This window comes from Tauraco erythrolophus, chromosome 7 (assembly GCF_009769465.1).
Source record: "Tauraco erythrolophus isolate bTauEry1 chromosome 7, bTauEry1.pri, whole genome shotgun sequence".
In the NCBI taxonomy this organism is placed as follows: domain Eukaryota; kingdom Metazoa; phylum Chordata; class Aves; order Musophagiformes; family Musophagidae; genus Tauraco; species Tauraco erythrolophus.
This window is the reverse complement of record NC_141471.1, coordinates 12,580,113-12,724,291: the sequence shown is the minus strand read 5'-3', so window position 1 is coordinate 12,724,291 and position 144,179 is coordinate 12,580,113.

Here is a 144,179-nt window from a genome sequence, read left to right as displayed (position 1 = left end):
GTCTCAATACTTATCTTTCTTTAAAATTATTAGTTCCTGAAAATAAATCAGAAAAATCCTGCGAGATCAGACTATCATGCTCTTATAACCCCTGTCAAACTCTAGGTAAATAGCTCCAAATAAAAGCAGTGGGGAAAAGAAAGTTAAATATTTGAGATAAGAGACAAGGAAATTATTAAAGAGAGGTATTTGGAATAAACCTTCCATTTTAATGCTTCACTCCATAACCTACGCTAAAGTAAAATCATGGGGTAGAGAGGCAGGTTAATCTACAGGAACATAACAATAACCAGTAGTTTGGGGAACATTATGTTGGGCCTGTTGGACGATTTGGGGATTTTCTGTATTGTGGAAGAGGCTAATGGGGTGGTTATATTTCTGTCTGAACAATATTTCATGGAAGAAAAAGAGAATTTTGGAATATGTATATTTTCTGAGTCAATTTCTATCATGCACTTCAATTCTCACTGTATTTCCCTAAAAGTCATGCCCTATCTTTGTGAATGACAAAGGCCATTAGTCGAACAACCATAACGATTCATTACCATAATTAAGGAGACTATTTAATAAGTCAAAGTCTACATTTCCTAATAGATCTAATTAACATAGTATTTTATATTCCTTGAAAATTCTCAGTATACCTCCAGCGTGAAGCAGCTGACCTGACCAAAAGATGCAGAAGGATTTCCTGATGTTAATTTTTGAAGAGTCACAAAAGTAACCTTATTAACCCATTCCATCCCTCACTGCCCATTCCTTACTACTGCTTTTATCTTCTCTGTTTTATACCCCCTTCTTTTGGCACAATGGGGAAGCAAGATATCAATACTCTACCTTGGTGAGTAAAGTATTTCTTCTTATCCACTGCACTTTGTACATTTCACGGATTTTTATCACACTCTTCTTCCTCCTAAACAGCAAGTGGCACAGACTTAACCTGATCATTATGTATTTTTCATATGTAAAATATCATAATGAGATATTTGTTTGTCATATTCCTTTGACCCACACACTCAGCTCTCACTTATTATAAAGATCCTCCATGAACCTCCTGCTCCTACAGTCAGTATTCAACTTCTGTCTTGATAGTTATGAATATTTATGCAAACAAATATACACATATTATGTTTATGTGTTTGTGTAGTTTATGGTATAGCTAAGTACAAATGAAGCTTAAAAACAGACATTGGAAAAAATCTTTAGGTCTGAAAAATCCAAATAGATTTGTTTTAAATATACGTGCTATTTTAAGCAATGTCCTGGTTTTGACATTGAAGTACTTTAAGTGAGGTATATTGAATTCTCTGAATATGTCTGCACTGACCTCCTCTTGACATTAGATCAGAGCTCTTACAAAACCCTCTCTACTACCAAAGAGCCTGGCCAGCACCTGCCTCACTCCTTTGTCCAAAACCTGATTATATCTTTATTTCACAGTCTTCTGAGCTGATGCTCATCCACAAATTGAAGGAGTTTATCATAAAAAACTCTTTGCATTTCTATAGTACTGCCCATCTGATGATCTCAAAATGCAGCAAAACAATAATTAAGCCTCAAAAGTTATGGGAGGATAACGAAGCTAAATATATTTCCTTAGTAATGAATGTTTCCTTTATTTCACACTCAGATGTGGATGAGTCCACTTCAGTTAATATTTTAGAAAATGTTTTCCTTCATTCCATTCTTGGATAAACTGTCTTTGATCTATATAAATGCATCTGTTAGTATGGAACTGCATAAGAGAAACATTAACAGCAGAGAGAAAGTCTACTTTCTTTCTTACAGAAAGAGGACTTCCCAACCACCTCCTTCACAACCCCAGTTTTACTGGCTCCATCTAAGTCCTTTTACCTTTTCTACATTGGTTAGAAACATGCTTGCCCTTCATCTTCAGCATCTTTTGAAAGACAAGCTTTTTATTCACATCACTGAAGAAGAAAATGAAAAAGTAATACTCCTTACACAAGCCAATCCAGCCCACATTTCACTCCGAAGGTTCATGTCAGGAGCTGCCCATTCAAAGCAAAGCCTCATGAACATATAATCTGTTAAAAGTCAAATTCTCTTTTCTTTGAAACTGAAATTGTAGCTATTTGGAAATATCACTTAAGTGGCCTAGAAATGCTTATTAAATGATTCACTGACTGTAAAAGGCTGATTAAGTAAGGGCTGATGTGAAGCTCCCAGCAGAAGACATAGTACAAATGTTCGGTCCAAAGGGGGAGAAACACGATCAAAATGCCTGAAATTGTTCAATTCCTTGACAAACGCTGGCCTTGTCCAGAAAACAATGTCTTCTTAAGAGCAGGATTTGAAATATTTGCACTCACATGGTAGGTATCAACCACTTCCAAGTTTCATGCTCATTTTTTGGGGAAGCTGCTTTTGGTTTGGTTTTGGGTTTTTGTGTTGTTTTTTTTTTTTTTCTGTAAACCTAATCTGAGTTTTCACAATTTGACCAAAAATTTGCCTGAAAGCCTGTCGCGGACCACCTGTACCTTCCCACAGTGGGTCGCAACCAAACGGCTGTTGCGACCACGATGTGTCTCACAATCAGAAGGCTCTTCTAATCTCCAACAGAGAGCTTCAACTCACTGCTCTCCAGGAGCTCCTATCACTCCAACCTCCAGGAGGGAACTGCCCCACTCCCTCTTGGGAGTGCCCCATCTTTAAGCCTCCCATAGGTCACATGGTCTCCGGCTGACCACCGTGACTCGCAGCACCTGTCTCGACAAGGCACAGGTGCTTCCCATGTAGCAGCCAGGAACTCCCCCGACAATTCCCCCTTTCTTTTTTGAAAAAAAGGCCTAATAGCCTTTAGGGGTTTCTAATGTTCCGATTCCATTTTTCGTCACCGTTTGTCAGATGCCTTGGAACGAAATCATGGGGGAATCATTCTCATTTTTTGTCATACTATGACGGCGGATATATCCATTGATCCAGCGACGATGGATACATCCACCCTGGCTGTCTGGCTGCTTTTTCTGTTGATCAACCTGTGGCTGCCGTAATGCTCCTGCAAAAGCTTTGTCCGGACCATCATGCATCTGCGTACACTTTCTCATTCTTTTATTTCTTGGCCAGCCGTTAGTGTAAACCTCTGATTCACATTGCTTAGCAAAATGGCCCATCTTTCCGCGCCTGTAACATCTCTGTTTTCCACATTTATGACAAGTAACTGGGCCATTAACTTTTCCGGCATTTATTATCCGCCTTTGACCCTTCCATCCTGGGCATTCCGATTTTGTATGTCCCAGGTTTCCACATCTATAACACTTCTGCTTCCTAACACGCAAGGAACCCAAGAGGGCTAGTGCCACGGGGAACGCACTAGGCCCTCCCCCCATTTCTGTTATAGATGATTCTTTATTGTTAACTGGTACCCCCAGAGCTTCAGCCAGGTCCCAGTCCCCGGCCTCTATTGCTTTTGTTCTAACCTCGTCCCAGAAGCGAACTGGGTCATGAGGTTGAACTGTTCCTGTAGTCGCTCCCAGGGGGTCTGGTTGCACTAAACAGGCGGATTCTGGCGACTTTCTCCTCGGTCTAGGTGCGGTTGGTAACTTCCCAGCAGACCTATCACTTGCTTCAGAGGTCTTTCTTATAGTCTCTCTTGCTGCAGGGTGGGTCATGGCCTGCTGCAGCATCTCCACTACAGCTGCTAACTGCTGGGATACTCCTTGTAATAGTGTCATAACTTGCTGTAGTATTATTGGCTGCTCCAAACGTACCTGGGCCGGATAACCAGGTACTGCAGGATATGAAGTTGCCAAGGGTGGGGCCAATTGCTCAAATGGTGGAGCCGTAGGCATAATAACGGGGGAAGGGGGAGCTGTTGGGGCAAAGGGTGGGGGACGTTTTAACACCTCCTGCAGGGTGGGGCAGAGAACCTGCACAGTCCCCGCAACTTTCTTGATATCCTTGAACAGTGAAGATAGACCTGATTCCCTGTCCATGCTGTCTGAGGCCAATCCTCCCTCAGACAGTTCGTCATCTTCTTCAAAACCTTTGCCCATTGATACATAATCTGTTGCTTGAATTATATTATCCAAGGCCCCCCATGTACGCAATAGGTCAGTTTTGGTTAAGTCCTCATTCTCAAAGACTACTTCACAAAGCAACTTATCCCCCATTTTTTTCCAAAGCTCTAGGTTAAAGGAGGCACTGAGACTCACTAGGTCTTCACGCTCCGCCGCCCAGTTGAGTAAATTATATAGATCCTTGCTTCTTATATTGGCCCCCACAGCCATTATCACAGATTCAAGAAATGCAAAAGTCTGGCCTTCCTTTACAAAGTTCTGTCTCATGTCCATTCCCAGCAGCTCACCTTGTTCCAGGTGTCTAGGTCAAAACTGGTCAATCCACAGCTCCTGCCGCTCTCAAGCTTCCCTGGGTTTTATCTCCACCACAGTTCACCCTGCAGTCCAGACAGTTCACATTTCACCAAATCACACCAGGGTCACCAGATGTCACAGACCGCCTGTACCTTCCCACAGTGGGTCGCAACCAAACGGCTGTTGCGACCACGATGTGTCTCACAATCAGAAGGCTCTTCTAATCTCCAACAGAGAGCTCCGACTCACTGCTCTCCAGGAGCTCCTATCACTCCAACCTCCAGGAGAGAACTGCCCCACTCCCTCTTGGGAGTGCCCCATCTTTAAGCCTCCCATAGGTCACGTGGTCTCCGGCTGACCACCGTGACTCGCAGCACCTGTCTCAACAAGGCACAGGTGCTTCCCATGTAGCAGCCAGGAACTCCCCCGACAAAAGCCTGCACTGGCAGTCTTACAAAAGGGTATTGAAAGGATATCAGCAAAATGTTTAGAAATATCAAAGAAACTTCAGGTCACCTCTACTATGTCAATTTATGCCAATTCACCAAGAAACAGTGCACACAACAGCATCTGTTTGCTCTGCTCAGTCAGTTAGGAGATAAGACATTGGCTGGAATACTGAAGGTGATCCTTGGGCTGATTGATACAGATCACATAGGCTTAGTTCAGGGACTCCAGCCAGCTTTAAGTGACAGGAATGCTCTCAACATTATCCACTCAACACAATCCTTTAAAGGACTGTAATTGTTTTGCTCTATAGACAATAGGACAATTTACATCTAAAGCTGTGTGAGTCTTCCTGTTGCCTGTGATGAATACATTCAGATTTTGAATATAAAAACCAAAAATGACTTCAGTTTTGGAAAGGATAAGTCTGAGATGTTGGATGGCAGTGGAATCAGATCCTAACTGAACAACAAAAGCAGCTAACCTTGGATGTCAATTGTTCTGTTTAAATAAGGATCACTGGTAGGGTAATGTGTAAAATTTAGAACACAGACAAATAAAAGCAGAGGTATTCCACTGGCATATTTCAGGGAACAGAACAGATTAAAAGAGTTGTTTATTACTTTTTTGTTTATATGCTTGAGGGACAGTTCCGACTGAAAAGGACTAGGGAAGAAGGAAACACAGAAAGTTGTTATGGAAGAAATTACACATTGCCAGTACTAGGAGACAAATGGAGACTGTGGTACATTTGAAGATATTCGGGCTTAAAAGCAATTTATTTACAAGCCTCATTTCTTTTGTGTTGATAAAATGAATGCTGAGTTGCCCCTTTAACTAGTTCACTTATTAGTTTGTCCTGCTTTACAGTTTTAATTTTTTTACTGCGATGGGCATAATTTGTCTACAAGAAAGACAAACAGAAGGACAGCACATATTTTTGAAGAAGATAATAAACATAATCAGAGAAAAGATGGAGATGTGGTATATAAGTATCAGTGCCACATCAGTGAAAATCTCACTGTGTAAAGAGAGGAATCTGCTTCAAACCCAAGGTCTCTTGTCAATGCCTGTACGTAATGATACAGTGTGCTTCTGTGATGTGCTTCACAGCTTTGTGAATCCCTCAGATGTGTAATGACAATTCACCTTTGATATCTTGGCTTGGATGACTCATTCAGTTCTTTCTCTTCATTTGCATGTACAGAACAAGGCACATTCTTTCTTCATATCTGTTGCCCCCTGGATTTGCTCTGTAAATGTGCATCATGCACACTGACAATCTTTATGTCTTTATCTAAAGCCTATGCTCAGCATATCAGAGCTCACTGTAGGGAAGATAGAAGACTTTGTATTTGCATATCTCTGCTGAGCCACAGATTTTCTTCTTCTTATGGGTCCTTATCTCTTTTCTTCTCCTTCACACAGGCCTGGTGTCTGGTATTCTTTCCAGTAAACCACCCACATTTACAAGTCACCACAGCTTTTCCAAATATGTCCTAGCCTGGCGGAACAGAAGTTTGCTAGGGGCCTGTTGTTCCCTCATGTTCCTGGGCACACAGTACAAGTAAGCTGTGATGATGTGTCTGAACTGGACCTGGACCATCCTCTGAGCATCTCTTTCATGCAGGAAGGTGTGTGTCCTGCAGGCCAGCAGAAGGAACAACTTCCCCCATAATTCAGTACACCAGCTGTGTGAGAAGAGCAGAGAGAAATCTCAGTGAAGAGCAAATTCCCACCAGTTATGTCAGAGGTGTGAGATGCATCAGTATTCACTCAGAATAACAGCAAAGACTCACAACTTTTGAGATCATTTTCAGGGTTTTTTTTTAAGGAGTGACTGATAAGAAAGAAGGATGAGACAGACAGACTTATAAATTAGAAACGCATTACTAGATTACACTCTGCATTGTGTTTGTGTTGCACAGGAGAGGGAGAGAAAAAAAGGTCCGTCTTTCTTTGAACTGGTAATAGTCTCACAGCAGGTTGAATTTTCAAGGAAACTTCCATGAAGAATGGCTTGAAACTGCTCTTTCCTTGTGATGGGAGTAGATGTTCTCTAGGAGGTAGAGTGGGCTATTTGTTCTGCTAAAACCTCTGGAGGTCATCATTGCTCCTTCTCATCTTCGCAGTCCCACGTTAAAGATCAGGGATAACTTCCAGTTATGGAAGTCATGGGGAAGTCATGGGGAATGCACAGAGTTCTGGAATTATCAAGTGAACCATTTTGGTATATAGGAGTAATTTTACAAATACCTAGAATATGCTTTATAAAAAAAAAAAACCTAAACTGCCAGGCTATTATTTTTCTTTTACTTTCTCTATATAAAGGCAAATGCTGAGACACAATATTGCCATTCCACGAGTCAGAACACACAAAAAGGCTTAAAAAGAAAAAAGATACAATCTGTTTAGAGATCTCTGCCCTTGCTGCTGAATCCTCCCTGACAAGTGAAAAAAAAAGTGATGATTGGAAGACTGATCACTATCATCTACTGATAGCAGTTACTTTAGCCCACTAAAGGAGATTCTACTAGAAGATTCAACTGAGATTACAATATGCTCATTTGTGGGAAAGGCTTCCTTCTGGTGCGCAGCCCTCCCATGCATTTCTCTGCAGTCCCATGCTTTCACAATAATGAATGTTGGCTTGGGAGAGCTGCCCCAGTGAATGTTACATTATTCTCTTTCTGGGGTAGGGATACACAATACCAATGATTATGCATATAAAAAAATTGTTGAGATTAGGACAATACAAAGTAATAAAGAAGGAAAGGGCGAAAGACAATCAATCCATGGAGCAATGGTAAAGGAAGGATGGAAATTTTGAGGTCCCATCTCATTATGTTCCTTCTTTTTCCCATTCCTGCAAGTGAAACTCCTCCGTAGCTCCTGAGTTTGAATGATTTGTACCTCAGAAAGCAAATATGAGATTTTTAGAAAACATCCCAAACTTTTACCATGCCATTAATATATTTTACAATTTTATGTTTACTTTTGTTAAGTAGTAAACCATCAAATCAATTTAATCCAATATTTAAAACTCCCTTATTCCTGCATTAATCAGTGATAACTGAAGCTTTCTTCATTAAACTGCGAGTTTCCATATGCATGGAGTTCAAATTTGCTGTATAGATAGTTTAATGTCAACACAATTTTAAGTTACAGTTTGAACATCTGTTGAAGGAATCAGCAAACAGAATTAAATGCAAAATCTAGGATTTTTTCCTACTCTAGTAAAAATGGATAAATATTTCAATTTGTACTACACATTAGGTCAGCAAACACCTGCCTTTATTTTATAAATTACATTGCTAGAGGTCAATGCTAACCAGGTAGGAATAAGATATAAAGAAGAACCTCTGATTTTCTGATGAAAGTTCACATCTTGATTATTGCTGAAATATCTTAGAATTGAAATTATTATCCTTTTCATTTCCACCTCACAGGGGACTTCACACACTCTTTAAGTGGTTCCCTTTTGTTCTAGGATCATTTCAGAAGTGCCCATGAGTTGACATCATCATATTGTCTAATTGCTGCAAATAATTTTTCCAGTCTGTTTGTGCCTTCCTGTCAAGAAGACAAGCTGGTTTATTTCTTTGCTCTTTGAGGATATCATAACATGAGGAGAAAAACACCAGGCATAATGAGAAAGAATGATGTTATAAATCCTCAGAGGAAAATATATTTTCTCAAAATTCTTGGCACAGAACTTTGCAGAATGACCTCGTTGGTAAGTGGCAAGAGACAAAAAGTTAAGTAGCATAGTATAAAGAAAATCCTGCCCTAAGGAACAGTAAATTGAAAAAATACTTTCACTGATCAGTTAGGCATTATCCCCTTCACATTTCTCATATCTTTCATGCAGATGTCTTTAAAGTATGGAATGTCTGATTTCATTTTCCAGTGTCTGGTATAGGATTACAAACCACTCTCTTTTTGGCTTGTTTTATGCTTGTATACTCCCCAACACAGAAAAGTCCTGATCTAGAACCAGCCTGCCCAAAATATATTTTAAAAACCAGCATAGTAATAATAACATGCCTCATAAAGTCTAAAAAAAATGTATTTTTCAGTAAGTAGTTTAAATACCTCCAGTCATCTATCCATATCCAAAATAATGATGAAGTTTTCATTGTACTTATTGCCACAAATTTATTGCCGAATTGTAACTCGATGTCTACAATGAGACTGTGCATAATATGATCTCCCATAAATATTCTGCAGGCTGCTTGAAATGCATTTCAAAAATGCATGCAGAATAAAAGTGTATTTGAGTTAATTAATCTGAGGGCAATAGAACAGTGGGGGAAATGCAGACGTTTCCAATATTTCTCTTTTAAATACCTTTTTAAAATGAAAAACATCAGGGCTTTTCTCTCCAATACGTGTAAAAGTCGGTTAGAAAAAGAGAATCAAATGTAAGTGGATGATAGAGTGAAGAAAATAAAGGTTACTTATGTGAAGCCCTCAGAAAAAGCTCAGAGAGAGAGCTTGTCCAGTATTGCTCGTGGAGGGCCCCATTCTGCTCCTAATAAATGCAGTGGCAAAACTGATGATCTGAAGAATACCAGGGAATAACCATAACCCTAAAAAAAAGCCTTTGTAGCTGGGATGGACAACAAGAAAAGCAGACTTCCAAAGATCTAAAAGACATTAAGACACACATTTTCCAACGACTTTCAGTGAGAATTTTGCACATAGTTGCCTTTGTAAACTTTGGAAATCAGTGCTGTAGATAGCATTTGACGACTGCAGACAGCATTTACCGTCCTTGATGTCTGTTTTACTTACACTTTTAATCATACCAGGAGGCATATGCTGAATGTATAAGACGAGTCTTCTGAATGTAACTGCTCAGTCCTGTCTGAATCTGGGAGTTATTCATCACTCAGTGATCACCAGGCATTGCTTTCAGCCACCCTACTGTTGATCCCGTAGTCTTTAAAGTACTAGCAGTTCTTGGGCATAACACTAAACACACATCAAATGTCTTTGATTTATAGTAGAGGACCATCTGTTTCTTATTTTCTGTTTTAACTGGCACCTTTATATCTAATGAGCATATCTCAGTCCATGTATAAGTTTAACTTTCTATCTCTTGTGTATACGTTCATGTATCTCTGTTAAGGGTATTTAATGTCAGTTATCTCCCAGTCCTTCCCTGCACACCCAGGCTGTATCTAACCTAGAAAACAGCCTCTGGGAACTTCCTTGTTACTGTTCATTTTTGTTTTACTTTTAGCCCAGTCTCGATGCTGTTCTAGCTATTACACTCAACCAACCAGTGTCCATGCATAGTTCAGGGATTAATGCATGCCATCACAGTAATCTCATCCTGTAGAATGTTGTTTTGACATGACACTAGCAAAATTAAGCTGTTTTTAATGGTTGAAGTAGCTAACAAGGTAAGCTGATATTTTTAGATGACTTAATAAGCTTACAAAAACAATATTTAACCATTCATATAGAAGAAATTGATTATCACATTCTTTCCCACAGTTTTGCTGTTCATCTTCTTAGATTAGATGGATCCTCCCTAGTTGGGTCAGGAATAATATCTCCTTCTGCTCAGTATCCAACACAGCAGTTGCTAATCAGGTCCGCTGGATGTTACTGCATATTTGAGTTAGCTAAGAGTAAAAAGGACTTATTGCATATGGGCTCAAATTGTACATCTGCTTTGATCTGAGGGGTAGAATGACTGTATATTAAAGACACCACTGAATGGATTTCTATCAAAGTTAACACCTGCTCTCTTACCTTAAGTGCAAGTCTGCACAGGTCAAAAATTAATTTTCTTTCATGGAATATATAATTCAAAATCTCATTGACAGAGGGAGGGCAATTACCAAATCCACAAAGTTGTTTAGGTTTCTAACTCATGGTTAGATAAACTTAAGTCTCATGAAACTGATTACCTTCAAATTGCTGGAAGTCTACAAGGAAGTCTATGGTAGAACAAAGCTTTGACTGAAGACCAAATGAGTTGACATTCAGTCAAAAATTGTCTTTGTTTCATATTGGATATCGAGGTTGTTCCTGAGGTCTACAAAACTGTACAGAGAAATAAGGGTCAAAGGAAATAATTCCTTTGTTCTGAAAGTAATACAAATTCTTTATCTTGATCAGAGAACAAGCATTTGAAAACAAAAATCCAGAAGATACTCTAGAAGAGATTTGACCAAAGATGATTTCACTATGGAACCAAAGGACATAATAAATACAAAAACATATTTCAATGACTTTTAGCATAATTTCCTTTTCCACACATATTTATTTTCAGAAAGAGGAAGGCAAGCAGAAGTTCCCCTTTATTTATGGAAAGTTTTGTTGTTAATTTTAAAGTTATTTAAAGTGACAAGCTAAAACCAATTACTTTAACAGACACAAGGGCTGTCTAGAAGCGTATTGGAGGAAATAGTCCGCTACTGCTTGCTTTTTGTCATAGTTCACATATTTCTTGTACAAAGGTGAAAAAGAACTGAGCTAGAATTTCTTGCCTGCAGAAAGAGTTTGTTCTTTCCTGGAGCAAGGGGTTAATTGTGGGGCAGGAATCAAATCTGGTCCGGACAAAATCTTCCAGATATAAAGCTACAGGAGTGAACCAAAGAAAAGCAGAAAGTCTCCTCCAGAGCCTGAGAGTCTACAGCTTGCCAGAAGACTAGATAGAGGACAAACACATAGATAGGTCTCAGATGTGTCAGGAAAAAAATTACTCAGCCATCAGAAGGCACCATGTAGAATTGTACGCGTCACAGAAACCACCGTTTTGAGTGAAACTAAATCTGGTAGAAGGAAATACCACCTTGGACACACTGGGCAGGAGAAGATTGTTTTATAAGTAATTTTTAAATTTTTATTCTGTCTTTTCCATTGTCTGACAGTTTTAAATATTCTAGTTTTGGCCTAATAAATCCAGCTTTTTAAGTGATAGTAGCCTGTCCTTATTTCTGCTGGTGAAGTCACTATAAGGAAAAGACTGAGGCAAATCTTTGCCATCTTTCATACCTATCCTATAATTATATAGGAGTCTTCTGAGAGATGCAGTGTGTTAGTCACTCACTATCTACACTAAGCCTTAAAAACTTTTCTTGATTTGAGAATGGTTCAGAACTACCTACTGTCAATGTTAAACTTCAGAATGTATCTCTGTTTTGCGAAACAGAAAATATCTGTAACTTTCCTTATGGTAAGGATAAAGAGGTACTAGAAAACATTACCAAAGGCATTCGTAAAACCTCTGCCATGTACGTTTTTAAAAACTTTCTAGACAAGTGCCTGTTAAGCATATTTTCGGTATAAATGACCCTGCTTTGGGCAAAGAATGGACTAGATGATACCCCAGGGTTCTGTTCCCTCCCATTTCTTCTTACCAGTCATTCTGAAAGATCGACACACATCCATGTACAAATCCTCCTTCAGAATATTTTTCTCAGTATGACTTATATAGAAAAAGCCAGTCTAAAACAGCTGAAATAAGAAAGTTGTACATAAGCTGTTTATCATTTAGCTTACTCAAACCTTCAAGATACAAATAGGATAAAAGACCCACAGATAATTAACCTTCAAGAAAGCTTAAAAAAGGCCAAGGACAATATTACTGAAAATACGCAGGATTCTTAATTCCTCCAGGTCAATATGTACCATTCTACAGCTCTCCCAAGCTTCATTAAGAGGATGAAATACATGATGCAATATTTAGAGGAGTTCTGATTCTGTGAAATATCCTATTGTCTCTCTAGCTTAGTCTTATCACCTCATACTCAACTATTAAAAATTAAAAATCCTGTGGGTGAACTCCCCCCTCCCATATGCATATTGTTTTCACAAAGCTTTTCCATAATCTCTGAACTCTTTTGGTATCAGCCCCATGACAAATAACCAGCTTCCACAGAGATTTCTTCTTAGCTAAGATCATAGAGCTTAAGTTTGTCATATCCTACATAACTAAGCCTTCCAGCTAAAGTATATTTATAAAGCTTGAGGCAGACTAGATCCTTTCTTGTATTGTCAACAGACTCATTAAACATGATCTTCTATTTCTTTTGCAGGGGAAGGCTGGGAAGTCACATGTGATATACTTTGTCCTTAAAAATAATCTTACTATCTTTTTAGCATTAACAGTGAATGAAGGAGAATTTTTATTTTATGTATAGCTTTAAAGAAGGACTGCAATAAAACTTCTTGATAAATAGCAATAATTAAAGGAAAAAAGCCCAGAAAGAGGCTACAAAACAAAGGGCAAAATGAAAGGACAGCTTCAAGAAAAATAGAAACGGGAATTTTTGTAAAGAAGTCCCTGGCTTGAAGGCAAGAGATTCTAGTTCTATTTCTGTCTCTATTGCTGACCAGCTATGTGTGTTAGAAACCTCAGCTGGCTCTTTCCTCTCCTCAGCACAGATCTCAGCATCACGTCGCCCACCTCCTGGGTGAATAATGGTCACTCTCTAAGTGGAATATGAAATTCCCTGCTATCAAAGGGCAAGCACTCACCAGGGCAGAACCCAGTAGCAAAATCCAAGGTTGGCTTGTCCTACAGCATCCCTATACTAATATTTCTGTGTCTCTGAGCTCCTGGCAATTCTCAGTTCATGCTGCCCTACATGGGCTGTAAACAGGGCTACTTGGAAATTTGTCATCTTTTTTGATTTCTGTGTCTTAGAAAAGCTGCAGCTAAGGACCTCTCTATAGAGGTATTTACACCTAAAGACTTGTGTGTGAACTAGGTGTGTGTGTTCACATCACAGTCACTAGAGATCTAGTCAATACAATCTGGTGAACGACTCAGCTCGTTGTAAAGTTGGCATCTGTGCTTGGTTAGTCATAATATCTGATCACAGATCTACAGACCAGAAAAAAAAAATACCCATCACTTCCACAGCCTCTGAATAAGTCTATCATCCAACCCACCATCTGATCTTCGAGCTGTTTTTCCAGTAGTCAATCAGCTCATGTATCTCCAGAGAATTCTCCATCATATCTAAAATAAACCCTGCACGGGATACACTGCACATTTTTTCAGCTCAAACTCCCCAACCAGTTTAAAGCTTAATAATCCGTTTACAATAAATGGTTGGCATTTACTTATTGTCTGTTTGGAATAATTTCTTGCCTTTATCAGGTTTGCGAAGAGACAGAAAATCCAACCAGCCTTCATGTGTCTTACAATGTACAACAGCAGGAAGATGGCATTTTACTTATCTCCAATGTTGTTTTCACTGAAGCACTGACTAAACCTATTTACATATGCCCACAAATGTCCATCAATCTCTTTTCAATAAAATCCCGTTAAACCTTGCAATTTTCTCCTTTGTTTGTAAGCATTTTTTCCTCTTTCAAATGTAATTTTAATATATCAGACATCATCTTGTTATAGTCTTTTTAAATAGCTAAGCCAGGATTGTCTTTCTTTTTTCATGTGGGGAACATAACTACTAGGTTTGCTTTAGCAAATCTGTTTGGGTTTTTTTTAAAGCAACTTTAGACAAATATATTATATAAATTATTTTTCCTGATTACTCCTTCAGAACCTTAATAATTGCTTCCTCTTTTAACACCTTCTACAATCTGACAAATAGACCTTCCAAAAATGGCGTATATCTCCCAAGTAAAAATGTGCTTTTCCTTTCTCTGAGATCACAAACAAGAATGTGCAAAAGACTAAAATAAATGATTTTTTTTTCCTAACAAATATGAAGCTCATCTTGCTCAAATGTTGAAATTGATTGAAACTGAGAACAGAAAAAAACAAAAGATGACTAATTTACTATATGAAAAAATTCAACTTACAGCCACAACCTTTACATAAATCAGCGTAATCTGATCTGCTGTCAGGTAATAGCACAGGTCAAATAATTTCAGCTAACACCTCAAGTATCAAGATGATTAATCTCACTTAAGATCAAACATAACTTTTAGGAGGACATACACTATTGCCTGTTGCACAATACTCGAACTGCAAGCTCTTTAAGGCACAGACCTCCCACTGCTCAGACAGCACTTTAGTTCAAGCAAATCTTGGCTAATGCCTAACTTTCCTAGATGTTTAGACATAGGCTACTACTGGTTTTTACCTAGATAAAAGTAAACTTGTGTTGGCTGTCGGGTTTTTTCAACTCTGAAATCTTGTTCAGAATTTCAAACAAAAAAGGGAAGCCTACAGAGGGTGTAAGCAGGGACAAGTAGCCTGGGAAGAATACAGAGAAATTGTCCGAGCAACCAAGAATCAGGTTAGGAAAGCTAAAGACCTGATAGAATTAAATCTGGCCAGGGACATCAAGGGCAACAAGAAAAGCTTCTATAGGTATGTCAGTGATAAAAAGAGATCTAGGGAAAATGTAGGCCCTCTCCAGAAAGAAACAAGAGATCAAGTTACCCAGGATATGGAGATGGCTGAGGTACTCACTGAATTTTTGCCTTGATCTTCAATGGCAAGTACTCTAACTGCACTGCCCAAGTCTCAGAAGGCAAAGGCAGGAACTGGGAGAATGAAGAACTGCACACTGTAGAAGATCAGGTTTGAGATCATCTAAGGAACCGGAAGGTGCACAGGTCCATGGGACCTGATGAGATGAGGTGCATCCACAGGTCCTGAGGGAACTGGCAGATGAAGTTGTTAAGCCACTGTCCATCATATTTGAGAAGTTGTGGCAGTCTGGTGAAGTTCCCACTGACTGGAAAAGGGCAAACACAAGCCCCATTTTTAAAAAGGGAAAAGAGGAAGACCCAGGGAACTCCAGGCCAGTCAGTCTCACCTCTGTGTCCGGCAAGATCATGGAGCAGATCCTCCTGGAAACTATGCTAAGGCACATGGAAAATAAGGAGGTGATTGGTGACAGCCAACATGGCTTCACTAAGGGCAAATCCTGCCTGACTAATTTGGTGGCCTTCTATGATGGGGTTACAGCCTTGGTGGATAAGGGAAGAGCAACTGACATCATCTACCTGGACTTGTCCAAAGCATTTGTCACTGTCCTGCGTGGCATCCTTGTCTCTAAGTTGGAGAGACATGGATTTGATGGATGGACCACTCAGTGGATAAGGAATTGGCTGGACTTTTGTCGCACTCAAAGATTTGCGGTCAACGGCCAGTTGTCCTAAACCATACTGTTTTTCAGCTAATTTGAAAGAGCCACTGTATCTTAATAAAACTGGGTGGTGCTGTGGCACATTTCTACCTTCTTCTTATGAAGAACTGGAGTCTCCAACATAAGAAGGACATGGAGCTACTGGAACGAGTCCAGAGGAGGGCCACAAAGATGATTCGAGGGCTGGAGCACGTCTGCTATGAAGACAGGCTGAGAGAGTTGGGGCTGTTCAGCCTGGAGAAGAGAAGGCTCCGGGGTGATCTTATAGCAGCTTTCCAGTACCTAAAGGGGGCCTACAGGAAAGCTGGAGAGGGACTTTTTACAAGGGTGTGTAGTGATAGGACAAGGGGCAATGGATTCAAACTGAAAGAGGGCAGATTTCAATTAGATATAAGGAAGAAATTCTTTACATTGAGGGTGGTGAGGCACTGGAACAGGTTGCCCAGAGAAGTTGTGGATGCCCCATCCCTGGAAGTGTTCAAGGCCAGGTTGGATGAGGCTTTGGGCAACCTGGTGTAGTGGAGGATTTTCCTGCCCATGGCAGTATGGCAACCAGTCATTATTACCCAGCTGGATTGAGTTGAGATAATGAACTAATTACTAATCAGCTCAAGGTACCGACCCTGCCTACAAGAGGCAGGCCATTTTCTCCTGGCTGTGGAAGATGCAACAGTGTCCTTGGTGCTGCAGCCCAGGCTGGTGAGCAACAAGGCAGAGGGGTTGGAACTATATCATCTTTAAGGACCCTTCCAACCCTAACCATTCTATGAACATCATCTGCTGGAACTTTCTCCAGAGTTTGAGATATTACTGCTGGATAACTTTTAGAATTACTTCAGTGTTGATCTAAGCTTCCTTTCATTTTCAGTAATTTCAGCCTGATTTGAGAAGAAACTGTGGCTACTTCTGGATAACGTGTGTTCATAGATCCCTCAAGATAGCTGACTAAAACAAACAGGCTCTGTTTTTTGGCATGCTGCTGCCAAATAGCAACATAGACTCTCTCTGAATGACAGAGAGAGAACATGTCCTGTTATCATAAAGAATTTTCACATTGTCAAGTCACTTTCTTTTCATATTGAAAAAATTAAGAAAAGTTATTTTAATCTGCATCTGAATGAAAGGTAAATGCTACATAAGGGCTCAGTAAGATACTGAATCTAACATAAAGAAAAAAAATAAAGGAAAGATGAAAAGAAGAAAAACCTCTCTGGTATGATGGAGAATGAGTTAAAAATAGGACCTATGTTTATACGTATGGCTGTGTGATAAACATTCATTACATTTTTGTGACAGCAGTTTGAAAGTCTGAATAAACCAGAAAGTTTTGCTTGACCCAAAATGCTATTTCAAGTTGAGGAAAGCTATTACTGACTGTGCTGAATCCAGCAAAAGGCTGTAGTTTCAAAAATAAGGTAAGAAATGCAATTCATTAAATATTTAATTTAAACATATTCAGAATTATAGGGGTTTTTTTCCTAATTGAAACACTGTTGTAGGACTTGTCTGAGTTTAATTTTAAAATTTATATTCCAGATATTTGACCCTCAGTTGCTTTCCAGGTTTTATTTGCTGAGACAGGTAAAATTGTTCTTTTGGATCAACTTGTTTTTCAGTTTGGTCAGTGAATTTGAACTTTAGAAATCTTCACAGCACTGGCTAAACAATGGTTAAATTTATAAATAAGGTGTATGAGTTTATGTGGCAAGAGTAATTGGGAACTGGAAACTATGCTGTATTTGTCAAAATGCTTTCTCGATGTAGTTCATAGGAAGCTAATTCACCTTCTGCGTGGAACAGGTATCTCACGTCAATTTTTTGGGAACCTGTCGAGTAAGGATTGTGTACAGCGATTTCAGTCACAGTTGTTTCTGTTATACAACAGAAACATAGGGCCATGGGAGCTGTAAAATCCATGTCCTGCAGAACTGAATTATCTACATTGCAGGAACTTTTTGTAACTCAGAGGAACACACTCTGCAGAAAGGAAGATGTATTTCTAAGTCCAGAGGCCTGTATTTGTAGGTTAGCTTTAGATAAGGCTCCACGATGTTTATAATTTTCACACTGAGCAAATACCTGTTTAAAGCTGATGGTAACATCAAAGCATAGGTTAGAATATTCCTCTACTTAAATAATATAATATTCTCAAATTAAATCTTAATATCATGCAATTAAAAGAAAAGTATAATGATCTGAAATGCTCACTTATTCAATGAGTCTTCAAAGTGATTACAGGTTTCTTAGCCAATACATTGACCATGCCCACTGCATGACACTAACATATTAGCCAAAGAACATTTATTACAGCTTTTTACAAACCCGTGCAACTTTGATTTAAAGTCATACATTCTAATATGTTTTGACAAGTAAATTGCTTGCCTTTTTTCCTTGATAGCCAGCCACATAAATAATGCATGCATAGTAATAGCTAGTGCAATAATATAAAAGTCAAGTAAGGAGACACATACAGCATGTTAATGATAAAGGTGCACCGCTCATTTCAAACAGGAAGAAAAATAAAACAGCTGTAAAATATGTGAAAGAGAAGAGCCCAATCCTTAAAAAACAGTTTTTAAATGACGATGGTAACTGCCTAAGAATAATGGAAGGGTATTTGTTAAAGTCCATAATAAACAAAGACAGTTTTTACATCCTGAAATTCCTTCTCTTCTTAAGCGAGGACTGACTCAGCACACAGAAGCTGAAGCACGAGTCATAGCAGATTTTGGATCTGGAATGGTCCTCTCTGATCACTTAGTCAGACCCTTTGCGCTACAACCTTAGTGTTTCACCAAGCATCTTCTCCATAGGAAGTTCCATGGCTTGACTAGGCATGGAGTCCAACAGAAAGGCCTCCAGTCTCCATCTGAAGACCTCAAGAGAATGAGACATCAATAATTTGCCAAAACAGGGGCTTATTGGACCAAATAACTTGGGTAGCCAAATCACTGTTAACGCTGAGATCTAGATGAGAATAAAACTGCTTCTAATATCTGAAACTTTTTCTCGTGATCTGTCATCCTTCTTTATAAGTAACCTTTCCCATTTTGAACCAGGGAAATGAAATACTACAAATCTTTCAGAAGAGCTTAGACATTTTCTGACACGCTCCTTTTTTCCATACCTTAGGGTCTAGTCACAGAGTCATTGCAATTTATTTAGACTTTAATAACTGCCACAACCAAGTTAGACAAGCTCTGCCAATTCAGCCCTTTTCTTCTGGCTACAAATCAGTTGCAAACATGCCCTTATTCTTTTGTAGCTGTTACTCACACAATGTTCACCAAGTAGAAGGGTAAAATTCTGAAGTAGTTCCTTTGGACTGATCATGTTCATGGTTAGAAACAGTGTTACAGTGTTACTTCCTGAGAGCTATGGCATTTGCTGACAAAAGGTAGAAAATAATTATGTACTGTCTTAGGCAGTTAGATGATTTTTTCATTGTTAAAACTTTCAAATTTTTCATGACATATTGAAACATAATTTGATGAGCTTTCGCATGCTTTTCACAGAAACCTAGTATGTTTCAGTCAGATCATTCCTGAAAAGTAGCCAAAACAGAGAATATCGAATAACAGAGAAAATACTCTATAAGTGTTCAAATGGACTGCTGTACCTCAGCCTTCTCTTCTTTCTGATAGACACGGGTCTCATTTTGGACAATGTTTCTCAGAAAAATGCAACTGGCTCCAACTGGAATTCCTTATTCTGAATATAGCTGCGTTACACTAGAACAAAAACAACAGGGAGATAAAGATGCCACATTTCTCAGTTATCAGAAACAAAAGTGATAAAGCAACTCAACAATGGTTCCTAGTTTTACAGTTTGCTTTGTCTCATTTGATTCATTTAAAATAATTCAGTTGTTATCAGATTGTAATCCAACCATGGGAATCCCATTCGCTTTGACCAGGTATGTTTTCTGCACACTTTTAAAAAATATTTGACATTTTTTCTTAATATCAAGAAACCCTTGGACTTAATAATACATATAAAAAATAGCATTCTGTCATTCACACTGTAAGCTGTATTTTTTATGATACAAATTTTAGTGTCAATTCTTTCCATAATTGGTTCTTTTTAATAAAGGAATATAAAGGAAAGTGGTTTAAAACACAGTTATTATTTAAATAACACCACAGATGCAGAGACATTATCTTTTGTTTTGTATTTTTAGTAGCTGCCAGCATTCGTTTCTGATCAGTTTATCAGCATGCAATTTAAATGCTCATATCTTCCCAGATAAACTGTATGATTAGCCACTTAAATACCCTCATTTTGTTCTTTTAAACAATTGTTAAAAAGAGCAACTCTTTGCTCTATCAGCAAATGATTTGAACATGAATTATGCAATACATATGCTGCAGTTATAAATAATCAGAAAGAACTGATAAGAATGTTTAAAATGTCTAATTTTATTGAAATTATGTTGAAACACACATACAGAATGTTAGTCATAATAATTCTATTTTAGCAGAAAGAATGCCCGTGCATTGCAAAGAGATAACCTCTCCTTCCTTCTGTCCATTCCTCCCTCCAATGGGCAAAGAGCAGGATGGAAACAAGCTCAAAAACTGCTCTTACCTGGTATAGCCATACATGGACCTAGCTTATGGTATCAAGGTGAAAGAACACAAGACTATGTGAGTGTTCTCAGAAGAATTAAATATCAGAGTTCTATAAATATGATAAATATGCTTTCCAAAAGTATTTGTGGCCTTCTGTAAACCTTTGATCATAACGGAGTGGGTGTGTGTGGGGGGGTGTGTGTATATGTGTGTTCATGTTTTCTTTCTCTGGATTCTCCTCAAAAGTTAATTTCAACATCATCAACTCTGCAGTTATTTTCAATTGATATTTATATTATTAGATTATCTTGTAGGCTATGTCTACAGTAGCACATTTCCCATACTAAATTTTTGAGTGTTGCTAACTTTAGAATTGATGGAATTAATCAGACATTGGAATTCATTGTTGTCATGTTGTGGTCACATCAGGGTGCCATTTATACTCTAATCACTACATCGTCTAAAGTGCAAAAAATATTTTTCCTGACACATTCAACAATAGATCTCATCATGCCGCTACCTCAGCTTAACAAGATTTCTGTTTTGGATAATAGTGAAAGCAAGCTCTTAACACACTCGCTTTTAAATATCAAGATTTTCTCTTCATGGCAGGAGGGTTGGAACTAGATGATCTTTGAGGTCTCTTCCAACCCAAACCATTCTATGATTCATCTAGCACTAATATTTTCGATGTATTTTTATAAGAGCTTATTTTTGCAATGCAAAATTTGGACATTGCCTATTTGCCAGAAGTATGCCTGAGCAAAGTGGGGAGTGATTTCAAAAGGGAGTTTGTTGTTGGGCTCTATTAAAAAAAATTGTAGTTGACAAGTTGAAAATTGTTGGTTTTGTTTTTTTTTTTCAGAGGCCTCTTGACTAGTGACAGCAGAACTGAATGCTGCTGGAAACTTTCTATCTTTTCTAATTGAGTTAAAACTAAAATGATGAATAGAAACTCAAAGGTTTTGTTAATACAGTGAAGACATTTCAAAATTTGTGATGTGGTCTTTGGGTGTGCAAAAGCAAAATGCTTTTAAACAATATTCCTAAAAATAAAAGACCTGGCAGTGAGATGAAAAGTAGATGCTGAATTCTCCTAGGATTGAGGACCACAGCTGGATCGGAGGCTACTGAGAATCACTCGGACATTAGCATGATTGGATTCTGAACCAAAGGAGAAATTTGAATGTTAAAGCAATCAAAATACTTTTTGGCCAAACCTGCTTTCTGTTGATGTTGAATAGCCAACAAAATGCCTGTTTTCTTGTCACCAGTTATCACATAGCTGAGATCAACTGAATTGTATTTAAATGATGCTTCTGATAACTATTATTTAACATTCTAAAAGTCTGAGAACATATGTGAAACCAATTGTCCAGAAAATGAAAATTGCAGCATGGCCAAAGGTTTTATTGCGATTACAAACCAGCTAGTGCAAAATGCTCTGCGTAAAGTGGCAAAGCCCTTAGGAGGTGTTTAAGAAGCGTCCCGTTACTTGGCAAATTGGGGGGAAAAGAACAAAAGAAAGAAAACAAACTGAACAAGCGTAAGAGGAACAAAATTTCCATATCAATCTGCTGAGGCAATGGAGGAGATGGAAAACCTCAGGAGATCAAGCTGAGCTTACTGTACCAAGGAAGAGAAAAACAGAGTACATTTTGGGTAACATCTGTAGAGGAAGAAAAAGAATGTTGAAAAGCATTTTTTCTTACAGGATGCACAGAATCCACTGAAAAGTAGACACTGTCACATCCATGGTGCCTGTGCTTTAGAAATGTACAGAAACTGCTAGTTATGTTAGACAGAGCCTGTTCAGAACTTAAAAGTGTTTTAGAAGCGTATCATTGTGCTGGTTTTGGCTGAGATGAAGTTAATTTTCTTCATAGTAGATTGTATGGGGCTATGTTTTGGATTGTGCTGAAAACTGTTGATAATATGGATAAGTTTTCGTTATTGCTGGGCAGTGCTTACACAGAGTCAAGGCCGTGTCTGCTTTGCACCCCATCCCACCAGTGAGTAGACTGGAGGGGCACAAGAAGCTGGGAGAGGCTGACTCCAGCTGACCAAAGGGATGTTGCATACCATATGAACTCATGTTCACCATGTAAAGCTGGGGAAAGAAGGAAGGGGGAGACATTTGGAGAGATGGCATTTGTCTTCCCAAGTCATCGTTAGGCTTGATAGAGCCCTGTTGTCCTGGAGATGGCTGAACGCCTGCCTGCCCATGGGAAGTAGTGAAGGAACTCCTTGTTTTGCTTTGCTTACATGCGTGGCTTTTGCTTTATCTATTAAAACGTCTTTTATCTCAATCCATGAGTTTTCTCACTTTTACTTTTCTGATTCTTGCTCCCATCCCACCAAGGGAGAATGAGCAAGTAGCTGTGTAGGGTTTAGTTGCCAGCTGGGGTTAAACCATGGCAGTCATTGCATCTGGGTTGATAAATCCTGCTAGATTACATTATGGCCAAAATACTTGCTCGGTATGGCACTATTTTGCAGCTTTTGGAGAATTTAGAATCATAGAATCATATAATGGTTCGGGTTGGAAGGGACCTTAAAGATCATCTAGTTCCAACCCCCCTGCCATGAGCAGGGAAACCCTCCACTACACCAGGTTGCCCAAAGCCTCATCCAACGTGGCCTTGAACACTTCCAGGGATGGGGCATCCACAACTTCTCTGGGAAACCTGTTCCAGTGCCTCACCACCCTCAATGTAAATAATTTCTTCCTTATATTTAATCTAAATCTCCCCTCCTTCAGTTTAAATCCATTGCCCCTTGTCCTATCACTACACGCCCTTGTAAAGAGTCCCTCTCCAGCTTTCCTGTAGGCCCCCTTTAGGTACTGGAAAGCTGCTATAAGATCACCCCGGAGCCTTCTCTTCTCCAGGCTGAACAGCCCCAACTCTCTCAGCCTGTCTTCATAGCAGAGGTGCTCCAGCCCTAGAATCATCTTTGTGGCCCTCCTCTGGACTCGTTCCAGTAGCTCCATGTGCTTCTTGTGTTGGGAACTCCAGAGCTGAACACAGTATTCTAGGTGGGGTCTCACGAGAGCTGAGTAGAGGGGCAGAATCACTTCCCTCGACCTGCTGGCCACATTTCTTTTGATACAGCCCAGGATACAGTTGGCTTTCTGGGCTGCCAGTGCACAATGCGAGCTCATGTTGAGCTTCTCATCCACCAGCACTCCCAAATCCTTTTCCTCAGGGCTGCTCTCGATCCATTCTCCGCCCAGCCTGTACTTGTGCTTGGGATTGCCCCGACCCACATGCAGGACCTTGCACTTGGCCTTGTTGAACTTCATGAGGTTCTCACAGGCCCACCTCTCCAGCCTTTCAAGGTCCCTCTGGATGGCATCCCTTCCCTCCAGCGTGTCCACAACACCACACAGCTTGGTGTCATCTGCAAACTTACTGAGGGTGCACTCGATCCCACTGTCCATGTCTCCAACAAAGATGTTAAATAGCACTGGTCCCAGTACTGACCCCTGAGGAATACCACTCATCACAGGCCCCCACGTGGACAGTGAACCGTTGACCACAACTCTTTAAGTACGACCATCCAGCCAATTCCTTATCCACCGAGTGGTCCATCCATCAAAACCATGTCTTTCCAGTTTAGAGACAAGGATGTAGTGTGGGACAGCATCAAACGCTTTGGGTAAGTCCAGGTAGACAATGTCTGTTGCTCTTCCCCTATCCATGAATGCTGTAACCTCATCATAGAAGGCCACCAAATTAGTCAGGCAGGATTTGCCCTTAGTGAAGCCATGTTGGCTGTCACCAATCACCTCCTTATTTTCTATGTGCCTTAGCATAGTTTCCAGGAGGATCTGCTCCATGATCTTGCCGGACACAGAGGTGAGACTGACTGGCCTGTAATTCCGTGGGTCTTCTTTTTTCCCCTTTTTAAAGATGGGGGCTATGTTTCCCCTTTTCCAGGCATTAATTTCTGACTATATACTACAATAAAAAAAACACACTATTAATTTCATTGCATTTCACACATCACAGTTTTCATTTCCATGAAGTCTTTCAGCATAAGGGATTGAGCAGTGGTTTAGGACTGTGGCTGAGACACAGCTCTGAAGAAGGCAACCTTATAAAATTCACAGCTGATTCCAGGTTGCAAAGCAAGCATAAATTAAAGTAACGTGAATGATATATTTCAGAGGGAAAACAAAATTTTTGTGAGGAGTTTGGCCACGTCTTGGAAGAAAGGTAGTCAGTGAATTTGCAGCAAATCCTTAAAAATACTACATCTGAGAAGCCCATTCCAATAGCAACAGCATGGCTTCATTTAGTGTTACCTGTCTTGGAGAAATTAAGGGCACAAGTCCTACATCTAAGGGTCGTGGCAATCCCAGGCACAAATACAGACTGGGTGGTGAATGGATCGAGAGCAGCCCTGAGGAGAAGGACTTGGGAGTACTGGTGGACGAGAAGCTCAATATGAGCCGGCAATGTGCTCTTGCGGCCCAGAAGGCCAACCGCGTCCTGGGCTGCATCAAGAGGAGCGTGGCCAGCAGGTCGAGAGAGGTGATTCTCCCCCTCTACTCTGCCCTCGTGAGACCTCACCTGGAGTACTGCGTCCAGTTCTGGAGCCCCCAACATAAGAAGGACATGGATCAGTTGGAGAGGGTCCAGAGGAGGGCCACGAAGATGATAAGAGGGCTGGAGAACCTTTCCTATGAGGACAGGCTGAAAGAGTTGGGGCTGTTCAGCCTGGAGAAGAGGAGGCTCCGGGGTGACCTTATAGCGGTCTTCCAGTACCTCAAGGGGGCCTACAGGAAAGATGGGGAGAGGCTGTTCAGGAGGGCCTGTTGTGATAGGACAAGGGGTAATGGTTTTAAAATACAGGGAGGTAGATTCAGATTGGATATTAGGAAAAAATTTTTTACCATGAGAGTTGTAGAACACTGGAACAGGTTGCCCAGAGAGGTGGTGGATGTTCCATCCCTGGAGACATTCAAGGCCAGGCTGGACGAGGCCCTGAGCAACCTGATCTAGTTGGAGATATCCCTGTTCCTTGCAGGGGGGTTGGACTAGATGACCTTTGAAGGTCCCTTCCAGCCCTAACCATTCTATGATTCTATGAAGTCAAGCTCACGAGAAACTGAATCACTGCTGCTGAGCAATCTAGATGTTTCTGAGGTAGAACTTAGACAACTGTGTTACTCACCTGGAGTGAACTTTGCAGTGCAACTGGCTGACAAAAGTCACTCTAGCGTGCAGTAAATCTCACTGAACAAAGCTGTCTGCCCAATGAGGAGAGCTGTTAGAGAGCTTTCTTTAAAGTTGACATAAAATCCTATGAAAGCTTCAACCTTGCTTCCTCCTTATTAGCTGGTAAAATATTAAAATTCACACATCTACATAACCTCCTTATATTAACCCATGTTATAGATACCAAAATACTCATGTTAAGAATTACTATGTGCGCTATTATGAAAGCCGCCCCTGTCTTACTCTCAAGGATTTGAATAGGAACTGTATTACCAGAATTCCTAGGTTTACTATGAAAATTTGGAAGCAGTTGTACTCTTTCAATGTTTTGCTAATTGTTAAGTTATACCATAGCTGAAACTAAAACATTCTTTTGGGGGTGATAATTTATAATTCTATGTTATTGATATAATTTCAGTCAGTAAACTAATAATGCTCAGTCAGTATGATCCATTGAATAGTTTCTAAATATCAGCTCTTGCACTGAAAGAACAGCAAACATAGTTAAAACATGAATTATTATTATTATTAAGATCAATTTAATCTGCAGTATGTAAAAAAACCCAACAAAGCTAACAAAAAAAAAAAACAACACCCAAAAAAACCCACAAAAGCAAAATCCAGAAAAACAAACAAGACAGAAAAAAAAAAAAAAAAAAAAAAAAACTGAAAATGTAGTTGATGAAGGGGAGGAAAAGGATCATTACTTCTAACTCTTTTGAATCCAAAAGGGATGTTTTTAAAGAAAAACATAACAAGCCAGGTGGCACTCTATGCACTTGTACACTTTGATGGAAGATCAGAGTCTCTGTGTTTAATTTCTTATTATTTGTCTCTCAGAAGTAATATAATCTTTGCTGGCATCTGTTTCATTTGACAACTTAATGTAGTCTCCATAGACTTACTTTGACAATGCTTTGCTGTGATTTGACAGTGTGGGTGTCATCCCCAATGACATATGCAGCCATTGCTGAGTCTGCATTTTGACATTTAAGTGGGCTCAGCTGTGAATAGATATCTAAGCTGTTTATTTGCAGTCACATTCTATTTTGACATTGTATCATTTTATTAGGTCCAAATTCTTCCCTAAGTAGGTTATTCCCAACTGGGGAGAAAAAGTTCTTTGCATTTGATGTAAAATTTGATCTCTATTGGAGAAAATATAACTAACTTAGCATTTCAAAATTACTGAGCTTTAGTATAAGAAAATAATTATTTGCTGGTAAGAACAAGTTTCCTTTTAACATGAAGAATGTGCAACACCTCAGAATGGACGTACAAGTTTTGATTCTGCTTTAGCATTTGTGTTTAGCAGGAAAAGTTAGCTGAAGTCAGTGGTATTAATTATTAGAATTTAAAATAAATTGTGATGTCATAATTAGGGTCCATAATGCCAAACAAAACATTCATTGTTATACAGGAAGTTAGTATACCCCATTATCTATTCATACATATTTATAGATGTAAATGTCATACATATCTTTAAAAGTATATATGTGCATCCATCTCTCTGTATGGGTATACTACAGTACACTGTGGTTCACAAAGGACTTTGTTAAGCATGATTGTGAGTTCTAAATCCTTCTTTTTTTCTGAGAAATTGAAGACACCATAAATACTCCATCTAGGAAAAGTCTATAAAAGCCTCATGCTACAAATATACATGTGCATATATTAATATTGAGAGTGAATCTTCCAAATACGATGTCCATCAGCTTCAGAGTCTAGAAGTCAGAATGCACCTATGTGTGTTAATTTCCACCTGGCAGTTCCCTTTTCTTGTCTGCAGGCCTGAAGTCCGAGTTTGTCTGTTTGATGCACAGAAATAATATAATGAAAATATAGTTTGTTAATATAAGGGAAGCTAGATACTTTAATTCTATCTTCTATAGAAGAACAAAACATTTTTAACAGAATAGATATAATGCATAATATATTTTTGTCTATAAACACAGGTGTGTTTTTATGTGTGGCATATATTTAGAGATAAAAGTTATATATATGCCTTTACATGTCCTTTATGCTTGTCTAAAACTCTTAAGTTTATATTATTTACTCCTCAGTGCTTTCCCAAATGCTGAAACATTTGGCAGGAGGCAGAGAAAGAGAGAAAGGTAATGTCAAAATGACAGAGTAATCATCTCAAGAAAAAAATCTACCCCAGTCCATTATTATCACCAATTTCTTTTGGAATTAAGCAGCAAAATTTGACAGTTCTAATCACTAAAAGAAGTGGTGGGAACTAAGGTACTAATTCTTCAACATTGTGCATATTGGTATTGGTTTCTCCTGCCAGCAATTACTTTTCAGCTCAGGAAAATAATCACCACTGTAATTATGTGATGTATGGTTTAGCGAAAGCTATTTGACCACCCTCCAAATTCTATCAGCTCGAAGTCCACGCAGAGCAGCAAGTAATCTTTCATGAATATGCTCTGTGTAAATCAAAACCATAGTTTGGAGAGTATCTCAAAGGGGAGTTGAAGCAATGTCTAATCAACACCAAATAATGAATACTTCATTAAGTTGTGGTACCTAGCTACATGGTGGGGGGAAAAATCAACAAATCAGCAAACAAAACTAACAACTCCATTTCAGTGTGGTTTTCAAATGTATCTTCTGGATGTTGAAGGGTCTTAACGTGAAATACCAAAAATATCATGTCACAAAGAGAAAAAAAAATGTCTGTTGATATACTGATACTGATACATGATAAGCTTTATTATTTGCAAGAGACAGTTGCTAGAAAACTCATCACTACACATTTTGGGAAGCAGAAGAATCTTTCATTTTTGTTGCAGCTTATATGGACTCTGGAGGGACAAGTACAGGTTGCTGGCAGGGGAAGACAGTGGGTCATTCCAGGAGATGCCTATCTGGCCATGGCTACACCCCCAGCAAGTCTTTAAACCACTGGCTTTATAAAAGTCTACCTTAGTTTCACAGACGTGGACCCTGTGCCAGCATTGCCTGCAACATGCAGAATAAGCAGCAATGAGCTCCAAAGCAGACAGTGCTGTTACCCGAGGCAAAGTCCTAGAGTACAGCAAGAGGTTTCTTATCCTTCCCATAGACTAGTGACTAAAAGGCAATGTCTCTCAGCCACACTGCACTGCATTACCTCTGGTTTGCTAGAGAAAATTTAAAAGACCAGCAAAAAGTGGTGGAACAAGAAAAGTACCAACCTACCTGAAACACTATACTGCCCTTACTAAGAGTTTTTAATACGGAGAATACCTAGAAGTTTGCACTTATCACAGTCAAAGGCTGTATAGGCAAAGGCAGGTGATTTGAGGAGCTTATTGGGAACATCTAATAGCAGCACAACAGATTTTCTAAAGGAGATAGGGGATGAACTTCTCTCTCAGACAGAAGAGATTCTTCATAAGCAAAGTAACTGTTCTTGAAAAGCAGTATCAAAAACTGAGATTATTGTTTTTTTTAAAGGAAACAACATTTAAATCTAATCTCTGGAGGCAAAACAAGGAAGATAATTCCAAAGTTTTAATAACCTTGCAATCACTGGCCTCTGTGGTTTTAACAGCCTATTCGACAGACTGTGACAGGAAGGTGAAATTCTACCTGGGATACATGGGCCTACGAAACACCATATTGAACATAATGAAAATGAAATCCCAAGCCACAGGAAACCAGTGAAAGTCACGGCATTAGGTCCAGGATTTCACAGCTGTTCTTATCAACTACTTTATCTGCCACCTTTACGTATATATGTACCGTGTACCCACATACATTGCATGACTGATGCTTATAGACATTTCAGGCCATCAGCTGGATGTTAAAAGAAAACAGGTTATCTACAGCAGGGTTTGTTTTAGTTTGACTATTTTATTTTATATTTAGGAAGATAAAATTGCAGCATCTCACAAATGGTGTAGAAAAACAGATATTCCCCAAATATCATAAATGTCATAAAACCCGGTAAATATATAGCAAGTTTTTTCCTAGATATCTCATCCTATTTGACTCTTTCATGTGTTAAACTAATCAACAAATATTTTACAAATTATAATATTTTAAAATACTAGTTTATATGTAATTTTCAAGAGAACTTCTGTTGCCATACAACAGTCATTTAAGAGAAAACAGGTAAAGGGGATAAACATAGCCATACTTCTACTTTTTCCAGGCTTTTTTTCCCAAAGGAATCCAAGAAATTACAAAGACATTCAAAGAAAATATTCATTCATGAAAATGTCTTAATTAGTCATCGATTGGTCAAACCCACACAAAATCCAAGCTCATGGAGGTTATAACCCCAAAGGCTATTACAGTTTCAGGGAATATTTTGCAATTTTCCGAGACTGTCTGTAATATGAATACTTAACCAGCTGGTGTATATGTGAAACATTTTCAGCATGATTCATTGCTATTTATTGAAAAAAAAAAAAAAGTAATACCAAGGACCCTGTACTGATGGGTCTTAATCTTGATTAAACAATAATTTTGTCCATTTGTTAGAATTTGTGTATGTGTTAGTTTTCCTTCTACTTTGCATTTTATAAACTTTTATTTTTTAATATTGCTTAATTTGGTTTAATGCCACCCCAAAAAAGGACTGAAAGTTCTAAAGGACATCATACATGTCACTCACCAGCCTGGGCTGCGGCACCAAGGATGCTGTTGCATCCTCCGCAGCCAGGAGGAAATGGCCTGCCTCTTGTAGGCAGGATAGGTACCTTGAGTTGAGTAGTTAATTAGTAGTTCATTATCTCAACTCAGTCCAGCTGGGTAAGAATGATTGGTGCCATAATTCCCCCTTTTTGTTTTACCATTTTTTGTTTTCACAAAGGCTTTATGGGTGAGCAGAGACCCGGCCCATTCATCCAACGCCAACACGCTTCCCTCCCACGAATACCATGTCGGGGCTTGCGGCTTTACCTTCTTCTCCGAAGGACTCTCGCTCGAGCTCCCGGCTCCGGCTCTTTTGGCTCAGGCTCCTTTGGCTCGGGCTCTCGGCTCGGCGAGGGAGTCGGGGCTTCCCAGGGTCTCATGGATGTATCACATCGGGGTCACCAGTTGTTGCTCACCAGCCTGGGCTGCGGCACCAAGGACGCTGTTGCATCCTCCGCAGCCAGGAGGAAATGGCCTGCCTCCTGTAGGCAGGATAGGTACCTTGAGTTGAGTAGTTAATTAGTAGTTCATTATCTCAACTCAATCCAGCTGGGTAAGAATGATTGGTGCCATACATACAGACCTTGGAAACCATAATTAATATGAATGGTAATTATAGAATCATAGAATCATAGAATTTCTAGGTTGGAAAAGACCTTAGAGATCATCCAGTCCGACCGTCCCTAATCCCCCATTAACCATGTCCCTAAGCAGTTCATCCACCCTTTTCTTAAACACATCCAGGGATGGGGACTCAAGCACCTCCCTGGGCAGCCTATTCCAGTGGCTGACAACCCTTTCAGAGAAGAAATACGTTCTAACATCCAACCTGAATCTCCCCTGACTAAGCTTATACCCATTTCCTCTTGTCCTATCACCCATCACTAATGTAAAGAGCCCTTCCCCCACTTCCCCACCATCCCTTCTCTAGTATTTGTGGGCTGTAATCAGGTCTCCCCTCAGCCTCCTCTTCTTTAGACTAAACAGCCCCAATTCCCTCAGCTGTTCCTCATAAGTTTTATTTTCCAGCCCCTTCACCAGTTTAGTCTCCCTTCTTCGGACCCACTCCAGGAGCTCAATATCTCTCTTAAAGCGAGGGGCCCAAAACTGGACACAATATTCCAGGTGCGGCCTCACCAGTGCCGAGTACAGGGGCAGGATCACTTCCCTGCTCCTGCTGGTTACACTATTCTTGATACACGCCAGTATCCCATTGGCCTTTTTGGCCACCTGGGCACACTGCTGGCTCATATCAAGCCGGTAGTCAACCAACACCCCCAGGTCCTTCTCCGCCAGGCAGCTCTCCAGCCACTCTTCCCTGAGCCTGTAGCGATGCTTGGGGTTTTTACACCCCAAGTGGAGGACTCTGCACTTGGCCTTATTAAAGCTCATGCCATTGGCCTCAGCCCAACGATCCAGTCTGTTCAAATCCCTCTGAAGGGCCTCCCTACCCTTGAGCAGATTGACACAGCCTCCCAGCTTGGTGTCGTCCGTAAACTTACTGAGGGTACCTTCAATCCCCTCATCCAGGTCATTGATGAAGATGTTAAACAGAACCGGACCCAGCACTGAGCCCTGGGGAACCCCACTGGTGACCGGCCTCCAGACGGATTTAGCCCCATTTACCACCACTCTTTGGGCCCGGCCATCCAGCCAGTTTTTAACCCAAAGGAGGGTGTGCCTATCCAGGCCAGCACTTAACCAGTTTCTCAACCAGAACACTATGAGAGACTGTATCAAAGGCTTTTCTGAGGTCAAGGAAAACTACATCCACAGCCCTTCCCTCATCAACCAGGCGCATCACTCCATCATAGAAGGTGATCAGGTTTGATTGGCAAGACCTGCCTTTCATAAACCCATGTTGACTGGGCGTGGTCACCCGGTTAACCTGTATGTGCTCATTAATAGCACTCAAGATAACCTGTTCCATGACTTTGCCCGTCAGCGAGGTCAGACTGACAGGCCTGTAGTTCCCCGGATCCTCCTTCCGCCCTTTTTTGTAAATGGGGGTAACATCCACCAGCCTCCGGTCCAGCGGAACTTCCCCAGTGAGCCAAGACTGCCCAAAGATAATGGACAGGGGTTTGACAATGACATCCTCCAGCTCTCTCAGGACCCTTGGGTGGATGCCATCAAGCCCCATAGACTTGTGGGCATCCAGCTGGTGAAGCAGATCCTTGACCCGTTCCTCATTTTTGCAAACTTATTTTGCAAAACTATGTTCCTTATTTTGCAAACTATGTCATTGTGTGTGCTTATTAAACTTTCTAGAATTAAGTTAAATGATGTAAATGGTCAAAACCATTCTAACTTCTCATGACTGCTCTATCCCAGTAACACCTCATGCTTTTAAATGCTTCTTTGAAAAGAAGTGGTCCAAGAATACATACCTTCAAATAACCCAAACCATGTAATCTGCATCTTCAGTGAACTTGAACAAAATCAGAGTCTGAAAGGATCTGTTGTGGAGGAGAAAGAAGGGGTTTCATGTAAATGAAGTTATTTAGAAAGAGACTCTAGAAGAAAGTCCTAATTATATCATTCGTGCATGTGTATTTTCTTCTTAAAATGAATCACCTGAGGTTTTTTCCTACCTATCCTATGACTTATATCTATAAATTTTGACACCAGCTATTTCTGCTCTGTTCTCTTCACCCCATGTCAGTTCTTGCCCTGCATTTTGGGCAGCAGCAAGTAGCTGCTGATGCACTTTCACGTGGAACAGGCTGCCCAATCCATTACCCCAGAAAGTATCCACCCTGCTCCCACCCTGGCCCTCCTGACCACATAAGCAGGCCCATCCCTGATGGCACAGAGTAATGCATTTGCTTTGTTGTCCTTCACCTTGGTGGTGGAGCACAAGATTGTCCCACAGACACTCCTCAACAGCACTGCTCACACAATGAGCATCCCTTATTATCTCCTTGGAATTTCTTGGGCACTTCTTTTGGAACAGGGTATCAATCTTGTACCTGTCTTTCTTGATCCCAATCATTTTCCAAAAAACCAGCCTGTCCTGCATTACTTTATCCCCATTGGTTTTGCTCCATCTGTACCCAGCCAGCACCTCTGAGAATGCCCTATTTAAGAAGGGGACAAAAGAACCTGAACCAGACTGGACCTGCAGTGAAGAGAGGGGGGAGGTAGGGGGCTGGCCCCCCCGGGCCTCCCAGGTGGACGGCTGCCCACACTGGTGTCGTTCTGTCCGCTTCTGCCACCCAGACCTCCCCCCCACTTCAAACCATGACATTCCACCCCTCGCCTCTGCGGATTCCCTATTGAGGCACAACTTCAGTTACATCAACAAGAACACAGATTTTGCAAACAATATTGAACAAGAACAGGCTTTTCATAAACAATCCGCCCCTGGTACCTTCACCAGTCACAACAAGCTGAGCTTTCCAAGGTCCTTCTGTTTTTCACCACTATGCAGTCCATGTTTTGCCCTTTACCTTTCCCAATCTCCATCCTTATCTCGAATTCCTCGAGCCCCACGTTGGGCACCAAAAAAGACTGTCGTGGGTTAGGCCGATACGGCAACTAAACCCCACGCAGCTCTCCCACCCCAGTAAAATGAAGAGGAGAAAAATGTAATAAAAGAGCTGAGGATCGAGACAGGAACAGAGGAGCACCCACCAACCACGGTCCCGGGCAAAAGAGGCTTTTTTTCTTAATGCAAAATTATTTATTAACAGCTACCTACAAAGAGAAAAGCAAACAAAAACGGTTACTTAAGAGGATAACAAGAAAACAAGGCCAGGTCTTAAAAAAAACACCACCACTTCCCCCCTTTGCCTCTTCTTCCCGGCTCTACCTCCTCCCCCCAGCGGCGCAGGGGGGCAGGGAATGGGGGAGTGCAGGTCAGTTCATTCCAAGTTGTTACTGCCGCTTCTCTTAAAGGAAAAGGAGTCCTTACACCATTGTCCCTTGCTCCAGTGGATCCCCTACTCATGGCGAAAGCGTGAATCCTACCTGCTGGGGGGCAAATCCTTACCCCATCGGATTTGCCCCAAGTGCGGGCTTTACCAGTCCTGGACCTTTAAGGAGCTGTAGCCACTCGCTCTGGCGTGGGTCATCATACAGACTTGAAATGCGCTCTGGCGTGGGTCGTCATATCGACCTTAAATGCGTCGTCATACAGACTTAGATGCGTAAATGCAAAATGCGTAAATGCGCCTCGACCTGTGCCCATGATTCACAATAGTCTCAGGCTCAGGCATCTCCTTTATCATCATCTCCTTTAGTTCATCAACTATTTTCCTGTGAGGAGAGTCCCTTCATTGGAGCAGGTGAAGAGAGTGAGAAATCCTCCCCATTTAAGAAAGGAGCGGCAGAAACAACATGTGAATGGACTGACCTGCAACCTTCATTCCCAGTCCCGCTGTGCCACTGTGGGAGGAGGTAGAGCCAGGAGGAAGTGAAGGGTGGGGGAAGGTGTTTTTAAGATCTGGTTTTGTTTCTCCTTATCCTCTCTAAATGAACTGTTAACGAATCAAATAGATTTGTCCCCAAGCCTGTTTCGCCCAGGGCCATGGTTGGTGGGTGATCCCTCCCTGTTCTTATTTCCCTCCCTGTTCTTATTTCAACCCTCAGGCCTTTTATTACCTTTTTCTCCTCTCCGCCCAACCAAAGGGAAGGAGTGAGCCAGAGGCTGTGTGGTAACTTAGCTGCCAGCTGGGCTAAATCAGGACAATATCCTATTAAGAAACACTATTAATATTGTCAGTGTTCTTGGGAAAGAGGAAGAGATGTTTCACTGGGAAAATGAGATAATATATTATTCACAGACTGTTACAGTGCAGCAATGGAATATTATAGAATCTTCTGATAGTTTTATGCCTTTTTCTAGGAATGCAAATTCCAGTGTTACTAATCAGAAAGTCATGTAAGCTAAATGGAACTTGATATATTTTTGGTTTGTGTTGCCTGATGTGGTTGCCTGAAAATAAGAAATGTTTACTGCAATACCCTTCAATCCTGTGTTATATTTTCCTAAGTTAAGAAATCACTTGGAAATTGGAGTAAAAAATATTAACATTGTTTTACATGTATTTTAAGTAGCAACACCTTATTCCCTCAATGCACTTTTTGATATTTCCTTTCATCAGCTCTTGAAACTCTTGGTAACTCACAATTGTTTCGGCAAGAAACTGATGAAGGTGTGAAATGTGTAAGAAAAAGGAAAGTTCTGACCTAGCATCTCCCAGAGATGAGAGGGGACATTCTTCCTCTAATTAAATGTATCCTCAGCCCATATGATGTAAATTTTTTTCTCACTGACCAACTCTACTCTTTTTGCATGTTAAGGAGGTTTTGACATCCCCAACTAATTAATTTTTCTGTTTTTCCCCCAAAGCTCATTTTTATTTCAACTTGCTATTGACCTCCACTTCTGATCATCATGACCCTGGTGTCTTTATTCAAAATTAGTACTGAAAAAAAAAGAGGAGATAGCAGGAAAAAGGGCTCATCAAGAAGACTAATTATTTAATAAAACTGTACAATATCAAAACTTATTATACAAGTGTAATGCATTAATTAAACTCTTCAGCAAAGGAAGAATGTATCTGTGTCAGGTCCAGCACTTCTGTTACAGGATCTAAAGGTACATAACACGGTCGATGTAATTTACAGACTGATTCCATTTGAATTTGTGTGTACATAGCATTTCTAGAGATCTTGGCTTAGAAACCACATATAATGTAAGCCAGCTCAAATCAATTTACATCAGTGTGCTGAGTTTACAGAAGGGGCTGCAGAAACAGCCCCCATAAGTAGCTGTGAAAAGCTTAATGTGCTGGGTTGTGTGAAGGAGTTTGGTAGCACAGGAAGGGCTACGGAAATGCCCCCTGTAAGTAGCTGTGAAAAGCTTCTCCGGCTCCAAAACCAGTCAGACCAGCCTCTGGCCAGGTGAGACCCTCCCCATCTCCTCAGGCCAGGCCCGAGCCAGTCAGTGCCTCTGCGGATGCCCCATGTAAGATGGGGACAAAGGAGCCCGAACTGAGGCTGCAGCTACACTGAGGAGAGAGGAGGTAGGGCTGCTCCTGGCATCCCGGGTGGGTGGCTGCCCACACTGGGCTGCCACTACTGGGGTTTGTCAGGCCTGGTATGGCAGAGAGAGGACTGAGACCTGAGGGAAACAGCCATGCAGACACCAGGTCAGCAAACATGGAGTGGGAGGAGGTGTGCCAGAGCTGAGATTCCCCTGCAGCCCGTGGTGAGATGGCAGTGGCCCCTCTGCCGCCCATAGAGATTAACGGTAGAGCAGAGACCCACCTGCAGCCCATGGAGAACCCCATGCTAGAGCAGAGATCCTGTGCCTGATGGAAGTCATAGAGAATGGTCTCCGTGAGCTGCTGGAGGCTGACGAGGCAGAGAGGCATCTGAAGCCTGTGGAGAACCCCATTCAAGAGCGAGTGGCAGCTCCCTAAGAAGCCATGACTCTGTGGGGAAGAAGCCCACACTGGAGCAATCTGGTGGGTAAGGATTGCATCCTGGGGAAGGACTCACGTTGGAGAAATCTGTGAACTGTCCTGTGAGGAAGGGATCCACTGGAGAAGTGGAAAAGAGCATTAAGGAAAGAAGAAAAGAGATTAAGAAAAGAGCAGCAGAAGCAATATGTTACGAACTGACCTGCAATCCCTCCATTCCATGGCCCCCTGTACCACTGGGGGAGGAGGTAGAGCTGGGAAGAAGGGAGGGGTGGGAGAAGGTGTTTTTTGAGATCTGGCTTTGTTTCTTTCTATCCTCTCTGAACGAGTGGTTAACAAATTAAATTGATTTGTTCCCAGACTGAGTCCATTTTGCCTGGGGCCATGGTCAGTGGGTGATCCCTTTCTATTCCTATCTCCACCCTCCAGCCTTTGTTACATTCTTCTCCTCTGCACCTCACTGAGGGAGAGGAGAGAGTGAGTGACCTCCTGGTGGCTGAGCTGCCACTGGGCTAAACCATGTGTCCTGGTTTCAGCTGGGACAGAGTCAGCTCTTCTTTTTAACAGCCAGAAGAGCTCCGTGTTTTGGTTTTAGTCTGAGACTTACTCTGAAAAGAACACTGACAGCGCGCTGATGTTCATAGTTGGCACTGAGGTCTCAAGAACTTTTCAGCTGCCATGTTCTTGCCAGTGTGCGGGAGCACAATAGAATGGGGGGAGTATGGCCGGGACGGGGAGTCCACGACTCTCCTTATGATTTGTACTTAGATTTAGGATTGAGGGCCAAACTGGCCAATTAGTACTCCATATCATGCAGCGTCATGCCCAGTTTAAAAGTGAGGGACAGCCGGAAAGAAGGGCTTTTGCTCTTCCGGGACTCATACTTTCGGACTCTCAGAGTGCTCTCTCTGTCTTGCTCTCTATTTTCGGGACTCTCATTCATCCGGGATTGTGATGTCGGGATTTATCTGTTTCGGGATCATTAGTTCGGGATGAGATGGGCCTCAGTCAAGGGATGGTGAGCAATTGCATGGTGCATCACCCGTTTGTGTGTATTTATCTTTGTACATAGTAGCAGTAGTTGTAAATTGTTCTTATCTCAACTCATGGGTCTGTTTTCCTTTTCTTCTTTAATTCTCTTCCTCATCCCCGGGGCGTGGGGGAGGGTGAATGAGCGGCTGTGAGGAGTTTAGCTGCCGGAGCGGCCTAAACCACTACACCATGACAATCAGTAAAACTGCATCTAGTTGCACCATGTCTGAATACACACCCACTTTCCCCAAAATGGTTTCTTCCACTAAAAACATAAATTATTTAAAGTGGGAAATAAATTATTTGACTTGCTATTCTCAATTATAACATAGGTTGTGGCTACCTTCCCATTTATACATAAATAGAGGTAAAGCATGTCCATTTCTCCACTGGGGCTAGAAGTAGATTTAAAAAAAAAAAAAAAAGGGAAAAAAAAATTATCCTGGCTATAGGGCTATCTGCAACCCACTAGCACCTTCACTCTGTACTTTCCCATTTTTGTATGTTTTTTCAGCTGCATGGTCTCCTGCTGGTGGGTCACACTATCTTGCCTACTGATATATTAATCAATCACATGTGGCTAGAATTGGCACCAGGGCTTTTTCCTTTTGAGAGTCAGTAACTGGAGATATTCAGCAACAAAAGAGCCTTCTCTGAACAAAAGCATTAATTTAAGCACTGAGAACAAAGTATAAGCTGGAAAAAAAGGCATTTCAAAACAACCAACAGTGTAAACATATGTTTATTTTATATAAACTCCTCGAGAAGATGTTCCAGTCTGCTCAGTAAGCCTGTTTTGTTCGGACACCCTCAGGAGATGATTGAGCATCAGTCTGGTTTCCTGCTACTGAACAACCATTACTGACATCTTGAAGCTGTGCTCTTTTTAAAACTGCTACAGCCCTGTAGATTTCTGAGTTTCCAGTTCTAGCTTGTACAAACATTTACTCTCAGCAACCCTCAAGCATTTTGAAAAAAGTAGCTTAAACTGAGTTTTGAGCCTCTCCATTTTGTTTTTATTTTTCATTTCTCTTCCTTACCTTTGCTACCCACTTAGGAAATAGACCCAGCTAATCATGGGCTGTGTGACTTAGTGACTTAGTCAAGATTAGTCCTAAACATAGTCTTACCTCTAAACCAGCCTCTCTTCTATTTATTTTGTAAATGTACTTTTTTAAAAAATGGAAAAAATATTTGCTGCTAATTAAACATAAAATTGTTTAGTAATTTATTACTGAGAGTTAGACCCTCAAAGTAACTCATATGCTCCCCTGCTACTCCACAGCTGCCTGAGACCAGCACCCAGAGAAGACTGAGATTCCACAAGTGAAAAGTAGTTGTCTAACACTTGACTGCTTCAATGTTTATGCTCACATTATGGTAAACGAAACCAAGCCAACATTTTCTGCAGGGTCTAAAGAATAATTTATGTGCTTTGTGCTTTTTCTTACCTTGAAGATGGTGGAGTTCACCCACCAGAACTTGATAGTCCTTGGGAAAACCTTTGTGAGTCTCATCTTCCCCCTGCACAGGTGTCACACTCCTTTTTGTGCTGAATATGTTTTGTGATGCACAGCAAGTTCAGTAAATATGTGCCAGAGTTCTGGTACATTCATGCACCTGCAGAGTAGCCCTGAGGTGTTTTCCCTGGCTATCCCCAAACTCAGAAAGACAGGTATGCTGGCAGTCAGGGCTTAGTGCCAAAAGAAGTGCATGGCATGATCATTTTCCTGTTTCAGACATGCAGCAACTAAACATTATCATCTTGTTAAGTTTAATTTGATTATGCTCAGGGCCTCGTCCAACCTGGCCTTGAACATCTCCAGGGATGGAGCATCCACCACCTCTCTGGGCAACCTGTTCCCTGGAGAACAGGGAACACCTCTCTGGGCAACCTTTTTTTTCCCTGGAGATGTTCAAGGCCAGGTTGGACGAGGCCCTGAGCAACCTGATTCAGTTGGAGATATCCCTGTTCCTTGCAGGGGGGTTGGACTAGATGACCTTTGAAGGTCCCTTCCAGCACTAACCATTCTATGATTCTATGATTCTATGAATCACCTATTCTGTTCTTGTCTGGTACAGTCTCTGTTGCACTGTATGTGCATGCACAAGCACATACACACACATATCCCCCACAGGTCTACCCCAAAATTTTATATTGAGATCCCCACGAGCTAAAAAATTATTATATTCCACATAAGGCAGATGTGCCAGCCACCTTAGCTTTCAGCAGCACAAAGTGCCTCTGTTAAAAAATTCTCATCCTTATTGTCCACCTGAGGAAACATTTGATAGACCTTGCTGACTCCATTGGCCATATTCAGAAGGGAGCATATCTAGCACAGAATTCACATGTAAGCACCAACAAAGAAAGTTAAAATCCCACTAGAGATGACCTTAGGTCCTTCTTGCACTGTCGTTGAGTGACCATCTGTGAAACTATTTGCATTCTTCATTATATGGAATGGAAATCACATGGAAATATTTTTCAGCTGCAGATTTTATCACCTATAGTTTTATTTCTTCCATGCTGAAGTTAAAGATATTCATTAGATCTCAGGATAACTATTTTAAAAATGAAAAGACTTTTCTCCATGACATAATTACATGACAAGTCTATCAGATAGTCAGTCCGTTATACATTAGTATTTATTGCATTTCATACATTTTTAGTTAGCTATTGTATAGAACAAACATAGAGGTACCAGCTTATCAGGTAGAACTTAATTAAAAGTATTACAGTTTTATCAACTAGCTTTTTCGACATGACTTTTTTCACAAAACTATATTGAATGATAGTAATTAAATCAACATTCTACTATTGCTTACTGAATCTTCTATAAATTCTCCCCTTTTTTTTACATGACATTTAGGTCAAACAAACCAGCCTCAATTCACTTAGCTCAACCCCTTTAACATTCTTTCATTTTTCTGAAATTTATCAGTACTTCAAGAATTATTAGCAATTATGATAGAAGACTAGAGTTCCCCTCAGCTAACTCTTTTAATGTTTTTTTTAGTGTAAATCACTATGCTTGTTGAAAAATATTTATGTCCTTAGCAAATGTTGATTTATACATCCTTTGATTACTAATAGAGGAGAAAGTAGTTCATCATCATCTTGTAATGTGTTCTATTTCCATGCAAACAGAAAACAGAAAAAACATAACAAACTTTTGTCTTTTTACATCTCTAATGGTCATATAATTCCATCTGAAAATGAACGTGTACTATTTCTGTATTTAACTCCTGAAGGCTTTCTAAATTCCTTCGTGTTGGCCTAAGATACACCTAGCAATGAAGATCTTTTGATTGTGAATTTGTTGTTTCATCTTTTTTTCAAATGGATTTCAACTTTATTTGGCTTTTCTCTACTAAAAGAACGACTACAACATTGTCTTCCTGAAGGCCACTCAGTAAACATCTCTTCATTTCCATTTCATTCAGTCTTTACCATTGACCTGTCAGGTGTCATTATGCCTTTCCGGGACTGCAGTCCATCATTTCGCCTCTCTCAGGCTCTGTGACAGTCTCACCACAACTCTCATGACTCATTATGGTCATTCAACTTCATGGATGCAATTAATTGTTTCAGCAAATTAAGAAACTACACCATGATATATATAGCGTGGACAAGAGTGACCATACTTGAAAATGACACATGATTTGTAATGTCTGTGAGTCACCACAGCTCTTCAAGCAAACTAAAATTAAGGCCAAGCAGGCAGCAAACTGTCAAGGTTTACATTGATGTAATGAATATTCTGATTTTATATGTCCAACCTGCTATAAAATATTTATTTCTAATACAATATTAAGAGAAATATAGAATTTTGTGAAAAGCATATTTTTCTTCCAAGTCAAAAACTGCAGAAGAAGATTCAGGACCTAAAACTTCATCTTGTCCAGGTTATTTCATTTTCCCCTTTTGACCATATGAAACTCTGTACATTGCAACATTGCTGTCTCAGGTAAGGCGATGCATTGGTTAATTAAGACTTTGCGGTCAGGTAACAACAATAGTTGAGCTCATGAAATTCCCATATAGATGCAATTGATATGAGTTCAGTGACTCTTTGCAGAATAATTTCCAAGCCTACCTACTACTCCTACCAGCTGCTGTTCTCAGAATGTATCAATATTTAAATGCAAGATCAGTGAGAGTTAGACTTGGTAGCCCAGCTTTTATACACATCTTATTTAGCTCCTTATGACTATCATGTGTTCCAACATAATGTGAGTGAATTGTTTTTCAGTGACCTTTGTCAGCTTGTTCTGGCTGAAACTATGCCTCCTGGGAGTGATCAACCATGTCACTGAATGCCCCCAAGTCAGTCTGATAAAAAGCTATTTGATAAGTGCTGAAACCACTTTCCTTCCAAGCCTCTAAGGCCAAGAATGGAGGAGGGGAAAAAAAAGACCCTAATGCAAAATTAGCAGCTATGTACAATTCCTATCAAGATGGGGAAGGAAAGACATTGATTGAGACACGTCTCTGGTTCATTAGCATTGTTTGTCTTTGAGAAAGTTCTTGTCGGTCTGATAGATGAAGAGACATTGCTGAATGAAGAGAAAATGAAGATAACTGTGGTAAAAACAAAAAATAACGAAGGGCATGCTATTAAAACTAATTACATTAAGATTGATACCACTTAACAGAAGAACGTTACCTCATCTCCCAAAAATGCATGATTGCTCGTACACCATGAGCTTCCTGCATTTTGCATGCATTAATAAACATTTCACAAGTGTTTGATTTTAGTATTCCATATTTCGGTAATCAAAACAGATTAGCAATTTCTGAATTGGAGAACTCGTTCTCTACATGAGTGATACTACACAGACTCTAAAACAAGCTCTCTACAAGAAGATTCATTTTCAGTGAATCTGCACTTATACTTTTGAACTTTTACAGAACCGAGCCTAGGTAAAAAGGAGAAATGAATATTCAATCTTTAAATGTGCTGATCTCCAAAGACTGTGGCTACATAACCAATACATAATGGATAAACAAGACTGATAGCAATGCCCATTAAAAACCTGTCTATAGTTACAGTCTGTTTACTTTGGCTTTCTGCTTATCCAAATTTCAATTTGCTAGGCTGTAATTCCACACGTGAAGTGAAATAAGGTTATATTCGTTAGCGTTTTTTTCTGTTCTTAGAAGTAGCCACTATCTTATGATCATTTCCAAGATTAAGACTGGGGGAAGTGTACTGTTTTGTCCTTGATAGGAAATCCTGTGACTTCTTCTGAAATAAGTCCACTGGACAGTCCAGTTCTCTGAAATAGCATCTCAACCAGTGGCAGGCATTTATGTCACGGATATATAACCTTTTGCCATTCTCAGATGAACATGCCTGAATTAGGTCAACTCATAAATTTTGAAGAAACATTACCCTGAAGAACAAGTCCTGCTCCTGCCTCTGCTATCTTATTTACACCAAACTCTTCACTTTTAAGCATGGAGGGTGTCACTCACCTCGCTTAAGATCATAGTCACATAATACACAAATGTTAACAGTGACACTGGCCATAGGAGGTCTTGAATGGCTTTTTTTTTTCATCCATGTCTTCTTGTGGCCACTCCATCAGTTGTAGAAATGGGATGTCTAAAATAATTCAAGGTTTTTTTTAAAAAAAAGGAAAAAGAGTGAGAGTGTAGTAAATAAGGCATAAGATTTCTACTGGAAATTTGGAATAAAAATAATGGACAGTGTATTCTGTGCATTGGAAAACAACACTTTATGAGCCTATAAGTAACTGTTATAACATTGCACATGTGCAAGATGTAGAAAAAGTAGCATTTAAAGTAACAACCTAATTTCATTCTTACATGATTGTTTTTTTAAATCACTGTTGAATCTTTGTTGTGAGCACAGGATATTATACCCATCATGATTCTTACGGAGGTTGCACAAAAGTCAGAGGTTACTAGCACTTCTTCTCTGTTGAATATTCATATCCACAGGTGAACTAAACAAAACCTATCCTGATAGCTATACAATGCATAATCATACAAATCAATGCATTATATGTACATGTACATGTACTTGTGTCCATATGTCACGATGATTACAGTGTGTTATTTGTTTGTGTTATGATAGCCCATAGGCTTTTCTCACTATTTGCTATCCAGACCCCTGACAGCAGCAGAAGTTCATGGCCTATTTGTGTATTATGGCTGATATTTATCCAAACACTTGCTAAATATACTATTCTTCCCCAGCAGCATGAAAGAATGCCTAACTGCAATTATCTCTGAGACATCATCAAGATACATTTTAGAAACAATAAATCATAAATTTATCAATTATTTGTTAGTGAGTGAAGAACTCAGGCAGACACTTCTACACAAGCAGTAAGTGAAATCTACTAGGCAGATACAGATTTCCAAGCCTACGCATAAAAAATACTATTATTCTCCTGGCAATCTAAAGCGTAACAAAGATAATCAATACTTAAAACATAAGCACTCCACACAATATCTAGAGCTCAAAGAATTCAAGAAGAAAATCTAAAAGTGTAATTCTCCAAGCACTTTGCTTACACTGAAAATTAGAAATGCATGCACTTCCTGCAGTCAGAAAACAGTCTAATTATGAGAGCTGAACACAAAATGTCCTATTGGCACAGATTGGCTTTGAAGTATTATCACATAAGTGAGGATTTTGAAAATACCCTTGACCAGTTTTGTGGAAAATACATCACACTTCTATTTGTGTCAGCCTTAACCATGTATCGTGTCACTCTCTTTCCTAAACTGATCACAGTTCCAGAGTGTTAAACTAATCATGCATATTTTATGCAAACGTTAACCTTTAGTGTTAATCCAACAGCAGTAAACCAAACCTATAATGAACCATAAAGTTGGTTTATAACATACTGTGGTTGCCTTTTATGAGTATTTTCATTTCTCTCACCAAAGTATTTTAAACCTTAGAAAGAAATAGTACCCAGATTTTTACAGTGGAACTTTATGTAAGCAGTACTTGGCCCCTTTTCTGAAACAACTGAGTTATTATTTTACTTGTAAGCAAAGTAGATGAACTTTCAGAATAATTGATTTCAAAAACTTTAGTACCTCATAAAAATGAATGTTGTTAAGCTCCTTCCTATGAGCTTTTTACATGGGCAAATTTCATGTTTAATTGAATGTTTAATCTGTCTTGTTGCAGTTCACTCTAAAAAGAAAAACAGTAGTTCCTGTACAGAATCTTTCATGTTACACATTCCATGGCACTTCCCAAGGTAAGCACATCTTGTATCAATTATGAGAGACATAAATTAGATGATAAAACAGAAACATGAAACTAAAGAAAAAGTGCTATGAAATGTTGAAATAGCACAATGGGACTGATCATACCATGAGAACTGTGGTTATCTAAGGAGCAAAATAATACTGAAATTTTATATCTGTATCCAGTACCTAAACATCTACATCATTTGACCTACAGACTTATATTGGAAAACAGCTAACAGATGAACAATATTCATGTGATGATTACATTAAAACCTCCACAATAAATGCAAAAAAATATGTCAATGAAAAGAGCACAGTAATATTTATATTTCAACTCATTCTACTTGGGCAGTAACATGGCTTTCAGCACTGCAATGTTGTGAATAGCTCACAATCATTTGTAAAAAATTCTGTAGCCCTGAGAAGAACTATTCTTAAATTGCAAATGGAAAAAGGAGAAAGACATGCAATCCTAATTTTTTTCAGGATCAGACAGAAAGCTTATGATCTAAAAATTGCATGTAAGTCCCAAACTAGGCAAGCTTTCATTTATTCTGTGAGTTTCCACACCGAAATTAATAGGAAGTATTTGTAGAGAGAACAGTGAGGGGGTAAGAGACTTTAAAACATAAAATTGTGACCTCTAAACAAAATAGCTTGAATGAAACCTTCCTAGTAACTTCATTGACTTCAGGGTTGATTTTGGTTCAGAACTGTTAAAATAAATAAATAAACATATGCCTCCAAAATTTCAGTTAATGGAAGCAAAATCCACAGACAAGGAACATTTTCCATTATTTTCTGAAGGAAAGGAACATAATTTAAAGAGCAGAAAATGTATCAGTTGTCTCAAGTAATACAAGAAGACCTCCACACTTCCATACATAGCCAGTCTGGGAAAATATATCTCACTGTAACAGCAGTCATATCAGCATTGCAGTAAACTGGTTTTCCTCTAAACAATGGCAAAGCTGGGACACGTGACACTTTTTTTATATTCTGAGCAACGTCTCTTTTTACCCTCAAGTAATGCTTTAACAAGTCCCTTCAAATGTTTTCTTCTCTTATCTCATTCATAATTGTCAGCTTCCCTCAAGACTCCCTCTGGCAATTGATGGCCACATGTAATTCTGAGGTTCAGAAGTCTGATACTTTATCTAAGAACATTAAAAAAGTACCTAGGTAAAAAGAATTAATGTTGTGGTGAAATGAAGGAGCATGTCAAACAGATTAAGCATTTCTTAGTGTCTTACTTCCATAACTGGCCAATGTATAAATAAATTTTCTGTTTCTATGATAAGAAATCTTCCTGGCATAATGAGAAATGACGTTTCCAAGGAGAGGGAAAAAAAAACAAAACAAAACAACATGACAAAACAGGGCAGTAACTAGATCAAGTATCTTCATGCAAGACTGTAGCAAAGAGCAGAGGAGGTATGTTTATTTCTGATGGGGATTTCTTTCCTTTCATTGCATGGTTTCTTACCCCATGAAGAAATCATAGAATCATAGAATGGCATAGGCTGGAAGGGACCTTAGAGACCATCTAATCCAACCTGCCTGTCATGGGCAGGGACGCCTCTCAACTAGACCAGACTACTCAAGGCTCCGTCCAACCTGGCCTTGAACACCTCCAGCGAGGGGGCATCCACAACCTCTCTGGGCAATCTATTCCAAAGTCTCACCACCCTCGTACTGAAGAATTTCTTCATAAGATCTAATCTAAATCTGTTCTCCTTCAACTTAAACCCATTTCCCCTTGTCCTATCAGTGGACAGTTTTGTAAAATTTCCCTCCCCAGCCTTCCTGTAAGTTCCCTTCAGGTATTGGAAGGCAGCTGTTAGGTCCCCCCGAAGTCTTCTCTTTTCAAGGCTGAACAATCCCAGCTCCTGCAACCTGTCCTCATAGCAGAGGTGCTCCTTCCCCTGGATCATCTTTGTGGCTCTCCTCTGAACATGCTCCAACAAATCTATGTCTCTCTTATGGTGGGGACGCCAGAACTGGACACAGTATTCGAGGTGGGGTCTCACAAGAGCAGAGTAAAGGGAGAGAATCACCTCTCTTAACCTACTGACCAGGCTTCTCTTGATATATCCCAGGATGCAGTTGGCCTTCTGGACCGCACGAGCGCACTACCAGCTCATGTTGAGCTTTTAATCTATAAACATCCCCAAATCCTTCTTTTCAGGGCTACTCTCAACCCAGTCTGTGTCCAGTTTGTATTTGCGCCTAGGATTGGCCTGATCCAGGTGAAGGACCTTGCATTTTGACTTATTGAAGCTCAGGCAGTTTGCACTGGCCCATTTCTCAAGCCTATCAAGGTCCCTCTGGGTGGCATCTCTTCCCTCAAGTGAGTCCACGGCACCACACAATTGGTGTCATCGGCAAACTTACTGAGGGTGCACTCAATGCCGTCATCCATGTCACTGACAAAGATGAACAGCACTGGACCCAGAACAGACCCCTGAGGGACACTGCTTGACACTGGTCTCCATGTAGACATTGCACCTCTTTGAGTGTGACCATCCAGCCAGTTCTTTATCCACCGAGTGGTCCATCTGTCAAATCTGTGTCTCTCCATTTTAGAGACAAGGATGTCATGTGGGACAGTGTCAAACACCTTGCACAAGTCCAGGAAAATGACATCTGTTGCTTTACCCACGTCAACCAGAGTTGTAGCTTTGTCGTAGAAGGCCACTAAATTAGTCAGGCACGACTTGCCCCTAGTGAAGCCATGTTGGCTGTCACCAACCACTTGGTTATTTTTTATGTGCCTTAGTACAGCTACCAGGAGAATCTGTTCCATGATTTTACCTGGCACAGAGGTAAGGCTGACTGGTCTGTAGTTTCCCAGGTTGTCCTTGGTCCCTTTTTTAAAGATGGGGGTTATGTTCGCCCTTTTCCAATCTGTCGGAACCTCACCAGACTTCCAGGGCCTCTCAAATATGATGGCTAGTGGCCTAGCAACTTCAGCTGCCAGTTCCTTCAGGACCCGTGGATGTATCTCATCAGGTCTCATGGTCTCGTGCACCTTTAGGTTCTCTAGGTGTTCCCAGATCTGATTTACTCCTACCCTAGGTGGTTCTTCACTCTCCCAGACCCAGCCAATATTCTCAGTGATTTGGGTGGTGTGGTTTGAGCGGTTGCCAGTCAAGACTGAGGCAAAAAAGTTGTTAAATATTTCAGCCTTCTCCATGTCCTCAGTAACCAGGTCACCCATATCCTTCTGGAGAGGCCCCACATTCTCTCTCGTTTTCCTTTTTTCTCTCACATACCTATAAAATCCTTTTCTGTTATTTCTAATATCGCTGGCCAGGTTTGACTCTGTCAGGGCCTTAGCTTTTCTAACTTGAGTACACGAGCAACTTCCTTGTACTCATCCCAGGTTACCAGTCCCTGCTTCCATGCTTTGTGTATTCCCCTTTTGTATTTGATTTTAGCCAGGAGTTCTTTGTTTATCCATATAGGTCTCCTGGTGTTTTTGCCTGATTTCTTCCTTTTGGGGATGCATTGCCTTTGAACTTGGAGGAGATGATCCTTGAAAGTCAACCAGCAATCTTGGGCTCCCAGTCCCTTCAGGGCTTTATCCCATGGCACACTACCAAGGAGGTTCCTGAAGCGGCAAAAGTCAGCTCTTCTGAAATCGAGGGTTTCAAGCTTGCAGAGCTTCCCCCTCTTAGCTGCCCTTAGGATCTCAGACTCCACCATCTCATGGTCACTGCAGCCAAGGCTACCCACAAGTTCAAAATTACCTACCAGCCCTTCCCTATTGACAAGAACGAGGTCTAACATGGCATCTCTCCTCATTGGTTCCTCTATCACTTGGATAAGGAAGTTATCGTTAATGCATTCCAGGAATCCCCTGGATTGCTTGTTCCCCTCTGTGTTGTTTTTCCATCTGATGTTGGGGTGGTTAAAATCCCCCATGAGGACATGGGCTTGTGAAAGAGCAGCAACTCTCATCTGCCTATGTAGGGTCTCATCCACTTGGTCCTCCTGATTGGGTGGTCTGTAGCACACTCCCACTGTAAAGTCTCCTACCCTTCCTTTCACCCTGGCCCACAGGCACTTGTTTTTTTTGTCATCACTTGCCAGGTGGAGCTCCATGCATTCTAGCTGTTCGTTGACATAGAGGGCAACACCGCCTCCTCGTCTCCCCTGCCTGTCCTTCCTGAACAGTTTATATCCCTCTAGTCCAACACACCAATCGCAGGAGTTGTTCCACCATGTCTCTGTGATGCCATCAGGTCATAGCGCTGCAGGCTCACAAGCATCTCCAGCTCCTCTTGTTTATTGCCCAATCTGCAGGCATTCATATAGAGGCATTTGAGTTGGGTCCCCGATAAGGTACCTGGAGCCCCCTGATGATGCTCAGATGTTTCCACAGTAACCAACCCCTCAAGAACCCCTGTGCTCTGTCTGCAACCTGGCATGACACCTTGATCCCTTGCTAATTCACAAGACTGTGCGATTTTGCTATTGCATTCCAGCCCCACAAGCACTGGCATATTGCATTCCGGCTCCCTTCCAGTGATCCTGATTTCACCCCCACCCCCTTTCATACCTAGTTTAAAGCTCTGTCTATGAGCCCTGCCAACTCCCTTCCCAAAACTCTTCTCCCTCTGTGGGACAGGCTATTACCATGCCTTTCTAACAGACCTGGCCTCTTGCAGATCCAGCCACTGTCAAAAAACCCAAACCCCTGCCGGATACATCAGGCTCGGAGCCAGGTATTAATCTGCTGGTACTTCCTGCCTAGTCCCTCATCTTTGCCCACAGCTGAAGGGATAGAGGAAATTATGAGTTGTTTCCATGCTTAGCACATTGGGAAGTGAAAATGGAAATACATCCTATGGTTGTGCCTGGGAAATGCGCATATTGCTGCAGAAGCAGAGGAAAAAATGTGACTTGATGAGTTGGACTAATTGTTGATTTCATATAGTTTAACCACTCAAACATACTAGTATACTCATTCCTTATCACCTCTTGTAAAGAAATTAGAAATGTTTAAACAGTCAAGTATCTATAAGACGACTGCAGAAAAAGCTGTAATGGCATGTACGGTAAATTATTGATACATGATATCAAATGGAAAATGGTATCTAATTCTCAGATAACGGAGATTCAAGAGAAAGGTATGTCTGATGTCCAACATCACGTATAGATTGCATGAACTCCCACCTACCTGGAGAATTTCAGATTGGCTGTTACTGAAGTTTAGCCAACTCCCTATATAGTGGTATTTTAGATCTTCAAAGTATTCTTGCACAAGGAGCTTTCAGGGCTTCTCAGGAGCTAGGGCCAAGGACCAGCTGAGGGAAAAGGTTTTTTTGTCTCTGCAGACTGTAGCTTGTGGTTTGGACTTCTAAGTGCTTTACTTAGTTGTGTTTGACACTTTGCTTTAGTTGTTCTTCAACTTCTAGCTGCAGCCCTGCCCCAGTTCCTTTGGTCTTTCCTTCAGTCTACTTCAATCCTTTACCCAAATCCTCCTCTACTCTTTGCTGTAGTGTTGTACATCAGCTGCTGTGCTATTTCTGTTTCCTCACCTCCTTGGAGATGTCCTTATCCTGTCGTAAGCTGCTTTCCTGAACTCAGTGATAAATTCTAAAATTACAGAAAGTTGAGTTTAGAGGTAAATTATGGATTTGAAATAAAGCTAGGTTCAGTATGAGATTGCCAGAATAAATGACCTCTTTGAATGACACAAGAATTTCTCATCTCTAAAAAGAGAGCTCAAAAGATAAGATCTCAAGGTAAAGTAAGCTTTATGGTGCAAATTTAATGATAAAATTATTTTAAAGTCATTATTAGATATTATATTATTTCCTGTGAAATGCATTTACTAATTCTAAACATCACTTAACTTGACAGTCATTAATGTTTCCTATTCATTAATTTGTAAAGACAGTAGCAGTTAATGTAATGGTCTAGAAAGCTGAAAGTGACAACCAAGAATCAGGTGAATTTATTTGATTAAGTTGGTGATCCTGCAGATAAACACACTTATGTGACTAGATAAATTAACAATAGACTCTATAGCTCGGCACAGTCTGTCTTTGGACTGCTGTGCACATGACGTTAGGGCCACTGAAGGCAAAACAAATAATCATAGCAATAGCATCCTCTCCACAAGAGGTGATGAAGGTCTCAGTCAGGGCTTTCTATAGAAGCAAAAAGACACAAAGTCAAGGTGCAATCAGGGATTCTTGAGAACAAAAGAATTATATAGGCTAAAAGATGTTCACCTTGTGTCCCTTCACATGAAGACAAGAATTTTGTTCATTCTGTGAAAAGAACACTTTCATTGGGGATATTTGATCCCTATATGCTTAGGGCACTGTAACAAATAGAGAATACTTAAAAATATGGAAGCTCATAAAAGGAAAGAGATTGAACTTTGTAAAACTTGGCAAAATTGTAATCAGAGGCAGGATGGACGAAGACTTTCCATTAAATGTAAATGTCTGGGTTCCCTCTACATTCATCGAAGATTAAATGTGAGTCGCTTTGTCTGAAAGTTTTAAATCAGTATTTTATAATTAATTGCATCCCAGGAAATTCCTATTTCTCTCAATTGACTACGGACATTTTAACATATAGACAATATCTAAAGACTGGTGAAAGGAGGACCACTCATAGCTTTCTTATATACATACATATACAAAAACTGAAGAATTATAAACAAAAGAGATAAATAATTAATGCCCTAAGGACATGAGGCCAAGGCAAATATAGTCTCATTAACATTAATATATACATTGTTCTGTAACACTTAATAACCTATGTCTTGCTCTCATTATGAATTTAGTATGTGGGTGAAATAGCAATAAAGCAAGGTAAAATTTGAGAATTTGTATATTCATTGCAAACACTGATCTCTGTGAGCACAGCATGTTATTTTTCAACCTTCAGCATTTGAACATTTGAAAGGCAATTACACACAGGAAACTGGAGATTTCAATACCAGATCAGACTATTAATCAGCTCTTGCTTTGAGACCTGAATCCTTTTCCTAGCTGGTTTTATTTCGCTCAGAAATCAACTATGAGAAGTCCAGACTGGTGTATCGTCACTTTTAAAATCATTTCTTGATATTGTCATCTGCTGACTGAATTACTCAATTTTTTACTTTATTTTTTCTGAGGTCTACTATCCTCTTAACCTTACCTAATTGACAAAGTAGTATCATTGAAAATTTCACAATCTCCACCTGGAAATAATTGATAGTTAAATTAAATAACAGCTTGCCTTCTGCGTAAGTGAATCTTCATTATTTTCCAACCTGTATGACTCCAAGACTGTAGCTCTGAGCTGGGAGCCCATTGTGATGAATGCTGTTTGAATAAAGAACAAATAGATGGTTCTTACTCTCAGAATTTGCAATCTTAATATAAGAGAAAGCAAGTGAATATTGGTAAGAGAGAAAGATGAAGATAGAAAATTAATCATATGATTGTTAAGTGGTTACAACATACACATTAAGGTTTTACAGGACGATGAAGACTCAGTTTTGCGGGTGGTAAAGGGAAATTCCTCCCCAGATGTAGAAGAGAACAGCATTGAACAACACAAGAAGATGGAGAAGATTGTTTCAAAGATTTATCACAGTTGTTGAAGGAGGCTGGCACTATAGTCCATCGAAATGACTGAGAAATGATAGGTGGAGTAGAAACAGGCCATGAAGGACTATTACTTGTGCTTAATGAGACAGAAAGTTGAGCCAGCAGTAGGTGGAAATGGAACAGGCTACATGAACAACACTCACAGCGAAACTCTGTATTGGTATTATGGGGCCAAATTTGTTAATTTGTTAATCCCAAAAGAAAAAGGCTTTACAGCACGATAGGAGAGGATAAAAGCCTGAGGGGATTCTTTTACCATAATCCTTTCCTCAGATTCTATTAAAAAGGAATTGGCAAGTTTGAGACAGAACATGAGAAATAAAACAAGACAGGAGGTGCTGCAAGTGATGTAAATGTGAGCAACGATCAGGATCAACAAGTATGCAAGAGATAGATGTCTGAAGGGAATCTTTAGGTAGGGACAGTAAGGTCTACACTTAACTATACAGAATGGGAGACAAAGTCGAGATATCCCCAGGGTTGGTGAGAGATAGAGGACAGTTTAAACATAAGAAAATCAGACTGTAAGAGAGAGGTGGGTCTGTGGATCTTATCTTGGAGATAGCAGTTGAATACTAGTACTTTCTATCTTTCTATCGTTCAATCAGTCTGTAGTTCAGAAGAAAATTTTGTTTCATCCCTTCACTACTCCTTCTCTTTAAAGCTTTCAGTCTGGATTTTATTTGACTATCTAAATAAATTAATCTTCTTCATATGTGAGGAGGTCCTTGTTATACAGGAGGAACAGTCTTAAAGTATGTTGAGAAACACTTGTTCAGCTCAGCTTATGGTACAGAGTGGCTTGCATATCCCCCAATAATTAACTAAGGCAGCCTTAATGTTTAACAGGAATTGCTATCCAACTGCTCATGAATGATATGCAGATCAGGAAATAGCTGCAGAAATTATTCAGGAAATAATTTCAAATAATACTAAATGAAAGAAAAGGATAAACTGTTTGCAGGCAATTTGCAAACAGAAAAGCGAGTGAAATTCAAAGAATAAATTATTCATCCAGTTCTGGCAGACTGGGTCTACATTAACCCCTTTCCCCCTCCTTTCCAGTTTTCATTATATAGAGTGATTTTCCAGGGTTTTAAAGATGGAAAGGTCTGATTATGTTTGTGTGATTCACATAAACAGGGGAAACTTGAACCACTAAGCAGTTCATGGTTCTTCATGGTAGCGTAAGGGACCACTCTCTGTTGCAGACAAGCCACTTCTCCAGTTCAGGTAAAAATGGTTTGAGCTGCAGGGTCCTTGCTGTGGTAGCATTGCCCTCCTCACCCACAGCTGAGGGGATGGATCTGCAGATGCGGGAACAGATCTCATCTCCTGGAAGCAGAATGCTTTTTAAAGAAAACGCAGAAAGAAAGCCTCAATTTCTACTCTTTCAAACTCATCTTAGACAGGTAATGAGGCTTCAAAATACATACTTTTTTTTTTTTTTTTCCAAAAGGTAAAATGTTTGGATCACTTATCTGATAACTGAAACTGCTGTTATATCATAAGTGTCTTGGTATTTACTGTCCTAAAACGTGCCTTGACACTGCTTCATTTTATTGAGCGTGGGAAAGGATGATGACACAGGGCATAACCCCAAGCTTTTGAGATGCTATAAACTAATTGTTAACCAGTCTCTTTTTCCAATATATATTTTGTGCCTCTGTCTTCCTAATCAAGATCTACCTTATAGCAACCTAAAAATGAATTAAATTTCTATTCTTTGAAAGAGGTTTTGGACTGATGTGCTCATTAAATATACAGCATTATTTGCCCAAGGGGTTTAAAATGGTTAAGCCTGAAGTGAAAACACCTTATTTTCGTTGATTATGTTCTCACTATTAAGTAAAATTCAGCGGCAAGTCACCCACTATCTGTTCAAATTGTGTTTAGATTCTGATTCCTCTTCCCATACAAGTGAAAAAAGATAAAATAGTTTGCAAGGGCACATTTGAAGTTAAACTGCCGGATAGTCTTATCCTGTTAAGTCTTTCCATATAATTATAAAGGCTTTTTTTTCTTTTAGTAACACATGTATAAATACTATTTCTTTAAATAACAATGGGTATAAAATGCATAATAAAAGGTGAGTCTTTTTTCTTTTTTCCCTCTTCCTCTTTTTAAAACACAATATTCAGAAACCAAATAAATATGAAAGCAAAGGACTACATTATTAGTGATATGAATAGATCTACCTAAACTTCTGCTCCCAAAATACTCTAGTCTTAATAAATTGTGTTCTATTGTCAACTGTGTAAGTGAAAGTCAAGCCATCAGAAATATTCTTGTTTTCCAGAATTTTCTGTACCAGAAAGCAATTTTATTAGAATTCATACAATTCACACTCAAGAATTTAAATTGTAAGGACATGCAGAAGTATGGCAAATATAGAATCACTGAAAAAAATGAAAATTCAGTTATAATACATTATTGTGTTGAAGAAAATAAAGGTAAGAGAGTTTGAGAGAACTGTTGCCCCTACAGTAGACCTGATACTAACCCAGGTAGCTGTGTTTTCTTGATCCAGAACAAAATAGTATGGTTGTATTTACTCAGGAACAGAAGTAACACCTCTGCATCCAAGCAAAATTATTATAAACTCTGTACCTTGGCTTCTTAACTGAGGTGCAGCATCACATAAGCACAGTTAGTATGTCTCTGAATCACATTTGGTGACACTTTGAATTCGGAAACACTGTACAAGAGGGCAGACGGAGGATCTTTGCGTCGTCATAAGTTCATCTGCAACTGAGGTAACATTTCCATGAATAGCTGATGGTCAATTGTGTCTGAATTTGAGGTTGCAGTATGAAACAGTAATATGTTTCATATTAAAGACACAAATCATACCCTAAATTTTACACAATCTACTATACAAGTTCTTTGTATTCTGGTACATGTGGAAGTTAATGGAGAAACACAGAGGAAAATGACTTGCCTTCACTTTCCCAAACAGGCAGAGGGGCCTTTGTCCTGGTTTCAGCTGAGACAGAGTTAGCTCTTCTTTTTAACAGCCAGAAGAGCTCCGTGTTTTGGTTTTAGTCTCAGACTTGCTCTGAGAAGAACACTGATAGCACACTGATGTTCATAGTTGGCACTGAGGTCTCAAGGACTTTTCAGCTGCCTTGTTCTTGCCAGTGTGCAGGAACCCGAAAATAGAGAGCGAGACAGAGAGCACTCTGAGAGTCTGAAAGTGCAAGTCCTGGAAGAGCAAAGGCCCTTCTTTCCGGTTGACCCTCACTTTTATACTGGGCATGATGCTGCATGATATGGAATACTAATTGGCCAGTTTGGCCCTCAATCCTAAGTCTAAGTACAAATCATAAGGAGAGTTGTGGACCCCCCGTCCTGGCTATGCTCCCCCCTATCCTGTTGTGCTCCAGCAACTAAACTCCACACAGCAGCTCTCTCACTCCTTCCCTCAGTGAAGTGGAGAGGAGAAAAATGTAATAAAAGGACTGAGGGTTGAGACAAGAACAGAGACAGAGCACTCACCAACCATGGTCCCGGGCGAAAGAGAATTGGCTTGGGAACAAAACAATTCAATTTATTAGAAGTTACTCGAAAGGATAAAGAGAAACATTAACAGTGACTTGAGAGGATAAAAAGAAACAAAGCCAGATCTTAAAAATAACACCTCCCCTCCTTTCCTTTTCTTCCTGGCTCTACCTCCTCCCCCAGCAGTGCAGGGGGACAGGGAATGAGGGAGTGCAGGTCAGTTCATCCCATGTTGTTACTGCCGCTCCTTTTCTTAAAGGAGGAGGAGTCCTTACACCCTTTTCCCTTGCTCCAGTGGATCCCCTACTCACAAGGAAAATCCACAGATTTCTCCAGCGTGAGTTCTACCCGCAGAATGCAATCCTTCCCCATCAGATTGCTCCAGTGCGGGCTTTACCACAGTCTCGGATTCTTAAGGAGCTGTTGCCACTAGCTCCAGCATGGGCCATACTAATGACTTCAGATGCATCTCTATCTTGTCGCAAGTCCCATTCTCCACAACCTCTCTCAGGCTCAGGCATCTCTTCTCCAACGTGGGCTTCTCCACAGGCTGCGAGTGGGTCTCTGCTCCACCGAGTCCATCCTGGCTTCAGGGGGCCGCCTGCCATCTCGCCACCAGTTGCAGGGGAAACTCAGCTCCGGCACACCTCCTCTCATTCCATCTTCACTGACTTGGTGTCAGTGTGGCCATTTCTCTCAGATCTCAGCCCTCTCTGGGTGACCTTGGCCCAGCGGGCACCCCGGGAGCAGGACACTCCCCGAGTTCCCCTGGCAGCTCTGCCGTTGCCATCCTCAGTGGGCAGCGCTGGCCGAATGCAGGCAGCCGCCCGGCTGGGAGCCAGGGAGTGGGGGCAGTGCCCTCGTCCCTTCTCCTCGCTCCTGGGCAAAGCACCTTTTCTGATTCCTTTGTCCCAACGTAAATAGGGCAATTCACAGAGGCACCGATTGGTTCAAGCCCCGAAGGGGGTGGGGGTCCGAGCTGGTGGCCAAAACTGGGTCTGACCCCGTTCCAAAACCAGGGAAGTCATAGGGAGCAAATCCCCTCTCCTGCCATCAGAAACCCCTTCACACCAACCTATCACAGCCTTGCAATCAGTGAGCTATGGAGAACTGTACTATAGCATTGTATCTTTGCAAAACAGACAATGCTCAGTCTGAAAAAAAATAGGATTCTTTCCAAAGTGACTTTGGAAACAGTTACTCTTCTTAAGTTAACTAGACAGTTCTCAGTGCAGAGAAATATCTTTAGTGGGCCTCTTCTACTCCTGGTGCAACTCTTTCGCAGCCCAAGAGGTATGTCAGCGGTCCCACTGCTTCACTGCGGGCTCTGATTGCACACTTGTTGCAGAATTGCTGCTTGGTCAGCCTAAAAGTCATTCCTTGCTACAGCTGCTTATTCCTGCCCCCTCCCAGCTCTGCCCTGTGTTAGAAAAACTGAATTAGCAGCAAAATTGCTAAGCAACCAAAAAAAGGTGCAATTTTCATCTATCATATTCCTACTATAACTCTTGCCACGTGGCCACACAAATACTTGTGCCACCCCAATGGATGTCTTAACAACTGTTTGAGATAAGCAGAGGAAAACACTGGGCTTTCTCAAGCTGGTACTCACGCAGAAAAAGGTTACATAGCCATAGCCTTGGAGGCCAAATAATCAGTCTCCATTGGATCTGTAAGTGAACTGTTCTTCTTTTCCTGGCAAGTGAGTCCTGATAGCACTTAAAGATTCGCCTCTATTAGTAGAACGCTAAATTGAGTATTTACACTCTTAAGGATAATGCACAACAGACACCGTAAGACCAGAATCAGACCCTTCTCCTTTTTGTGGTGAAGTGGCAGACACATTCTGAGGACACAATTAATTAGCAAGCTTTTACCATCTGAGAATCGAAAAGTTGAAATGGAAGTTTTATGGAATGTAAGGAGGAAATACTGCTGTTAAAGTCAGAATTTTCTCAACCTCAGACTTTTCTTATGAAAAAAAAAAAAAATCACAGAGAAATGTTTCTTTGCTCATGACTGTAAACCCTATTTCCATCAGCATCCAAACCAAAATATCGCCTTCTCTCACTTGCCTTTTCATCTCAGGTTCATACTAAAAATCGTTCTCTGGATATGGTTGGAGTCTCTTTGGTTTTCATGTATATTTTGTCCCTTACATCACACTCACACAGCTGCGATCAAAAGCCAGCACTTTGCCACTATATTCGCAGCCAGATCACAGTAAAACTGACAGTATACTGAGGGTTCCTGAGCAGGCTCGTGGTTTAAGACACTGTGTTGTACTGTTTCAGCTACTCCAAAAGAGAGATTCAGTTAATTGCTCTTTCATTTAGCCTGAATGGACTAAAATGTTATGCCCTCCACTTTTAAGGAGCTTTGTTGCAGCTCCCAGCCTAACAATATTAATTGCCTAATACAACTCTTTTTTAAATGAGTAAATCACATGCTCCAAGACTCTAATATGGAAGGATAGCATCCTGTCTTCCCAGTTCATTTTGCAGCTGCCAAAATCATACATGCATATTTTACAGTTGTGGTAGATTGTATGCACAGATCCAATTATTTAAATGACTAAATATCTAACTGTGAACATAAATCACTTATTTTAGGGTCTCTACCTACCAGTGAACCTCAGACAGAGAGATATGTGTGCAATTTCAAAAGCTACGAGTTTCATTTGTTCCTAAAGAAAGCTGGGTAAAACTGTTTCAATGGGTTTTTAGTAATTGATATTTTAGAATATATTAGAATATTTTTAGAATATTTTTAGAATATTTTAGAATATTTTAGAAATGGATTTCTCTGAGTGATATACTATAGAACTCTATAGATCTGATCCAAACTGTGTCAACATCGTTGGCAAAACTCCCGTTGATTCAAAAGACTCTGACAAAGTCATTCTGAGAGTAAAAACAATGGGTGAAGAGCAGGAGTATAGAGATAATTTGCTTCGTGAGAACTTCTCATCCTTTTCATTTACATAAAAAGTTAATATTCCCATAAATAATTTAGATACCAACACAACAGCCATAGGTTATACAGCTATATCTCTGTATGTGAGCTTGCTCCTCTATGGGGAGAATATTAACCTCATTTTCTAAGGAAACATCTGCCCTGACTCTTTACTGCAATGAATTGGTCTTGCTGTTTTAGCAGTGACCAGAAATGATAGAATCTGTCAGTCTTCATGAAAATCTCTGTGTTTTGGATCCCACTAACAGTAAACAATTTTCTGAGAAAAGTCACTGCAGGATTCACAGCAGGGATTGACAGCCACTTGTCTTTCAAGAGATTGCCCACTATTGAAGTTAACAGTGTCAATGCCCATGGAATATAAACATCTATCTTCCATTAAAGAAGCCTCAAACATCTGGGTTTATTTCATCAGAAGGGCCTCCTGACTGAAATTCTGTGTTTATTTATAAAAACTTGACTTCTTTTAAAACAATATGTTGGATTGGCTGATTATTCTTTTCATATGCTGCTTTCTTATAAATTATGAGATTATCCAAAGGAATAAAAACGCTTTTTATTGATTTCATCTTCAAATTATTTTTTAGTGTGAATTATAACATTATTATCTTCTAAATAACAAAGTACTAGCAATCCATTAATTACCTACTACAACCCAACACATCGTTAAAGTGATCCATTTTAATGACATGGAACAGTGCAATTATATTATTATTATTATTATTATTATTATTATTATTATTATTATTAAATCTGCATTAAAACCTTGGATAAACTTCAAATCACTCCATTCCTTTTACAGTGTTCACCCAGTTTTAAATTTTCCGTCCTTCTTCGCCCATTAAAACACCAAATGTTTATTTTGTTACAATTTTTGCAGATCAAGGTTACATACAGGATACACACTAGTGTATCAAGTCCTGTGTTTGATACATTCCCAAGCGATTTACAAGATGATGAGTAGTTCTGATCAAATGTATATGAGATTTTACAGCTTAATTTTGTGACACAGATTCAAGAATTTCAAGCACACTAAATGATACCTGATTATCTAGTTTTCATTCTGACAGAAAGCTTCTAGACATCAAAAGAATCTCAGGAAATTTATACAGTTTGCTGTCATCACATCGGATAATACTTAACTCCTATTTCTACCATCACAGCATAAATGAACACCAGATAAAGACCTTCCCTAGAAACAGCTAGGGAAGGTCAGAGCAGAATTATGTTAGACACCAGCTTGGAAATGACCAGACCTGCAAAACCATAAGAAGCCAAGAAAATACAAGGAAATGTTAGGAGGACAGATAATAACCAAATGATAAAGAAGAGCAAAATGTGATCATTTGTCATTTCTGTTGAAAGAAGTGACATGCTAAAGTGTTCATATGTCCAGAATGGCATTTAGAGAGAGAAAAAGAGACACAGGCTGAAGCAGGTTGGTGGGCAAAGCTCATTGGATCAGGGACCCTCTACAGACAGTGGGCTTGAGTCTGAGTCACCCGTGACTAGGTCAGAGTAACTCCCCTACTCCATTCCAAATCTGCCTGACTACAACACCCAGCAACCACAGTGGAAATGGGACAGTTACAACAGGGGACTCTGAACGAGAGAGGGCATGTGCCTGATCCTAGGTTTTCACATCCCAGAGGATTGAGTAGCCATTTGTAACTTGTGGGGTTGGTCCTTTCATTCATTCATCCATGGATTTCGTGAAAAAAAAAGTCAAGCCTCACCTCTGTTTTTCTTTGAAACGAATGGTTTTGTTCAACCAACCATAGTAAGTGATACTAACAGAAGCCTGAAACAGGAGGTGAATGTTCAGCAAAGACAAGAGCCTATCACATGTTTTTTTTATGTTTTTCCAAACCTTTCCTGGATCAAGTGAATTATCTCCTAACAGCACCCTCTATCTAATGAGGTAGTGCTTCACTAACATTGTAAAACTATAAATAAAATACAGCTCTAACAATCACTGACAAAGAGAATAAAATAGTGCGCTAGTAAAGGGTTCATTCAATAATCTATCATCAAATATCTAGACTGTCCCCCTCCATTTGAATGTACTGCCATACTGGCAAAGCAGTAGGCAGGAGTCATTAGATCTTAACAGAGTTTTCCAAAGCGAAATATTTATTTCGCTTAAAGCATTTGTTACTACATTTACCATAGGAGTCTGTGTTTTGAACTAAGCAGCTTTGCGACATCTCATCAATTCAACCCACATTTTATCTGAGAACCCACTGAATTAGAGAAGACAGTATTTTAGCCAGTATAAGGGAAATAAAAGATCCAGTCAAGGGACTTTACAGAGATTTAGAGTGATTAGAGGTACAACTTAAAATCAAATACATAGGGAAAACAGCTTGGTGGCCTACAGATTATTTCTAAGGAAGAAGATTCTTCATGTTTTACATTGTACTAAACGCAGTGCTACTGCACTAGAGAAAACAGAATTTATATATAAAGTATCATACAGGTTTATATTTTATATATTTTATATTTTATATATTTTATATAGTTTTACATATAGATTAAAGACTGCCGTTTTATTATTTATTTTCCTCAAGACAAAAAAAAATAAATTCCTGATAGCTCTCTTGGATCACAATTTTAGCCACAAACCTGTGCAGAACACTTTTGAAAAAACAATCTGAGACTCTTGCTTAAAATAATCAGACAAGTAATAAATAACAGATACGTATTTCAGCCTTTCCAGGATTTCCCCCTAGTCCAAAGGATGCATCAAGAATAATATAAAAAAGGTTAGATCAACATTGCTGTAACATCCTCAACATTAACTTCAGAAGGTGGAATTCACCCAAATCACTCTCCAGCTTGCAGTTTAACAGTATGGGCAAGTTTAAGAAACATAGTTGAATTAGCTTACCAATGACAATGCTATTTTTAATGTCTGAGACAATGAAGTTGGCTTGACTGGTTGTCTCAGAGCAGCTATTTCCCAAGGCTACTACTATTTAACTAGTTTCACAACAACATGTTACTACAGCCACATAGATGCTGCCTCCTCCAAATGACCCTTATGACAACGTGTACAAGACAATGAAGGAAGTTCAACAAGTAGGGAAGGGGCTATGGGACGCATTGTTCTCCCTGCTAGAAATCACATCCAGCGCAAGGTTGGGGATAGTGTAAAGCAGACTCCGTTTTAGTCCCAAGACAAAATACAAACTAAAGACAGTGGAAAGACCTCATATACCCTCACTGGATCTGGCCTATAGATTGCAAAACTTTTTTCTTATCTCCCAGACAGAATACTGCTTTTATGCCTGGTAGAGCTTCAGGCATTAATGCACAGCAATCATCATTCATTACCATCAATCAATCATTTAAATGGTATACAAGATTTTGGTTAATACTTTTGCACTTGAGCGATTTTATTCACACACAAGTGCCCTTGCAATCAAATCTGAGGCATCTTTTGTGACGGCAAGTATGATACTTCTTTTCTGACAGATGTTCCATATTTTGAACAGAAGTGGATTTCTCAGTCTGAGGGGAAATAAAAGACATCAAATGGTTGCAGGAAAATCAAATATCAAACCATCAAATGGTGCTGTCATATCTTCATGAGGCTCAGAAGAACAGCTGGAATGCAGAGGAAGGCTAATCCGCGTTCATCAAAGAGCAGTGAGAAACTGGAGAGAAGCAGATTGAGACTTCTACTCTCTCTTTCTTTACAACTCTGAATACGCCTGGGTTTTGTATTACTTTTCTTTTAGCAGTGCAGGAGATAGACCACATAATGTTTTGTACCAGTTGGAAGATTTTCTTTTCCCTCTTGGCAACACCTTGACAGCATCAAGAGCAGGAGCAAGAAAATTTTCCCATTTTTTGTACTTGCTACTCTTTGCCAGGGGAAAGGCACAATCACAGAGAAAGCCCCTTTCCACTCTGTAGCCATTACCTTAGATGTGTAGAGTTGGACAACTTGTTTGCCAGAATAAAATACATCTTCAGTGAGCATATAAACAGTTTGTACAGCCAAATATCAGCATTGCCACAAGAACTTTGAAAATATCATGATTCCTGCTTATTCAATCATGTCAAATTTAGCCTCTGAGTCTGAAGTCACTGCTTACTTTTCCAGCAAGGGGCATCACAAGATCCATTATAGTGGCCAGCTCTTGTGGACACCAGGTGAAGATGAGATCTCTATCTGAAAGCTGGAGACAAACAGAAGTAGCACAACAGCAGCTATCTATAAATATATAGAGAGGATTTGGAACATGCTGACTTAGAGTTTATTTTCAGGACTGTTATCCTGCACAAAGAGTTTAGGCTGTACATTTGTACACTTCTGGCTGTGCCGAAGGAGGAGAAGTGCTGATTTAGCCCTCTGCATAAGGAAAGTAGCTCTCAAACCGACCCCAGTGAGATCAAGTCTAGAGACTCAGGCACTGTGACCCTCCCGTCAAGTCAGTGGGGATGGCAGGGGTACGATATATAGCAACATCTTAATTACATCATATTCTACCTTACTGCAAAACTACTGTATATACACATTCATATATGACTTTCAGCTGTTCCTCAAAGCAGTCAGTGTTAAACCTTGTATTTTTCCTCAGACAGGAAGATGTGCAAAGAAGAAGAAACAGAATCATTGTTAGGACTTGAAGACAAAGTTAATTTCTAGGCGGGTGGTTTGGGCCCAGGATATTAGCAGTGTTGTAGGAAACATAGAAGGGGAAGGAGTAGATGCATTAAATAGATCTTGGTTGTTTGGTAAGGAGCTGGAGTTTCCCCCCCACTCTACAGCTAAAATGAGTTTCTGCAGCAGGGTCCTTCTCTTGCACCACCTGCACACACGTCTTACCTCTTGTCTGAGGATGGAAAAGGGACCAAAGCCACCATGTGCTGCATATTTTAGAATCTCATAACTCTCTGAGAACAGCTAATGATTTTGGTGATTCAGACGTATGACTTTTAAATACCTGAGATAAGAAAAATACAAACCCTATTGTTTCAGAACATTGCTAAACTGTCTGAAGGAAATAATTGCTCATTTTTTTTCCAACCTAGGTCAAGCGAAGTAACTCATTCTGCTGAGCTGCTCTAGGTAGAGATTACAAATAAACAAGTACAGGAATTGTTCCAAGACCAAGGCACCATGGATGTTTTCAACACTAATGTCTAAAGACTGACAAAGTCATTAGTCATTGAAACCGTAGGTTACTGGGCTACCAGCTTTACTATAGTAATATTTGTACATATATACATACACATACACTTGCACATTCACATATACGTCACCTACACACATACGTAGGTGTGTAAGTATAGCTACAGATACAAATACAGATACAGATATAGATACACCATATGATAAAGGCAGCTAACAAACACTTCAAAAATCAACTAATAAGAATTCTATGAAGCTGATACTATCCACTTTACAGGTAAGTACACTTAACTGCAAGGGATAAAAATCTGAGTGACGAGGGACTTCTTCAAAAAAATAAAAAAGAGAGAAAATATTGCCTCTAACTTTGAAAATGTTCTCTGCAGGATTTTTCAGACAAAGAGCAAAATGTATAATGTGTTCTTGATAATTAAAGAAATTAAGAGAAGAGTGAGAATTTTTCTAAGTAACGTGATTTGCTTTTACATCATCAAATGAAGCTAGATTTTGGGTATTGTCAACCTTGTGCAGAAAGGAGTGGGAGACATTCTAGCTTTTAAAAGAGCTCAAAAGATGTAACTGGAAAACATAATGACACATTTACTGAACCTAAAGCTTTATGTACAGAATCTTCTATTCTATTCTTCTTACTCTAATATTACAGAATAATGTATTCTATTTATTCAGCATACCTGCCTATCCGTTTATCTTTCTAACCTATTATATTAGATGGTTAATTTTATAGTAATCAAGTAATTCACATCCTGCAGTTTATGTTTTCTGGCCAAAAAGAAGCAGATACTGGAGCAAGAGGCATCTTCACAGAATCACAGAATGTTAGGGATTGGAAGGGACCTTAAAGGATCATTTAGTCCAATCCCCCTGCCTGAGCAGAACCACCTAGATTAGATCACACATCTTTTTAATGTTTTTTATGCTATCTAACCATCTATTGGTCTATCTATCTCCTATTTTTGCAAATACTGTTGAACAGCAAGTTTTACCTGCAGCCATGATTGCGTCTTCTCCATATAATTAAATAGAGATTTGATGCTACTTTGAGACTAAAATTAAACTTGCTTATTGTTATTTATTACTATTATTCATACCCTACTTGTGTTCATCTTCTAAGTTTGTCAAGCTGAAGGGCATCCTCATTTGAGAACAATAAGTGAAGATATGAATATCAGATAATACAAATTGATTGTTTTTTATCTCTAAAAATGACAATAAAATTTGCCATAATAAATGGCATAGGTAAACTTGATATTTTAAACTTCAGATGGGTACGTGATTTTAATCAACAGCAAGAAAACTTCTGAGTATTTTACAGTAATTAGAATTATTTTTACAGGGAAAAAGAAGATGAAAACTGGTTATTTTTCAAAATAATTCTTCAGCAACACAAGAAGGAGCATACAACAGGTTCCAAAGATTTCTACAGGAAAGCATTTATGCAAAAAAAACCAGTATTTTATAAATAATACTTGCTTAAATAATGGCTGAGTATATTTAAGGTTTCTTCTTTACACCTGGAAAATAGTAAGCAAAATACAGCAGAAAATGCACAGAGCATGACTCAGGAAAAAAGAATAATCTAAGGTGCAGAGGCATATGTAGCCATTGAGGAAGCAATTGGAATATATACATGCAGTGAGAGTAACACCTACTCCATGAGGAAAGCGCCAGGACAGCTAGGATTTTAGTGACCCCTGGGACCCATCCTGCCCGTGCTGACAGCGATGGATGGGAGAGGAAGGATTCAGTCAAGGGGGAGACTATTTACCACGAAAGCCAGAGTTATCCTGTGATCGGAGATCAATCTCTGAAGCCTGGTGTAAAGAAATAGTGTGAAGATAGCTAGACATGGCCACGCTCAAGAGAGCCAGCAGTGCTAGGAAGAAGAGCACTTTTCCTCTTGGAGAAAGAAGTTGCTGGGCTTTCTGCAGTTGTATTTCAGCAAAGAGAGATTTCCCATGGACTCAGGGCTACAAGAACAGCCTGTCTAGCTGCACTGCCTGACTCCTACATGGTGTGCTGGGGCAATGAGCACAGGGAAGAGCCTTGCACAGCCTGAGAGGGAATTACCCCAGAAAACACCCACCAGCAAGGATGAAGCTCACGATATCCTGGCAAAAGATGTCCTCTGTGACCTAATGTCTGAAGAAAAATGAAGAGTCAGTGAGCGAAGCATTGGACCTTACACTGGACTGGACTTGGCTGGCATTACCTTGCCACAGGTAACTATCAAAAATTAGGCAATAAACTCTATGTTTAGACTATCCTTTTACTTGTTCTTCTCTGTTCTCAGGGACAGCATTTGCTCCTTCTTCTATGTTAATCTGATGAAAATATGAATATTTAAAAAAAGTTTGGAAGATCATCAGTGGTATTTTGTTAAAAAAAAAATAAGAAACATCCTTGTAGTTAAGGTGTCATTTGGACAAAGACCCTACATATATACTTAGATTTAAATTTGGCTGCAAGTCCTATCAAAGTCCAAGGAACGTGAACTCATGCTTGTATACTTCAATACTATTTGGCTTAAATATGCACATGCTTGAAGTTTGAACACATACCTTGCTATGATTTTGAGTCAGTGCCTAACTATCTGGGGAAACTGGATTTGCTTGAGCATTTAAGTTTATAATAGCATCATCCTGAAGATCAACTCAAACTGATATCCAACACTTCAAACTCATTTGTGGGTTTTGTATCAGGTGGCTAAGATCTGTCAAACTAGAGGTGGAAAGCTCATGACCAGAATTCTGTTCTGCTTCCAGCTGTGTCCAGGGCACATTACCCTGCTACCATCTTCACAGTTCATGAAACTGCTTTTCCTACATAGGTAGAACTGGCACACAAAGACTTATCCCAAAATGAAAATATAGTTCCTGAGGAACTTACTTTACGATGTATTAATTAGGTATCCATTGCAAGAGGTTAGGGCACGGGACAGGGCTGTCGTAGTGCACTGCACCGTACACAGGAAAAATAGGATATTCCCTGCCCCAGCACATCCACCATCCCAGCAAAAGGTCAGGCACAGCAGGCCAGGACTGACCATCCTTTTTTACACTACCCTATATCTCACAGTGCAAAAAGCCATGAGTACAAACTGTTTGGGAGCAGACAGAGCTAAGAGCGTATCAAAGAGCATGACTCTTGAAGGGGCCTATCACTCTGTTACAGGAAGCTCCATGAAGGTGCATCTCTAGGTACCAGTGTCAGCCTCAGCAAGAGGGACATGTCGCCTAGAATACATGTCCTGCAGCCAGTCATATGGTATGACAGTTATATTTGGAGAGCTTAAGAGATAAACATTAACCATCCTTGCTATGCAGAATGTAAGGGACAGTACAGTTGCTGTTTTTGTCCAGAGAAAGGGCAATGTTTTTCAGTATCTTGCACCCAGCAGTGTCGAAAAATGAGTGCTGAGAGATGAACATAAAAATGAGACAGGTAGATGGTGATATTTCACCAGTATGTTCATCTATTTTCCATTGACCTGTGCTTCAGGGATTTCCCAAGAGAGTACTCTGTAGGGTAAGATCAACCTCATCGCTTGGCAGAGCTCTGTACCTGAGGTATCCACCCTAGTTTGTCTTTGCACTCTGGAGCTCTCCTGAACTTTTTCAGACATTTATTTTAGGATAAGATTAACTGAGCCCTAATTGTCCTATTTCTCTCCATCAGTTGTGAAGGGTATTCAGAGGATTGGCTCAGATGTCATTTGGTAAGATGCCACCATCCATTGTGCTTAATAACCTACGGGTATAAGGTTATGTCTCTCTCAATACAGAAAAAACTATAATTTCCACAATTTCCATGGCAAAGAATTTCATAGTTTAATGAAAGACTGTGTAACAAGGGACTTCCTTTTACTTGTTTATCAGTTTGCCTCAGGTAGAGGAGCACAAGAGGAAAATGAGATAATATTAAACAATAATGATTTCAGCATAACAATAATCAGCTCATCAAGGGTTGTAGTCATCCTAGGAAAAAAAAAAGTTTGAAGTTTCCTGGAACAAGATAGTGACATATAAACTGAAGAGCCACAGGAGAGATGAAACACAAAGATAAGTGCTAATTGAAAGCTAATTATCGATGCTAATTTTATTCTATACATTACTAATTATTATCATGCAATCACTTTTTTTTCAATCCCTTCAAACCTAAGCAGAAAGATTGCTTCAAGGAGTTCATCCTTAAATACAAATTAGTAATGTTTTAAATTTTAATCAGCGGATTTCTTATATCTTGTCCCTCCCTTACTCATTAATTGGCAGGAAAAAGTAGTTTCTAATACCTTTATGAACTCATAAACAAATCTCCAAAATAAACAGTGGGCATAAAGAAAAGAGAGTAGCAGAGAAATAGGAAAAATGTTTCCAGTATGCTTCCAGATCATCTTTATTAAGCGACCAGGACACATGACTGAATGGTTATATAAAAAAGAATGAAATATGGGAGGAGTTTAAGAATTGTAAATGACAGTGGGCAGTTTGTACCATAGTGAGGGAGCCATTTAAAAGCTAGCATGTGAGGAGTCGAAATTGAGGTTTAGAAGAATTAATCCCCTTGTGTTGTTTTTCCCTCTAGATGGAAGAGGGATATGTTATTGCACTGTTTTATTTCTTTTCACATATCCTATTCTGTATGATTTATCTAGCTTGAATGCAGTGGTCATATCGACCTACATTGCTTCACAGTTGTTTGAGACACGGACTGGTGCTGTATGAGCTCATATTGATATAGACTCGGGCCTGTGGCACAGCTGATTTTACCAATAAAAATTTTATTTACAGTTCAACAAAGATCTGTTATGTTCTACTTTGCACTGAAAATATGAATCAGTTTTTATTATAGCTACATAGATTTTATCCATTTGGGCCATAGTAGACTAATTTGTTTACTAGGTAAACAAAATGTGAAGTGATAATAATACCCTTGTTTTGCAACACACTGCAAAATCTGTCATATACATTAAATGTTACCTGCAAAAAAGCATACTTTCTGTTGCTGTTTAAAGCAGCTTTCACATCTCATGCTTCAACAAGTGTCTTCTTTAACCAGCTTGGCAGCTTTCTGTTCTAGCACAAGTGCTCACCCACTTCACTGTAGCGCTAGAATCAGCTGGGATAAGTCACAACTGTTTGAGGATGATGGGAATTGCCTGTATGGTTTGTTCTTCAGTTTATGCTTTAATGTCTTTGTATCTGACAGTCAGCTCCTGGGCCTGTTGCTAACATACCTGGAAGGAAATGCCTGCAAGCAAAGCTTTTAAGGGGGTGGTGCAGACTCTTTGGATTTGGGCTTGCTGAGCTCAGAGAATATCTTTCCTAAATGATCAAGTCTCACCTTAAATCTTACTTATGTTCCCAGCATTTCAATTTGGCATTCCCAAGACCTCATTACTTGGCAAAAACAAAGCTTCTCATTTTCAGGCTAATATTAAAACCAGCCAATTAATACCCATTTGTTCTTCTGCTACACTCTGTTACTTTAAATCTTCACATCTCCTCCTGGGAGGATTCTGATTGGTTTTGCTTTTTGTTCTGTTTTACTGTGAAATTAATGCCTTCTGATTAAGGAGAAGGCTGTCCCTGATAAATACACTGAACTCATTTCTGAGTTCAAAATATATCTGAAAATCATTGAGTATACCAGGCAGATGCTTCTGTAATGGTGATGCACTGATAAACAGTGATGGGTCCCATTACTGACTAAAAGTGCAGACTCAGGTTGCAATTAAGACACAGATTCAACTGTGCAGTGTTTCAATTCCTTGATTGGGTTGCTGGCTAGACATAGATATTCGGTGGCATCGGAGATGCCCTAGGGAGATGGAGATGAGAGGTACCATTTCAGATTTCTGCAGTGTAACATCTGATGAAACACATGGCACCAGGCAGCTCTAAGGTCCGAGTCAGTACAAACAGAGTCTAGAGAGCTATTCAGTAAGCAGATAAAAGCATAGGACAAGCTAATTGCTTTTTAAGCTCTATGCCTTGATCTCTATATACAAGCTTACAGCCAGATGCCTAATCTTTAGCTTAAAGCTTCTTATAATACTTCTAATTCAATGTGACTCTATGTAATTTAGACCAGTCTCTATGTGCTACTGAAAGTCAAGCAGGTGAAAAATTTTCTAAGCTTCATCCTATCTTCTTAATCACATATCTGCACTGAATTTTACTAATTGCAGATCAGTTTTTTGATTATAAGCTTAATCATACTGCCTTTTCAAGAGAGGGCACTTTCCCCATTTGAAGAGCTTAGGCCACAGTGATATGAGCAAGCACCCTCAGGGATGAAAGCAAGGTAGGAAGCTTCACCCTTCCTACAATATATTACCTCCAACCTTAGATGCCATGTATCTGCTTTCCTCTGTAGGTCTGAATTTCGGAAGAGCTGGCAGAGCATAGGTATATATGGGATGGGAGAAGATCAAATGGTTCTGTAACCAAATAGCTTTAAATCGTGCCTGGAGGCATGTGGAAAGCAGAGCAGAAGTTTGAAAGGTAGGAGGAACACATCTGGGAAATACAGGGTGGGAGTGGAAAGGGATTCTATAACAAGAGCTGAGATGAGAAGGGTATCAGTATACTATAGATACTATGTATGTGTCATTTCAAAGATAACATTTTTCCAATCTTTTTTCTTATCCATTTTCAGTAGTAATTTTAAATCAAAGTTAACTACCATCATCTGAGCTCCATAACTCAAAGTAAAACCCTAGCAAATAAATAGCACTTCTAATTTCTCACATGACTTCAAGGGCATGATTAAGTTTACAGAAGATTTAGTTAAATAACATTAAGAATAGGCATTTACTTTGTTTACTTCTTTAATGAATTTAAAGACTAAAAACTTAATGTTAGTCGATAGCTGATTGCAACCAACCAACATCACTCTCCTCCTTGAGGAGATGTACTCTCCATGCTCCAGGTACTCTTCTACTCCCTCCTGCTCTGAGAAATGCTCTCCAGCCAGCAGGACCATCTCTGTTCACACATGACCTCCTTAAACTCATAAATGCCATGTTCAGAACCCAGTTAAGTTTTTGGTTAGTGCTGTGTAGTAGTGCTTAGACATTTATCTCACGTTCAAATCAGCAGGCTGTTCCAGATATGATTACCAGCCTCCACATTCTTCTCTCAACAGCTATTCATACTACTTTTTCTAATGCATAGTCATGTAAGTCTGTAATAAAACCTGAGATGCTGCATATTTATTCCTATTTTTCATGGTTTATTATCCTGACATTTCAAATTGCTCTGCTTAAACTTCAATAAGTGTTGCATGATAGAGAAATCAAACTTTTACATAAGAAATTGCTTCAATTAAATGTCAAAATAGACATAAAAGTTAATTTTAAAGCCATTATGCTTCTTTCTAAATACCCTGTGCAAAGGCTGACTCAGGAAGGAAAGTCCTGCTCAGCGTCTCCTCCTTATATTTGAACTTTATTTTCTAGCACTGATCTTCACTGCAGTATTTCAGCATTTACTATATGGTGAATATGATTTGTAATACCTGCAAATTACTGTTGCTTTTTTCCTCCAGTGTCAAAGGCTATTTAAATGCATAACAGAGTGTGTAAAATCAAGTCTTGCAAAGTGTCATTTGTAAACATAAATTCTTTATCTGTTACTTTTTTTCTTTCTCTTTTATAACTTCATTCTTTTTTCCTCACATTCCCTGGGTTGTATCCACATTTAAACGGTCTCCCAGTATAGCCATCCTAAATATTTATTACCTGTGTAATCATTTTCACTTCTGTGTCTTTGCTTTATTGTGCGTATTTGAACTATTCATTTAATTATTACTGCTGTTACTATTGGTCTCCTATTTCTCTTTCATATCAAATTCCTTTGATCTGCTTTCTTTTCATATATCTTTTTGCTGACCTTGTCTCCTCTGGCTAATGGCACCTTCCTTCACAACACAGTACTTGTCTGGCTGATTTCTTTCCCCTGAAGCTCATTCCCAGAATTTTTCTCCTTTTCAAACTCCTTTGTTCCTATTCCCTGCTAATCCCTTGATCCCTTGCTTGCACTCACCACCACATATTCTTCAGTACCTTGCTGTTTTACCACATCCCCTTCTGCAGACCGATAATGCAATTTTAAGTGAAACTAAGAAAGTTTAATATCACTCTGATCCTTCTTGAATTTAAGCTTGTGGATAAAGCCAGAAGCAAGATGGGAAGGGGAAAAAAAGCAGCGAGGAATGGAAGTGGAACAGCTGAGGAGAGACAGAAATGCAAACTCAATAGCACTTCACAGTCTGTTTATTTCCCAGAGAGAGTCCACTCAGCTGGGTAGCAGAGCAGTGTGAGCCGCCAGATGTGCGATTGTAACACTGGCGTCAGCAAGAGCTGCTCATGCAGGGTTTGGCCAGGACATGGTGTGGGACGTCATTGCCTTTCTCTGCAGCCAAGATGCACCCCAGAAACTTAACAATGCAAGGAACTAGAAAACAGAGCAGGGTAAGTAAAAAAAGAGTAAAACTATCTTTTATGAGGACAAAAGCATCAAGGAAAATACTCACTAAAGTCAGTATCAAAGCAACAGAAAGGTGGTTGTCTAGCTTGCTTGGAAGTCATGTATTTATTGACAAGTAAAGGCAGGTCCATACTTCAAAGAGTTGATCCCTGATGGCAGAGAGACCTTAACTAGAAAGTCCAATACTGCATGACCTTACTTCTGCAGTGCCCTAACTGTGCTCACAGCACTGAAGGCAAAAAGCTAGGCAGCTCAGGGCCAGCATCCCACTCTTCTGCCCTTCTAGACTTGGTTTTACCATGGGTGGAATATCACCTTAGGTATCCCTTGATCATATTCTAAAATAAGCATGGCATTGATTTGCAGATTTGTACTTCTGAGTTTCTTGATCTTGTGATATGGATATTTTCAAGACTTCATAAGATGAAAAATAAGTTTGTTGTTGTATAAAACATCATTTAGTAGTGGTGGGAAAAATGGTTGCCCTGAAAATAAAATGCATAACAAGAAAGGAAGGATAAATCCATTTCATTTATGCTTGTGAGGAACACAGATGTGAATGCGGCTCAGAAAGGGGCTTAACCGCTGTGCAAGCACTACTAAGATTGAGTATTACATTTATTTAGCAAAATTCAGACAGGACTTTTATTCACCGGTTATTCCTTTCAGAAATTTGGCCTGCTGTGTTATATGTGACATAATTAACAAAACATTACAGCATGTTTCAACGAACCCAGCTATGTGCAATTTTCTCCGAAGTGTGATTAAAGAAATGATTGGAGGGCAAATGGAGCAGCTTTTACTGAGACAGCTAACAATGAGACACACTGGATTCTTATTATCTGCTATTAGCTTTGGCTTTCAGGTAGGAGAAAAACACATTTTAGGGATCAGTCAATGTCGGATTTTAATAATTCCTGAAATATGCCGGTTAGTGAGAAAATTGACCATTTGTTTTATGTTACTTAATATTTTCACAAAAATATGAAGCCTGTGGAAAGCTGCTCCAAAGGATTTGTTTAAAAGGTCAGCTCAGAAGAAATCCACTTATTCCACAAAGGAGCAGAGATATTAGCAATACATGGGCTCGAAAGCTGGGTTCTGTTTTTGACATTAGAGTGAGACACTTGTAAAACCTTTGGCAAGTCTTACACAGCTTTCAAAATCCCTGGCAGCCAGGCACCTGCTTGGTAGTTCTGGGCCTTTATGTCTTTCTGCCCAAGTTTCCAATATCCATTTTGAAGGAAGTTTATCATTGTGCTGAGAGCGCTGCTGCCCCAACTAACGTTGCCCACTGTGGAAAAGGTGCCTTGGGTCAGGGATCCAGTCCGATCTCTGCTGTGGCAGTTTGCCTTCTATTTTAAGGCAACCAGCAAATTACTACAATTTCCAGCTGACATGCAAGTTGGTCTTTTTCTTTCTCGAATAACAACTTGAGCCGATTGGGAGGAGCTCATTGAGAGCAAGGAGATGCTACCTCTTAAAGAGGCAAGCCTCTGTTGAGCAGCCCCCCCAAACTTTTGTCAAACTCGAATCTTGAGAAGGGAATTTCTGTCTCCCTGTTCTTTCACAAGAGCTTATGTCCCCCAGCTCCCAGCCCTGGGCTGACCCAGCCTCTCACCGTTCAAAATGCACCAGGCTGTGACACCGCACACCATAGATCATCTATTCCTGCTCTAGATACTATCATAACACAAATAATGATAAATGTGCCATGCAAGCTGTGGTGTGATCCCTCCCTGGAGTGCTAAAAGCCTTTTGCTTCTCTCCATTATTCTTGAAGGTGAGGATGCCCAAAGTACTGTTCTAGACAATTGATTCTCAATTGCACTCCTCTTTTGTGAGGACACTTACTTGTTCCTTTCTTCTTTCAGATTTCTACTTTCTATTTTTCCTTCCACTTACTTACTGCACAGTACTTTCTGCTTAACTGAAAGCTTTTGTAGCTGAGTGAAGCTCTGTATCCGTGATAGGCCTGGAGGATTAAGAACGTTTTCCTCAGGGAAGAACTGAATATTATTTCCTACCGCAAGAGAACTTGAAATTGTCTTCAGGAAATTGAAACAATTTAATATGTCACACTGCAAAATGCGTCATGTGAGGACAGTCAAGAGTCACAGAAAGAACCACTTGCCTCTATCTAACATTTCAGCTCTCCTCCTGGAAGACTAATTAATTCCTTCATTCCCCTGACCTGTTAAGGATCCTGGTTTCATTGAGAACACTACATGCAAGATTAGGCCCAGGAGTGTTTTTAGGTCACTATTGGCTTCTTCTGAGTTTCTGCTTAGCCACTGTTTAGCTTTCCACTGCAGATTTCAGTATAAGAAACAGTGCACAGATTACCCATAGAAATTCAGAGCATTTTAGCAAAGTGCTACAGTAAAAATTAGACAGCTCTAAGTGTGTCAACTTCCATGGAGTATGCCAGCTTTCATCTGCTGAGTCTAACAGCTATTGATGGTCCTTAAGAGCTTGCTTAGAAACAAGGGTCTGCAGCAAATCATGTGTGACTTCCAGACAGGGCTAGGGAAGGAAGATCACTGATGCATGGGTTTACAAGGAAGACTGGTGTTTCGATTTCAAGGCAGCTAATTTCACCACTCTGCACCTATGGGCCGAGTTCATGTCCACCTGTATTTCAGATTTTAATTTTATTTGCATTATCCTCACTGTCTGTCCACAGTTGGAGATCCCTAAGAAAAACATGGGAAAAATGAAGACGGGAAAAAAAACACTCCCATACCGGTCCCATTGCACAACTCCTGGGTCAGAAATAGCACCTTCTATGCAAATGATTCACTACTGCTTATCCTGCCATTTCAATGCCTACTGATCATTTTTAAAATTGCCTGCTTTTTGTTGAAATAGCCAGCAGTGGTAGAGCCACTGGGCTTTGATTTTCTCTTGCAGGGAAGGCTCAGGTCTCAGTTGCTACCTTTGATGCTTCCTGTACTACTAACAACTACCGTGGAGCTCCTCTCTGTGGGAGCTATGGCACAGAAAGACATTTCACTACTGCTCTGAGACACATTTAGTTGAGTTCCTTGGGTATATGTATCACTAAAAGAGTAGGCTGAAATAAAGCAAGGCACATCATTCTATACAGATTTCAGAAAACATTTTCTACTAACTTGAGTAAAAAAATGCATCTGAAAAAAATACTAGTTTAAGGAAGGAAAGTAGCAGGGGCCATTTAATGTATTAGCCTACTACCAAGAAAAGCCGGTAAGTACTGAAGAACTACTGAAATTTATGCATAAATTAAAACAAGTGAAGAAACCTATTATAGCACCTAATCCACATTAATGTTCTAAAGAATTGGCAATGAAAGTACTTCTGAAAAAGTACTTCTCCTTTTTATATAGGCAATCTCAATAGTTATCAGCTTTTTGTAATCTCCCATTGATGAGCAAAATCTGAAAAATTGATGAGCAATTGAAAAAATGGCCAGTGAGTCCAGGCAGGAACATATATATTTCTAAATGCATGACAAGACCAAATATTTTACTTCATGACACAACCTTTGCTATCACTGAAATTCTTTTTCAATATCAGAACGGCATTAGAGGTGCTGAGCAGTCACAAGAACCAGACATTTCTTTCACAAGCTTTTGGAGCTGGATTTAGGTGCCCAGTTGTAGACACATGTGACAACTTTCACCACCAGTTCTTCATACCAGTTATTTTAGACCTATCATCTCACGTGGACACTGTAGACCATGTGGTTCTGCTGACACATCACAAGAATGTTCTTGCAATAGATAGATACACTCTTATATCATTATTTTCCTTTCATTCCATATGGTCTCGGAGCCCTTGACATAATTTAAAAATACAGTGCCGCAACACAATTTAAGATAAACCACTACCAATAAGCCAAGCAATTTAAAATCTCATATCCCCTTCACCTTCGAACAAATCCCCCCAACTTACAATTCCTCTCAACCTTCCTGGAGGAAAAAAAAAAAAAAAGATCTGAACTCAGTAATGTGTCTTTAAAAATCGTTTGAAATTATACTGTCATTCAGTAGTAAAATAACTGGCTGAGATATTTGATCTATAACATCACTGTATCATAGAGACCACAATCTTTCAAAAGTAAATGATGAATTAAAGATACGATTTTGGATAAATGTACGGTGATGCCATTCTGGAGAGTTGTCTATTCCTTCTGCCTTGCGGTTCCCCTCTTCAATTTCCTCTGCAACAGACCTATATATAGCACTTCTTAAATCCCAGAATTGTCCCCATATGAAGTTCTCTGGGAGGCTACTTTGTCATTATTTTAAATCTTCAGCTTTAGGTGAATTGTGTCCTTATCAAAAGTCACTGGAGCAGTTAAGAGTCTGCGCGCACGACGGGCGTGAATCAAGCCCTTCATGGAAAGTTACGCACTGCAGTGCCTGTATCCTTCCGACAGCGGCTTTATATCACTGTTTCAAATGATCCAGCCACAGCAGTCAATCTGTTAGCATTTTACACTTACTTTTCCTAGGTGCAAACAGTTAAGAATTGGGCCTTCCATCACTCCCAGCTTTTATAAGGCTTCAACAAACTGGGCAACATTTTGCCCCTTGTTTCACCCCTGAAACTACATCCCTGCACAGGTTCACAGCAGCGTAACTGAGCACAGCGTCTGGCAGAAAGCCCAGAATTTGACCCGGCAGGTTTATGGCGTATGGAGATGATATTAACACACATCATGAGCCAAATCTGCACTCTGGCTGCTTAATAAAAATGCTACCACCTCCATCGTTACATTTAACCTCTTCTATTAACAATAAAGCAAGCCAAACTGTTAGCCCACAAAATTTACTATTTATAAGCCACGAGCAACTTGTGACTTTTTTTACTATTAATAACTTTCTAAGTAACAGGAACTGAACAGTAACAGGTGGATTAGCAGCATTTCACTACACATTTGGAGTATTTATTCAATTTACCATGAGGTTGCAGGTGCACTTGAAAAATATACTGAGTGAGATTTTCACTTAAAGTTAATACAAGGGGTTTGCTTAAGTATAGATATCATAGTAAAAACTAGTTTTCAGTATCACGACTAGCCCACATTTTTTGCAGAGAAATCTTTGTGAACTGATCTTTTTACCTCACCTAAGAGACTAAAATAAAGTGAATTTTTTTTAAAAAGTCAACCAGAGCATTCTATTCAGATTGAAAGAAAATGTTTCAGTTTGCTTGGGACTTCTTAGCTGTTTCTGTCATTAAGTCTGAGCATTTTAATAAGGAATGGCAAGGTGTTTTGAGACAAGGAATGATTTCAGGCAATATAAAAGATGAAAAATAGAATTCATTAAATGCATGGTCAGCATGCAGTGGCAGAACGGTCACAATTTATTTTCTTGCCTGTATTCAGCTAAGTCTAATTACCCAGAAGGCATGATAATATGTGAAGTGAAACAAACATATCGCATACATTGAATTGCTCCCTGGCTTTAGTTAAACTATCCTGCCAAGCCCCTTACCACTATTCCTTCAGCCAGGTTACTGTGTTTGACTAACAGTTGAACACAACAGCACTAGTGCTGGGCTGAATTAACATCAATTAGCATTTAAATTGCAAGTTTAAATGAGCACATTAATGGGTGCATGCGATTTATAACTCTCTCCCCTCCACTTCCAGCCTTATCTAGTGCTAGAGATTTGTCAGACAGCCCGTATCAATCTGCCTAATCTCAGAATGACTGCTTGCCTGCATACATTTAACTGGCACGCACTGATGAAAGGAAAGTTCTTACAGGTTGACTTTATATTTACAATGACTTTTGACATACATTTTATCAACTGCATCTGATTTTACAGCTACCTTCCAGGGACCAAATATTGTCTGATTTATGACCACTTCCCAGCGTCTTCAATTGTGCTGTACTTCGTGCTAGGCTGGAGCAAATTTGGCCCTGTGTTTCACTGTCTGTCTGTTCGAACTGCAGTAAGTTACTGCTGTGCCATGACATCCCTTCCTTCCTCTGAGGTGGAGCTCTGAATATCAAACCATGGCTCTTGAAGGGTGGTAAGAGTAAAATACAAGTGAAAATCACCTGTCACTAATTGCTAGTGCCATGAATGAGTTCATTCTAATCTGTATACCGCAACTTTTAGTGAGAACTTTTCTGTTCCCTGAAATAAACTTGTAAGTCACTGTATTATGAAAAATAGCTAGTGTCATTCATGGCATTATTATTATTATTATTATTTTAGTTTATTATTATTTATGAAAAAAAGGAATCTGTACAACCTCAAGTAATAACCTAAAATAATGCTGAGGTAAAATAAAAAACAATTCAAAAGATTTTTCTGTCTTGTCTGTCTTGGCTCCAAAGCCAAGACCACATCAGTCTCACCACAAAGACAATGAGCTTGAGAGCCCACCTGGAGACCCACTTTCAGTGCATACATGCCCTATATACTCACACACTGCTCAGCAAGCATGCAAAGATGTCCCTGTGCTCAAGATGCCCAGTGACAGACAGACTAGGTGTCTGTAGTCTTTCTGCAAGGCAACTCTGGGAGTAGAAGGCTACATAGACGTAAATAAGACTACTTCCGAATTATGCTATCAATAGCAGATGCAAGGGTCAACTGCATGAAGACATGGATCCAGCTCTGGACCACATCAATACTAAAAATGTAACACCTATACAAATATCATATCAGAATAAAATTTCAAAAGCAATTTTACATCTCCACATTGAAGTATAAAGCATTAGAAGCAGTAAAAGCCATTTCAGACAGATTTGATGGGAATAATCTAAACTACAATTAGCTGAGAAACACAACTTATTAAAAGAAAATTGCAGTAGGCAGAGACTTGTAGATGAAGTGCAGCAGCAGTTGCAATTGTGCGATAATTTCATTTCATTCTGATATCTGGCCTCAAAGACTTAATGCTATTCTTTAATATTCCATGTCCATGCACTGTCCTTAGGTTTATTACTTATACAACAGATGAAAGCTCTTAAGTTTTTTCTTGAATAACATACTATGGCAAACTGACTCATCAAGGTTAACCATTCTTCTTGCCTCCTACCTTCAAAAATTAACGTCCTCAAGAGGAATTGCACAACTAAGTCAGATAGTGTGGGCAAATTTAATTAACTAAATGTCAGAGTCCACAGTTGTTACAGATGACATAAAGAGAAAAAGAGATAGGGCATAACCTTGAGGTACTTGTTATTGCTGCCAAATGCTTTAAAGGATTGTTCACCTGGACATGAAGCTTTCAGTCCGTGGAACAATTAATATATGTGTGTATCACAGCATGTCCCTCAAAATAGAATTTCAATGTGATGTTTCTTACTCTCATTGAAGAAAGCCCAGGGTGTAAGGAAATAAAACACAAAGGGTTCTGTCAGAACAGCTCTGACACCCACACGCTCGTCAGACGGGAGGGATCTGGACCCAGTGCTGCTCTTTAATTGCAACCACGGCAGGGAAGCCCGAGCTTTCCTCAGCTCAGGCTTACACTGGCAAACAGCCAGTGACCTTGGGCAGGCCACATGTTTGCATCAAATGGTGAATCTGCAGCTATCCTCTGCCTTATGGTGCAAGCAAAGCTGCTAGAAGGTAGACACTCGATTGCCAGGACATAGCTGCTCCAGTCGAGAGAAGCTGGGTAGCAGGACTCCAGGCATTGACCTGAAACTCTTTTTTTATATCACAGCATACGCAACCTTTGGAAAACCAGCTGTGTGCTCTAAATACTGAACAAGTCTATCATTTCCTGTTCCATCTATGCTGGTTTTGGGGGACAGAATACAGTAATTGTCTATATTTTTGTAAATCCCGACAGAGTCATTAAAAATCTGCCACTGATTGACCTCTAGTATCCTGCTGTTCTTCCAGGCCAGTGAAAGCTTGGATGTGGATGTCAGGTTTAGCCCCTTGCTTTGGGAGAGAGAAAGGAGAGAACCAACTTCAGGCTTTCCTAATTTCAGCAAGAGGAGTCATTCCTGGTCCCTTGTGGGAGCCCTTGGTGCCCATCCACTGCCATCCCATGGAAACGGATAGCACAAGTCTAGCGCTTGCTTTCCTTCAGTGATGCACACCCAGGAGCTGCAAAGCCTACACAGGACTGCCAGAGAAATGAGTAAAGACCTGCTTTTCTCCATGACATCATTAAAAACAGTCCAGCTGGAAAGACCCAATGAAGTGGCACTGTGAAGAGCAGCTTAAAAGAAATGTCTATACATTTCCTGACAAATTCGTTACAGTGTACCCACAGTCATTTAAAACTAGCCTCTGAGTGGTTGAAGGAAGCAACAGGATGATTAAAGAGTTAATTGAGTTTTAGAAAGACAATGGGAAATGAATGAGGAGTCACAGAGACAAATAAACCTTAAACAGGACCTCTAAAAAGATCTGAAATAAACTAATCAGCTCAAAATAAACCAAAGAATAAAATGGAGGAAGAAAAGGGGGAATTGAATACAATGGCTTATAGGAATATTTCTGCCTTTGTAAAATTCTTTCTAATGCTTATAAATGACACAAATATATAAATCTCTAGTTTGAGCTATCATAAAAAATAGGAAGACACCCTTCAGACTAGTAGCTTTTTGAACCACAGCATAAAATGGTTTGGGTTTTTTTAAGATAGAATACTGGATATTTATAGCACAACACAACGATTGGTGGCAACAAGATAATAATTATTAAGGTTTAGCAGAAAAGACTCTATGTTTGATATTTCAGCAAGATGCAGTGAGGTGGATTTTTTAAATTATTATTTACTGAGAAGTCCATAGACCCATCTCTAAGGATTTATGGGGAATATAGTTGTTATTCCTAGGCAGAAACAATCTTCCGAATTTTCCAGACAGCCTCACAATGAGAGAAATTTTCCCATAATGTAAACACTGTGGGGAAATTACCCTTTCTAGACATCTTTTCTTAGGCTCTGTTCTGATAAGAATGAGCTAGAATAAAACCGTAAGAAGTGAATATGCACAAAGAGCATTTGTTGTTTGATTCATACTCCCCAAAGAGTATTAATGCCTTTGGAGATGTCAAATCATCATAAAGGATATACTGCACAGAAGCACTGTGTGAAAGAAAAGATGCATTAGAATTCAGAAATAATGGAATAGCATGGTTGACTGATACAAGTGACACTGATTTACACCAGCTAAGGGTCTCTCTTTGCTGATGTGTTTGATATGTATCTTGAAACACACACTGGTTATGCAACCTTTTAAAACAATTGCAATGTACGCGTACAGTGCTGCAAGTACTGAGTTTTCATATGCTTGACACATGGGTTATCTGCAAAACTTTTGTTCCAGAGCCATGTGGCTATATATTAATGAGGGGCAATCAAGGGGAGGTTTACTGCAGAGCTCGCTCTCTGTAATGGGCGCTGCCTCTGCTCCCTGGTAACATGTTTCTTCTCCCCAGCAGCCTCACTGCTTTCCTCATCTCTGCTCTTCCCTTTCCCCTCCCAACCCAGAAAGACAAAAATGAGGAAGAGAGGGAAAACCATCACCCCCTGTCTGCCTGACATGGGTGCAAAACACCATGCAGAGTTAAGGGAGGCGAGCACAAGCACCCGGCTGTACGAGTAGTACTGCACAAAAATACAGCCATTTGCTACTGCCACTTTCCTTTTGTCAAATATTCCTAAAGCTAATTATAAAGATTAGAAGATTGTGCCTATTCCTGCTCAGAATTTCTATTGTCTGCCGTCGAGTTACCAAACATCATATCATGGTACAGGAGCACTGGTGAGCAGGGAAATGCCTTTCGCCAGTTCCCCAAGTGGTTATGGGCAGGGGTACAATGCAGTCCAAGGGCACAGCAGAGGGGCTGAGCATGCAGAAGAAGCAGGGAAGGCTCACACGGGCCAGCAAGGGAGAGAACATGCCCAGGAGTTCCCCCAGCACCCCAGAGGGCCCTGGTCTGCAGTATTAAACGGGGTGGCCACATCTAGGCTGCCCACTGGAATCGGTTCCCAGCCCATGTCAGCTTCCAAACCTGACTCAGAATTAGTTTGGGAGAACTGTCCTTACCTTGGACAAAAAATCACAGCAGCACCACCCTATAATTTAACATAGTCCATCAGTCCCAGGTGCCCAGGAGCATCACATGGCACTTTTTTATCTGCCACATCTCCAAGGCCAGGATCCTGCTCCCTGTGGTACCCCTGTGAGGGATACCATGACCCTTGTGTACACACCATCGTTTTACCACAGATACTGTGTCCAAGCACCCATGTTTTGAGGGAACTGCTCCAGCTGGGATCACAGCACGGCGGGGCTACCCCAGTCTCAGCTCCCCGGGAGTGCAGGTGGGGAGAGGGCACACTGCCACATCAGACACTGCATCACCCTGGGGTAAGCAAAGAGAAGGCACCAGTTAAGCCTGGCTGTGCACCTCGCTTAGTAAACCTAGGCAGATCTAATACCTGAGGAATACTCCCAGTGAGGTGTGCACCTGCCCTCTCCACTAGTATAAAAGAAAAGAGCTATATTCTGGCTGGCTGCCACAGAGCCTTTCATCCTAACCATGCTGGGTTAGGGGGTAAGCCTGGTGAACAGCTTGGCAGATGGATTTTAAGACTACACGCTGAATGAAGTGAAAAGTCAATTAGGATAGAACCTCAAGTCCGAAAGGGCTGAGTACTGAGGACCTTCATTAGATCCACAAAGTAATATAAAACAGAACAGTCAATTAACCTGCAGTCACTGATAGGCCATGACAAGCACTTAAGAGCTCTCACAAACACTGTCCATCCTCTTCTCTAGGCAAAAATGAGAAGTAAACTATTAAAATGAGACATACAAGTTGCATTTAACATGAAAAATCAGCCTTCATTCAACTTGGACAAGGCAATCCCATTTCCTACAATTGTCCTCTGTACAAAGGTAGAATGATTCGCTACTGTGTCATCAATCCCAAAAGTATAATATTAATAAGAAAAACTAGAGTAACTTCCTATTACTGTGTGTTGGAATAGAGCAAATTCCTGAAGATAGCAACCAAAAAAAAAAAAGAAAAGAGATAAAAAAAAGAGAGAGAGAAAGAAAGAAAGAGAGAGAGAAAGAAAGGCTGAGAAAGGAAGATTTTTTGGGGAGCTCAAATACAATAAAGTCTAACTAGAATTATTTTAGTGAGACAGACTTTACTTCCATTAATATTTTTCTATGAATTTCAATACCAGAAAAAGAGTCATCTATTTCTTTTTTTGTGCATCTTTACTGTTGGAATTAACCCTTCAAGGAGCAAAGAGGCTGAAGAAGATTCCTGCATGCACTCAAAGCCAATTGTGCTACCTATTCCTTTAGATCAGCTTCAAATCAAATTGTAACAGGCAAGCAATTGCTCACTCCTAAGTGCTTATGTGGTTCTGATCTTGTTTAGATCTTGTGAGACTGCTAAAGCTGTCACTTCAGGCTCACTGGTAAGAGCTATGTCAAATTATTCTGTAACAATTTGAGTTCTTGTATATCTATTATTTACCACTTTGGTGATTTAAAACACAGAGAAAATTTCAGTGGTTTTGCTGCTGAGCTGAGCTGGATTGGCTGGAGAAGGAGGGAGATAGAACGGTGTGAGCAAACAGTGCTGCTATACTAGTTAAACGAGGCTGCTGGATATTTCTGTGTTTGGACAAGTGTACCACAAAAGATGTTACTCTTTGTAGTTACTCTTTTCTGAAAAGGCAGTGTGAGATGTCTAAATCTGTGCAAGACAGAGATGGAGCTACATCACATAGTCTTCTCAGCCTCTGCCCAGTACAAGACTTTCTTTCACTGTAGCCCAGTTCATTTTTAGATGTCTCAAAAGATGGAGTTTCTCACTTCACTTCTGCCATAGCCTCACCTTCTATACTGAATGGATGTTGTCTCAAATAGCTGGTCAGAGCCTTAACCTGACTTTTTATGGAAGATATCCACCTTTCCATTACAGCTGTGCATAGCCTCAGGGTAGTGTTAGAGCAATCAGTGACTATTACATATAAATACAACTTTGTTAGAAGTGGTGCATGTGCTCTTAAAGTACGTAATTGGTGGCCTGCAATGCCCTTATCTTGCACCTAGGTATATTCCTGGATATGCTGTAATAAGGCACTTCAGGAGGTATTCACACCATCTAACTTCAGCTGGCCTATATAGCCAATGGCAAAACGTAGGCACCTAACTCAAGTGCTTCAGATTGCTCTCTGGAGGAGCCTAGTTTTTTCCATTAACTATACAGACTGTTTAGGTGGCTCATTTCAGTGCTTCAATTAGATGCCTAAAATTTGAAGATGTGAATACCCTACTTCATGACTTTACTATCTTAGATCTCCACTGGCTGTGCTATATATCACACTACTTGACAAATTTGGGCTTACAAGATGGTGATTTCCAAGCTCTTTTCCTTTCTTTTCAGGCTTACTCACTTAAATTGTACTTTTATAGCAAGGATCTGGCACTTACTTCTTGTGAACTGAATTGCCCTTTCCTATTGCATCATTTCTGTTCTTCATATTTCTGTCGTATTTCTTAGCCTGTAGTAATTGTTTCTATTTCTACTCAGTCTGATGTTTGTGCAATTTGCATAATAACTTTTCTTCATTCCCAACCTGAAACCAACAGTGTTACGATCTGTGAGATTTGAGGAAAGTCAAAAAGACAAATATTTCTTTACCTGCTAGAATATTAATATTCTGCCTCAAGAAGAATATCATATATCATAAAACACATTTTTTCTCCAGATCATGTAATTGTCATAAGAAGGCAATATTCTATGCTTAAACACTAAACATTCTATTTATCTCCTCTGTTACTTTCCCTTCACTATTAAGTATTTTTATTATATTGGCTAACTAAAAACTTATGATTTGTTGCAGATCTTCCAGAGCTGCTGACAGAGCTAATTGCTAAATTGCCACTGATCTGTGCTCTGGATAACTTTATTATCCACCTCAACATCACCTCCAATCCTTTTGCACAGAAGCTTTATAAGGCTTTAACATTAATTGAATTTGACCAAACAAATTGACCATCCTGTTACATGTGAGAACAAGATTTAGTAATTTGACTGTATCTTTTACCTGGAAATTTCAAGCCAGTACATCAATTTTCAAAGGTCACTCACTTGCTCTATTTCATTTCACTTTCCTTTCCCCAATCTGTTTGCTTTCTAGTAAGTCACTCTTGTTGCTTTTCAGTCCATCCTGGGGTGACAGACCTCATTACTTCTCCAGGACTCAGGAGAAGAATACACTGCATGACCGGTGTCATGTAGCAAGCCAGAGTCACTAACGATATTCACCTTCATTTGCACGTGTAACAGGGGATCTTGACAAAACAAAGCATTCCTGAAGGCCATCTACATTCTTCACCACTTGTATCATGTGGTCAGAAATAATGCTTGTGATGCAGACACAGGTAGAAACCTGTCAGAGCAAAAGGTGGGAGTCCAAATAGCTAATTATTTAGCTCCAGCTAAAAGAATACACCGAGAATTAATACACCTGCATACCCTTAAACAATATTATTTTTTAAAGGGTGGGTTACATACTAGTTTCTCTCCTCAGTAAAGTCACTTTTGTCTGGCTTCTTCCCCCACCTTCTGCTTTTCCTAAGCTCTTCAAATGATATTAAGTTTGTTACGTCAGCATGTTAGTCAATCCTATTGCAGCTTTTATCAACTGGCAGACCCTAGCTCTGCGGTGTTTCTATGACATGGTTGCTCTCATAGATTGCTCCCACATGACTCCAGTAGATACAATGACTCAGAGGAGCAGGTGGGAGCACGCACTTTCAACCAGCTGATTTGATGGATGAAAAAAATATCTCAGAAGCCTGTTGCAGTGAGAGGTTACGATGCCGTCTTCCAAACGCATTCGCTTTCATTACACCTGTACTGAGAGACTGTGCCAATTGTTGTCATGCTAATTTCGGACACAGTTTGGAAAAGCAGAACTCCCAGGTTTCTCTTTGTTTGTCTCACGTATGCACATATAGGATTCTCGACCAGACCAGTACTTCTCAGTCCGCTACCCTGTTGTCTTCTCACAACAGCCACTACTAGATGTTTCAGAGGGCTTGTACAAAAATTATTTTAGTCACAAAGTAATGGATCTTTGTTATTGCAGCTTTCACTGTCTAAAGACAGGTTTATGCCTTGAAGTATGTGAGATTGCAATCAATGGAAAACTCTGTTAAAGTTTACTGTTCTTGCTATTGTAGTTCTTGGTCATTTTGTTAGCTATTGAAAAGTCATATTTAACAGTCCTGCTAAAATCTGAAGTGTCAGTAGTAACATACAACAATTAGATCAATAAAGTGATTTCTCCTTGTGTGAAAAAAACATGTTTCCATACAGCCACTTTGAGTTTGCCAGCTTCTAAGCTCATCGTCTGCTTTTCCATCCACGGGTTACTAACTTGGGTGAAAACAAACTCATAGTTTACCTCCTCTGAACTTCTTGTTATTATTATATATTTTCGATATAAAGTTTCTTAATTCCTTCCTCCTAAACGAAACAATGGCCAGCCTTCTTACTCTCTCTTTTTTTTTTTTTTTTTGTCACTGTGTCTACATTGTTTCCTGTATCTTGTTTTGACATTGTTTGCTGCCAATAATTTTTCAGCCTTTGGCACAAATCATACTCATACATGCAGGTCATAAATCTTCATAGATACATATATAATACATACTCAAATAGTATCCATACTCATGCAGGAATCATTTGTATTGTTTCTAAGAAAAGGATGTGGCAGAATAGGGAGGTGTAGGTAGGAGGAGAGGGCATGAAACCAAGTGAGCGTCTGTGGTGAACAAATATAAGATGAACAATAGGGATGTTTCCAACATTCCTACAGGCTGCAGAAAACCCAGGTGCCTCGTCACAGTTTACATCTATCTTGTCACCTGTCCGTTATTAGGAAATTGCAAAGGCCACAACTGGTGTGTATTGCCATTAAGTTCCACTTCAGTGAAATTTGATATTAAATATACTAGGAATCTTGACAAAAAATACAAGTTCTCTATTCTTCCTTCCCTCCCCCAATTTTCTTCCTTATTTCTTTCACATCCACGCTATTTTTTATGTAGGTGTTTGGTGTCTCAGAGTTCAACACGAACATTTGCTTCATGTGAAAATTATCTCTTGGCATTTCAGGTAGCTATTAGCATCAATAGTGTATTTGTACGTATTACTGTTTAATCAGCTTTACCATGCAAGAATAGATAATCATTTACATTACCTTCACTTCAAAACCTTTATCTTTTGTACTCATAAAATCAGTCAGAGTAATATAATGCATATTGAACATTTCAGCTGAAAAATTCATCCATAAACAAGCTCCCCTATAATGGCTGAAGATTAGTTAGTGTATCTTACACCTTGCTGCATTTATTTGCTAGAATTTAAACAAGCAGTATGAACAATTTCAAGATTTTTTGCTCCTTGATATTCTTATATTTACACATCTATTATCAGAGTTTTCTATCATATTTGGGCAATTCAAAGGTTTGGCATGATCCCTGGGCCAATATTCTCTGGACTTAAGTTTCTGAAATCAGTTTGGTTACATTGAAGGGACTTTCATCCCTAATACAGGAATTTCTATTGTCAAATGCACACCAGAAAATGTTTATTTCTAAATAGTTGTACAAAGCACTGTATTAAGCCTTTCAAAGACAGAATTATGCAAATATTGGTGACCACTTTAAAATATTTAATCTCCTCTAATTGTAACCTGAAAATGTGGTTGAGGTTTTTTTGTTGTTGTTTCCTTCTTCTCCCTCCCTCTTCAATGTCTATCATGGCAAATACCAGAAAAGGAGATAAAAAAGCAGGTTTCCCATTACAGGACTTACGGCTTTGGGACTGCAAGGTGCACCAAGAGATAAGAATTCAGAATTAAAAAAGAGCATGATAAGACTCTCTAAGACCATTTCATTCTCCGAAGCTACCTGTTCTGGGAGACCTTTTCTGGGTGTGCATTTTATTTATCATAGAGTTGTGGTCAGTGAAACAGCAGCAATTGGCTAGTGCAACTAGACTGGAACCAGCAAATAATACAGCTGCAAAGAGCTGTTCACTGTGACTCAAACTCTGGTGAACAAACTGTTATAAGTACTCCTAAAATACATGAACTGTGAGGGGAAAGAAAGCAGTATAGCTTTTTATATAACAATGCTTTTTCAGAATTAGGAATACATTGTGAAAGTTCAGCTGTACACAAAATTACACATATGCTAAGTGTAGACTAGTGTTAATACAATGCACCATTTTGTGAAATGTTTAAATATGGATCAGAATATGAATGTAAAAACCATGTACTATCTAGTCTGTTTCCCACACATATGCCAGAGCAAATAATGATGTGATTTGAGAGGCATAATGACAATATTGTGCCTATAATGCATTTGCCCAAAGGTACACTTGTGCATATGTTTTCTATTCATTTTGTTCTCTATTGCACATTTCCCTCAACTTAATTATTCCATTGATTGTAATTAAGCTCGCTCTAAGCCTGTGAGTGTGGAGTGCATTTTCAAAATAAATATGAGCAAGCCGACATGCTTCTCAAGCTTTTCTGAACTCTCACAGCTCTACAAAATGCCTAACAGGCACTTTATCTGAGAACACAAATGCATTTTATTTTAGAGGCTTTCTATGACTTTATCCATTTCAAAAAGAGAGAGGAAAAATCTGCTGATTTTCAAACTATAGATATCAGACCTATGGCAAATTTTTTAATCCATTATTCTTATTAGTTGTATTACATTAACACCTATTACAGTGTGGGCATCCTTACAGAAATAAATATTCCTTTATGGCTGAACAAACATACATTAAGGAACACTCCCTGCCCAAAAACAGGGATTATACACAGCTACCTTGGATAGACTGAACAGAAGAGCAGAAAACATGATAGTAACTAGATAGTAACAGAACTAACTGTGTAACTAGATATATATTTTTGCATAGAAGAGTAGTCTCAGTTTGCCACCTGTCTAACCATCTCAACATTGCAACCTATTTTCATAACTTGAGGAATTCTTTGGATTCTCAAGTTCATATAATATTGATCTGCCTCAACTGCACCGTGGCATCCGACGACTGCTTTTTCTCTATCTCCCTCTCCCCACTTCCCCAAAGCCATAAGCTCTCCCAAAAGAAAAAATGATGGTGTAATAGCTTTATAATACAAACAATATATGATATGTCATGTATATACATTTCTGAGGTGAAAGTCCTGTAAGATGCTTGCATGAAGTCTATTTTCATCTAGCGTAATTAATGACCAATGAGACTGCTTAATATCTCAGGATTACCGTGTCTATCAATGGTGCACTAATATTATGCAACTGTAATATGATCTAAACCAGGATAATTTGAAATCTATAGGTATCTAAAATTTCTGGTGACAGCTGATGCCAGATTTGAACAAAAACATAATGGAAAATATTTAATTAGATACAGCTAGAAATCTTATATTTTACAATATAAGTATACAAGATCATATAGATTTCAATCCAATATATTATCAGATAAAACATTATAGCATATATAATATTAGATTTGAGCAGGATAAGGTCACTTTCTTACATTAAGCCCTTTTCTATTTTCTTAATACACCCAAAATAGAATGGTTATCCAAAAAATATATTTTACAAATAACTGATATTTGATAATTCTTGATAGATACTTGTTGAAACTAATAATCAAATATTTACAATACTCTATATAATATTTTGGGTATAACATACCTGGTAGGATTGATCTATGTCTGACCTAGTCACTCTAAGCACCCAATGTATCAGCAAATATAGATTTCTTGATGGAAATTTAGTCATCATGGTCACTTAAGTTTAATAACTTCAGTGCTTCATTTCTAAAAACAGATAACTAAAACAGATCAGGTGAACTGCACCTTCAGGGTGCTCATATTTCTCCATTGGCTATAAAGGGAGGATAGATCAGCTGTCGATATCTGCACAGGAGAAATCTAAAATTAAGTAACAGAGTTCCCATCCTTTATGTCATATGACTTGATCATTTCTAGTCAATCAAGAACGCAACCACAACTTGACTTTGCATTAAAGCTGATGAAGTATTAAGTGCAGAAAGAGGGATTTGCAATAAAATAATAAGAAACATACCTCACCATTTTTTACTTGTTTGCAGAAGTACATGGAAGAATTAGAACATGCATTTCATTGGGCCTCTGGCCACACATATCAACTAGTAGCTGCCTATGGACATCTTTGCTGCTATCTAACTGTTTCTGTTCTTCTATTAAGTCTGAGCAGAGGAATATACGATGCAGTACCACAGTCCCATTCACTACTTGCATCATACACTGAATTTTCTGAAAGAGGAAAGTAATAGTTTGTTCCTGAAGTGGTGATAAATATTTTCACTGACTTTTTAGCTTTAGTATTCCCAGAAAAATGCTCAACAACTATCTTCCTGCTGTAGCCAGCAGGAGTGAAGTATCACTGTTATCTCAAACACCACCTTGCACAAGTGGGTTCTGTAGTGGGAAATGTAAAAGGAGCAGGAGGTCACGGACCTGCAGTGACCGTTGTGTCAAGATGGGACGGTAAATGAACTGCCAGCGCTAGGTATTTAGCATTTCTGTGGTGACACAGGGAATGTAACCAAATTTCTGGTTGCAGATTTAGCATACATGAATCACTGTTTTAGCACAAACATATTTAGTATTTTGCAGACCATATGGTAAGTAATGTAACAGCTTAGGTGAGCTGATATTGATGCCTTGAATTCACTATGCCATGGTGCCTTACAGATTTTTGTGTGTTGTGAGAACTGGAAAACTTACTCATGATAATCACATGTTGCTGCACTTGGATAAACTTGTGGATAAATACAGGGAATAAGGGGTGCTTCTTTGTCATGATAAATCTGAGGTGCTTAATTTCTGCACTGGCTCTGGCTGGGATGGAGTTATGTTTCTCCTCAGTAGCCTGTCCAGTGCTGTGTTTCAGATTCATGGCTGAAACAGTGCTGGTAACACACCAATGTTATGGCTATTGCTGAACAGTGCTTGCGCATTGCCAGCATGTTCTCTTCTTCCCACTCTGCCTCCCAGCAAATAAGCTGAAGGTGGGCAAGAAGTTATAAGGGTACAGAGCTGAGACAGCTGACCCGAACTGGGCAGAGGGGTATTCCATACCATATGATATCATACTCAGCAATAAAAATGAAGGTAGAAGAAGAAGAAATGGTGAACTTTGGCTTTTAGGGTGGCCATTGCTCAGAGACTGACTGGTCATCGATCTTCTTGAGGGAGGTGGTGAGTGACTTCTTTGCATCATTGGGGTTTTTTTGCTCTTTTCTTCACCTATTAAACTGTTAACTCATCAGCTTTCTCGCTTTTGTTCTTTCTGTTCTTTTCCCCGTCCCCTTGCACCTGCTATGAATACGCCATGCTTTCTAACTTTATTTTGACAATTACTTCAACAGTCTCAAGCAGTCAACTTTGGAACTACTGTATGATGCTGTGGTAGCCAGGAGCAATTAGAATCTCTTTAAGGACATTGACAGCAATAGGGCCAGATACTGCTCCAAACAGCATCGGTGGTGAATTTCTTATTTGCTTCAGTTCTCAGTAGGTTTCAGTCACAAGATAAAAGTGGACCGTGTCCTGAACTCTGAGAAACACTGGCTAGAGCCCAAAGTGGGTAGGAAGAAGGTAGGCTACCAAATCTGTGCCTTTGTGCAACTCTATTTGTAATTATTTTATGGTTTTGTCCAGAGAACGGATTAAAATGTTGAATAGGATTCAGCTGCAAATGGGATCTCTGCAGGTTTTTTACTAGAGACTGTCTTCTGACAGTATGTTACAGTTACTCTGTGGATTCGTCAGTTTACCACTTTTTAATTCCTTCAATATGGACTACACTGATTTTGTGCAGTGCTCATTTTCATCATGTTTAATTAAATCAAATATTTCACAACAGTAAATTTGTTATGCCAATGCAGTTACTTCATCAGCTGTACATATAATCTCATCAAAAGCAATACCAAATTTTTTGAAAAAGATCTAATTATGTTAAAACAATGTTCCCTGATGTTAAATGCGTTAACCTCCTTCTGTTCTTTATTGATCATATCAATATCAGCTCCTCTACAATTTTTTCCATTGGTAATTTCATGCTAAGCATTTTATCACTTCCCAGGAAATCCCATTTTCTACATATTTCAATTATTGATGAGTAATTATTTATGTCCTGGAACATTCTGTTTTCCAATATTTGTCACAAATCAACGTTGAGACTTCAAGAACTCCACTGACTTTTTCAAAGAAATTCAGAAACAAGTTGTCTGGTCCTGAAAACATAATCTTTAAATATTACAATTATGGCCTGATATTATTCTTAACCTCCAGCAGAAGAAAAAAAATTCAGTAGCGTCATTTCCCAGACATAACCATGAGATGAATAAGTCTGTTAAATATAAGACATATAAGCCTCTTTTATCAGGGCATTTTAAAGTTTTTCCAGTAGGTATCTTCTCTTGTTTGCTCCAGAAAACTGTAGACAAGTAGCTGGTGAATATTTTAGTTTCTTCCATTGTGACATATAATTTAACATCTTTTTCCTAGACTCACACTTGTATAAGAGATTATTGCTGTCCTGATGTATTTAAACATTCCTTCTCACTGTATTTGTGAAGAAGCCAGTGAGAAGGGTGCAAGGATAAGAAGTCCTCAAAATATTTAAAGATGAAGGCCTGAAGGCCAGCTGGTGGCATCTTGTTATTATGAGTTCTGTGCATTCCACGGCTCCTTCCTCTGCTTTTCATCAGATCACATCCTTAGCCATTTATATCATAAGGCTTTCATGTTGACTGTTTCCTATTTTCACCCATGGTTCCCTGTTTCAGCTGGACAGAGTTAGTTTCTTTAAGCAGCTAGAAGAGGTCTGTGTTTTGTTTTCAGTCTGGATTTGTTACAAGAAGAAAAGTTGATAGCACACTGATGTTTATAGTTGGTACTGAGGCCTCAAGGACTTTTCAGCTGCCATGTTCTTGCCAGTGTGCAGGAGCACTCTAGGCTGCGAGGGAGCATGGTTGGGACAAAGGGTCCACAACTCCCCTTATGATTTGTACTTAGACTTAGGACTCAGGGCCAAATTGGCCAATTAGTATTCCATATCATGCAACATCATATCCAGTATAAAATGAGAGTTGACCAGAAAGAAGAACCTTCGCTCTTCGAGGGGCTATCATCTTGGTCTCTTGGAGTGCTCCTCTCTGTCTCTCGGTCTCTTTTTTGGGCCTCTTACTTGTCTGGAATTACGGTGTCAGGATTCATCTGTTTTGAGATTGTTAGTCCAGGACGAGACAGGCCTTGGTCACTGGGTGGTGAGCAATTACGTTGTGCATCACTTCTTTGTATATTTTATTATCATTATACACATGGATATATTCATATATTAGTAGCAATAGTATTAAATTGTTCGTATATCAATCGTTGAGTCTCTTTCCCTTTTTTCCGCCTCTAATTCTCTCCCCATCCCCTTGGGGTGAGGGAGGGTGAGCAAGAGGCTGTGTGGAGTTTAGTTGCTGACCATCCTAAGCCACAACACATGGTCTGCATTCTAACCTACCGATTTGTTCCCATTGTCTGCACAAGTTCTCTGCTTTCCTTTTAAAAACAATTCAATTATTTTTTCACTTTTTTGTTAAGCTTGATTATTTTTAGCCAGAGGATCGCTTTAGTGATTGCTGAATTGTGCTCTGGGGCAAAGGTTCATCATCTACTGCTTCTGCATGCAATGCCCAATTAGCATTCACATGAGTATCTTTAATTTTTCCCTTTCCATTCAAAAGAACTAGAATATGAGTAATTACTGGCCAGAACTAATATTCTGTAAAACTGTAGCAAAAAATCTAGATCTTGATTGTCCATATGAACCATCAGATTTTAGAGCAAGGATCAAGTCTCCTCGCAGATCTAGTGTAGAATTACTCCTGTGCTTGTTTCAACAGTTGTCCTATCAGAAAGTTATGTGATTCATTGTTTAGAAATTCAAATTATTTCTAACAAATGAAAAATAAAACATGCATTAAAGGTGTCCTGGATCAAATTCTCCTCTCCTAAATCAAACTCTGCTATGATCAAGCAACTTTTCTCCACAGATGTCATATTAAAAAAAAAATAAAACTTATTCACTCTAACATACTAATTGGTTCTCTAAAGCTAATTTTAATCAATATACCCTCTGCGATATATCAGTCTGAATGTTAATTCTACATATTCTGCTTCCAGTCCTTTTAAATTTTCAGTTACCTTGATGCAGAGAATATCTTTACTACAAAACTTCTTCTGCCCACCTTTTCATTCTTTTCCAAGGTCTCACCAGAATGCTAATACTCAAGTCATGTGAAAGTTCTTTCCACATTTCAGTAATATCCACACCAATCAGATACTGTTTCATAAATGAATACTGCTTATTCATCTTGTTTATTACCAGGGTTCCTAGCTTGTACTAGTATAGAAACCACTGAAAAATATCTTCTTTCTCCACATCCTGACACCTAGATTCTTTACATCAACGTATTTTATAGACCCATGAGCAAAGGATTGTATATTATTTCACAGTTCTTTGAAAGTTCACTGCAAGCTGTCTGAAAATGGATTTTGATTTCATGGGAATTGTATTAGATTAAAACCTTCAATATTGTCAGATATTTAAAAAAAAAAAAAGAGTGAAAGTGACCAAATTAATTCATTTTCTGCAACAAAAAGGCATGATGGTCATAATATTAATAATTTAAATGACAATCATGCATTATATTTATAGCAATCGAATTGCCAACGTGAAATAACTATTACATTTTCAGCATTTATGAACAACGATGCAGATGTTGGATCCTTAATTATTAACTCTCAAAAAGACTAACCGCTCAGGATTTTAGCATATTTCTTTCAGCTGCAAATTAAAGGAGAAAACAATATAGAGACAATAGTTTTTACAATACAGAATTGAAATACTTTAATACTCTAGAAGGAAAAGTGATCAAATCAAAATTTAAAGTGAGTATGTTACTGTGACAAGTCTGCAAGATTTCAGGGTACATCTGCCAGTGACTCCACTGTAACATCTTTTTTCAACGGCATTAACTACATTAAAAGTGACGTTTAAAAAAGATTTTAAGGTTTTTCATGGTACATCTTCACAAGACTGAGAGTCTGGACAGGTCCAAGTGCAATTAATCCTTTGAATATAGGCCAGCGGATTATTAAATACCAGTTTTAATAGTACGTGTTTAAGTTGTTTTAGTCGCCCTCCTGAACTAGAGAAATAAATCCTTCAATCTGACAGTGTATTACTTTTAGAAGTATTTTGTTTTATCGTTTCAATCTTGCTGCCTGTCTCTCTTTATTAAGAGGAGCGGGCATGGAAAATACTGACCTAAAAGCCAAAAAAATGCTAAAAAATTTTAATAAAGACCTGAGGAAGAGATGAACATTTAGAGTAAGTTTTCCTTTGCTTGAACCCTTCCTGTTAAATGTCATCATAAAAGACAGCCTAAAGAGTCTGTCAATAATGTATATTTCATAGCAAAATAAAATGAAAAAGGAATTAAGAAGAGCACATCCCACCTACTTTTATGATAAGCTAAAATATAAAGGAGATTCACCTGGAATACTGAATATGTTTCGGAAGTCAATTATCTCTGATAGTGTCTAAAAGGCTATTAATAACTATGGTTTTCTGAAAACCAGAATGTTATGGTCTGTGCTTTGCACTGAATTTCCAGAGATATTGGCTTATATTCACCCAACTGCTGCATAACCAGAGAAGTTAATGTCTGTCCACATCCATCTACTTGCACATTTCCCTTTAAAAATAGGTAGACAAAAGAAACCCTCAGAGTCTATAAAGACTCAGAAGTTGTAAATAGACAGTAGACTTGTTGTGGGAACACAGACTCTGGCATTTCCTCCATGTGTGATCCTAATAAACAATTCACTGTGCTAACTTGGGATGAACTCCAACACCTCAAACTCAAATCTTACTTAGAGAGGAACAGTCAGAGGGAAGAAACAAAAAAAAGAAAAAAAAAAAAAAAAAAGAAATAAAAAGATGCTGGAAAAAAAAAAAAAGTTATTAGATTGCCATGAAGTCAACGTTTGATAATCAAACTGTGTCTCAGTCTTCCATTGACATGGAAGTCAATGCTCAGTTCTAATGATGTATGATATCAACTTCTACAAAATTAAGTGCAGGACATCTTCCATGGGGCTTTGCAAAGGTTCTTATAATGCGTGGAGGCAAAATGTTGCTTTGTCTTTTCAGAACTCTCTTCAGTGCACTTGTAATCCATTGATTTAAGGACTGTTGTATACAGCTCCTCACAGGTCACCCAAGACAGCCAAGAATTGTTCACTTCCAGGAAGATAAACCAGTTTCTGTGGAGCTGAGCACCCAGACAGGGCTGTGAACAAGTGCTTCTCAAGAAATTCCTCCACTTCTAGGCAGAACAGAGACAGGAACAAAATGTGAAAGATGTTGATATTGTAGTTAATGCCAATGTTTAGAAATAATTGAGAATTACGCTCTTGCATTCCTCTGCCCTGCTGAACTCCTAGCAACTCAACATTCATACTTCATGGAAACAAAGAGAAGAGCAATTTTCACAAATTGTATTTCAAGCATAAAGAAGTTTGACCTAAAAGAGATCCTTACACCCTTTCCTTTCACTCTTCACTCTTTAGTTGATGACATTAATAATGAAGGTAAAAAACATCCGCGTCTATGTCCATGTCCAAAGATTTATTTTTTTTCATCCTGTTTAAATTCAGGCCTCCAATAAGTACTCATACTGCTCTAAAGATGCATCCTCCTATCATTTTTACATTTTTATACAAGTATAATTCAGCTGACTACACAGAAGTTATTACATATTTATATATGTATAAGTGAGATAAAAAATCAGGGCCGTATTTTCCTACAATGGCATGCGATGCTCTATGTTTGCTAATTGGAGACTGAAAAAATCAGAGCAAACATTTTTCGAAAGTATACTGAATCATATGCTTCTTAGATGCTAATCATATATATATGAACAAATGTACATTCAGGAAACATACTGTACCAGCCAGAGAATAGCTGTGAAAAAACATAAACTTGTATTGAATTCTATCTCATATATAGAGAGAGGTTTTAATCATACTGGAATTTTTTTTTCATAACCTTGCAAAAGCAGCAGCATGCTTTTCTTATACCGGATGTGGGTGAAGTTGAACATGAAACAAACTGTTTTAAAGAAAAAAATATCAATATCCACTAGTTTAAAAATTCAGATTAATTACTGTAGTGAACTGCTTAATATCCAGGTTTAGAAGCAGAGCAGAGCAATTTACATCAAAGTTCTCTTTTCCAGTACTTATTCTCAAAGCAGTTGACAAAAATAAGATGAAAGTCTAGTTTTCTGGAGAAGTTTTGTAGTTTAACTGATTCATATGAAAGAAGTGGGGATTTCATTGCTAGCTCAGCCACTATCCTCCTTATATTGAGCAATTCAATATTTTTTTCAACTGAAAACCTTCCCTGTCATATCTATATAAATTTTACATTTTATATACTACGACTTGTCCTTTGCTGGCCCATCATTGACCTCAGCTCAGTTGCAGTAGTAACAGTAGTAACTGTAATAGCAATAGCAGTAGTAGTCTAGTTACTCAAATGTAATTCCAGTGTTGCAATCTACTTCAGGGCAGTCAACACCATTTGTCCAAACAAATGAATCTTCGGGTTTGAAGCATTTCTCATTATTCATACACACTGCCATTAATTTGTCATGCGGGAGAGGAAGAATGAAGGAATAAGCTGTGTATCTGGCTTTTATATGATTTGGCTTTTATTACAGCAACAGTGACTGATAGAATTATTCCCTTATCTACAAAAACATGAGCAGACTTACGCAATTTTAATATCTACAGCTAAGTCCAGGCAGATAGCTCAACAGAGGAGTTCAAACTTTCTCACGTAGCTTTAGTTACGCAGAGGTTTAGAACATCCCTTCACTGTCAACAGCAACCATTAAGGTAACATATAATGTTTAAATTACATTTAAAAATTTACAGATGAGAAGAACTAGCTTTCCTGACCAGTGTATGTCACACAAGGTAATAAATTACTGGAAATTCGAGCTAGTCTCTTGTTTCTAGGCACAAATCCTAGGCACAAATACAAACTGGGCACAGAGTGGGTTGAGAGAAGAGAAGGATTTGGGGGTGTTTATAGATGAGAAGCTCAACATGAGCTGGTAGTTCGCTCGTGCAGCCCAGAAGGCCAACCGCATCCTGGGATATATCAAGAGAAGCGTGGTCAGCAGGTCAAGAGAGGTGATTCTTCCCTTTACTCTGCTCTTGTGAGAACCCACTTTGAATACTGCGTCCAGTTCTGGTGTCCTCACCATAAGAGAGACACAGATCTGTTGGAGTGTGTTCAGAGGAGGGCCACAAAGATGATCCAGGGGCTGGAGCACCTCTGCTACAAGGACAGGTTGTGGGAGCTGGAATTGTTCAGCCTTGAAAAGAGAAGACTTCGGGGCAACCTAATAGCTGCCTTCCGATACCTGAAGGGAACCTACAGGAAGGCTGGGGAGGGACTTTTTACAAGAGTGTCCACTGATAGGACAAGGGGAAATGGGTTTAAGTTGAAGGAGAACAGATTTAAATTAGATCTTAGGAAGAAATTCTTCAGTACAAGGGTGGTAAGACTTTGGAATAAATTGCCCAGAGAAGTTGTGGATGCTCCCTCCCTGGAGGTGTTCAAGGCCAGGTTGGACAGAGCCTTGAGTAGCCTGATCTAGTTGAGAGGCATCCCTGCCCATGACAGGGAGGTTGGATTAGATGATCTCTGAGGTCCCTTCCAGCCTATGCCATTCTATGATTCTATGATTCTACTCTTGCTGCTTTGTATTATCCTGACACTGTAAACCAGCCAGGCAACCTGCTTATTCAAGCTCATGCTCTATCTTGATATCCTGCATGCTCCCCTGTAGGTTGCACCAAGTCTCATAACTCCTTGGCAAGGACTGTGCTCTTCACAGAGTGATGTCATCACAGTACTTTTGCAGTGATGTACAGAAATCTCCATAAAGCCCTCAATGAGCTTTCCTGAGTTCACCTGCTTTTGAGTTCTCATCTTTCTTTAGCATTAAATTTGTCTTTCTTATCTTCTTCCTTCTACCATCCCATTGCTTCCTATTCTGTAGCATAAAATCTATTTTCTAACTGCTTACATGATGTCTGAAATAGCTCCGTTTATCCTCACTTGTCTCCAGACAACACCATGAACATAGCAGCATTTGCGTAATTGTAGCTTACATATTGCAGAAACAAATATGCAATGACCTATGTTTTAAATAATTCTTAAGAAGATTAGTTGAATCAGAAAAGAAGTGCCAAAATTCACATTAGATATTCAAGAGAAGTGGAAAAAAAAGTCATTTTGTGTATCAGTTTTGGACATAATTCTCAAGAATTCTGTAAGAAGTAATAAAATATATTTATCTATTTGTCAGTCTGGATACTTCCAATGTTCTCAGATACTTTTTCCATCTGTGGTCTTAAGATTCTTACAGTACTTTAGAAACAATTTTACAATATGAGGTCTAACTATGCAATATAGGACACAATTTTTTAACATATATATTATCTGTACAGGGTAATGGACATTTCTTCTGCTTTTCAAATCATAACTAAATACTTCTGTTAGCATTAGCCTAATAACTAACAACCTATACTGTTCTCGTTCTGTACACTGTGGTTATCTCAAGCCTCTGTTGTGTTATTCATGTGCAAATACATACACAAATTTATAAAACACTCTATTACAATTTATTTAGCGAAGAACTCCATCGGCTAAAAGCGTTATAGTTTCCACTGCACATAGCAAAGGGTGAGAGCTGTCTTATGTCATTTTAGATATTCCATGGGTAGATATCCAGTAGCTGTCTAGGACAAACTTTGTTGTGTAGCTCAATCTCTAAGCAGTGGAGAGAGATAAATACATTCATCTTGGTTTATATTTTCTAAAAAATTTGTGCTAGTGCCTAATATAAGTACGACAGATAACTTTGGTGGAATATGCTGTTATATGTCCTACCAACCAAAGTTTCCTCCTCCCCACTAGCTATTTTTTATTAAATCAGACGGTGAATATTTAATACTAAATTAACATTTTATATCATAGATCACTTCTTGGTGATCTATATCTCCTCTTTCTTGATATTTCTAGATAACAAGTCCTCTGATCTCAGTATAGTTGTTAAACATCAGTGCTTTCAATAATTTCACACTTTTTTGGTAACCAAGTATGATTTCAAATCTCCCTCATTTTTATATCTCTTTATGTCTTATTTATCCTTCATCATATATAGCTGCTTATCAGTCAAATAGAACAAAAAATAGCCAAAGCATTAATAGAAATCTTAAGATAGTCTAGTATTTCACTTCACTACTTTTGTGGTAAAAATAATATCTGTTTTACAGGTTTGTTTTTTTTCAGGTCACCTATGAACATTAGCTAGCATCTTCTTCAAGTATTCTTTAGCTTTTTCATCAATGCCTTTTATCTAGTCCTTTATCAAGGAACAAGGAAAGAGTAGGCAGTGTGTTTAAAACTTGAGAAAAAGAAAATATCTCTTCAAAGTCATTGTATCTTAGTAGAGATATGTTGTACCACAAAATAGATCTATTTTCTAAATGAAGGGAAAGTCATTTTGTCAGAAAAAGTCACTGTTACAAGACAGAAGTTCATGTGTGATATTTTAAATTATTTGAAGTTAGGAAAAATAATACTTTTTGTCAGTCCTAGTGAAGATTTAACTATTGGTCAGTGTTGATTTTGTCAGTGAATAAAGTTTATTAAAAAAAAAAAGTAATAAAAAAAGAATTGCAAAAATTTCCTTTAAATATATTGCATGACAATTGCACCCACTAACGTAACTTCAGCTGTGAGGGAGAACATCTAGCCCCTCTGCATTCATAGACTGTCAAAATGCACAGTAATACCCTACATTTTCTCCATTCACTTACTGACGGACAACATCCGCATCGTTGGGAACTGGAGATGGTTTATTAAAATAAGTAAATCAATGCTCCCATTAGCTTGGCATTTAATATCAAGACACTTCTAGCTTAAAATAAGAAGGGAAAAGAGATTATACTACATTTTGGAAAAGGGAAAAAAAAACCCAAAACATACACCAAAACTCCCACAAAATCAACTGTCATTCTGCCTGTAGTGAAAGAAGGGATCAGAAGTGATCTGAAAAGCAAGAAGAAGTTTGAAAAGCACGTTGCCTGAACACTATCTGACTGATTTTTTAAAATAATTTCTGAAAACAGTTGAGATTCAGTGCTATTCACATATGTTATTAAATTTTATAATTTGGTCTTCATAATGTATTAAGACATCAGTAAATTGCACCTGTGGATGTTTCAGAGCATTGTGGCTATCATACTATGTTATGCAGAAAGGATAAAACAGAGATACTTCTCTGTTGGCCCTGACGCAGATAGGAAAGCTGTCTTCATAAATAAAGTATGCCGATATCTGAAATGATAACGAAATTCTGTCAAGTGGCAGGAACAGGAATTTTTGAAGTATAATCTGCACATCTGTTAGCATCCTTTAAAATAAATGCTGGCTTCTATTAGCAAAAGAAAGAAAGTGCTCAAATAAAAGGATAAAGAGAGTGTGTGTGAATTGGTGAAAATTAGCTTCTCAGTTTTCTGACTGCAGTTGATAATATTTATATTTCTTTTTGGGGTAGGATCCAGGAACACTAATAAGAATAATATCCTAATATGGACAAGTCACTCTACAAATACCAAAGCATAGCCCTGAGGTAAAGTCCTCATGCTTATAACTGTAAAAAGATCAAGAAGGAGAAAGGCGGGGTCAAAATTGACCACTTTGACACGCAATGAAGATTTCTCCTTGTCATAACTAATTATAATTGTATTCTTACTGTGATTTATTTAAAGCTGAATGGAATTTTAGTGATGAAAGATTTCATCATCATCATCATCATCATCATCATGTTTTAGCCCTACATGTCCACTGAACAGTCAGAATTACGAATAAGGGTGATTTAGATCTCTTAAAGAATCACTGTCAAATGTATTAGAAAAAGTGATTTTAATAAAAAGTGCAACTTAACAGAGTTTGATGGTGAGGTCACTCTATTAATTACTGCGTGGAAGAAACATATAAAGGAAGACTAAGCTACACTTGAGTTAAAATGATTCACAGAGAGACCGGAGACACAAAGGGTAAGGAAGACCCTCCCATTGAGCCATGAGGCTCAGACTGGACGCTCTTGCTTTTAAAACTTTCTCAGAGAGGAGTTTAGGTACAGCTGCATCCAGAATTAGCCCCAGACTTGGTCAAAGGTTTATGCCTACAGGATTATATATGCAAGGTTTATAATCCTTTCATTAACATCAATTCAGCATGCAATCAAAGTTATCAAGGCAAAATTAAGTTACCATACAAGGTAGATACAATATCAGGTGCTTACCAAAGATCTGCCATTGGTAGAAGGTCTCTCTTCTTCAAGGTGCAATCTTGAGAGGTTTCTCAGCTCAAGGGTTGATCAGCACCATGGAGCCATGCTGCCTAGCAGGGAGAGCTCAAAGAAGGCTCACTTAGAGTGTCATACTTGTGGGATAAAGTAATTGGCTTATAGTCAAATCACACGCAATGGAAAGGTGTGCATGAGACTCCTTGTACCCACACCTTTGTTCCTTGATAAATGAGTCTTGGAAAAGTCATACATTATTCATGCATTAATTGCATGATTGGTGTTCCAAGCCGTCATGGTTTGATATGGAGGGGATGGGGGTTCTGGTGGCAGGAGAGGGGTTTTGCTCCCTGCGACCTCCCCGGTTTTGGAACAGGGTTAGGCTTAGTTCTGGCCACCAGATCAGACTGCCATCCCCCTTGGGGTTGAGCCAATAAGGCGCCTCTGCGAAGTGCCCTATTTAAGTCAGGACAAAGGGACCGGAAAAGGTGCTTTGCCCAGGATTGAGCAGACAAGGGAGGAGGGCACTGCCCCCGCTCCCTGGCTCCCGGCTGGGCAGCTGCCTGCGTGGGGCCAGCGCTGCCCACGGAGAATGGTGGCGGCGGAGCCAGCTGGGGAACGCGGGGGCACCCCACTCCCGGGGTGCCCACTGGGCTGAGTTCACCTGAAGAGGACTGAGATCTGAGAGAAACAGCTGCATCGACACCAGGTCAGTGAGGATGGAGCGGGAGGAGGTGTGCCGGAGCTGAGTTTCCCCTGCGGCAGGTGGTGAGATGGCAGGCGGTCCCCCTGCAACCAGGACGGCCTCGGTGGAGTAGAGGCCCACCTGAAGATGCCTGAGCCTGAGGATGGTCATGTTGGGACGCACGACAAGGCAGAGCGGCATCTGGAGTCTGCGTGACGACCCACGCCGGAGCGAGCGGTTACAACTCCCTAAGTATCCGAGACTGTGGTAAAGCCCACACTGGAGCAATCTGATGGGATAAGGATTGCATCCTGCAGGTAGGACTCATGCTGGAGAAGTTTGTGGATTTTTCCTCGTGAGTAGGGGATCCACTGGAGCAGGGAAAAAGGGTGTAAGGACTCCTCCTCCTCCTTTAAGAAAGAAGCAGCAGTAACAGCACGGAATGAACTGACCTGCACTCCCCCAGTCCCTGCCCCCTGTGCTGCTGGGGGGAGGAGGTAGAGCCGGGAGGAAAAGGAAAGGGGTGGGGGGAAGGTGTCGGTTTTAAGATCTGGTTTTGTTTCTTTCTGTCCTCTCGAGTAACCGGTTTTGTTTCCCTTTGTTCTTCTAAGTAACCATTAATAAACTGTTTTGCTTTGAGAAAGCCCTGTCTGTTTTGCCCAGGACCATGGTTGGTGGGTGCTCCCTCTGTTCTTGTCTCAACCCTCAGTCCCTTTTTTTTTTTTCCCTTCCTCTCTACTTTACTGGAGAAGGAGAGACTGTGTGAGTTTTAGTTGCTGGATCAGCCTAAAACCACGACACAAGCTCATATGCACTGGTGCTCACGGTGTCACTCTCTTTCTTTGCGGGTTTTCAGAAAACAGATCAAAACTGGAAGAGTTCTTGTCCCACCTGTGGTTCAAGCCTTTACTTCCTTTGGACTCTGTACCAAACTACCACTAGTTTGGTTAAGGGGTCGAGTGCATCCATCACAGTCAGGAAGCTTAACTTTACCATCGAAAGTCTCCTATAATCTATATGGAAAAAATTCAAATCGTTAGTTTTAAAACTAGTCCTTCAAAGAACATTCAAAGAAACTGGAGATGTTTGAAGAAGGTAGACCATCCTTTTGGGTTGGGATGACACAAATACAACTTCTGGGAGGGTTGCTCCAGAACTGTGGAAGATCACTCAAGGATTGAGTGAAGGATTACCCAGTTTTGCACATTCTTTCCCTGCACGCAGTCAATGCTGACACACATACAGTCAACCACTGCTGGAGAAAGGATACTGACATTTTTTCTGACCTAAAATAGCTGTTTTCATCCTCTCATGGGATAGCTATTCTTTAATAGAAAAATGTGAGTTATATCTTTTCCAAAGAGCCCAGTGTTAAGAGACAGATAAATTTTCTAAACCTGTATAAGCACTTTTTAAGTAGATTCAAAAATAAATTTATAGAACATTTCACTTCTAGATAGAATGTGCACAAAAGTGCATCACCAGTATATTAATGGATCTTTCATCTGAAAATTCAAATGCTTTACTTTTCCTTAATTAATACTCACATCTAACTTAAATCTAATTCTTAGATGGTTTTTGTGGTTTATGTAAAAGCTTGAATATAAACAGAAAATTTCTCATGAAGATTTCTTTGTTTCAAAAATACATTTCCATTAACATAGATTTAATGTTGATCTACACACATCAACCACAAACAGCTGTATTAAACCCATTCAAAACAAACTGTGCAAGCAAATGGTTTAGTAAGATCTTGTGTTCCCCACTTTAGTAACAAAATCCAAGGAGAACGTTGCGATAAAATTCTGGACCTTGGGTATATGCTTTATTATCATGTATAGTCATTAGAAGTCCCAGTTTTGTCCTTTAAAGTCACAGAAAATGTGACATCGAGGAAGAATAACCTAAGGGAGCATGCATAGAAATGTGAATGAGAAGGATCCTCTCAAAGGTACTCTGAATGTGTGATGATAGAGACACAACCCAAAAACAGTCACAGAAGACAAAGGAGAACATAATCTTAGACTACGTTCATAGTCAACTTTGTTGAGCATAATTGATTTTTCAGAGGTGTGAGACTGGAGGAACAGAACTTTAAAAAGAGGTTTTAATTGCACACAATGAAGCAGAAGAGTAGTTCTTGAGAGAAATTCATGGCAGCTAGTCTAATACTTTCAGTGGCAGGCAGTAAGGAGTGTGAATGAGACACCATCAGTTGTGATACACTGTAAACCAATAAATATGGAACATGAAATTTATCTCACTTAATTTAGGTATCTTAAAATCAGTTACCAAGTCTAAGTCACCTGACCTTGAGGGAATGACTCTCTCTAGGTGGGTGTCTCCAAAGACTGCAGTGATTCATCTTCTGAAGAGGCCCAGCACTCTACACAGTTTGTAGAGCCTAGACTCAGCATTTTACTTATAATAATATTATATTTAAGTGAGGAGCTAGAGAGCGATGCAGTAAAAGAAGACACAATACTCAGATAAGAACCAAGTATTGTTGGTTACTTCAAGACCAGATACTGCTGGTCTCTCCCCCTGTGAAAAGTGACATTTCAAGGACCACTCCTAGCTTTTTCAGGACTAGCCAGTCTACCAACCAGGCAGCCCACTCCAGAGCCTGCTTATCCCATCAACCAAGAATCCTAAATATCTCAGTCCTTTTTAAACACTCACTTATCTCAAGATAGGATTTGCAATCTAAAGTTCCTTTACTGAAATCTTCAGTAAGGATCAAGCAAAAAAAGTCGTCAGTGGACTCTCAGTTGCAAGTCTGTTCAGCAGTTCAATTCCAGAGACCCCAGAAGATACAAGCTTTCAAACTTAACTCAGTTCTATCATTAGTTATCATCTGCCTTTTAGTCATTACCAGTCTACTGCGTGTTTAATTAATCATATGCTAAAAAAGCTTGAATCAAATCATTGCTATATACCAGTTCACCTATAAGGCATTTCTTAGCACGCACATTCACATCATAAAGTGACACCACCCCAGCTGCAGACTTTCATTAGCTTTGTGGTGTATAGCAGACATCCTGCTTATTCGGCTGATGTCTAGCTGTTTAGCAGTCGCATTTAAGCAATCCAGCACTTCATTTGCACAGCCACAGTAAGGCAGTTTTCTGCTTTTCAAATGCAGGTAGTGCTGTTTCAACAATTATTTAAAACTGAGATATCTGAGTACCTTACAGTATACAGTAAAAAACAAATAAAATGAACAGCTTTTTCAGTAAATGGTGAAGAGGAATAAATAAATCAAGTCAAAAGAGTTCGGAAAAGGAAATACAAGATTTTTAGTCTTTATAAGTCATAGGCATTGGTGCTGAAGTCAACACATAGGAAAAGAAACAGAAATGTTGGCTTCAAAATCAGAGAAGGGATAGACAGAAAGAAAATACTGCTGGAAGATACCAGCCATAGCAGAATTAAAGAGACATGTCAAAGATAAAACAAATTATAAATCATGAGAGAACAAGTAGGAAGAGAAGAGGCAGTCTGATACAAACTAGGGAGATTCAATCCTAGTATTCAATGTCAGTATGTGATTGTGTTTCTAAAAATTATTTTGAAGACCAATAAAAATACATACATCTATATTTCATTGTTTCCAAGGCATTAAATTAGAAAGATGTTTTATTCACTATAGATTCGGAGAAAGACTATATTTGTTTTTTGAGCTTCATGTCATAACAGAAGCACTTAGTACCTTTTCCTTTAAGCATATCTCGTATCAAAGAAGTTATTTCAGTTATGATACCTGTTCAGTTTGAGTACTTAAGCCAAAATAAGGCTTTTTCTAGCCGACAACTGAGCTAAGATTTTTGCAATATAGACAATTGAAAAAGTGTATGGAATATCCTTTTATAAATTAGAAGAAATAAATGCAATCTATTGTACAGCATTAAAAACCCCAAATTTTCAGTAAAAGTACAGAAGGATGGTAGTGAGTTGAACGTCAAGCAAGAAAAATTAGTGTCACCTGCTTGAAGAACTACTATGTCTATTCCCTAAAAAAAAAAAAAAATTTGTTCATGAGTTTCAGAATAGAAAAATCATTAACTTGTTACGGAAAGCCAGTAAAATGGGAAGAGAAGAGAAAAAGAATACCTTTTTATAGGAAAAGATACTTTTTCCCCAGTCATTTGGCATCAGAAATAGATTGTAGATTATCTGCTCTCATTAATGTTTATATAACGTTTTTCTTCTTTCAATGTACTGCAATAGTAGGTTCTGCCTAGAAAGAATTTGACATATTCATCTCAAAATATTAATGAAGAGACTTTTAATAAACTTATGTTTCTTTTTGTGAGGTCTTAATATGGCTAATTGCTGAAAGCTATCAGAGATCAAAGGTGAAAAAACGCCCATTAATTAAGAATGTAGCAAATAATTTCCTGAAGGACCAATTTTAAATTACTGGTTTAGTGGAATCTAAACAATCAAAAGGAATGCTATTATTCTAGCAAAAATTCACACAGAAAAATATAAACCATTTAAAATAACAAGATCTGAGTCATTGAATTTCAAAGATTTCATTTAGAACATCTTTTGGTTTTTCTTTCCTGTCTAAATTAGAAAAGAACAAACTATAATAAAAGAGAAAATCAAATCACTTCTATTTTATTAAAATACTCCTCTTCCATTGACCCAGGTTGAATTATCTGAGAATATTTTGTTTCATAAGAAACTTCAGATATAGTTACTTTTTATTATGAAAGAGGAAAAGAAATATCAAAGTGAAGAAATTAGCTGTGGGATGGGAACTCAGTTACATTCAGTTCTACCACTTACCTACTTTCTTCTCCACCTGGTCATGTCCTTGATTAGCCCCAAAATTACAAGTTGTCTGTAACTGCACCCTAGAAGACCATCTTTGATGATTAATGTTTTCTGGAAGTAGGTCCTCAAGGTTCCCTCTTATAGTCCACAGGCTACCATTTCTTATTCTGCCGGAAGAGAGAAGTATTTAGGTCCTACTTCAATTCTCTGGGAACACAGTGTCACTGATACTTAGAATTTTAGTAATTAGAATTTAATCAATAGTTTGTAATTAATATAGGTTGCAATTGATTTTAATAATATAAAGCTATAAGAAATATTTCAATGAAAAGTATGCTCGTACAGTAACCAGATGCTGCTATGAAAGTCTTTGTATAATCCTGTATCAAGACCAAAGGGATAAGTTAGAATCATGTAGAAATTAGATAACAAGTACAAGTTGACCTACCAATTGATTTATGATACTTACATAGAACTAGAAGAATGCATGTAGCTATCAAGGTTTGGGTTAATGAGAATGAAGAAGGCCAGCCTTAACGAGTTATGGGTACTTGCCAAGTAACCATGAGGTAATTACCAGAAACTGTGAACTTAAGCAAAATGTAATTCCGGCAGGGGGAGATCGCGACCACCAACTCATAGACCACCTACCCATATTATACCCCAGACTCATTTCCAGATGATTCTAACTTTTATTGCGCAGAATCGGAAATAGGGGAAGAATATGCTAATGATTTTCGGGAAATAATTTGTTTATGCTTGTGTAAGCTCTATATAAGAAGTTTAATTTTGGTGCAAGGTGTGCACGCTAGGAGGAGATATCCCCCGTGCACCCGGCGCCGCAATAAAGAAGTGTCTGCTTATCTACATCCCATTGGTGTTGATAAGTTTCTTATTCCGGATTTTCGGTAACAACAGTAACCACAAGTACTCTTTTCCGAGAAAAACACTTATGTCTAAAAGTTTTGGCTAGTCATTTCCTTCATGGAAATTTGATTCAATCCAGGTCCCAGCCCAAAAGTGCTTCCTCGGAAGTGGCTGGTTCAGTTGAACAAAATAGGAGGTGGGTAACGCTCTCTCTTACGTTAGAACTGCTGAGTGGCTGTATAAAGACTGAGAAGCAGAAAAGAAATAAATGATCCTGTTGTTAGTCATCCTTTTTCCCTAAAGGTATTCGTGACATGGATGCATTCAAAATATCTTGAGGCCTAATGGTAGTAGATGGGTGAGAATTAGTGACAGTTACTCTCTGGCATATTTACAACACATCTTTGTTTTAGCAAAACTGAGCATGTTCCTTTTTGTAGATAATGTTATTAGTAACTTGTATACCAGAGTTGCAGTAAATAGTGTAAGGTGACGCTCCCACTGTCTTCTATGTGTTGGATTTGTTCAGGTCCATGCTTTTAACTGACTTGTTGTGCACCTAGCTGTTGCTTGGTTGATTAATCGTGCTTGTTAAGTAAATAAGAAGCAAGGTTGAGACAACTCCAGAAAATCAGAACATAGCAATGTACAAAATATCATAGAAAAAAAACCCCACAGAAATGCAGTGAGGCTCCAGAATCTGTCAATTCCAAACCAAGAGGCTGACTGCAAATAGAAGCAAAAGTACCAGGATCCAGGGAGGTCCCAGTAGATACCAAGCTGAACATAAACAATGAGCCCTCACTGCAAAGAAGGCTGATGTCATCCTAGGCTGCATTAGGCAAAGTATTGCCAATAAATTAAGGCAGTTCCCCTCTACTCAGCACTGGTGAGGCCACATTTAGAATGCTGTGTCCAGTGCTGGGAGAGAGGCATGGACGTACTGGAGAGAGTCCAACAAAGGGCCACTAAAATGATCAAAGGATGACAGAAGGAAGGAAGGAAGGAAGGAAGGAAGGAAGGAAGGAAGGAAGGAAGGAAGGAAGGAAGGAAGGAAGGAAGGAAGGAAGGAAGGAAGGAAGGAAGGAAGGAAGGAAGGAAGGGAGGGAAGGAAGGAAGGAAGGAAGGAAGGAAGGAAGGAAGGAAGGAAGGAAGGAAGGAAGGAAGGAAGGAAGGAAGGAAGGAAGGAAGGAAGGAAGGAAGGAAGGAAGGAAGGAAGGAAGGAAGGAAGGAAGGAAGGAAGGAAGGAAGGAAGGACACTGACTGCCACCTAAATTCACGGAACCTCTCCTTCTTTGACTGCAAACTCCTTCTACATCAATCATTTTCACTCTGAGTATGTTCAGATAAGTCCTGGATTAGCTGAATTTACATCTTGTACATAACCCTCATTCTCAGAAGCCACACACTGCCCTGTTAAATTCCCAGCAGGAATCAAAGCCTCTGCACATGTCTAACAAACCCACATAGGTTTGGACTTCTCGCAAAATGCAGTCATGGGGACAGGCAATGGAGCCCAGTTTGGGTATAATTTCCCTTGTGTCTTTTACACTAAAAGTAAGAATCTCTGGTTTCCACTCTACACTGCATGCATTTTATAACAAAATACGTTGGTCAAACCAAAAAACATTTCTGGGATTTAGGGATCAAATTCCAGGTATCCCCAGCCAAGGACATTCAACTTACCTCTCACCTATTCTCCTGTTCCCTTAGTTGTGTGTTCCTTCAATAGAGGGCTGAAGATCTATATTATGAGTAAATCACCAAACCCAAGTCGATAAACTTTGACTAGTCTTTAAGCATTAGATTGATGTGCAAATTGTGAACACTGCCAGCATTTTTCCAGAACACGCCTATACTCAATATTTCCTACTGTCTTCTAACTTGGTTGATACATCTATCATAGGAGACAAAATAACTGTATATACAACAGTGTTCGTTAGTAACTTCTAAGAATTTTCCTGAGAAGTTATTAAACAATTTGTTAAAACTATCCTTACTTAATAAATATTTCTGATTCTAAAGTTTCTTTTAATTATGTGATGGTATAGGTATAGGAATTATACCTACCAATCCTTTGCAAGTGTGTTAGCTCTAATGAATTTTACTTTTTTATTTCAGTGTAGGTGCACTGCTAAAATGGGGGATAGAAACATTAAGGTTAGTTTCCTAACATTTTGCTTAAAGACAAAATTCATCACAGTGCCAACAAAAAGATTCAAACATTCTTAAAACACAGCTAGACTGAATTTCTACCACCATGAGTCAGCAACTGCATGGAAGAAGAACCTAGCTGTTCTTCATTCATGGTCCATGTTCTAACTGTGGAACCAGATTCCTTCAATTCTCCAAAACCAGTTGCACAGGCCAAAAGTCTTCAGATTTTCTATTAGCTATGTTGAAGTGAACACTTTCAAACTCCATATTATTGAATACAGAAATTTGTATTACAATTTATTGTACATGTGATTATAGACTCACTTTATTCAGTGATGAAGAATGAATCATTTCAAGGCCACTGGATGGAACCTCAAAACTCAATAAATTAGGAAAAGAATCAGTCAGAACGAAGGCATACCAAAATATGAAAAATATGAAGAATATGTCTGGTCATAAAATAACATTTTTCATTGCAAAACACCACAGATTACCATTGTTTACCTTGAAAGGCAATGTCAGGAAAAATAAGGAAAAAAAAATCGTCTTCTAATTTTGATTTTGATTTTTAAAAATCTGAGCATTTTTATTTCAATTTTTCAACTTTTAGTCTTAGAAGATAAAAAATAAATTACTTCGTAAGATTTTCTCCCCTTTTCTTTCTTTATACCATAGCTTCTCAACATTTTTCTATCTTTTGCCAAAATCTAAGAGGTAAAAATAGGAAAAAAAAATTGTTCCACACATCACAGATTCAGTCGAATCTACCGATAATAAGAAAAAAGGCATTTTTGTGAAAGTGATTTAAGTTAAGGTTTTTATTATAAACATAAAAATGTGTTGGAAAATTCTAAAAGGAAAAAAGTATTAAATGAAATTTGTAACTGTTTTCAAAAAGAGTATCCTTCCCAGCTTTTTCAGTAAGCTGTTAATTATTCTTTGCAGCCTGTAAGCCAAGTATTTTTTAAGCATTTAAGTGTGAAAGGGTACAGATAAATCAGCAGGTGCCTCTTTGCTTTTCTAATAATATAAATAACTTTAGAAATCCACCTATGTATCCCAAGGACCTTCTCAATTTTTTGAACATTCAGAACAAATCAGTTTTGACATATGTTTGAAGAATGGGCAAAGGTTAGGGCTTGTTCCTATTTCATCTGAGTTAGTTTGGCCATGATGATTTGGAAGGAACTCATTCGTTCCCATGGCAATGCAGCAAATTCTGTAAAACTCTGCTTCTGACATTGCAAATGAAGTAATTTCTTTGTGAAAATATACCACTTGAAGGAAAATATCAGGTAGCAGACAAAGCTAAGGTTCTTGAAGATAAATAATTAATTTCAAAGGGATTTGAAAGTAATTCATAAACTGAAAATAGGTCAATAGAAATTTGAGAGCACTCCAGTATGAAAAAATGCAGAGGGCTGAAGGTAGGAATTCTTAATAAGATAAGAATTAGAGAAGTTTCCTTTTGGGACAGATTCTGCAATGTGACCTCCTTCTGACTGTCATGAAGGGTTCTAAAAGCTGACCCTGAATAGCTACTGAAGAAAGAGCAAATAACTTCTTTGCACCTCAAACTCCATAAGGGAGGCAGAATATTCCCTGAAGACCACCTTAGTAGGGCTTTAGAGACAGGAAGACACATCCCTGCAAGAAATGGTATGTTTCAACCTGTTAGGAAGCATCAATCTTCTCAAAGAATGCAGAAATAAGTATTTTGTTAGGAGGGTCAGGATGGGCATTTCTCTCCCTGTAGCTCTTCCTGACTGGACATTACATCAGGAATACCTTAATTCAACCCATGAAAGCTGTTTTCAGAAGAGTGTGAGATGTTCCTTACAACACTCATTTCAGATGCAGTTGCCAGAAACCCTCAAGCTGTGAGAAAGGTAATTAATCTAGTTCTCTGTTGTCTCCTTATTCATCCCCTACAGAAAAAGAAAAAAAAAAAAAGAGAAATAAACAAATTCTAAATTGTCACATATCACATAAACCCCCAAAGTTCAAAACTTAATTGCGAAGACCAGCAAATCTACTAGTTACCACTAGCATATCACAGCTATCACTTCATGGGAATAAACTGAATTTTTACGGTGTGAAGTGTGGATTTACTAGCATAACATTTCTTATTGTAAAACAAACACAAATAATTGTATTAATTATAATAGAAGTTGTCAAATAATTTTTCTTCCAATAAAACAACAGCATCTTAGTGGAAAAGAAAAGCATACAGGGTTGTGTTTAGATGTGAAGTTTTTTGTCCACCCAAGTGAAAACTGAACTGAGTTTATTGCACTGCAATTGATTTAAGACAGAAGTCAGCCCATCACCTGCTTGCTCTGCTCACAGAATAAGTAGTTCACTACACACAGAGGATATGGCTTCATCATTTTCTTAAAATCTAACCAATGGCATAATCAAAACAGTTACCATTTCTCTTATTCTTTCTATCTGAACATACACGTTTCAGACACTATGGCCTGATTTCTGTTTACTACTTCAAGCACATGTGCAGTAATTGCATTCAGGTCAACCTCTCCAAAGTGAGTAGTCTATTTTTCATGATCTCTTTGTATTTAACAGTCATCCTTAAAATAAAACTTCTGCAAATTTCATTTTATATGCATTATCTCAAATTGTCCTCTGAAAATTTGGAAACAAACCTGTTTCAAATAGAAATTGAAGATTACTGTTCTCATTTTTCAGTTCTATTTTGGACCTTAATTGAATCATCCATCTATTTTCAACTTTCATTGATACTATTTATTTATTTTCTAGTCAGCCCTTAGGGTCATCATTAGACTATGAGGATTTTGGTATGCTGAACACAGAGACAAGCACATGATGGGAAAACAGCTCTCAAGTCAAATGAATCACAATCGAAATAATTCCTGCTCGGAGTCACACTCCGCTTTTAATTTTAGTAGTGAAAATGAGGAAAAAGTGGGCAAACTCATTCATTGTATTTTTGGATTGGGGTATGAGATGTAGGTGAGTTCTCTGCTATTCAAGTCAGAGACAAGATAATCTAGTAACCCTCTTGAACCTTCATTCTTATTCTTACTCATTCTTAATATGCATGTGTGTGACTGGGAAAAAATGATGTCTAACAACATGAGTAACTTCCTTCTCCATCTATATAGCCAGTGGATTGATATGATGGGGAGGTTATTTATTACAAAGTTATATATCGTTTAAAAAAATAACAGTGAAAATCCACTTGTTTGTACCATCCTCAGCGTCATCATGCTCTTGGAACTCTGTAATAAGAGTGGGATTTTTTACCTTTGCAAATGGGGGGATTTTATCACTGTAGGCAGAAAAAAAATATAACAAACAGCTCTGAAGACGCTGTGACTCAATTTCTGGATCATCTTGTTGTCACAAAGGCCTTTCCAGCCCCACATCTCTTCTGCAGTCAAAGGTTGTCACACCTTTTGGAAACCGGCAGAGGAACTTTGCTCCTGTGTCTCACCTGCCTCACCTCATCTTCTAGTGTATTTGATGGAACCATAGACAGTTTCAGACAAGCTCGGGTTGAGGAAAGCCTTGCTGTACCAGGGTGTGGAGGTGGCATAGCTCTGCAAATACATCAAGCATCCATCTGCTGAATGGCAGATTATCCCACTCCCAAATGAAAAGGCTCTACATGGTCCCTAGAACTAAAACCATGGCCAAAAGGTCATGCTTCTTAGCAGTCAACATTTATCTTTAGTAAGAAACAAATGGCAACAAATTCTATATTTCATATGTGCTATAATTATTTATTATTAAAAAATCTATTTTAACATTGCTTATAACCTACATAAAGCAGGAAGACTGGAGAGGTTGTTTGGGCAGATACTGAGCAAAGGTGCATAAGGCATGCAGGCGCTCCACTGTTCCTTAACTTCATTAGTGACACTGACAGTCCTCATGACCTGGTGATTATTTTGACTTTTAATCATGACCTTTGGTGTTAGCCTTCTCTCCAGAGGTAAGAGATGTAAGCCACAAAGATCACAAAATTTGCTCAGAGAAACAAAAAAGTAACATGCACATTAATTATTTAAGAAACATATGTTGTTCTGTCAATGGTTCGTAAGTAATGCTAGAAACAGTAATTCAATTAACAGCCACTCAGTTAGCAAAATTGCTTGGGATGGCTCCCATGAAATTTAAGAGAAGTGTAACTCTTGAACATATACCTCATCAACAGATTTCTCTGTTTAAGCTTGACAATAACCACACATTTAACCTTGTGCTGACTCATGCCAACACTAGAAACAGAGTGCTCAGATACACCACTGTCCTGAGTCCCTCACAGTACTTTGTAATGACACTGCTGCATGGCATTGCTATAGTGAGAGTGGGGAAACCAAGTTGGAATGTGGACAAAGTCTGTAGACCTGTACATGGAACAAGCACCTTTTATCACACTATTTCTACTTTGATCACTAAACATGCTGCTTCATAGAATCATAGAATCATAGAATGGTTAGGGTTGGAAGGGACCTTAAAGATCATCTAGTTCCAATCCCCCTGCCATGGGCAGGGAAACCCTCCACTACACCAGGTTGCCCAAAGCCTACTTCTTCTGTTGCAGTGTCCATTGCCTTTAACAGTTTTTCCTGTATAGATCGTGTGTGTATTTGTGTGCTATGGCAAATTGACCGAGTCAGCATTGTACCATCCGACAGTTAGGGGCCAGTTTTGCATGGAAATGAAAAAAGTCTTAACAAATAGCAATATGTCCGTGGGAGAACACAATTTAGCTTGTCAAAGGGAGCTTGGGAAGCTTTCTAAAATAGGATTTTAAACAGTTATACTAGTGTAACTCCTACCATGGGAAACTGCTTCCCATGAACTATGGGAACATGTTGACTATAAAGGGGTCTTATACTACTATAGAATAACCCCTTTTCTAGACAAAAATAGCTGTACTACAAAAAGTGCTTTCTTACTAGATCTAGTGATAATCGCTTGGGGGTGATTTGTACTGCTTTTTTATCATTGGATTAGCTGAAGTGGTAGGCTTTTAACATGCAGGTAATGTTTATATAATTTCTTTAAATAACTGGTATGAAGTAAGGGTCAACATATTTTACAATGATTTTGCAAAGTTGATATTTAGCTTCACTTCAATTTGGAGCAGCATCTCCTCACTTCTTCCTAAATTTATAATGAAAAAGAAAATCTGGTAGACTACAGTTCCAGGCTGTCCCAGACCTAGCTGTTCAGGGAAAGCGGCTGAACTCCAAGCATGGAAATTTAGAAGTGACTATGCCCATGATTTCTGACTCAATATGCCAGGGAAGTGGTAGTCCAAAGCTCTGACATTTTTTTTCAGGTGAACTGCTGAAGACCTGAGCCTAATAGCTTGAGAGTTGCATCTTTGTCATTCATCAGGAAGATTGCTAAAAATGGGTTATACACTTTTGCAAAACCCAAACTTTATGAACAGATATCCACAACACAAGTAAGGTTCAGCCAGTACAATGCTAATAACACCCAGAGCTTCAATAATATCAAAACATCACTGTGTAATATTTCATACATTGAAAATTAATGTTCTTCAGTGATGTTATGTCAGTGAATTCCTCAGTAAGTCTATCTCCAAGTCATTGATGCTCTTAAAACAAACAAACAAACAAACAAACAAAAAAAAAAAACACAAAAAGAGAGAGGGACAGAGAGTTCAGAGGATTTATTGATTTCAACTCAGATCTGGACCAAAAATTAAAATCTTCCAAAGTCAGGTTGCTAGTAGGAAGGTAATGATTCATACTGTTTCTGTTATAGCTAGGGAAAAATGAACCTATTTGGATATGAAACAGAAAATGAAAATCTGAGATTGTTAGATCTGTAGCCTGATTTTGAAATCAAAGCATTTTGGCTTAAAGGGAAAAAAAAAAGAAAAAAAAAAAAAAAAGTGAAATAGTAAAAAAAAAAAAAAGAAGGGGGAAAGAGACATTTTAGCTGAACATTCAAATCCACCTGCATTTATCCAGATGGAACCTCAAAACCTTTTGAGGCCCATTAATTGTTACCCTGGTTGCTTGAGTTTCCCTGTATCATCCAGTAGAGATTTTTAACCTTAAAAAGTAGAGGATAATGAGTGCTTACGTGACACAAAGGAACTACAGTACACACAAAAAATAATGATTCTATCTGGTGCCAAAAAAGTGTTTAGTACCATAAAGTGATTCTTCCAGTGTTGCAGTCGACTGCCTTCAATGTCTGTTGTCTCCAAGGCTGAGTGAATTACCTTTTAAATACATATAAAGATCTCCTGTGAAATCACTTTGTCAGTAGCTCAGCTGCACAAGGTAGAGATAATTTATATCAAAAATTCCTGACAGGGACTGTGCTTCCTTAGCAGGTCTTTGAAACCTTCCTACTCAGTGACCTCAGGCTTCAATGAGTCACTGTAAAAAAGTCAAGCTGCTGTATGTAGGTAATGAATGCACAGATTCATACTGCTGCCATTGCAGCTATGAAAAAAAAAAAAAAAGAACATTTCTGGAAATGAAAATCTGTGAAGTTTATATTTGGAAAAAGAAATGTAACAAAATCTCACTGATTTTATCGTTTGCATCTATCCTGTCAGATGGGTTCAGTACCTCTTTCACTCCATGACACGTATCTCCAAGTCATTTGCACTGCATATATGCTGCAAACAAAGTTCTTTCCTTAGGAAAAAGGGCCAGAAGACAGTTTTGCTCAGGAGGTTGCACCATATAAGCAGCATGGATGTGACCAGCCTACTGCATAAAGCTTTACACTTGAGCAGTGCAGACATGAGCTTGCTTGTCTAGAGCAACAAAGACGTAGTAAGTATACTCATGTTGGAATGCAGTGTTAAGATTATTAAGTTGTTTTTCGCTCCACTCCAATCACTCTTTACGACAAAGTTCCGTTAGGACAGATATATTAAATGACTCCAACAAGGTCCAGTATGTAGCTTTGTCAAGACACAAAGACCAAACAGAGACACAGCAAGACACATTGAGACCAAATAGAGGAAGGGAGAAAATGAGGTAGTCCTCTACTGCATTCCTTTTTTTTTTTCCTTTTCCCAATACAAAACCTTTCCAACTTAGACTATAGACTAAGTGGAGTCTTAGCTGCCAGATAGCACCTAGCATCCATTGCAATGCGTATGACAATATACAATTCCATCTTGCTGTAGTCCTTCATTGCAAAAATCACTAGAACCAATAGAAAATTGCATTATAAATTATCTCTTTCACTCCAGTGTTTTTTATAGATTGACACAAGGAGGAAAAATGGCAGATGCAGTTCTTAAAATTCAGCTAGTGGGCAAATTTCAGGAGTGCATAGGAGAGAGATGGATGAGTTATCAATCTCAATAAATTAATTTGAGCCCATATTAATCTCACTCAATATTACCTTTCAAAGGGCATTAAGTCAGGAGTATAGTCTCCCTAATTTTCCCTTTAGTCAGTCCAGAATAAACAACTCCAGAGAGTGATTCACTCCCTTTAATTCCCTATAACTAATCAGTTTGGGGATCACCTGTCTGAATTCAGCAGCTGTGTACAAAGGATGTGGCCCACCAAGCAGCAGCATGGCTGCCTGGAGGTGTTTTCCATAACTTACAAATGGTTTAATCTGCTTCTTCTCCTAGGAGTAGGGTTGAGGACACACTTCCGTGTTACTCCCTCACACTGCTTTTGAGTAGATGCCCTTATGCAGATGTAGCTGCACTGAAAGCCATTGCTGTTCACCCCTGCTTGTCAGTGGCCCCAACAAACACACATCTCACTGAGAGTTGTGCAGATTTACGCCAGAAACAGGTGAAAAAAAGCCTATGTTCCTTGTGTATCACTTTTGTCTAGTTAATACTCCACATGGTGTCCCAAGGAGGGAACAAGAAATACTTTGTGAAAGAGATGGGTTTTTATAAAAGCTCCATGGAACTTCGGAAATTGCCTCATTTTTAATAAAAATTGTTGATGTTTGTATACATGGAGATAGGTACATGCACACATACATAAATGACTATCAGCAATCACAGCCTGGAAAAGCAGGAATATAACTATTTCCAATTAATTACATGTCCATCTGGTCTCTGTGGGTTGTTAGCAGGGCAGTTAGTTTTACAGTTAAAAACTCAGGAGCTCAGATTCAAATCCAGCTTGTAAACTGTGGATTGCACTCCAGTCTGCAGTCATTAACTGCTCTCAGCCTGAGGGCCAGACTCTACCTCCAGGGCTATTTTTGAAGGATAACTCTCCAGTCTTGGGTGCAGGTTTCCTACCTGTTATTTTCTCAACCATGTGTATAGGATTTATTATGCTTTCACATCTGTTTAATACAAAACATGTATACAACACACAAGGACATACAGTTTATATATTACCATATTTTATGACAGAATTTGTATTCAATCAGCTGAAGTGAATGTTATGAAGACCTTATTTCTAAAATACTGAATATATATAGTGTATATATGGCACACAACATTATCAGGAGAGCTGGGCAGATAGGACAAAGTCTGCTTTTGCCATCTGTAACTTTTGACAGCCCAGGAATTTCTACTTAAAATGGATAATAATTATATGGATAACTTAAGACTTTTCCTAATAAATTCGACTGTATGCTCACATTTTGACACATCAGTTACCTTCCAGTATAAAACAATTGACAATCTTTCCAGAAAATTAAATTAAAATTATGATAAGTAACATCAAAAGACAATGAAGCTACTTCCTATTGTTTATGTCCCCATAGCAATTGGTCCTCTGTGCAATCTGGATGACACGGGCTCTAAAACCTGAAAACGGTATCAAAATAATTTCTAGCTGAGGTTTTACTAGTATTCCAACCATTACAACAAACATACAAACAAACAGATAACTTAGGTGAATGCATTCCTTTAAGATTCACTATTTCTTGAGAATTTTAGGAGCTGAGAAGACACTTGAGAGAAAAAAAGGGTTCCCTGGGAAGCGGCAGGGCAGGGCTCCTGAACAGAAGCAAAAGGTAATGCTCATTCCTTCTTCTCCTTTATTCAGTTTCTGATTTTTGCACTTCCTCTTATTAACACACAGTAAATCCATTTACTCCACCAATTTCTATCATGAGTTTCTAACACTGGAGACTCTTGTTGTTCTTCTGATGTGCAGAAAACTCAGCAGGGAACAACCCATACTTCCCTCCTGCTGTTTTGTAAATTGACAGATCAGAGTGTGACCTAACTGCTCTTCAACAAAAAGTTAGTTATTTCAACACTGTTGTGTACCAGCCTTTAGATTTCTGGATATTGAAGACAAGTGGCAAAATGTCTAAAGCCATCATTTCCTTGCAAAGTGCTTAGCTTCATGTTCATCATCCCACTAACATTGCTATGTCAGATTATCATGTCTATTGAAGAATATTGATATGCATGAACACAGCAGTTTAATTTCTGGGAAGATAGACCTGGGAAAGTGAGAGTAAGAGGCAAGAGCTTGCTTGTTTGTTTGCTGTCATACAATGTAAGCAATTCTGCTTGTTTTGTTCTGAGACCAGATTTCTCTATTCTTCTACCCTTGTATTTTTGTTTAATTTCACCCACATTTTGCCAAACAGCAAGGTTTAACATTGTCTTCAATGCCGCTCTTCACTTGTGATCAGCATAAAACATTCCTAGTGCCTTTCTTATATTTTGCATTCCTTACGTGTTGCGTGTATTTTTCATATTTATCCCTTTGGAATGACTTTTTTGACATCTTTTAGAAAAGCCCTGCATAATATTGAGATACATTTCAGACCGAGAATAGGCCCTTGAAAGATCTTGTCACAGCAATACTGTGTTAATAGATCTGTTCTCTGTGTAAGATGTTGTCCGCAGCAGTCTCAGTTCACTTTTGGATGAGAAAGATGAAGATTTCCCTTTCTCAACACGGTAAGTACATACTTCAGCTCTAGAATTGACTCCAGCATGTTTGAATCAAATCATATTGAGTGTGCATTTAAAAAAAAAAAAAAAGTCTACTTTGTCTTCAATTAAGAAACCATTTGTAATAAGCTTAAAAGTGACGCCTTTGTGTGATGCATGGAGAGTCACTTTTGGTAGTAAAGTTAGTGGTCTGCAGTCTGGTTTAGATAATCTTGAAGTCACAGAAATAAATTAATCTTTCTCTGACCAGCGTACAACCTCATCTAATCTTGGAAGGCAGCAGATACAAGCAGCATAGAAAAACAATTTAGCATCAACCATCCCTCAAAAAATTGATGTCCTTGCAGATAGTGAACACCATTCCCATTTTGCATGTTTTAACTCTTCAGCTGTGCTTAGGAAGTTACATGTTCCACCTTTTCTTCTGCTATGACCAATGCTTTTTTTCATTCCAGTTCTTTTACTTATTCTACAATATTCAAAAAAAGTATCCATTGATTTTAACTTAAAGATTCAAATTTGAAAAGATGGATGGCATCTGAAGCTCTGTTGATAGTTTTCCTACAACAAAAAGGCATCTTCTAGGCTTCTTTAATGATTTTGTATCTGTGCTCTTCCATTCAGTTCACCATCTGATTGAGCTCTGCCTGTTTCTCACCTGTACTGGATTTTCTTTTTTTAGTAGCAAAGCAGAAAGTAAACACATCTTTTCCAGTCAACTGTTTACATATTTCTTTGGACTCAGATTTATTTCACATTATTCCACTTTCAGAACTTAAAAGAAAGACCTATGTCAAGTCACATCAGGTTCCCTTCACAGTCAGAGGGGGAGATCCTCATAGACTGACCTTACATGATTCTCCACAGGTGATTTTCTCCCTCCACTGACTGAGAAAGCCCGTTGCAGAGAGAGGGCATCTACACTCCCCATTTAGACATTCTGATTATTTGTCTAAAAGCAGACAAAATAAACCAGAGTATCATTCACTACTAAGCACTGAATTTCATCCATTTACCTTCAGGTGTTGATTCTTACTTTCTTTCTCTCATTGTATTAATTTACATACCTCTGTCTGATTTAAATCTATACATGTTCTAGATGATTTCATATTTACAGTACATTTATCTTGCTTTGTGACACTCTTCCTAGGAAGAGTTCCTCTGAACTAAAAATATTACCATTATCTTCCTCGTCTGAGCTGTTCTTCCCTGTTGACACTTAAAAACTCTTACATACTGACATCATTCACCAAAGTAGTTAGTTTTTGCAATTTTCCGTCTTTTGTGAACGACCATTTTACTCTTAATCGTGATCTGCTCCATGTGTCTTCATGCCTCAGGTATCCATCCTTGCAGTGCCCCAGATCTTCCATCAACCCTAACATGTGCTAACACTTACCACGGCTCAGGGGCTTCAGCAGATAATTTCTTTGCCTGTCTTTTTCTAGAAAAAATTACTTTGTCAATGGTGAGTTCTGAATCTTTTAGTAGCCTCTTTTGGAGTGCTTTGCCCTAGATAGCCTCATAATTTAGTCAGATGTTAAGGACTGAATTAACTCCAAAACTGGAAGATAGCTTTGCACAACTTGAAATTGTACAAATTCCTCCATAAATTCTTGCAAACCCTTTTTCTGAGTCTGTCTAAAAATTGTTCGAATACTTCATTTTTATGTGAAGTGCTCCTTGAATTCTGAACTGCGGTTTCAGAGTTAGCCTCTCTGTTTGAGCTACTGAAAGCCATTAAAATATCAAGTAGTTCAAAGCCACCTACTGTCAGAAGCGAGGCTGCCTTCTGTCTTCCTTTTTGCTTGTAGTTCCTTCTAAACTTCCTCCAGTTGTCCTCCACGTTTCTCAAGGGATTTAACTCTTCTGAGGCCTTGAACATGTCTTTTGTTCTATTCAGCATGTAGCACAGTTGATTTTATTCCTGTTCCAGTGTTTAGCTCAGCAGCCTCAGAGAATAGGGAGTTGGAAGAGGCCAGCTCTACTTCATGAAGGCATTCTTAAAGCGCAGAAAAATGTCAGTTATCCTTCCTTCAAAATACGTCATTTTCTTCCAATTATCACAGACAAAAACATTCTAAAGGGGGAGTTTCCCACGAAGTGAGAGGTAGCAAGAAAGAGGACATAGAGAAGATGGGATTAGAATGTCTGTGGAGAACATGGAACTGGCTGTGGTCTACTGAGAAATGTCAGACTTGTTAGAAAGAGAATCAAATGTAGCAGCTAATGAGCCTAAATAACAAGCACTGTTTTTTCCCTTCCTATGATCTTCTTCCTTGTGTCTTCCCAGGTGCCTGGGCAATAAATATCCTTTGGGACAGAAGGGAGCAATTGCATCTCAAGGGAGAAGGCAACCTGAGTGGAGCTGATACTTTATTGAGGTTTATTCTGCCATCCTGTATGACCAGCATCAGAGGAAATGGACATACCTCAAAAAGAAGGAATGGCATCATCAAAGCATACAAAAAGTCTGTGACGTTGTTCTCAGTTTCACCTTTTCATTCTTTGGAGAGTTCAGAAATAGCTTCATTATCTATAGAAAAACAATTTCACTCAACTGAAACGTTTTCTGTTGTTGACATTTGGTTGTGTATAATATTGGCATAGAACCAAAATATTTTGAAGTTTTTAAATGAGGAAAAAAAAAAAAAGGCAAGAGGCAAATAGAGATGGAAATACAGCCAACAGCCTAGCTAACTAGGACACTTAGTAGGGATATGAACTTCTCTTGCCTCTGTCTTTGTATAAGTAATTAAACTTCATTGCATTAGAAAGGTGGACATTAGCTATCTATGGGCTGATGATAAAGAGCCTTGGCTAGGCTGCAAGACTCTTATGGAAAAGTCTCTTTTTTTAATTATGTAAATCAGAGACTTGATCTATCCATAAAACCCAACTGAATCTTGTACTTACCAGGATATTGTTGTCCTATGATGAAGGTCACCCTTTTTGTCTCTCAAAAAATCCTTCTCTGATTCAAAAAAAAATTATATACGTTCTTAGAAGATTCTACATTTTGCAAACATCATTCTTTTTCTGAAGGTTTTAATGGCAAGACTCTTTATTGAAAAATATATAACCAGTTGTGGAAAAAGCTGGGTTTTATTTAAAGTTAACTCATGAAAATGGAGAAGAGTTTCACAACAGGAACTTTTTTGCAATGCATATATTTTCTTCAAATGTAACAAAAGTTATTCACTTTCAACATAAATCGAAAACTAAGAGATGTTTCAGGAGAATTGAGTTATCTTTTTTAAAAAAATCAAGATTTATGAAAAAAATGTATTTGTAATTTTTCACTCAGAATATTTCTTCCATTTTCCTAATGAGCTTTGCATCTACTTTCCATTTACAAAGTGTCCAGGGCAATTCTTCATTCAGGGCTTGTATCTGAAAGGTTACTAGCTTTTCTCACTTATGGCAAAAGAGTTAGTTCACCACCACAGCATTTCAGTTGTGTGCTGTTGTGATATGATGGAAATAACATTATTTATGCAAATGCAAAAATGGGAGTTATGCCAAAATAATCAACCTCCCATAACTGGAGGAAACTTGTTTGCATACAAGGCTGAGTAAAAGGAGGTTAGATTTGCTTGCAAGGAACCAGTACATAAAATCACCACTGAGGAAGCAGTGCTCACTTTTCATTACTTTGCAGGGCTGAGCTCCTATGCAAACATCTGACCAGTGCACTTTGGATTCCAGGACATCACAGTACCCTGCTGCTGTTTTGATGGGAAAGAAGGAGTGGTGAATCAAACTGGGCATTTCAGTCTCTGCTCTACCTCAACTTAAAACATAAGATGCTGTGAGTGTTGTTCTGTTGTACACTGATCAATGTGATTGTAGCTTTGAAGCTGGCTGTACATCAGGCAGCAAAGATATCTTTGATTAATCCCCTCCTGGTTAGTTTAAGTGATAGAAAGCCCCCTGAGGACTTAGGCTTGCTCTCCTTCTTTGCAGAGATCAGAGACAAATAGTTTCTTCCTGTGTTATTCTTGTCTTGTGTAAAGAGGATTTGTACAAGGAAGTCCCTGGTGTAAACAGTATTGAAAAATTGTTCTAAAGGATTAAAGCTTCTGTAACGATCTGATCCAGGGAGTGTGTCTTCTAGCAGTCTGCACTGATATACCAAGGTTTGAGTTTCAAGTAATGAGGCAATGCATTAGATATGGTGTTTTGAGAAGATGTGAAAGACAGAAGCCTCACCCATTGGTACATTTCTTAGAATAAATATAAGTGACAGTCCTTCCTGCTGAAAGGGAGGTAATTTCATCCAATAAATTGTACCTACAAGAGCACACACTAGAGCATAGGAACTATTTTTTTGCCTTTTTTTGTGACTTAAGAATAAAAGCAGGTAAGCACTATAGAAGTAGGGTGAGGATGAAATCGTATAGCTCCACTGAATTCTCGGACGGTTCCTGTACTGTTACTCTAAGGCTGAAAGGGACACATTTTTTTCCTATATCAGAATGTTGTCCAATGTCACTTCTAATTCAATAAACAGAAATGCTTGTATGACTGTCAAAAAAAAATCTCAGCAGCTCACTGACCTTTCAAGAACGTTATTCAATATGAGTTTATCTTCTTTTTAGACGCTACCAGAAAGACCAGCTTTTACACCTGAAGTAGAACTTCAGTGAGGAGTTCATACTTAGAGTATCTTTCAAATTCATTGCCTGTCTCTTATGAAATGAGCATTAGTTTTTCTGTTAGCCAAGAGCCTAAGGAAAAGGTAGAACGATTCCATTTAATGGGCGGAATTATTGTATAAAAATCCTGCCCATTATTTATTTTTGAAAATATAGAAACAAGTGAGCCATTGAACTATAAGGTCACGTTTGCTTAGAGCAAAATCTATGTGTCAAGACTTCAGTCTGCCTATAGTAATTTTTCTTGCAGCAGGAAGACTGCAGAGGAAAGAAAGATGTAGACTGAACACCAAAACAACACTTGAAAGAATTCTTGTTCTTCCACAGAACAACTCAGGAAGGAGAGACAAAAGGAGAAGTAAAACAGCTGATGCTTTTCTATATAAATGGTGACTATGGAAAAAACTACTCTTTACACGCCAATGAGATCAAATTAAGGTAGCCTGGATAAACTCAATTCTTTTTTTTCAGAGATTCATACATGTTGACTGGGCAATTTGGATGTTCTTTATTGGTCCTTATTTGTTGATGCGTGAATGGGAAGATTCTTCTTACTTTTCGTTAAAAAAAAATCTATATGTGAAATATCAATGATGATATGGATCAAAAGTGTTGTAGTTTTTAAATTTACTACCCAACATCTGTCATATAAGTCAGTGAAGGAATAGATAACATCAGCTATCTTCTTAGCAGACTACCTCTTTAGTCAGAATTAGTCTGATAGTTACAGCAAGAAATAGAGATACTTGGGTATACATCTGTCCCAGCTCCTGGGAGCGTGGCCTCTGGGTCACAGATCCCCTGTGCCTCTCCTGGCATCATTCACTTCCCATCTCCTTCTCTTCGCTCTTGCATTGTTTCACCTCTCCACTGCTCTCTACCTCAGCTCATTGCTCAGGTGACACCAGCTCTCACATGGACGTCCTGTTTGAACGCAATGTAGAAAACTGAAAAATTCTTACAGCTGGCACTGAAAGAAGTAATTCTGCCTTTCCACCTTCCCCATTTAGCTTATTCCAATCTAATGTCTTGCCAGACTTATAGCCTGATCTGCCTCAAAGCGGATTCCTGATCACAGTCTGCCTATGGATCCTTTGAGAGTCTCCAGCACTCATACTCCTCTCCCAGGTTTTGTACCCTCATCTCAGCAGTGTCCTTCCCATGGACCAGCTGTTGTTTCCTGACTCTTTTTGCAACCCATACGCATCTCTTGCTCTCTCTGCTGACCACGTCGTCTCTGTTTGCTTCCTCTGCCTTACTTTCACTGCTGGCTGGGTACAAGCATAAATGACTTGTTGCTGGGCTGCTGCTGCTGCTGCTGCTGGACTTTTGCACCAAGGTCTCCTAGGTTCCTACCCAGACATGAGCAGCAACGTTAGTCCACCATAATGAATCAGAGATGGCTACAGTATATTTAAATAGAGAACTGTAAAAAACAAGTTCTTTGGCAGATGCAGAGGTGAAACCAATGAGAATAGACAGGATCTTCAGTTAATAAAAATCAGCATATTTCAATGAGTTTATATTTCCAAACTTCCCATCCTTGTGTGTGAAATGAGAATATTGCCAACACAGCCCCCTGTCATGGTTTTAGGCCGATCCGGCAACTAAACTCCACGCAGCCGATCTCCCACTCCAGTAAAGTGGAGAGGAGAAAAATATAATAAAAGAGCTGAGGGTTGAGACAAGAACAGAGGAGCACCCACCAACCACGGTCCCGGGCAAAAGAGACTTGGCTTTCTGAAAGCAAAACAATTTATTAACAGTTACTTAAAGAATAAAGACGAGCAAAACCAGTTACTTAAAAGGATAAAAAGAAAACAAGGCCAGGTCTTAAAAACAACACCTCTCCCCGCCCCGTGCCTTTTCTTCCCAGCTCTATCTTCTCCCCACAGCAGCACAGGGGGGCAGGGAATGGGGGAGTGCAGGTCAGTTCATTCCATGTTGTTGCTGCCGCTTCTCTTAAAGGAGGAGTCCTTACACCATTGTCCCTTGCTCCAGTGGATCCCCTACTCACGAGGAAAATCCACAAACTTCTCCAGCGTGAGTCCTATCTGCAGGATGCAATCCTTATCCCATCGGATTGCTCCAGATGCGGGCTTTACCACAGTCTTGGATTCTTGGGGAGTTGTTGCCACTCGCTCTGGCGTGGGTCATCATATAGACCTTAAATACGTCTCCATACAGACTTTAAATGCGTAAATGCATAAATGCGCCTCAACCTGTACCCATAATTCACAATAGTCTCAGGCTCAGGCATCTCCTTTAAACAAAGGAGTCGGGTCGTCCCACGGACTCTAGATGTGTACCGTACTCAGGCTGTGGCATCTCTTCTCAACGTGGGTTTTCCACGGGCTGCGAGTGGGTCTCTGCTCCCCCGAGGACTGCCTTTAGCTGCAAGGGAGAGCACTCGCTGTCTCACCACTGGTTGCAAGGGGAACTCAGCTGCAGTACACCTCGTCCCATTCCATCTTCACTGACCTGATGTCTGTGTGGCCGTTTCTCTCAGATCTCAGTCGTCTCTGGGTGAACTTGTCCTGGTGGGTACCCCGGGAACGGAACTCTCCCCGAGTTCCCCAAGTGGCTCCGCCACGGCCATCCTCAGCAGGTGGCACCGGCCCGGCCCAGGCCGCCGGCCCGGCCGGGCACCAGGGAGCGGGGTCAGCACCCCTCTCCCTTCTCCTCGCTCCTGGGCAAAGGCACACCTTTCCGGTTCCTTTGTCCGACGTAAATAGGGCAATTCGCAGAGGCGCCGATTGCCTCAAGCCCCGAGGGGGATGGGATTCCGGTCTGATGGGCAGCTTCTGGCACCAGAACCTTCCCCCCCACATCAAACCATGACACCTCCATTTCATGAGAGCACTTAAGCATTTATTAATCATCTATATTTATTCAGCAAAGTATTCAGCAGATGTTTTACTTTAATTCTTGCAGAGGTCAGCACATAAGAACATATTTAAATGCTTACCATAATAGAATTAGGATGAAGGATCTGGGCCTAAGAAGAAAAACAGTCTGCTGCATAAAAGGTAAAAGAAATCTGAAGAGATAATAATATTAAATTCATTGTTCTTTTACAAAACACCTCATTGTAACTGAATACCAACATGTCAGACACAAAGTTTAATTTTCATGTGCTTTTGTAAATTTGGTGCCTTCTGTAAATTTATTTTCTTGGATACATTTCTTGGTTAGCTGAAATGGTCCATACAAAGATTTCAGCTACCTTCTCCCAACTGCACTTTCCTTTTTTTTGCTGCATTTATTATATGATCAAGGAAGAGAAAATCAGGAAGAGAGAAGCACTCAGGAAAGCAATCGCAGATTCATCAGTTACTGCTGAAATAACTCCCTGAAGATGATGTGTTATGTTTCCTTTCCATTTTTACTTGGCAATTCTCAAAAGAACGTCAGACGGGTGACCTCTCTCGTCCTATCCTTGTCCTCAAACATTAATTAGTTTATGCTTTGTGACTGACTCCTGCTGACTAGTGTCTCTGAAGTTAATCATATCGCTAGGGACAATTCTGTAAGCTTAGGTTCTATGTAATAGCACTAATTATAAAAGGAGATGTAAGGTTATTTGGCTACAGAAGTGTGTTGTTTCATGAGGTTACAGAAAAACAAGATAAGTTTTCAGATGTCACTGGTGAGAGGAACAAGTCAAATATGAACTGGCTTCGTGCTTCTCACCAATTCATTCTCACCTCCATTTGTCTTTCTTCACTCTCCTCTTTCTCGTACATGGAAATGACCTATGGCAGTGTTAATTTTCCTTGTCAGGGAGCAAAAAGTAAGGCTTTAATGCAAATTTCTGCAGGAAAGCATGGCGTGAAGAAGGAATGCAGGAGGACAGGTTGCTTGAGAGGATTTTTGTAGGAAATATCTCCCTTTTTGCATTTATCCTTTGGTAATGCCATCACCTCACCATGGGGATGCTCTATATCCTGCTCCCATGAAATGAAATTATACCCTGAACAGTTCCTGAAGATCAATTTTTGTACTTGGATTTTGCTTCGGAACAAAGAATTTTTGAATTTAATATGTTGGTTGCTCTGACCCTGAAAGGGAGTGTGAGCTCCACTTTTGGCCAAAAGCTACAGTTTGGGCCAGTGAAACCAGTGGGAGTTCTTACAAAGGTAGCATTGGTCATTCTAGCAGTAAAGCATGATGTTTGTCCCTGCTATATGGCTCTGAAGTGATCTTCAGTTAGGACACTTGTACAAATATAGTTGAACTGAGAAGCAGCTTGAAATTTACCTATGACACTCGTTGCATTCTTGTCACTTTGTGTTTACATCAGGAAGCTGAGAAACAAAACCACTAGAAAGCAAAAGTATTAACCACCAGCTTTAAAAGAGGAATGGCATGAAATTTTACCAAGTACCCAGTGAATTTTGAATTAGAAAGGGTGACCTTTTCAGTTAAGTGAAGGGAGAAAAAATTAACTAATGTAGAAGCTGAAATTATGCCTGAAATTAGTGGATGATTCTCTCATATTTCAGATGGGATAGGGTAGGACAGAATATCTGCATTTTATAAGTTATATGATATTCCACCGGAAAGAAAATATGCCCTGACTATGAAACTGCCAAGGAAGATAAAGGTACATGCTGCTCAGAATAATTCTGACCCTCGTAGCACACCTCCTGCACTACGTGAGGATAACAGAACAGCTGTTTCAATAGCTAACACTCCAACGAATGACAGCATGAAGACTTATGCCAATGTCAATCATTTCTCCTGATGCTAAAGCATTCCTCCTGATACTAGATCTTAAGCGCAAAAGAGATAACCTCATTTATGCTGCTCTATCAAGTACAGGAAACCAAAATGTCTTCATTTGCAAAATGCTGGTGGCACAATCCAAGCCCGGCAGAGACCCACTTGCAGCACTGCAGCCAGAGACAGGCTGTGAGACTGAAATGTTCTTCAAAGTTTCAATCATCTAATGTGTGAAATGACAGCATTTCATCCGTATGTTCTCATTGCACACATTTTAAAGGGACAGTTAAGCAATTTAAATCAGGGACAGTATTGATCACATAATTATACCTAAATATTTTCTGAACATGTACAGTGAAAATGTAATTTCTGTCTAGGAGACTGGTTGGCTTAGCACTTCCTCCAGCAAGCTTGTTTGAATTCAGAGCAGACTAAATTTCTTGGAAACTGTCATGATTCAGTATGCTGTTACTTGGTCTAAGTAAAATACATTGAAAACTTCATTCTAGTGTGGTCCAAAGCTATCATCACAACTAGGAGTTGTACGTGCACTTTTTGTCCATGTTGATGAGGAAAGGATTTCCCATCCTTCCTGTGATACAAAGGTCATGAAGCTGACGTTTCTTTAAGGCAGGATGCTTTGAGAAACCCAGCACTACCACTATTCTGCTGCATGAATTCAGTAGATAGAAGATTCGTGATTAAGAGGGAGCCAATCTGCTAGCCACCATTAAAGTTTTTCTATCCATTTTAAAAATACTTTCATTTAAGTTAGTAATTTTGTCTCTCTCTACATAGAATCAGATGAAATGATGGGTTTGACTTAGCAGATGTGGTACTACATGAAGGTGTTTCCTTTCAGTCAGCTAAAAGCACCGCATACTCTTTTACAGGATATATCTGTCTAGCAAAAGAAAGAATTATTTTTGTATCCACTTGGACTTTCTAATACTTTATGCATTTATTCCTTAATTTAATTTAATAAATTTTCTGCGTAGAAAAATGTTATTTTCTGGATTTGGCTTTCCTATTGATCTACTTTTTTGCTTATTTTCCTGTCAGTGCTGAAAGCCCATTCCTTCCACTTCTGTTCTCTTTAGAGTGTATAACCTCTGCATGTAGACATCTGCAGGAGCCATCTGGTTGAAGGGAAAGGGTCGATGGTCAAAGATTAGCAGAGGTGTATCCTTCTTACCATAAAGATCACGACAATCATAGAAGCATAGCATAGTTTGGGTATAAGGGACCTTAAAAGATCACCTAATTCCAACCCACCTGTCGTGGACAGGGACACCTGGACACCTTTCACTAGACCATCTTGTTCAAAGTCACATCTAACCTTGCCTTGAACACTTCATGGGATATGCACAGCTTCTCTGGGCAACCTGATCCAGTGTTTCACCACCCTCAGAGTAAAAAATTTCTTCCTCAGATCCTACAGAAATCTACCCTCTTTAGTTTAAATCCATTGCCCCTTGTCCTATCACTACATGCACTTGTAAAAAGGCTGTCTCCAGCTTTCCTATAGGCCCCCTTTAAGTATTGGAAGGCTGCTAGAAGGTGTCTCAGGAGCCTTCTCTTCTCTGGGCTGAACAATCCCAACTCTCTCAGCCTGTCTTCACAGTAGAAGTGTTCCAGCCCTTGGATCATCTTTGTGGCCCTCCTCTGGACCTGCTCCAACAAGTCTCTGTCTTTCGTCTGTTGGGGACCTCAGAGCTGAAGGCAGTACTGCAGATAAAGTCTCACAAGAGCAGAGTAGAGGGGCAGAATCACCTCCCTCGACCTGCTGGCCACGCTTCTTTGGATGCCGCCCAGGATACGATTTGTTTTCTGGGCTGCCAGTGCACATGGCTGGCTCATGTTGAGCTTCTCATCAACCAACATCCCCAAGTCCTTCTCCTCCGTGCTGCTCTCAATCCATCTTCTACCCAGTCTGTACTTGTTCTTGTTGAACTTTATGAGGATTGCAGAGGCCCACCTCTCCAGCCTGTCAAGGTCCCTCTGGATATCATCCCTTCTTTCCAGCGTGTCAACCACACCACACAGCTTGGTGTCATCTGCAAACTTGCTGAGGGTGCACTCAGTCCCACTGTCCATGTCTCCAACTAAGATGTTAAATAGCACTGGCCCCAGTGCTACTGACCCCTGAGGAACACCACTCATCACTGGCCTCCACTTGGACGTTGAACCGTTGACCACAACACTTTGAGTGTGACCATCCAGCCAATTCCTTATCCACCAAGTGGTCCATCCATCAAATCCATGTCTCTCGAGTTTAGAGACAAGGATGTAGTGTGGGACAGTATCAAATGCTTTGGGTAAGTCCAGGTAGACGATGTCAGTTGCTCTTCCCCTATTCATCAATGCTGTAACCTCATCATAGAAGGCCGCCAAATTTGTCAGGTAAGATTTGCCCTTAGTGAAGCCATGTTGGCTGTCAACAATCACCTAATTTTTTCCCATGTGCCTTAGCATAGTCGCCAGGAGGATCTGCCCCATGATCTTGCTGGGCACAAAGGTGAGACTGACTGGCCTGTAGTTCCCTGGGTCTTCATTTTTTCTCTTTTTAAGAATGGGGGTTATGTTTCCCCTTTCCAGTCGGTGCGAACTTCACCATACTGCCATGACTTCTGAAATATGACAGATACTGGCTTAGCAACTTCATCTGCCAGTTCCCACAGGACCTGCGGATGTATCTCATAGGATCGCATGGACTTGTTCATCTTCAGGTTCCTTAGATGGTCTCGAACTCGATTTCTCCTACAGTGGGCAGTTCTTCATTCTCACAGTCCCTGTCTTTGCCTTCTGTGACTTGGGCAGTGCAACTAGAGCACTTGCCAGTGTAGACTAAGGCAAAAAAGTCATTGAATACCTCAGTTTTCTCCATATCTCAGGTAACCAGGTCTCCTGTTTCCTTCCAGAGAGAGCCCACATTTTCCCTAGTCTTTATTTTTTCGCTGACTTACCTATAGAAGTTTTTCTTGTTGTCACAGATGTCTCTGGCCAGATTTAATTCTACCAGAGGTTTAGCTTTTCTAAAGTGATCCCTGGCTGCTCAGATAGATAATTTCTCTGTATTCCTTCCAGGCTACCTGCCCAGGCTTCCACCCTTTCTAGGTTTCCATTTTGTGTTTGGATTTTCCAGGAGCTCCTTGTTCATCCATGCAGACCTCCTGATGTTTCTGCCTGACTTCCTCTTTGTTGGGATGCACCGCTCCTGAGCTTGGAGGAAGTGATCCTTGAATATTAACCAGCTTTCCTGGGCCTCTCTTCCCTCCAGGGCTTTATCCCATCATACTCTGTCAAGAAGATCCCTGAAGAGGCCGAAGTCTGCTCTCCCGAAGTTCATAGTAGTGAGCTTGCTGTGCTCCCTCCTTGCCACCCTGAGGATCTTGAACTCCACCATTTCATGGTCACTGCAGTCAAGGCTGTCCTTGAGTTTTACATTCCCCACCAGCCCATCCTTTTTGGTAGGAACAAGGTCCAGCATAATACTTCTTCTTGTTGGTTCCTCTATTATTTGGAGAAGGAAGTCATCATCAAAGCATTCCAGGAACCTCCTGGATTACTTATGCCCTGCTGTGTTGTCCCTCCAACAGATATCGGTGTGGTCAAAGTTCCCCATGAGGACCAGGGCTCATGAATGTGAGGCGGCTCCTATCTGTCTATAGAGGGTCTCATCAGCTTGGTCTTCCTTGTCAGGTGGTCTGTAGCAGACCCCCACTATAATGTCCCCTGTCCCTACCCTCCCTTTAATCCTGACCCATAAGCTCTCAGTTGGCTCCTCATCCATCCCCATCATCTGGACAAGTAAACAATGTATCAGAAGAGGTTTGTTTAATATAGTCCTCTTTACATGAAGAATAAGACCATGAGAATGACTACAATGGGGAGCTCAAAGTTCCATGTAGGCCTGAACACTGTATTTAGGGTCTAAGTTGTTTCCATCATAAAGATCCAAGGACTCAGTCCCTTGGATGTTTTATATGTGAAAAATAGATAGCCCTGAAACTTTCTAGAAAACCTGAAACTGAGATGTTATAAATGTTTTCAGAGAAAATACATTCCACTATGTATTGCTTGTTTGGTTGTTTTCCTTAGCTATTTTACATTGTAAACCTCTATCTTGTAATGCCTGCTCAATTGTGGATCAGGATTTTCTTGTTCTTGACTATTATATGGTCATTAAACCCCATGCAAAGGGAATGTTACGCAGACTTGCATTCCACAGGCAAGGCAGTGCAGCCTGGTCCAGAATGATGGCTGGTGTTTCAGTGAGACTATCATCACGAAAGACAAAATAGAGATCTGTTGAAATATCCTGTTTGATTTTTCCTTTGTTAACACCAGCTTTGTTTTCCTGGCTATTTAACAAACACTCATTCAATGCAAGAGTCATAACCTGAAATTCTTATCCTAACGCATAGTCCATGAACCACATCTGGCCCATAAACTCTTTTTTCTGGTCCCAGAAAATGCTGTATAGCCAGTTAGACTGAGTACATTGACGCTAAGGGTACAGTAAGTGTGTGAGAAGGAAAAGCTAATGGGAGGATCTCTAGGGTCCTGGAAATGGAAAACACTCAGGCAGAAATAGGGTTTTGAAGTGGGTTTTATCTTATTCAACTTCAGCTGTGTAAAGGCAAAGCTTCTCTGTTATCTGTGGGAGGAACTGGCAATGGACAACTCTACTAAGACAAATATCCCTGAAGGTTTCTGTATCTCTCTGTTGACTACTGGGGAAGCCTGTCAACAGCCTTGGCCCAGACAAGGAGTTTTTTATGTCTAAAGCTTGGAGAAATAAGTTCTATCCATGGTCATCATAATCACTGTCACAATAATTTTTACTGTGACGAGAAGTCCTTCAGTACAGGAAAGATCATAGCAGATCAATTTTGCTGCATTTGATTAGTTGTCCTTTCTTTCGTGTTGTGCCCTATCTATAGCACAGAATAATCTCTGGAAATGTAAATCAATGTAAAACTTCAAATGCACCTCTGTGTTAAAAGAAACTGTAGCATTTCAAATTCCTTATGCTTTGTATGAGATATGATACTCATCCTTTTGAAAAGCAAACTGCTGCTGCAGGGGCACTGTACTGATTCAAGTAGAAACGTCCAGAAAAAAGAGTGGCACTAGGTAACTGAAAGGGTTAAATAGAAAATCAGACTTAAAATATTCGTGTTATTAATAACAACTGATAACATGAGTTCTTCATTTGCAAGCAAGCCCGATCTGCAATACTTATCACAGACATTCATAGTAATGTAATGACAAACTGCCACCTTCATCTAGGAGAGGAACAGTCACGAGGGGCATTAGGGATGTTTTATCTGCATGTTTTCTGGGTTTTGAATTTGAATGAAAAATTGCATTTACCCTACCTATCAGAATAAGGAAGGCAGGAACGCAAGAAGGGTCTGCATCTTCTTGAATAAATACTTCTTTCTGATAAAAAAGAGTGTGTTATAGATCAACAAATTTGAAAAATAGCAATGCCAGCTCTTCTAAATACTTATGTTAGACTTATGAAATCCTTTGTAAGAATTACAGTGTAGAAACCTGTGGATTTGCCAGGGAACAGTTTAATTACCAACAGCATCCTTTTACAGGTCCCCGTGCTTTTATTGCTATGTCAAGAAGGCAGAGGTCAGGAAAGACGATATGAAGTGTAAACTAACAGTTTACTCTCTCAGAAAACAGTGACATGTTGGAGGCCAAATCTTACTTCCTTTGCACACATTGGTCCTGGATCAATAATGTACTTCAGTAAATTCCTTGCTTTAAGCACTTGATACCTGCTTTAGGATATATGCACTCCCAGACTGAGTCCTGAGACAAATGTCCCATCAAAACCATATTAACATACATGATCTTATTGCATCCTCTACTTTCCTTAGGAGACAGGGAGCTGCTCCACACTCCAACAAGGCCTGTAATTTAGGTGACCAGAGGACCTGCACAGTGGAACGTACTGACCATACCTGTCACACAGGATAGAGACGCCCAGTTTGAGCTGTGAGGCTGCAAACAGGGTTACAGTTGGATATAAGCTGAAGGAACTTGCAAAATTGTGACCACTTGACCCTGTCCCTCACAAAAAGCATCAACTTCTGAGGGATTATGCTTTCGAAAAACTTGATAAGACTCATGCTTTTTACATATAATACAGCTTAATCTAAATTTAAGAGATTCTAAAGGAACTACTGTTTTTCCTACTGACTCCAGTAGAATCGGTCCATGTGTTATGACTGAAAAAAAAGTCTTTAAAAGCCTTGAGGCAAAGGCTGCTACTAAGCCTTCATCCCCATTTACAGGATTTATTAAAATAATATAAAAAGGAAATAATAAGAACCATCATTTTAGCAAGATGACCTTCAGAAAGGACATTTCAAAAAAGAAACTACAATTCTTTACACATAATACATAATACGTACAGTCCACAGCGATGTAACTCTGAATAGACTGCACTTAGAGCTTTCAGCATGTTGGTGAAAAGAGTGGGTACGTTAATTGCATAATTGCAGCTTTATATAATGGTATTTATGTTAGATGAATTTATAATTTACTATTACAGTATGTTGTAACGGATTAATATCCATTTATCAGCCTATGAACAGTCCTGTATCCATTACACTGAAACTCACTTAAAGGTAGACTAATCATACTAATAGAATAAATGTACTGTTCACAGGGCAGTCTTTTTATTTAAAAGAACATGTGAGGCATTAGCAAGGACAGAAAGTCCTTGAAAGAGGCATCTGCTCAATATTAACCTACAAGATGTATCTGGAGACATTCTAGGCTTCTATTGAAAGTCAAGTTTAACATAATCTTCATCAATAAGGAAAAAACAGGTAATATAACAACTGGCCCTTTGAATCACTGAGCATCAGGGGTAGCTCCTTGCAGTTTCACAGTCTAGCTGGATAATAAAGAGTGTGAATGGTCAATTAAGTTTTTAAGGATGCAGGGCATCAGTACATTTACACCAAGCCCATGCATAAACCACTGTCTAATGAATGCCTGATAGGAATATCTGAGCTTAATTAACTCTTATCCTGTTATAAATGGGAGTTTTTAGCACCTTTCATCTAGATTATCTTTATTGGTAGCAAATCGTCAGTTATCAACAATTACCTCTCCTTCTGAGCTTAAAACTTAAACAATGCAGGAAGAGTACTGAAGCAGAATACCAGGATGAAGTAGCTTAAATTTATCATCCAAAAAAATACTACCTAGCATATAGCTTTACTAGATTACTAATGATTGCACCTGATCAAGAAAAACTCATCATTTTCAAAAGCAGAATTGCACACCACATCACCCCAGAAACCATGGTGGCATGCTGTGGTTTGTGCCATGGCTCTGTCTCAATGGTACACTGCCACTGACATGTGACCACCTTGGCATCATGTAATAGGGAGATATATATGCTTCACAGATTTTTTTTTTTGGTGGTTCATTTAGAACCCATTGCTAGAGTGAAACTCATTTTGTCCTAAAATAAACATCTAAAATAGATCACGTGTATACCACCCCAGAAGTGCCTATTTATTTCCATTGACAAGAAAGATAGCCTAAGGTTAGATCTAGAATACACATTGCCAGCATTTTTATTTTTATCAAAATTAATTGGAACTTCGATGAGAGTTAGATTTCCAAACAGAGTTGATGTTTCATGTCCTGCTCTCTTTGGCTACATCTACACTTTTTTTAGTCAGGACAGCAAAGAACCAGCAATCCACAGTCCAAGTACTGTGAACCAGCTCACAGATATATTGGTGAAATTCAGGGACTGTAAGAAGTACAAGTCACACCTATAACACGTGAAGATCACAGAAAGCATCAACAGGATAATCAGGAGAACATCAATCGTCTATTTAGGATCTAGCCTCCAGCCCATTTCTGGTCTGTGCGTGATATTTACTACTGAGATGTCTTTGGTTTGCATCAGAGCAGAGCCCAGGTAAGAACAACACTTATACTTCTATTTACATTTATATATAGAAGATATTTCTATATCTTAGAAAACAAGGCTTTGATCATACCGCAGTGAAATATTAGCAGCAAATGTAGGCACTGTAAACAATAACACCGTTACTATCTAAAGGTGCCCTGAGCAACATAAAGACTTGTCACATCAGTGGCTTCTGCTTGCCGCAAGAGGTAAAATCTTTTGTATCCAGATACATAGAGACAGGGATATATTGATCAGTATATGCCTTTCTCTTTTATGAACATGTTCTGTGAGAAATTGTGTGTATGACAATCACTGCTTTTCCTTAATTATATACATATCAGACAGGCATCATCTATTGATTTTGATAACGCATGTATAGTTTTATGAACATCCCTTCTTTGTAACAGCAGTGAGGCAGAGACCACATCTCCTGGAAATTTGTGCATATAAATGGAAACATTTTTTAATTTACTTTAGATTGCACTTTTATTCTGAAGTGTAGGCCAGGGTTGTAGCACCTGAGAAAAAACAACCCTGTTAACATAAGGTGTCACATTTCTGATACCTGATTTTCTCCACTGAAAATGTACTGGTTTTTCACGATGCATCAAAATATATCGTCTCTGTAGAATGCATAAGTAAACTTTTCCACAGTAACTGTGGATAACCTGATACTACACTGAGTAACACAGAGTTGTTTCCACATCTAAATTCTATTATTAAGTAAAATTGCAGCAGCAGTTCGAAGTTCAGGCATAGGTAGGAAGCTAAGAGGAAAAAATAATAATGAAAAGGAAATATACTTTCAAAGTGCAAAAGACACAAAGCCTTGATCAAGAAAATAGTGCCTGCATGAGAGCTGTGGTAGCTGAAAGCGCTCTGCCAGAGTACCTAACGGCAATTTATACAGGCAAATAAAATTCCTGTACACACACAGAGATGTCAAATGCAAATGTAAATGTGAAGAAATTATTCAAACAGTACAATGTGACCACAAGCAAAACACTTCTGTATCTGGTCACTGTATTTTAAAAGTAAAATGACATAAATGACTGAGAGGAAGACAAACAGAACAACAGAGAGATTCAAAAATTCCTTTGGCAGCTCAAAAAGGTTAGAGAAATTGCTAGGTAGGCTTTTAAGAGAGGGAAAACTGCACAGGGTAAGAAAAAACAACTCTGCAAGAAATCAGAGTGTTTGAGCGGATAGTGCAGTTGTACCAGCAACAGAAGTAAAACCTATAGTATTAAACTGATCTGAAGTTTTCTTTTTTCTTTCAGAAGACAGAGCTTAACTCCTTCCACATCTGTCTTCTACTCTAGCTTGTGCATACACAGAACTCCTATTAGCAAAGGCAAAGATCCAGAGATTCAAAAAAAAAACCCTGTTGTGGGTTAGGCCGCTCAGGCAACCAAACCGCCCCCCCCCCAGTCGTTGACTCACCCTCACCCAGCCCCAGGGATGAGGGAGAGAGTTAAAGGATAAACGGGAAACCCGTGGGTTGAGATAAGAATAATTTAATACAGGTGATTTAATACACAGTGTAGATGCTCACCACCCCCTCGTATGCGAAGCCCGTCTCGTCCCGAAGCTGCAATCCCGGATGAACGCGAGGCCCTGAAATAGAGGGGGACAGAGAGAGATAGTACTCCTAGAATGGGAGTACTGGGAGAGAGAGGGGGGAAAAGGCAATAGAGCAAAAGCGCAGAAGTGCAAAAGAGCAAAAGCGGCGAAAGAGCCAAAGCACAAAAGCCCTTCTGTCCAGCTGTCCCTCACTTTTATACTGGGCATGACGCTGCATGATATGGAATACTAATTGGCCAGTTTGGCCCTCAATCTTAAGTTCCACCACAAATCACAAGGGGAATCATGTCCCCCTTGTCCCAACTATGCTCCCCCCTTATCCCGCCATGTTTCTGCACTCCGGCACACTGAAAAGTCCTTGGCCAACTGTGGAGGAATTCCTTTCCGAGACTGGCCATAATATTCTCTCGGGTATGGACAATCCCCTGTTTGGGCCCAGAGCACAAGGTTACCAACTAGATACTTTTGTCCTTCAAGTTATCTCAATGGCCTTAAAAGGAAACGTAGACTGATAGCCTGCCAAGATGCACGCCTCCTGGATGCCTCTCCGATGACCGCAATGAGGAGACTGAAGGGATGAGCTTATACCTGTGTTCTGCTAGCGCTGCCCTATCACTATAGCCCACGAGAGTGTGTTTACGCTAAGCAAGCCAATTGTAGTATGTAGTCGTGTTCACGCCACATTCCGCTATATAACCTGTGTGTTGTTTGTAATAAACGGAGCATGATCTTTTAACCATATTGGTGTATGTTCATGACTCTGGGCCGTCCACAGTAGGGACCTGCAACAAGTGGCGCATGAGCAGGGCCCCTGAAATCGCTTAAATGCGGAAAAAGTCGCTTAAATGCGGAAAAAATTGCTAAATGCGGATAAACTCGCTTAAATGCGGAAGTCTCCATAGCCTCGTGAATACGGTATTGGGAGCCTGTGGACGTGCAGCAGGGAAGGGCACCGGGACGAAGAGAATCGCCGGAGCCTGGAAGTTTCGCAGCGGCCGAGCGAACCCCTGCAAGGTAAGACCGCGATGGAACGGAGGCGGCAATCAAGCTGTTAACAGTATACTCTCTAAGAGAGGAGAAACGGTTAACCCTAAGGAATAGAAAGCCTCATTAAGTGGGCGAAAGCAAATGGACATTGTAAAACCTGTCCGCTACTCTTTAATGTTGACGAATGGCGTGAAGTGGGGGAACATCTCTGGGAGACCACCTTAGCGGGAGGAAAAGAGGAAAAAACAGCAAAAGAAGTGGGACAGATCGTGGCGTGTCGTAATTAACACCTTACGGGAGATCAAGCTGAGCGAAAAGTTGCTGCTGCGGCCATAGAAGCCCTGCAGCCGGATAACACCTCTGGCGAGCTGCACGAGCCGCCCCGCCACCCTCCCAGTATTGCGCAGTTCTTTGGGGTCGGACATTTACACCCAACAAAAGGCATGCGAGCTCCCCACCTGTTCTACTATCACTGAGGTGTGGGAAACAAGCGAGGGGCTGGGAGAAAACTGTGTCAGAACAAAAAACTGAGTCTAAAGAGCCTACGGGGCCCCCAGCCTGTCAGGGACAGCAGAGGAAGTTGCCCGCCGCCCCTCCAGCGCCAACTGGGCACAAAGCGGAAGTGCCAGCCCAAGGGAACTCGGGGGGTGGTGACTGTACGGCTTGTCACTCGCTGTCGTCGGGCCAAGGAAGAGCGTCCCTGCCACCCAAAACTTAACCCTGCTTTGCCCTCCTCTGGCGTGCCAGTTCTTTTGCAGCTGATGGTCCTCGGCGGGAGGGGTCGGCAGCAGTTACGGAGCGCAAGCGGCCGGAGCCGCGACAACGACAACAACGACAGCAACAGCAACAACAAGCGGGGCGGCCGGCACAGGGCGGCTGGGTCGTCGTGCCCCCCCCCCGCCCCCCCCGCCCCCCCCCCCGGCTGAGGCGAGGCAGGGCTGGACCCCGCCGCCGCCGCTTCCCCCCCCCCTCCCCCCCCCCCCCCGCCGCAGGCCGAGCCTGGAGAGCGGCCGCCTCGCCGCTGCCCGTGGCCCGAGTTTACCACGAGACAGCACATTTTAACTTAGATCGTCTCGATCGACATCGCGGGAAATAACTAATCCTCCCTTTGTTCCAGCAATTTGAACAGTTAATATCAGTATTGCAAAACCATAAACATGCATATTCCATGGTACATCTGCGAGCGCACACCACGCTTCCAAGGCCTATAGCAGAAGGGAACAGGCGAGCTGAGCCTCTCACGAGTGCAGCTCTGGTACCGAACTCGCTCATGCAGGCAAAATCTTGCATGACTGCTACCATCAGAATGCTGATGCTATTAGGTGACAATTTGGTTTAACACGACAACAAGCCCCGCTCAATCGTACAATTGTGTACTAGCTGTTAAAATATGATCATGCCACCAATGAATGGTGTTAATCCTCGTGGTTTACGCTTGCAGGAACTTTGGCATACACTTCTTATCAGACGTATGTATTTTTGTCATCATGAGGTATTGAGCATGTTACTGGTATTCCGTACAATCCTACTGAGCAACCGATCATAGACACTGCACATGGTACTTTGGAGAATATGCCTTTAAAACAAAAGGGGAATGACAGGGAAATCTCCCAAATGAAACAATAGCTAAGTGTTATAGGTGTTAAATTTCTTAAATCGAGAGCTAAACATTTTGGGATGAATAAAATGTCACACATGTCAAAATCAGGCACAGGCAGGGTTACAGCAAGTGGCTTTCCAACAACTGACTGAATTGGCTATGAGAGCATTAAGACGTGTCCCTGATTTTTTGGGACAGGGGAGGCTTCCTTTGCTTCCATTCGGCAGGGAGCACAGGAACCTTATGAACATTTCCTTGATCGGCTGCAAGCAGCAGTTCAGAGACAAACAGAAAATCCAGCTGCTGCAGATGTCTTGCTATTCCAGTTAGTAATTGAAGATATCCTCTTAAGCACGTGCCAAGCCCATGTATACAGCAGTGTTGGTGACAATATTGGGGCAGCTGTAGCTATTGGCAGTGTTAGTAACAGGATGTTTTAAATGGCTGAAAAATCCTGAAGCGGAAGGTGACCATCTAAAGAGTGCTTTCCAGCATCTATGCTCTCCATCCTTTTCTAACCTTTTTACAATTCGTTTTATTTCGTTTTTGCATCATGATGAAATGTCACCAGAGTTCTCTGCTCTGTAGTGACAGAGCATTCTGTGTATCACTGGTGGTTCGCAGCATCATGAGGCATTTCGAAGGTTTACGTTTTTGCATTTCACAGAGATCTTAAACTAAGACAATCACTTATCTTGAATAGCACACCCTACTCCTCGCAATCTATTTTGCACATCCATTGTCCCATATTGACATGAATCAAATGAATACTTTTTGCACAGGCAAGCTCCGATCCTATCAGAAATCGGGCAAAAACAATTGCAGATTTAATAAAGGGTGTCAGAATGTGGGCTCAAAAATTAGGCGATGAACAGCTCAAATTAGGACATATAATTCCCTCCACTACCCTATGGATTACTCCAATATTTGCTAACCCAAAGAAATCAGGAAAATGGAGATTTACGTTAAAAGTTTTAAGAGTTATTAA